Below are 144,179 nucleotides of genomic sequence, written 5' to 3'. Positions count from 1 at the left end.
GACAAACTATTGAGAAAGTGAACTCCTATAAATATCTTGTATCCGTCTAAGCTCAGAAGGATCTTTGTACATATTTATCTGCCATTTTCTCACCAGGAAAGACTCATTCATTAGAAGAGAATGGTCAAAGCTCATCTAGGTCTTCATGTAGGTGCTGGAGTTACTAAAAAAAACCCCAAACAAACACCTAAATTGGGGTAAAAAACAAGCTGGCATCTGAACTTTGAGCAACAGCCCCAAATACACAGTGACTATAAGACAAATATAAGGCTGGAATGTCTGAGAAGTTCCTGAATCAATACAATTTGATCTTTTCCTGGATTGAAATGAGGTCAAACACGACCAGATTCTGCAAATTCACTGAATATGCTGGATGTTAAATGGTTTAAAGTGCATAAACTTGTGCCTCCAGTAAATTTTGTGACCCATTTTGCAGCAGTAAGTTCACCTCAGCATTTACTGCGACTGTTTATCAGCTCTGCACTTCAGCTCGGAGGGATTGGAGCTTCGCACAGAACAGTTTCAACTCAGCGATGTTCTTCCTCCTGCGTCTTCCACAGGATTAAAACCAGGACTTGGACTCAGCTTTTCCAAAACATTGCATTCCTTCAGATTTCAGCTGCTCAGTTTACGGATGGATGCCTCAACGTTTTCCTGTCGATATTACTTAGTTAATATTCTGTCAGCGATGGAGAGGGGTCCTGGTCCAGAAGAAGAACAAACGTCAAAAACCCCCTGTTTATTTATTTATTAGTTTAACGTATGGATTTTCAACAGCATAACATGGATGCATCATACAGTGTGTACATTTTTGCTGTTCTTCTTATCAGAAGTCCCCACCCCCAACTTAGATATAAACATAAACATGTAAATATATATACAAATTCTAGGTGTGAAAACATAGTAAAAGCATAAATACATACATAAATACATACATACATACATATTAACCCATAAAGACCCAGTGCTACTTTTGTGTCAGTTCCCAAATGAATTTCTCTATTTTTAACATTTCTTAAGTGATTTGTCACCATTGATTGTACTATTATCATCCTTATTTTACGTTTTTTTCAGTGTAAATCTGGTATTTTCCTGTATTTAATTCACTGATCATGTAGATGTTCATTAAAGCTCAGATTAAAGTTGAGGGTTATTAAATCAAAAAACAGAGAAAACTCAAGAAAAAGTGACGTTTTCTGCTAAGATATCAATAACTGAACATAAAAACAAGTGTCTCCATCCACTGTCATTGATCCAACTCCATGGATTTTACTGGTGAATCAATGTTGTTGAAGATGACGGTGTTTCCATGGTAACTACGGAGCCTCTGAACGTCCCAATGGGTCATATCTGATGTTGCTGAAAAACAGAGAAACTGCATTTTACCTTAATTATTTAAATGTCTTGATAGGATTAGTGGTTAAAAAAAACAAACAAAAACAATAAAAAGAAATGTTAGATGAGTCAATGTGATATTGTGAATTGCGTACAAATGACACGCCACTTTTAATTGGCGTGTTACCTGTACGTATTATAAGCTTTCTGCGGGTATGTTCACCCCACATCAAATACTATGTGATTAGCGGTTACGGATATGTGAACTGGAGATGTTGGCGTACATTGACACGTGATCAAATGGCGTTAAGTAACACATGAAGGAATGAAAATGCGTACGTTTGATGATTTGTAATGCGGATTACATTTTTATTGTTTTTACTTAAGTTTATTATTTCAGTTATGTTGTATTTTTTAATTCTTTTTTTGTGTATTGTTCATTTCGGGGGAGGTGTTCGTATAAGCCTTCTTTTTTGGCTTCTAACCTCTCCTGCACAATTTTGTTACTTGTTTGAATGTTGGTTTTTTTCCCATTGCCGTTTTTATTTTGTACAAATAAATAAATACATATAGCACGCCAAATACCATAAGAACTGATGTGACATACGTGATTTCATGAGATCAGTCTGGATGAGTAGATGCTTTTGGTCGCCTGTAACTGCTTTAGGTCTGTGAGGATTAACCCTTTTATGCATGAACTGTGAGAACCTTGGTCAAGATATTTTTCCTGAGTGTTTTTATTCCTCTCTAGGCATGAAAAAAAACAACACAATCCTTTTTTTTTTTTTTTTTTAAGTAGTTACAAAAATGTCAACTCATCCAGACACCATGCTTTTGATTTTTTAAGCAAGGAAACATGTATTTAAAACGTAATATCAGAAAGTGATAAGGAAAATTATGCAATAAAAACATTTTGTGCTGCTAATCAGATGTTTTCCCACATTTTAAGATACTCTAATACTAGTTATTATTCACTTCATGGAGATAATATGCAAAAAAAAACCAAAACAAAACTGTTTTGTTTGTTGATTTACACAAACATGTCACTGCAGATCAGGTTTATCAAGAACAGAACAGTTACTGCAGCAGTATGAACTGTACTGTACGGGATGAGGCATTTAGTGTCCACTGTGTTGGCTGATACGCAACTTAAACAACAAAACCCATGAATATACAGGACAAAAGCTGTCCACTGGAGTGACCACTATGCATGAAAGGGTTAAAATTGTGCGTTTACTGTTCACCACCATGAAGAGAGGACGTTTGCTGCTGAATTTATCAAAACTGAGACAATATAATCTGAAAAAGGACCTAAAACAGAAACTACTATTTTGCAAAGCATCTAAAATTGAAATTCCTAATGACATCCATTCCTTCATGCAAATGAAGGAATGGATGTAAGTAATAAATAGAATAGCAACAAAATGATCAAGAAAAAATAGTTGTCAAATAACAGTAAAAAATACAAAATGAACAAAAACTAAACAAAATGAACAGAAATAAACAATAAAATGAACAAAAAGGCAAATAAATGGACAAAAAAATGAATAAGATTATTAGAAAAGCAACAAAATTAAAACAACAACAACAACAACAACAACCTAAGCGACCAAATTCACAAGCAAGAGGGAATTTGATGCTGAACCCCCTGCACATGAAAAAGTATAAAACACATGTTGATCACTTTAGTCCTTTATTGGTACATTTCATTATGTTGGACGGTAGAAGTTGCCTGATGTGGAGGTTTAGAAACTGGTTGAATGTGCGGCCAAATTCTACAAAAAGACAAATCAGTTCAGTTTCCGCCCTTATGTAGCTGGGATAGGTTCCAACACCCCCACCACCCTACTGAGGATGAAGCGGTTCAGAGGATTTATAATGAAAAAGATCATTTTGTGTCCTGGTGGACTCTAAAACATACAGTTTAATCACACATGACATGACTGAGTGTCCTTTTATTGTGACCACCTGTCCACTAACGATGCCATCCAATCAGCATCCTGATGGGGAACACCTGACAGGTAGAAGAAGATCCCAGCAGAGCAGAGGAGCTCCGTCACACAGATGGGAACACATTTCTGAACATGTTTCACTTCCCCCAAAATTAAAATCCAACAATTGGTTCCAGGTACAACAAACCCCGCCCCTCGCACATATTGTTGCTGATTTTAGCATTGATCCAGCTGATGTCATCATGTCTATTATCTCTATATATGTGCCGAGTCTGAAGTAAATTGAAAACAAAATTAATGTTTTTATAGACATGTGAAATTTCGTCCATTATAAATAAATGGGAGAATTTTTTTTTTTAATTCTTAAAAAAAATGTGAACTTTGACCTACTTTTCTGAAAATGTAATGACGAGGTAACCTACGAGGGCCGTTCAATAAGTTCATGGCCTCACCCAGAAACACTGGTTGTTATAATACAGGATGTTACTTTCTTTCGTGATGGGATAGTGATGCTTGAACATTGATGGACCAAGTGCATTATGCTGTAAATGGAGATTATGTTGAAAAATAAAATATAAAGTATCTGTCTGTGTTGTTCTGTTCTGGGTGAGGCCATGAACTTATTGAACGGCCCTCGTATAAACCCTGTTTGGTATGAATTCAACCAATAGTTTTGCTGCTGCAGACATTTGAAATTTCACCCATTATAAGTACATTTTTATTATTTTTTTTAAATTCATAAAAAAAATTAACTTTCACTCTCAGATTTACTCTGGGTCACAGGTAACCTCTAAACCCAGTTTGGTATGAATTCAACCAACAGTTTTGCTGCTAGAGTGTTAACAAAGAAACGGACAAAAAAACAAACAAACCGAACCAAACCGCCCCCCCCCCCCCGCCTTGCCTCCCCTTTGGGGGGGGGGGGGTAACAATTCATGGACAAGGTGTTGCAAAAATAAAGTGCACAATAACCATGAAAAACAGGGTAAAACCATGAAAGGGCCATTTCAGGGGCTAAAAAAGGTGAAAATAATATTTGCATTCGCCCACTGAGTCTGTCAGAGATGGAGAAGTGACCCAGTGGGCCTTAAACAGTGTTTGGAAATGGCAGTCAGCGGGCAGGATGTGGGGGGTGGGGGGGGAAGCTGACCAGGGCTGTGGACAGACCACAGCCCACTGAGCCGGAACATCGAGCTCCTTTTAAAGACGAGCCGACCAATCACAGCCAGGTGAGGACGAGCACACACAGGTGAACCCCATAAGAACTAATGACCTGTGGACACACATGATCCAGACCTGAAAACAGCTGTGGGACATCTGCGCCTTCCAACACTCTAATAGGAGTTTTCATTCTAGTTTAGTTTTAGTTAGTTTTGATTTTTACCTCCACCAAAGAGGGTATGTTTTTGCCAGGGTTTGTTTGTTTGTCTGTCCGTTAGTGTGCAACATAACTCAAAAAGTTATGGACAGATTTGGATGAAATTTTCAGGTTTTGTTGGAAATGGGATAAGGAAGAAATGATTAACTTTTGGGGGTGATCCGGAAGAAATCCTGGATTCTGGATCACTTTGAAATTTTCGTTAACATTGTGGTAAATGGGGCCAAAATTTTCGTTTCCCAATATCTCGCTTAATTATTGACCAAAACTCATGAAATTTAACTCAGGAATTGACAATGGGGTCCTCTATCACATTTCAAAGGCTGATCCGGATCTGATCCAGAAGGCGGATTTTATTTTAAAAAATAAATGTAGAATTTGTATCACCGATTATGTGGGGAATTTTTGCGCTTGGCGGAGGTCTGCGCTCTCCGAGTGCTTTTCTAGTTTTTCTTTAATTCAGTTCGTTTTAATTAGTTTTCAGAGCAGGTTTCCTAGTTTTTATTAGTTCTCATTTTTTTCTAAATGCTTAGTTTTAGTTTAGTTGTAGTTCAGTTGTAGTTTAGTTTTAGTTTAATTGTAGTTTAGTTTTAGTTTAGTTGTAGTTCAGTTGTAGTTCAGTTGTAGTTTAGTTTTAGTTCAGTTGTAGTTTAGTTTTAGTTTGGTTGTAGTTTAGTTTTAGTTTAGTTTTAGTTTAGTTGTAGTTCAGTTGTAGTTCAGTTGTAGTTTAGTTTTAGTTTAGTTTAGTTTGGTTGTAGTTTAGCTTTAGTTTAGTTGTAGTTCAGTTGTAGTTCAGTTGTAGTTCAGTTGTAGTTTAGTTGTAGTTCAGTTGTAGTTCAGTTGTAGTTTAGTTGTAGTTCAGTTGTAGTTTAGTTGTAGTTCAGTTGTAGTTCAGTTGTAGTTCGGTTGTAGTTTAGTTGTAGTTCAGTTGTAGTTCAGTTGTAGTTTAGTTTTAGTTTAGTTGTAGTTTAGTTGTAGTTTAGTTTAGTTTAATTGTAGTTCAGTTGTAGTTTAGTTGTAGTTCAGTTGTAGTTCAGTTGTAGTTTAGTTTTAGTTTACTTTTAGTTTGGTTGTAGTTTAGTTGTAGTTCAGTTGTAGTTTAGTTGTAGTTTAGTTTTAGTTTAGTTGTAGTTCAGTTGTAGTTTAGTTGTAGTTCAGTTGTAGTTCAGTTGTAGTTTAGTTGTAGTTCAGTTGTAGTTCAGTTGTAGTTCGGTTGTAGTTTAGTTGTAGTTCAGTTGTAGTTCAGTTGTAGTTTAGTTTTAGTTTAGTTGTAGTTTAGTTGTAGTTTAGTTTTAGTTTAATTGTAGTTCAGTTGTAGTTTAGTTGTAGTTCAGTTGTAGTTCAGTTGTAGTTTAGTTTAGTTTAGTTTTAGTTTGGTTGTAGTTTAGTTGTAGTTCAGTTGTAGTTTAGTTGTAGTTTAGTTTAGTTTAGTTGTAGTTCAGTTGTAGTTTAGTTGTAGTTCAGTTGTAGTTTAGTTGTAGTTTAGTTGTAGTTCAGTTGTAGTTCAGTTGTAGTTTAGTTTTAGTTTAGTTTTAGTTTGGTTGTAGTTTAGTTTTAGTTTGGTTGTAGTTTAGTTGTAGTTTAGTTGTAGTTCAGTTGTAGTTTAGTTTTAGTTTAGTTTTAGTTTGGTTGTAGTTCAGTTGTAGTTTAGTTGTAGTTCAGTTGTAGTTTAGGTGTAGTTCAGTTGTAGTTTAGTTGTAGTTTAGTTTTAGTTTAGTTTTAGTTTGGTTGTAGTTTAGTTGTAGTTCAGTTGTAGTTCAGTTGTAGTTTAGTTTTAGTTCAGTTGTAGTTTAGTTGTAGTTTAGTTGTAGTTTAGTTGTAGTTTGGTTGTAGTTTAGTTGTAGTTCAGTTGTAGTTCAGTTGTAGTTTAGTTTTAGTTTAGTTTTAGTTTGGTTGTAGTTTGGTTGTAGTTTAGTTGTAGTTTAGTTTTAGTTTAGTTTTAGTTTGGTTGTAGTTCAGTTGTAGTTTAGTTGTAGTTCAGTTGTAGTTCAGTTGTAGTTTAGTTTTAGTTCAGTTGTAGTTCAGTTGTAGTTTAGTTGTAGTTTAGTTTGGTTGTAGTTTAGTTGTAGTTCAGTTGTAGTTCAGTTGTAGTTTAGTTTTAGTTTAGTTTTAGTTTGGTTGTAGTTCAGTTGTAGTTTAGTTGTAGTTCAGTTGTAGTTCAGTTGTAGTTTAGTTTTAGTTTAGTTGTAGTTTAGTTGTAGTTTAGTTGTAGTTCAGTTGTAGTTCAGTTGTAGTTTAGTTGTAGTTTGGTTGTAGTTCAGTTGTAGTTCAGTTGTAGTTTAGTTTTAGTTTAGTTTTAGTTTGGTTGTAGTTTAGTTGTAGTTTAGTTGTAGTTCAGTTGTAGTTCAGTTGTAGTTTAGTTGTAGTTCAGTTGTAGTTCAGTTGTAGTTCAGTTGTAGTTTAGTTTTAGTTTGGTTGTAGTTTAGTTGTAGTTTAGTTGTAGTTCAGTTGTAGTTCAGTTGTAGTTTAGTTGTAGTTCAGTTGTAGTTCAGTTGTAGTTTAGTTGTAGTTCAGTTTTAGTTTAGTTGTAGTTCAGTTGTAGTTCAGCTGTAGTTCAGTTGTAGTTCAGTTGTAGTTTAGTTTTAGTTTGGTTGTAGTTTAGTTGTAGTTTAGTTATAGTTCAGTTATAGTTCAGTTGTAGTTTAGTTGTAGTTCAGTTGTAGTTCAGTTGTAGTTTAGTTGTAGTTTAGTTGTAGTTCAGTTGTAGTTCAGTTGTAGTTCAGTTGTAGTTTAGTTTTAGTTTAGTTTTAGTTTGGTTGTAGTTTAGTTGTAGTTTAGTTGTAGTTTAGTTTTAGTTTAGTTTTAGTTTGGTTGTAGTTTAGTTGTAGTTCAGTTGTAGTTCAGTTGTAGTTTAGTTTTAGTTTAGTTTTAGTTCAGTTGTAGTTTAGTTGTAGTTCAGTTGTAGTTCAGTTGTAGTTTAGTTTTAGTTTAGTTGTAGTTCAGTTGTAGTTCAGTTGTAGTTCAGTTGTAGTTTAGTTGTAGTTCAGTTGTAGTTCAGTTGTAGTTCATTTGTAGTTTAGTTGTAGTTCAGTTGTAGTTCAGTTGTAGTTCAGTTGTAGTTCAGTTGTAGTTTAGTTGTAGTTCAGTTGTAGTTTAGTTGTAGTTCAGTTGTAGTTCAGTTGTAGTTCAGTTGTAGTTTAGTTGTAGTTTAGTTGTAGTTCAGTTGTAGTTTAGTTGTAGTTTAGTTGTAGTTCAGTTGTAGTTCAGTGGTCTCTTTTCTCTTCTTCTCTGTCGTCATATTCAAATCAGTCCCAGACAGGACTCTGCTGCTTTAGTCTCCATGTTTCCAGGTAGAGTGGGGACCAGAAGACGACTGGAAACCACAAGTGAACACAAGTGACGGAGCAAAAAGTGTCGGATGATGACAGCACAGAAAACTAAAGGAGAGGGAAATAAATCGATTTTGTATCAATCTGACACTGACAAAGACGAAAACTAAGGGAATTTTATCCATAACTTTTAGTTAGTTTTGTAAACACACAATACAGTTTCAGTTAGTTGTCGTTTTTTTCTTTTAATTATAGTTTTTATTTATTTCAGTTAACGAAAATGTTGTTTAAGTTCTAGTTTTTGTCATTTCATTAGTTTTCGTTAACGATAATAACCTTGGTGCCTTCACGTGCAGTCGGGAAGATGATCCTTTTCACTCGTGAATTTGAAATTGTGTGTATGTTGTGTTCAAGTGCTTTTGTTGTTGTAGCAACATGAAAAATGGCTGACACATAATTTATGTACCTGCTGCTTGGGTAAAACACTTTTGGACAAGTTCATCTGCTACATAGATACTTACATACATATACACACATACATACATAAACACACACATACATACACACATACATTCATACACACATATACACACATATAAACACACACATACATAAACACACACATACATAAATACAAAAAAAACATACATAAATACATACATACATACATGCATACATACATACATAAACAAATACATAGTTGCATACATACAAACATACATACACACATTAAAGCACACACACACACACACACACACACACACACACACACACACACATACATACATACATAATACATACAGACAGAATGACAGACATTCATAAATACATATATACATACATGCATTCACACATACATACATACATACATACATACACACACACACACACACACACACACGCACACACACACACACACACACCACACACACATACATACATACATACTCACACATACACACTGACACATACACTTACATACATACATACATACATACATACATATATACATACAGAAAGACAGACATACAGACCCACATATATACATCCACGAATACATACATACATACATGCATACATACATAAGTACATACGTATATACCTAAATACACACATAGAAACACACATACAAAGATACATACACACATACATAACTAATTACATACACAAATACGTACATTCATACACACATACACATATACACAAATACATACATACACACATTCATACATACATATATACATACACAAATAAATACGTACATCCATACATAAACATATACATACGTACATGTGTACATACGTACATACAAAAATACACATGTACATACATATACAAATACGTACATACATATATACATAAATACATACATACACATATACATGAATACACAACTACATACATACATACATACATACATACATATAAACATACATACATGAGTACGTTCATGTATACATGAACATACATACAGTACATACATGCATATATACATAAATACATACACAAATACATTCATAGATACTCACATAAATACATACAAAAACACATGCATACACACACAAATATATTCATAGACACATGCATACATACATACATACATACATACATACATACATACATACATACATAAACACACACATACATACATACATACACAAATACATTCATACACACATACATACACACATGCACAAACAAATGCTTACACACATACATGCACACATAAACAAATACACACACACATACATACATAAATACATACATTAATACATACACAAATATATACATAGATACTTACATACATATACACATACATACATACATACATACATACACACATACATACATAAACACACACATACATACACATATACATTCATACACACATATACACATATAAACACACACGTACATACATACATACATACATACATACATAAATACATAAAAACATACATAAATACATACATACATACATACATGCATACATACATACATAAACAAATACATACATGCATACATACACACATTAAAGCACACACACAATCATACATACATACATAAAGACAGAAAGAATAACAGAATGACAGACATTCATAAATACATATATACATACATGCATTCAAACATACATACATACATACACACACACACACACACATACACACACACACACACACACACATACATACATACTCACACATACACACTGACACATACACTTACATACATACATACATACATATATACATAAAGAAAGACAGACATACAGACCCACTTACATACATACATACATACATACATACATACATACATACATACATACATACATACATACATAAGTACAGACACATGTCAAGGCCCAAAACGGAATCTGGCCCGATTCAGAATCGGGCCGGCCCAGAATGGAATTCTATTCTAGGGTTAGGGTTAGAATGGAATCCTGCTGCTATAATGTTATTTTTATACCATGTTTAATGCAAATGATCCATAATTCCATAATTTGTCATAATTTTACATTTTCAGTCTTACATACCTTGAGTAACTATTGTCAATTTCAGTCGATTTCACTGTACCATATATTGGTGGGGAGTACCACTAGGTTCTATTTGTAAATAAAGTGTATTATAGTTTACAATTAAAATGTTGTTTGTTTCATTTTTTTTCACATATTTGCAAATTCCATGTATTGATTTTTGTAATAATTTAGATCATTTGAATTAAACATGGTATAAAAAATAATATTATAGCAGCAGGATTCCATTCTAGGCCGATGAACGTGTAATGAACGTGTCGTCGCGTGATGTGTTATAAACGTGTCAAACGCGTCGTCGTGTCACGCGTTATAAACGTGTCATACATGCATCGTCGCGTGACGCGTTATAAACTTGTCAAAAAAGCGTCGTCGCGCGATGCGTTATAAATGTGTCATGAACGCATCGTCGCGCGACACATTATAAACTTGTCATAAACGCGTCGTCGTGCGACGTGTTATAAATGTGTAATAAACGTGTCGTTGCGCAACGCGTTAATGACACGTTTATAATGCGTTTATAACGCGTCACGCAACGAAACATTTATGACACGTTTATAACGCGTCACGCAACGACACATTTATGACACGTTTATTATGCGTTTATAACGCGTCACGCGACGACACGTTTATTACACGTTGATAATGCATCACGCGACGACACGTTTATTACACGTTGATAATGCATCACGTGATCACACGTTTATTACACGTTGATAATGCCTCACGCGACGACACGCTTATTACACGTTGATAACGTGTCACGCGACAACACGTTTTTTACACGTTTATAACATGTCACATGACGAAACATTTGTTATACGTTGATAACGCGTCACGCGACGACAGGTTTATTACACGTTGATAACGCTAAAGGCGACAACATGTTTATTACACGTTGATAACGCGTTTATAACGCGTCACACGACGACACGTTTATTACACGTTTATTACACGTTTATAACGCGTCATGCGACGACACGTTTATTACACGTGTATAACGCATTTATAACGCTTCATGTGACGACACGTTTATCACACGTTGATAATGCGTCATGCGACGACACGTTTATTACACGTTTATAACGCGTTTATAACGCGTCACGTGACAACACCTTTATTACACATTGATAACGCGTCATGTGACGACATGTTTATTACACGTTGATAACACGTTACGCGATGACACGTTTATTACACGTTTAAAACGCGTTTATAACGCGTCATGTGACAACACCTTTATTACACATTGATAACGCGTCATGTGACGACATGTTTATTACACGTTGATAACGCATTACGCGATGACACGTTTATTACACGTTTATAACGCGTCACGTGACGACACGTTTATTACATGTTTATAACGCGTCACGCGACAACACGTTTATTACATGTTTATAACGTGTCACGCGACGACACGGTTATTACACGTTTATAATGCGTCACGCGACGACACATTTATTACACGTTTATAACGCGTTTATAACGCGTCACGCGACGACACGTTTATTACACATTGATAACGTGTCATGCGACAACACGTTTATTACACGTTTATAACATGTCACACAATGACATGTTTATTACACATTTATGACACGTTTATTACACGTTTATAACGCGTCACGTGACGACAAGTTTATTACACGTTTATAACGAGTCACACGACGACACGGTTATTACACGTTTATAACGCGTCACGCGACGACACGTTTATTACACGTTTATAACGCGTCAAGCGACGACACATTTATTACACGTTTATAACGCGTCACGCGACGACACATTTATTACACGTTTATAACACGTCACGCGACGACACGGTTATTACACGTTTATAACGCGTCACACAACGACACATTTATTACACGTTTATAACGCGTCAAGCGACGACACGTTTATTACACGTTTATAACGCGTCACACGACGACACGTTTATTACACGTTTATAACGCGTCACGCGACGACACAGTTATTACACGTTTATAACGCGTCACGCGACGACACGTTTATTACATGTTTATAACGTGTCACACGACGACATGGTTATTACACGTTTATAATGCGTCAAGCGACGACACGTTTATTACTCGTTTATAACGCGTCACGCGACGACACGGTTATTAAACGTTTATAACGCGTCACGCGACGACATGGTTATTACACGTTTATAATGTGTCAAGCAACGACACGTTTATTACACGTTTATAACGCGTCACGCGACGACACGGTTATTAAACGTTTATAACGCGTCACGCGACGACACGGTTATTACACGTTTATAATGCGTCACGCGACGACACGTTTATTACACGTTTATAAAGCGTTTAAAAGGCGTCACGTGACAACACGTTTATTACACGTTGATAACGCGTCACGCGACACGGTTATTACACGTTTATAATGTGTCACGTGACGACATGTTTATTACACGTTTATAAAGCGTTTATAACGCGTCACGCGACAACACGTTTATTACATGTTTATTACACGTTTATTACACGCTTATAACGCGTCACGCGATGACACGGTTATTACACGTTTATAATGTGTCACGTGATGACACGTTTATTACACGTTTATAAAGCGTTTATAACGCATCACGTGACAACACGTTTATTACACGTTTATAACGCGTCACGCGACACGGTTATTACACGTTTATAAAGCGTTTATAACGCGTCACGCGACAACACGTTTATTACATGTTTATTACACGTTTATTACACGTTTATAACGCGTCACGCGACGACACGGTTATTACACGTTTATAATGTGTCACGTGATGACACGTTTATTACACGTTTATAAAGCGTTTATAACGCGTCACGCGACGACACGTTTATTACATGTTTATAACGCGTCACGCGACGACACGTTTATAACGCGTTTATAACGCGTCACGCGACAACACGTTTATTACAAGTTTATTACACGTTTATTACACGCTTATAACGCGTCACGCGACGACACGGTTATTACACGTTTATAATGTGTCACGTGATGACACGTTTATTACACGTTTATAAAGCGTTTATAACGCATCACGTGACAACACGTTTATTACACGTTGATAACGCGTCACGTGACGACACGTTTATTACACGTTCATAACGCGTCACGCGACACGGTTATTACACGTTTATAAAAGCGTTTATAACGCGTCACGCGACGACACGTTTATTACATGTTTATTACACGTTTATTACACGTTTATAACGCGTCACGCGACGACACGGTTATTACACGTTTATAATGTGTCACGTGATGACACGTTTATTACACGTTTATAAAGCGTTTATAACGCGTCACGCGACGACACGTTTATTACATGTTTATAACGCGTCACGCGACGACACGTTTATTACACGTTTATAACGCGTCACGCGATGACACGTTTATTACACGTTTATAACGTGTCACGTGACGACACGTTTATTACACATTTATAACGCGTCACGCGATGATACGTTTATAACGCGTCAAGCGACGAAACGTTTATTACATGTTTATTACACGTTTATTACATGTTTATAACGCGTCACGCGACGACATGTTTATCACGCGTTTATAACGCGTCAAGCGACGACACGTTTATTACACGTTTATAACGCGTCACACGACGACACGTTTATTACACATTACACGTTCATAACGCGTTTATAACGCGTCATGTGACACATTTATTACACGTTTATAACGTGTCACACGACGACATGTTTATCACACGTTTATAATGCGTCACGCAACGACACGTTTATCACACATTTATTACACGTTTATTACACGTTTATAACGCGTCACGCGACGACACGTTTATTACATGTTTATAACGCATTTATAACGCGTCACGCGACGACACGTTTATTACACGCTTATAACGCGTCACGCGACGACGCGTTTATTACACGTTGATAATGCGTCATGCGATGACATGTTTATTACACGTTTATTACACGTTTCTAACGCGTCATGCAACGACACATTTATTACACGTTTATAACGCGTTTATAACGCATCATGCGACGACACGTTTATTACACGTTTATAACGCGTCACGCGACACGTTTATCACACGTTTATAATGCGTCACGCGATGACACGTTTATTACACATTTATTACATGTTTATAACGCGTTTATAACGCGTTTATAACGCGTCACGCGACGTCATGTTTATTACACGTTTATAATGCGTCACGCGACGACACGTTTATTACACGTTTATAATGCGTCAAGTGACGACACGTTTATTACACGTTTATTACACGTTTATTACACGTTTATAACGCGTTTATAACGCATCATGCGACGACACGTTTATTACACGTTTATAACGTGTTTATAACGCATTTATAACGCGTCACGCGACACGTTTATTACACGTTTATAACGCGTCACGCAACGACACGTTTATTACACGTTTATAATGCGTCACGCGACGACACGTTTATTACACGTTTATAACGCGTCACGCGACGACACGTTTATTACACGTTGATAATGCGTTGTGCGACAACATTTTTATTACACGTTTATAACGCGTCACGCGACGACACGTTTATTACACGTTTACAACGCGTCAAGTGACGACACGTTTATTACACGTTTATAACGCGTTTATAACGCGTCACGCGACGACACGTTTATTACACGTTGATAATGCGTCATGCGACGACATGTTTATTACACGTTTATTACACGTTTATTACACGTTTCTAACGCGTCACGCAACGACACATTTATTACACGTTTATAACGCGTTTATAACGCGTCATGCGACGACACGTTTATTACACACTTATAACGCCTTTATAACGCATTTATAACGCGTCACGCGACACGTTTATTACACGTTTATAACGTGTCACGCGACGACATGTTTATCACACGTTTATAATGCGTCATGCAACGACACGTTTATTACACATTTATTACATGTTTATAACGCGTTTATAACGCGTCATGCGACATCACGTTTATTACACGTTTATAACGCGTCACGCGACGACACGTTTATTACATGTTTATTACACGTTTATAACGCGTCAAGTGACGACACGTTTATTACATGTTTATTACACGTTTATAACGTGTTTATAACGCGTCACGCGACGACACGTTTATTACACGCTTATAACGCGTCACGCGACAACACGTTTATTACACGTTGATAATGCGTCATGCGACGACATGTTTATTACACGTTTATTACACGTTTCCAACGCGTCACGCAACGACACATTTATTACACGTTTATAACGCGTTTATAACGCGTCATGCGACGACACGTTTATTACACACTTATAACGCGTGTATAACGCGTGTATAACGCATTTATAACGCGTCACGCGACACGTTTATTACACGTTTATAACGTGTCACGCGACGACATGTTTATCACACATTTATAATGCGTCACGCAACGACACATTTATTACACATTTATTAATATTAATCCTGCTGCTATAATGTTATTTTTATACCATGTTTAATGCAAATGATCCATAATTCCATAATTTGTCATAATTTTACATTTTCAGTCTTATATACCTTGAGTAACTATTGTCAATTTCAGTTGATTTCACTGTACCATATATTGGTGGGGAGTACCACTAGGTTCTATTTGTAATAAAGTGTATATAGTTTACAATTAAAATGTTGTTTGTTTCATTTTTTTTCACATATTTGCAAATTCCATGTATTGATTTTTGTAATAATTTAGATCATTTGAATTAAACATGGTATAAAAAATAATATTATAGCAGCAGGATTCCATTCTAGGCCGATGAACGTGTAATGAACGTGTCGTCGCGTGATGTGTTATAAACGTGTCAAACGCATCGTCGTTTATAACGCGTCACGCGACGACACGTTTATTACACGTTTATAACGCGTCAAGTGACGACACGTTTATTACACGTTTATTACACGTTTATAACGCGTTTATAACGCGTCACGCGACGACACGTTTATTACACGCTTATAACGCGTCACGCGACAACACGTTTATTACACGTTGATAGTGCGTCATGCGACGACATGTTTATTACACGTTTATTACACATTTCTAACGCGTCACGCAACGACACATTTATTACACGTTTATAACGCGTTTATAACGCGTCATGCGACGACACGTTTATTACACACTTATAACGCGTGTATAACGCATTTATAACGCGTCACGCGACACGTTTATTACACATTTATAACGTGTCACGCGACGACATGTTTATCACACGTTTATAATGCGTCACGCAACGACACGTTTATTACACATTTATTACATGTTTATAACGTGTTTATAACGCGTCACGCAACGTCACGTTTATTACACGTTTATAACGCGTCACGTGACGACACGTTTATTACACGTTTATAACGCGTCAAGTGACGACACGTTTATTACACGTTTATTACACGTTTATAACGCGTCACGCGACGACACGTTTATTACATGCTTATAACGCGTCACGCGATGACACGTTTATTACACGTTGATAATGCGTCATGCGACGACATTTTTATTATACGTTTATAACGCGTCACACGACGACACGTTTATTACACGTTTACAACGCGTCAAGTGACGACACGTTTATTACACGCTTACAACGCATCACGCGACAACACGTTTATTACACGTTTATAACGCTTCATGCGATGACACGTTTATTACACGTTTATAATGCGTCACGCGACGACGCACGCACGCACGCACACACACACACACACACAGTAGTTCGTACACGGGTGCACACTTGTTTGTTCTACTCATTAACACATGCACACATTCGACACTCAGGCTGGACACTCACCACATGCGCTGCTTCCTGCAGACTGACCCCGAGCCGGCCAAACAGGGGCGTGTCTAGTGCCGCCGATTAATAAAGGGGGCGTCAGGCGGGAAAATGGTCACCTGACCATTTAATTAGTGGTTTCCACTTATTAAGATTATTTCTCTGTAGTGGAGAGTGGTATATGATAAAAATAGAGTGGAAAGGTTAAAAGGAGTATTTTTCTTTATTTCTCTTGTGTTTTGAGGTTTCATCTTATTGTGATTTTCTGAGGACAAATCATGTTTGTTTAATTGATTGCTGTGGGTCATGCCCAGTGGGAGGGGCTTTTCCCTATATATGTCGGCCATTTTGGCCGTGTTGGGTGTCTGAAAAAGCTGACGACACATTGTGGGTGTTTTGTCAGTCTGCAAAGAGTTTTTTTTTTTTTTTAGTTTTTTTTTTTTTCCTTTTTCCTGTTAATATTCTGTAAATAACTGTCACTGGGTTTGGGAAGACTGGAATAAAAAAAACCTTTAAAGGAAGACCTTCAATTTTTTTTTTTTTTCTGACTAGCCACATTATTAACTTTACAAAGTTGAGCCACACTATACCTTGGATTGATGGAAAAGTAGTAAATAAAAGTGTTTCTACCTGCATTAAAGAGGCCGTCTCCGTGTCTCCACCCACTCATCTCTATCATCGTCTTCAGATCAGGCTGTAAACTGGAACCACCACATGCACAGTAAATTTGCCAGTGTAAAAAATGCAGTGTCAAAGTATTGTAATTCTTTCAGAGTTATTCCAACAATGGACAGAGTAAAATTTAACACGATAACTTCCAGTGTTGGTGAAAATAATTGAAATTAACAGAGGTTTTACACTGTCAGTGTCATATAATCAGTGTTAAAGTAAATTGACTCTCAAAGTTAATTCAACACCGATAAGAGCAAGATACCTTTCAGTGTTAAAAAATAATGACTCTGAAAAGCCCCGCCCACCAACCTCCGCGCTCAAACTGAGTGAGAAGTTGGACTCTGGCATCGCCATCTTCCTCACATCGAAAAACTGTGTTTGTAAGTTTGTGTAAATAAACTATTGCTTTTGTTTTTCCATCCAAGCAGAATCTGTGCAAGAATAAAGTTACGTCGTCGTTGTCACTGTCGGGTACGTGTTTTCAAATACCAAATTTCAAATGGATAACGTGATATGGGGTCGGCGGCTTTCATTTTACATGTCATTTTATGTTTACTTTTAATTGCAATATTTCATTTTTACTTGGAAAAAATTGGGTACAGAAATAATTGTATCTTTTGCAGACACTGGGACTATAGTCCATCATATGTAACACTGGTAGGAGGCAGTTAAAAATCAACACTCTTTGGAGTAATTTATTTATCAACATGTAGTGTTCAGTAGGTTTAACACTGGAAAAGTTATTTCTTAACACTTAACTCTTCAGTGTTGAGTGTGAATAACACTATGGGTGTTACTTCTCACATAGTGTAAAACTTGATTGACACTAATTAGTGTAGTGTAGTGTCAAATATTAACTCTTACTAGAGTAAAGTTGAACCTGGAAATGTAACTCTATGTTCAGTGTAAATTTTACACTTTGTAGATAGGGACCATACGTTCACTGAGGTAGTGTTAAAATTAACTCGTTAAGTGTTATATAAACACTGGCGGTTTTACTGTGTGAGTGTGTCTGAATAAAACCACACACATTCACAGTGTTATCCGGTCTGTGGGGTTCTAACTGGTTCCACACAGTGTCATCCAGTCCAAACCCCATCTGCTGCCAAACACACATCACACAGAGAATCCCCACAGCAGAATCTGTCATTGGTGAATCATCTTTTACAGCTGCAAACATTTGGAAAGAGCTTCAATTATCACTGAAACTGGGCAATTTCATTCCCATTTCTGCACTTTAGACAAATATTATGGACTTTTTACAGACAGATGCTGCTGCTTTTATGTCTGTTTTTTTTTTTTTGTGACTTATATTTTATTAATTTTAAAAGAACAACAAAATGAAAACACAGCAACATAAATAAGTCTGGGTAGCACAGTCTTACCAATTGTTTTGCTTATATAATGTCCTTTTTTTTTTTCCCCCCACTTTTTGTTCATTTGTGGTTCTTGTAGTCTCAGTCTGTGTGTTAGTGTTTCCATTAGAAATATGTCCTCAATCGTAGTTATCCGTCGATCCTTTGATGGTACGTTCATCTTCCCCCATTTCCTTGTTATACATTTTTTTGCAGCTATCAACATCACCTTTACCAAATATTTATCGTATTCACATATAGTGCCATCACCAAAGTTGCAGAAATAAAGAATTTCAGGTTTCTTTGGAATTGTGTATCCTAATACTTGACATAGGACATTGTAGATCATTTCCCAATATTCCGAAAGTTTTGAACATTTCCAAAAAAACATGCTTTTATGTCTGTTTTAGTGCCTTTTTAATTACCTTGTATTTTTTTGTCAAGAGGTTTTGCCCTTTGCCAGGTCACCATTATGAATATTAATGTTTTCTTAATGATTTACCTGGTTAAATAAAGGTTAAATAGATAAATTTTAAAAAATAGAATACAAAAAAGAATCTATCTGGTGGTTTAAAATAAGAAATGAGAGGAAATTCATCTTAGGTAGAAGTAGCCAACACACAGCATGTTCATAACAGTATAAAAACTAGGCCTGTAACAGTACACAAAATTTTCGGTTCGGTACGTTTTCAGTTTTCAAAGCCACGGTTCGTTTTTTTTTTCCCCGGTTCGGTACAGGAAGAAAGAAAACCCCTCAAAATGTCTATTAATGCATTTATGAATTTTTTAAAACATTTTTCCCCCCAATTTTTGGAGACAATAGAATATAGAAAACCAGGAATAATATAACTCAGCTGGTACAAATCAAATAGAAAATAAAATAAATTATTAATATTACTAAATGTATTTTAAACATTAGTATTGCACTTTTCCCTGAAAGGTAGTTTCGAACAAACAAGAAAAATCTAATCAGTTCTGTCAGTTCACATTCTGCAGAAAAATAAATAAATTCCACATGAAGTGCAACATTAACAAGAGGGTAAACTGGTATTCTGTTGAAACAAACTGAAGAGAAACACTGACAACACAATGAAGCAGATTATTTATTTTAGGTCGGAGAACAAACTGTGTTGTGTGCCTGTGTGCACAGGGGATTTTTTTTTTTTTTTTTTTTTTTGCAGCCGGGGGGTAGGGGGGCGCGCAGTCATATACCTGGGGGTGCGGTCCATAACTAACGTAACGAACGCTGTCGTGAAACGAAAGTGAAACTTTACATACTTCCAACGTTCTATTTATTCTTCTATTATACAGCATTGTGATAGGCTAAGTACAAAGGCTGAACCCAAAAGCAAGACCACAAGTAACCAGTAAGGTTTAGTGTTTTTATTAAACACTTTCACAGGGAAAAATAAACAACACAGATAATATGATTTCTGTGGAGCCACCGAATCCGGGGATAAACGTCTGGGCTGCGGGTGAACACGGCAGACGACCGGCCTGGCCGAGCCGGGAAAACCCCAACGGAATCCCCACTAGGGACAAACAGAGGGTGGTCACAAAACAAGCCAGGTCATACACGGAGAAGCAATCAAACGAGCAACGGTACATGGGGGACAGGCAAACTCACGGTAGTAATCCAGGCGAAGGTCGAAGCACAAGAATCGGTGGAAGCTGAGGTAACAAAGGGAGTAGGCAGAGACAGAGTCGGGTAACGAACCAGGTCGAATGACGAGCAGGCAGGATAGGAACAGGCTGAATCGGTGGTCGAAGGACGAAAACGGGTCAAACACGGCAGACAAACGAACAGGATCCAAAACGCTGGTAAGTGAACACAACAAGTTGTAGAACACAAACTGGCAACTAAACAGGGGAAGACTGAGGGTTTAAATACACAGGAGGGCGGGAAGACAACTGGACACAGGTGGAGATAATCAGGGAGGAGTCAGGTAATCAGGGAAAAGGTGAACACGATCAGGGAGAGGAAGTAAAGACAACAGACAAGACACATGAGGAAACTTAACAAAATAAAACAGGAAATGACAAACAAAACAGACAAGGCAGACAAAGTCCAACAGCCGACATGACAAGCATGTGTGACAGACAGACAGACAGACAGACAGAGCTAGTGTCAGTGTTTTAGAACTACCGTAGTTCCTAGGGGCCAAACAACGTCCGTCTTATCAGCGTCTGTTTCCTGGTTGTTGTCTTTCACCTGAACCTGAACTGATCCAAACTGGACTGGACTGATGGTGGAGGGTCTTCAGTCTCTTCCTTCCAGGTTCACATCATATTTGTTGTTTTTTTTTAACCTTATATCAGCTGCTGTTTCATATTTTGGGTCAATATGTGCTCCTTCCATATGTCCGTGTGAAACTTGCGCGGATTTAAAGTTCTACATCGAACGACATCTTTCGTTCCTTTTTCTTTTTCTCATCATACTGTGCTGTTTCAGTACAGCTGTGTACCGAACCGAACAGGTGTGTACCGAAACGGTTCGGTTCGGTACGTGTACTGTTACAGGCCTAATAAAAACAGCAGGAAAACACACGATACAGAAACTGAAGTGTTTAGGTATTTGTGTTCAGACCCTGGTTCTTTTATCATGAACAGAAATAATGTTCAGTAACACAGTCAGGGGCACCGTTAGCTCCATGAAAGCATAAACGTCGTGCACCCTTCAGAAATCCAGTATCTGGTCTGAATGTAACCTCTGAAGTTAAATGACTGTAACATATCTTCTGTGTAATTTACGTATTTAATAATTTCACCCCATGGGCCAAATCGGACCCTGTTGTGGGCTCGTTTTGGTCCATGAGCCGTATGTTTGACACCTCTGCCTTGCATTATCTAAGACTGTCAAATACATCCACTCAAGATTATACAGTCGAGAAAAAAATTACACTGGGTTCCAAAAAAATGTTTTTTGCAAGTTGTCGAGGTTTTTTCAACTGAATTAGGACCATTTTGCACCGCTAAATCCAAAAATGACATCTGTTTTTCTCAATCAGGTCAGGTTTTTGTGCTAATTTGATTTTGAAAAATTTGATCGTCGTACAAAATATAATAATTTATACCTAAATAAGATTGGTAAGCACACTTTATGAAACTTGTGACTTGATTCCTGTTAGGTACAATGGTGTATTCACCGCAGATGGAGCAGAATACGTCAGGCTTATTTTTGCAAGATCTTCTAGTCGAAGCCATTTCATTCACCTGTAATATTAAAAAAAATCATAAATTGGCAAAAGTAAAATCTTCAGAACTCGTTTATTGCAAGAAATATGAAAGAATTTTGTATCATATGATGTGAAAATGCCCATAAATGTAAGCAAAAATGTTCAAAAGCCAATATGTAGCATAGTTCAGAAAGTTGACCTGACTGAGCAAAATGAATGTGATTTTTGGATTCAGCACCAAAATGATCCTAAATCAGCTCAAAAAACTGAAACAATAAATTTGTTGTTGACCAGTGTTATTAGACCATCAAAAGTCATCGAAAACAATGGTTATACAATCCAGTCCTAACTCCTGTGTGTATCATGTGACTAAAACAGACAGAAAAGAAAACATGGAATGGAAAAGCACTGTTTTTGTCAGTACAATGACATAGGTATTAATGTAAGAACTGAAGTGATTTTGGTTATTATCAAAAAAAAAAAAAAAAAAAAGTTAAATGGACAGATATAAGCTCTGAAATTGAACTACTATGAGCTATTTTTGTTGTTATCATTATATTTGTCCAAATAAATGTACCTTTAGTTGTACCAGGCATTAAAATGAACAAGAAATTGAAGAAAATAAGGATGGTCTGATCATTTTTTCCACAACTATATGATATATATACAAGATGTTCCACCTGCAGATAGACGTGTCTGGTGTCTGCGTCCAAGAATTACTTTTATAAACCTGTAAAGTGAATATACATGGACATAACGCTGAATTTAAGCTGGTATTTTGTTCAGATTTTAACGTCCAAATGCTCCGTATGGTGTTTGTCCCCACTCTCTTCATCTCATTAATCCAGTCAGGCTTCTGATGCATTAAAACCAAAAAGATTAGAGTGTGACAAAGTAAATGGACGATGTTTTAGAAGCAACCGGTGTCTGAACATCCCGACTGCGTTGTGGTCGGACCGTGGGGTCATCCATTAGTCACCCAAACACCGGAGTTAAACTGAGGAGCAGAAAACTGACGGAGCAGAGGCAGGTTTTTGTCCAGTCCAGCTCCGAGTTCCTCTCATTTTAACACTAGTCCTGCAGCTGCACCGGCCAAATAAACTGCTTTTATCAGCACATTCTGAGGCAAAATTGTGCACAGTTTCAGGATTTGGAATATTCTGGGATTATTGTCAATGGAGCTGTGCACAACAAGACCTATTTAAGGTGAGTCACGGAACTTTTATGACCTTTCAAAATGGGCAGGATGCTGAGAAAACTGTTAAAGAAGCTGTTAGAAGTCAGTGGTTGATTAAATTATTCCATGCGTTTTATTTTTATGAGTGGAGAAAAATTATACACATTGCTACTAAATCGTCATGGACTTGAACGGCAGCTACTGATGAAAAGCATCTACTGATCTAAAGTGTTGAATTACCTCTGATCCACTAATCCTATAAATGCATGTAAATAATAGAGTTAAATGCAGTTCTTCATCTTTTCATGGTCATCAGCTCTGACCTATTTGGACGTTCAGAGGCTCCGTAGTGAACATGGAAACATCTTCTGCAACATTCATCAGTAAAAAATATGTAATTTAACAAACAACAGTGGTTTTAGAATATTGTTTTTGTGTTCAATTAATGATATATTTTGCAGAAAAAGTGACTTTTTCTTCAGTTTTCTCAGCTCTCATAAAATAACCTTTGAATTTACACTGAACTAACAGGAAAATCTACTTGATAAATATGTGATTTTCATAGATACCTGCCAAATGCAGAGGATAATATTATAATACATAGTCCTGAATCACATAAGAAAGATTAAACCCTTTCATGCACAAATTATGAGAACCTTAATCAAGATTTTTTTTCCCTGAGTGTTTTTATTCCTCTTTAGGCGTGAAAAAAACAATGCAATTGAAAATTTTCTGATGAAAAATAAATAAAATAAATATTAAAAAAGTAAAATAAATAAATAAATACATAAAATACATTAAAAAAAAAGTAATAATAATAATAATAAAAAATTTTATGAACATATTTTTCATGAAGTTACAAAAATGTCCACTCAGCTGGACACCATGCGTTTAATTTTTGAAACAAAGAAACATGTATTTACTGATAAATTGTGTGAAAACTATAACTATTACGCTCAGGAGAGATCTACACAATTTTACCAGTTCATGTTTAGAAAAGATATGTAATGTGTGAAAACTACTAAAGATATGTGCCAAAAAAACCCCCAACAAAATCCATGACTATACAAGAGAACAGCTGTAGAAGAACTGTCCACTGTAGTGACCACTGTGCATGAAAGGGTTAAAATAGAGAAAAAATAAATTGAAAGTCACATAAAGGGTTAAAAGCTGCTTTTACAACAAAAACTTTCAAACCTGAAGTTGAAAATAATCCATTGAACAAGAAATTTCTCCATGTTTCCCATTATTGATGATCCATTTAACCATAGAAGCTAAATTTTGGGTTTTTTTTTTAGAAGCATTAGGAATTAATTTTGCCTGTTTCATATTCATCTGCTTGGTTTTGTTTGTTTGAGTCAGACTTTGATAAAACTTCAGCACAAACAGCTTCAGTGTTCGACATGATTTTTAATAAATCTCTGCTCCAGATCATATCATGTGAGATATCTTGTCCTTTGAGCAAAATTAAGTGACATCAGAATCAGGGACTGTACTTTGAAACAGCGGACGTATTCCATTATTAACGTACATTCACACCAAAAAAATTGGAGCCAACTTTAGTCCACATTTGTGGCCAAAGGGTTTGTCACAAATCGACTCTTTGCATTAATGTTGTTCATATGTCAATAATAGTTTTGTATAACTGTATAACTTTTAATGTTCCTCAGTTTACCACAGAAAAATGTACGAAAAACATGAAAAAACTGGATCAGCAAAGTTTGTGGAAATAAAATTTTTCTCACAAATGAATCTTAAATGTTGACTTCATCATCTGGTTGTTTTTGGGATAGTGTAGGACATTTAAGGACTAAAAGTCAGGTTTTACATGATGGGTTGTTTAATTTTGGATTGTTTTAAGGCTTGTGTAAACCCAATATTTTAATTATTTAATTCATTAAAATGATGCTGTATTAAGTATTAGTATTAGTTATAAAACGTAACAAATTAAGCAGGAATTGAAACAGGCTGTAAAATCCACTAAATTTTTGCCAAAATGAACATAAAGATAGTTTTGCAGCTGCTGGAGGGTTCAAATTCAAACTTTTGGAACTATTAGGGTCCAAATACACAAATAAATGAACCAACAACTAATAAAAGTGGGTTTAACAAAAGATGACCCCTATAAATAATTTTTTTTAAAATTCTAAAACACATATCTCAGAGGTGTTATTTCTGACATTTCATCCCCATTTCCACTCAACAGGTCCAAACTCCGCCCCCTGAACACATCCCTGTCGTCGAGCCGCCATGGCCATCATCGGCGCGGGCTTTGACGACCAGTCGTTGAGCAGTGACGTCAGCTTCAGCCACCTCTTCTTTGAATCTCAAGTCCCCACCGTTAAAGGCTTGTACTTCCACAGAGGTCTGCGGCTCCGTGGAGCGGCGGCGTCACATCCGTTCATCGACCCCGCTGTGGAGGCCCTGGTCAACGTGGGCGGAACCCGCTACGCCTTCCCATGGTCCACCCTGGACGACTTCCCCCAGAGCCGCCTCAGTCGGCTTCACTCCTGCACCACGTTGAGGGAGATAGCGGAGTTTTGTGACGACTACGACGAAACGCTGCGCGAATTCTACTTCGACCGCGACCCTTTGGCCTTCAGAGCCATCTTCAACTATCTGGCGATGGGGAAGCTGCGTCTGGCGCAGGAGGTGTGCAACGCGGCCCTGCACTGCGAGCTGGTCTACTGGGGCATCAACGTCAAGATGATGGAGCCCTGCTGCCAGCATCGGATGGTGTCCACGGTGGAGGAGGTGGCGGAGCACGAACGCAAGGAGCAGGAGTGGCGAGAGAGGAGACGGGCGATGAGGACGACGCTGAAGGGAGGCTTCTGCCACCGACTGGGGGAGGCGGTGGAGAACCCACACTCCGGTTTAGCGGGGAAAGTGTTCGCCTTCCTGTCCGTCATCATGGTCATGGTCACTGTGGTCAGCCTGTGCATCAGTACGCTGATGGAGGACGAGGACCAAGACGACACGGTGTGTATGATCCAAAGAAAATCTACAGCACTGGTGTCCAACATACGGCCCACGGGTCCAAACTGGTCCACCAAAGGGTCCAATGGAGACTGAGCTCATGATCGCGTTGCATGTCATGCCAGTTCTTATGACATTTGGTGTGCTACACGTACGCCTTTTCGTATGTTATTAAATGTAATTGGGCCCCTTGTCAATTTATGCCAAGATCCCTGGTTCACAAAACCCTAACCCAGTGTTTTTCAGCCTTGGGGTCGCCTGAAATTCAAATGGGGTCACATGAAATTTCTAACAATTGATAAAAATTTTTAAAAAACAACTTACCAATAAAATAATATATGGTGTGTTGACAGAGACAATCCCAATCTGTAACAGACATGACAAACTGAGTGTGAAACTGCAGCACTGTGGTTCTGTTTATCTGTCAAATGTTCATTGTGGTCAGTTTCAGATGCTGCAGCTCTTTCATAATTCATAGTTTCAGTTCTTGTTTGTTCAGTATTAATTGTCCTCCTTGTAAATCACAGCTGGACTGACTGGACAGATCCTGACCAAGGAAAATAAAATTCTCACTTTGTGCAGTAATCTACACCTGGATTTACTGCCTCTGTCCACAATAATATATATTTTATAAACTAAATGTTGTCTGAAATTATTGTTGATTTGCAACATAGTATAGCAAACTATTACATGATCAAAAATAAATTAATTTTAGCCAAAAAAAAAGTCTCTTTTTTGAATGTCTGGGGTCACTAGAAATTTGTGATGTTAAAATGGGGACATGAGCCAAAAAAGGTTGGAGACCACTGGGTTAATCAGTTAATCTAAATCGCCCATAGGTGTGAATGTGAGAGTGATTATTTGTCTCTATGTGTCAGATCTGTGATGAACTGGTGACATGTCCAGGGTGTACCCCACCTTTGCCCATAGGTAGCAGGGATAGGCTCCAGCGACCCCCCTGACCCTAGTGAGGATAAAGCAGGTTTATATAATGAATTTGACATTTTTCACTCTAAAACATTGAGAAAAATTTGGAATTGACATTATTTATAGGTCATTATGTTATTATTTTACTGGTCTGACTCACTTGAGATCATATTGGACTGAATGTGGCCCCTGAACTCAAATAAGTTCCACACCCCAGAAGTAAAGTCTTTCTGTTTTGTTCCTCCACAGGCTGAATGTTCTCAGACCACCCGTAACTTCTTCTTGGTGGAGTCCGTCTGCGTGGTTTGGTTCACTTTAGAGTTTGTGGTGAGATTTTTCCATGCGAAGGACAAGGTGGCGTTTGTTCGTGGACCTCTGAATATCATCGACGCCGCCGCCATCCTTCCTTACTACATCCTGCTGCTTCTGGAGCTCAAAGACGAGTCTGTGCAGGACGTCGTAGCCGGTGCAGGGAAGAGCACGTTGGATAAGCTGGGTCTGGTCCTACGTGTGATGAGGGCTTTGCGTATCTTGTACGTGATGCGTCTGGCCCGTCACTCCTTGGGCCTCCAGACTCTGGGGTTGACCATCCAGCGCAGTATGACGGACTTCGGTTTGCTGCTGCTCTTCGTCTGCGTCGCCATTACTCTCTTCTCGCCGCTGGTCCATCTCGCTGAAAGTGAGTTCGCCCCGAATGCCGCCCGCTCTCCTCATCTGAGCTTCAGCAGCATCCCGGCCTCGTTCTGGTGGACCATCATCTCTGTGACCACGGTGGGCTACGGCGACATGGTTCCGCACAGCACCCCGGGTCAGCTGGTGGGGCTGGTCAGCATCCTGGCGGGGGTCCTCATCCTGTCCTTCCCCTCCACCTCCATCTTCCATACGTTCTCCTACACTTACACTGAGCTGAAGCAGGAACGGGAGAGGCTGTGGAAGGAGGTGAGGGAGGCGGAGCTCGCCACCGAGGACGAAGAAAGCATGAAAGAAAGAGAAACCTGGCCCGATAATTGGCCGGAGAGCGACATTTTACCGGGATTAGAGGATCCTTTTTTCATAGCGTTGGCTCAGAGCAGCAGTCGTCAACCTCTGATTCTGCAGTGAAAATGTAAACGACGGAGGCAAAAGCATGTGGACGCACCAGTAGATCAACCCCAGGATCCACCCACTGGAATATAAGTAAAGATGAAGTTTAACGCTCTGGTATCCTGCCCCTAGAGGTCGTTCCTTATCACCAAAAGTGTGTAATCTGGGCAGTGTTGAAATACTGTGTTGAGCCGCATTATGTAATAAAAGTTCAAAATGTCATAAGAATGTCACGTCGTCTTGTAATAAAGCCGCATTATGTAATAAACTGACGCATTTTGTAATAAACTACGTCAACACATTATGTAGTAAATTTTTTCACATTATGTAGTAAGTTATTACAATTTGAGAAATTTATTGCAAAATGCACTTGACACATTTTTATTTTAAAAAATGTAATAACATGGTTCATTTTGTAATAACAATCCAAATTAATATAATTTCAGAGCAGTTTAGAAGAAATTAGTCACAGGAGCTACAGGTAATGGAATCAGAACTTTAACCACACAGTTTAAAGATTAACCCTTTCATGCACGAATTATGAGAACCTTAATCAAGATTTTTTTTCCCTGTTTTCATTTCTCTTTAAACATGAAAAAAACAATATGATTGAAAAAATTCTTATAACCCCCCCCCCCAAAAAAAACAGATAAAATAAATAAAAAGTAAAAAAAAAAAAAAACATTAAAAAATAAAAAAGTAAAAAAAAAATGAAAAAATAAAATAAAATAAATAAATACATTTTAAAATAATAATCATAATAATCATAATAATCAGCTGGACACCATGCGTTTAATTTTTGAAGCAATGAAACATGTATTTACTGATAAATTGTGTGAAAACTATTGGGGGGGGGCTTGTGATTCTGGGGGTTTCTGCTCAGGGGAGATCTACAGAATGTTACCAATTCATGTCAGAAAAGATACATAGTGTCTTAAAACTATGATAAAGATATGTGTAAAAAACAAAACAAAACTAATAATAATCCATGAATACACAAGAGAACAGCTGTAGAATAGCTGTCCACTGTAGTGACCATCATGCATGAAAGGGTTAATTTAGCACATTACATTTTACTAAAAATAAAAATGTGTCAAGTGCATTTTGTAATACATTTCTCAAATTGTATTAACTTACTACATAATGCGAGAAAATTTACTACATAATGGATTGAGGTAGTTTATTACAAAATGTGTCAGTTTATTACATAATGTGGCTTTATTACAAGATGACATGACATTCTTATAACACTGAACTTTTATTACATAATGGGAATTTATTACATAATGCGGCTCAACATACTGTCAAAATGTTTTTCATCCAAATTGTTTTTAATTTTTTTTTTTTTTTTACTTTTTTTTGTATTTCATCAACTTGAGCCATAAACAAAAATATCAGACATTCAAAAACTGTCATATATGTATGTGTGTATATATATATATATATATATATATATATTTGTTGCAGCTGGTTTGGGCATAGAAGAGGACTAGAGTAGGCTTGTCTGTCATGGAATGGGATTGTCTCTGTCAACTCACCATATATTTTTTATTAGTAAGCTGTTTTTTTTTTTCATCAATTACTACAAATTTCAGGCGAACCCCATGTGGGGTCCAGACCCCATGGCTGAAAAACACTGTGCTATGGGAATTATGGTGAACTAGCACGGTGACAAATGAAGATCCACTGGTTCTAGATGTGGTCGTTTTTATTCTGTTGTGTATTTGTGCATGCTGTACTGCATTTGTCCAGCAGGCACCGACAAAGCCTTCTGGGCATAGCAACATGATTGTAAGGCTATTGTACAGACCTCTGCCAAGACAGATCTGCCCCCCCCCCCCCCCCCCCCCCCCAACACCACCAAAATTTAATCATTTCTTCCTTGTGCCAGTAACAACATTTCCTGAAAATTTCATGATAATCTGTCCATAACTTTTTAAGTTATCTTGCTAACAAACAAACAAACATACACACACACACACACACACAAACATACAAAGGAACGTGATCACAACACCTCCTGGAGGTAATGACTAAAATCTCCCAAAATACTGGTCCTATCAACTTGCCGGGGGTGGGGCATGAAGTGGCTTAACCCTTTCATGCACAGTGGTCACTCCAGTGGACAGTTCTTCTCCAGCTGTTCTCTGGTATATTCATGGGTTTTGTTGTTTCAGTTCCATATCAGCCAACACAGTGGACACTTATGGAACATCTCATACCCTGACATTCAGACCATTGCTGTAACTGTGCTGTTCTTGGTTGGTTCTTGAGTGGAAATCAATTGTTAATATTTATTTTTTACATATTATCTCCATGAAGTGAGTAATAACTAGTATTAGAATATGTTAAAATGTGAGAAAACATCAGATTCGCTGCATTAAACATGGTTTCATTTCACTGTTTTCATATCACTTTATGATATTGGGTTTTAAATACATGTTTCTTTGCTTCAAGAATAAAATTCATGGTGTAGCTGAGTGGACACTTTTGTAACTCCATGAAAAACAGGTTGATTTAAAAAAAAATTCAATCACATTGTTTGTTTGTTTTTTTCATGCCTAAAGAGGAATAAAAACACTCAGGAAAAAAAAAATCTTGATTAAGGTTCTCATAATTCATGCATGAAAGGGTTAAAATGTCCTTTCTGGTGTCATTATTCAGAAACATTTTTGAAGACGGACCTGTGGAGTTGAATTAATGAAGAATTCAGACCCAAGTAGAGCATTTACAGTTTATGTAGACCACAGGGAAAGGTTTGAAAATGCATAATTCCGTTTAAAAAAGCCAAATATCACTCCTTTAAGGACATCTGTGGGGTTTCGTCCAGCAGAGGGCAGACTTGTTCTTTCTGTAACTCCACAGCCATGAGGGACTAGAAAACATTGGAAGTCAGTTAAGTTTAGTTAATTTGTCTCCTTGGAAGCTGCAGGAACATAATCTCCTGGTACTAATTGTTTCAGTGATTACACCCTGAAGGGAAGACATAAACAGTGATGCAGTCCCATTACTTTAGTTTCATGTTAGATTTGGTAAACACTGGGTGGAAATACGGTGTAATGATGAACCCCACGTCCACGTCTGATCCAGACAGGTGCATCACACCTGGAATAAATCTGGATAAACTGTGACTGTGGGAGGCAGCTCCATCCAGACTGTGGTGATTTGGACTCAGAAACCAGGGAGGGAGAGTCCTCAAGAACACATAGACAAACCCAGTTCCACTTCTGAGGCCCAGAAAAGAATGGAAAACGGGCCAGAGTTAATCCTGGACACAGGATGTTTGCCCCTGAGGAGAGTCAGTGATGCCAATTATATACCAACAAAGGTCGCCATGAGGAGGAGAACTGGGGTTTTAAGATGGAAAGAACCAGACAGAGCCAAAAGAAAAGGAGGGGGACAAGAGGAAAAGGATGGCTGGTGTATATATACACATGTGTGAGTAGCCTCTGTTCCTGCTCAGTGGCCTGTCATTACACTGCTCTGGTACAAACTCTGGTTGGAGTGGAATGTCTGCACCACACTGAGTCGCACACAGTGTCTGAGTCACCGCTCGTTCCACTACTAACGTTTCCACTCTTCTCTACACCATCCCAATGACAAGTCCGACCAGTTGATCCAAATATTTGACTCTTTTTGGCGGTGTATCTCATTCACTTGAATCCACTCACTGCTGTTTGTCTTTGCTTCTGTCTGTTTGTCTGCAGGATGACATGAACACTGCTGCATCAGATTAGAGGAAGCTTCTGGATGAGCACGGCAACCTGTTCACCCTCAAAGACCAAAACAAACCACCAAAGACCAAAAGCATCTACTGATCTACAGAGTGGGGAAGCAAAATTTACACTGAACATTTAGTTGTTTTTTCTCAGCAGACACTACGTCAATTGTTTTGAACCCAAACATATACTGATGTCATAATCATACCTAACACTATTATCCATACCTTTTCACAAACTTTTGCCCATATGAGTAATCAGGAAAGCAAACGTCAAAGAGTGTGTGATTTGCTGAATGCACTCGTCACACCAAAGGAGATTTCAAAAATAGTTGGAGTGTCCATAAAGACTGTTTATAATGGAAAGAAGAGAATGACTATGAGCAAAACTATTACCAGAAAGTCTGGAAGATACTATTAAAGAAGAATGGGAGAAGTTGTCACCCCAGTATTTGAGGAACACCTGCGCAAGTTTCAGGAAGGCTGTGAAGGCAGTTATTGAGAAAGAAGGAGGACACATAGAATAAAAACATTTTCTATTATGGACATTTTCTTGTGGCAAATAAATTCTCATGACTTTCAATAAACTAATTGGTCATACACTGTCTTTCAATCCCTGCCTCAAAATATTGTACATTTTGCTTCCCCACCCTGTAAAATAATCATAAAAAATAATCTGAACTACTAATCCTACCAGTGCATGTAAATAACTGAGGTCATTATCTACATTTAACCCAGTGTTTCTCAAACTGTGGGGCGGGCCCCTGGGGGGGCGCGAAGGCTTTCCAGGGGGGCATGGGATCATTCCTAGGTGTTCTGTTTTTTTTTCTTCAGGTTAGAACATGTATCTGGTGGAACTAATGTTTTAGCGTTGGAGCACCCTGGACTCATTTTAGGGACGTCCACCAAACCAATCTGCTGCCATAGTGATCTGTCACTGGACTAGACCAAGAGTTTAGGTTTGGACACTGGACAAGGACTGGACTGGAAAAGAAAAATGTGCAATGTTTCTGGTTTTGCACAGTTTGTAGAGTTTGCACTTTAATGTTCTGAGATGTGCAACGGAAACAGGCTCACTGCAGCCACTGATATTGTTGAAATGTTCATCTTTGTTACCAAAATTTGTTTCAGACCTTCTAGTCCAGTCTGAACCATCCAGGTCATCTGGTGCAGGTCTGCTCTGGGTTCCCAAAGTCAGAACTAAACATGGAGAATCAGCGTTCAGTTTCTATGCTCCATATATCTGGAACAAACTACCAGAAAATATCAGGTCTGCTGAGAGTCTGAGTTCTTTTAAGTCCAGGTTAAAGACTCACCTGTTCACTGCTGCCTTTGACTAAAAGGCTTTTGACTTTTTAAATTTTATATTCTCTTTGAAACTCTGCACTGCAACTCTTACTTTAATATGTGTGTTTTTATTTTTATTTTATTTGATTCTATTTTATTTATTTATTTATTTGATTTTATGTGTTGTTTTCTTGCTTGCTGTTTTTGATCACCTTTTATATGTTTCTTTTATAATGTTTTAAATGTGTTTCTTTTTGTTTCTTTTATTTCAATGTCCTGTGTGAAGCACCTTGAATTGCCTTGTTGCTGAAATGTGCTATACAAATAAACTTGCCTTGCCTTGTTGTTCTACAAAAAAATTTAGCTTATTGTCATAGTTGTAAGATAATTACACATTTCCTATTTTTAATTGGAAAAATAATGTCTCAGGGAGCAGTCTTGTTGAGTTCATTTATATTGTTCAATCAAAAATTGAAGTTATTTTTAATTTGCACAACGAATTATTCAAGGAAAAGCAAAAAGTATTCTAATGATATTGATGTTTCTTTCAATAAAAGTTATAATTGCACCACAGGTACAATGTTGTTGGGGTTGAGGGGGGCTTGGAGATTTTTCGTGGTCCAAAGGGGGGGCCGACAGAAAAAGACTGAGAATCACTGATTTAACCCAAAAAGACTCAGTGCTACTTTTGTGGTAGTTCCCAAATGATTTTTTTTCTAAATATTTACCATTGGTTAAGTGATTTGTCACTATTTATTGTGAAATAATCCTCTGTAATTTGCATTTTTACAGTGAAAATTAAGTATTTTCCAATATTTAATTCACTGATCATATAGATGTTCATAAAAGCTCAGATTAAAGTTGGTTATTACACCAAAAAAAAGAGAAAACTAAAAAAAAAGGGACTTTTTCTGTAAAATATATCATTGCCTGAACATAAATCCAGTGTGTCCATCCACTGTCATTGATCCAACTCCATGGGTTTTACTGGTGAATCAATGTTGTAGAAGATGACGGTGTTTCCACGGTAACTGTGGAGCCTCTGAACGTCCAAATGGGTCATATCTGATGACCATGAAAAGATGATAAACTGTATTTTACACCAATTCTTTACATGTATTGATAGAATTAGTGGATCAACAGGTATGAAACAGTTTAGATCAGTGGAAGGTTTTGGTCTTTGGTGGATGTTTGGGTCTTTACGGGTCAAGTAAAATCATCATTCGTTTTATATTAGCCTCTGCGTTTTGCATTTTTCAGTGTAGATCAGGTATTCTGTACTGTATTAGTTATTTTTGTGTAGATGTTTGCATAAGCTCAGAGTACATTCAAAGGTTATTACATCAGAATATATATATTCAGGTAAAATGCAGTTTCCCAGTTTTTCAGAAACATCAGATATGACCCATGTGGACGTTCAGAGGCTCCATAGTGAACACAGAAACACCATTATCCTCTGAAACATTGGTTCACCAGTAAAACCCATGGAGTTTGATAAATGACAGTGGATGGAGACACTTGTTTCATGTTCAATGAATGATATATTTAGCAAAAAAAGTCACTTTTTCCTCTGTTCTCAGATAATAACCCTTGACGCTGTGTTGAGCTAAGCACCTGAAATTTCATTTGATGAGGTACTGATGGTGCATTCTTAAATGACAATAAAGGAAGTCTGAAGTCTGATTAACTCTGAACTTTATTGAAAATCTACATGATGAGTAAATTAAATATAGGAAAATACCTAATTTTCACTGATAAATGCAAAATGCGGTGGATATAATTATAATAAATGTTGATGAATCACTTAGAAAAGGTTAAAAATTGACTTAAAAAGTAACCTCATAGTAAATAAAGGGTAAATAAACTTTCTTCTAGAGCAAAAACGTTCAAAATTGAAGAAGAGGGTAGACTGTTTTTACACACAGAGTCACTAAATAAATACTTCTGGAGCTTTAAAGGTTAAATATTGTAGAGTAGATCAATAAAAGTGGGATGTTGACAGTACTGAAAAGCTCCATAACAACTTAAAAATGAAAAAAAAAAAACAAAACACAAAACAATAACCCACATGGAGGCACCAAATGACAAACTGATGAAGACTTAGATAATAACAGTGGTTTGAATAATATTATGGAACATGAAAAAGAGTTGATGGATGGATTGGGTCACTTTTCTGGGGGGTTTTACTACTCGGCTCAGATTAAATTCTGGTATGAAAATGAGAGAAGACAGAAAATAGACTGCACCTTCTGTCCGTCTGACTCTTATATGACTGTGTGAGACCAACCGTCAGGCCTTGGATGTGAATGTAAAGGTTCAGACTCTCAGCTTTCAGGTCATTTGGAGCGCTCTAATTACACAGATTAAATATAATATTCATAATTATGTTTTCACTCATGTATAATTGCCTCAAAATGGGAATGTGATGTTTTCATTACCTTTTAATGAACCAGTCAAATCAGCAGAAGGAGTGGGTCACCTCCAGTGGGTCCACAGTTGGTTTATTCATTACACATGTGAACCATTACATCCACTAGAGGGCATCGGAGAGTGACAAGAATTTGGCAAATGTCGCACAATTACACCGACGAACCAGACCGTGGAGGACGGAAAAGGCAACGTCAGTGCCTTTAACGGAGGTCATTTATTCAGTGGCGCCCACTGCTGCTAATATGCTAATGCTAATCGCTAATGGTAGGTCAATTAGGAAGGGTAAAAGGAGGCGAACTTTCTATATAACAGGGGTGTCAAACTCATTTTCTTCCGGGGGCAACATTCAGCCCAATTTAATCTGAAGTGGGCCGGACCAGTAAAATAATAGCATGATAGCCAATAAATAATGACAACTCCAAATTGTTGTAGTGCAAAAAATGACATTCAATTATGCCAATATTTACGTTTACAAACTATCCAAACAAAAAGGATGTGAATAACCTGAAAAAAATGAAATTTGTTAAAAAAAATGTAAGTACAATTTTATCAGTATTGTGCCTCAAGTTATCATCTAAACATATGCATTACAGAACAGATCTACAAAGGCACAAAACTTTTAGTAACAGGCAGAATATTGTTAAAATTGTGCTTAATTTTCTTTAGACATTAAAGGTTGTTCATATTTGTTCAGGTTATTCACATGTTATTGTTAAAGTATAGTTTGTTAATGTAAACATTTTCATCATTTCATGTTTTTTTGCACTAAATCAAAGAGAAGAAAATGGTGTCGTTATTATTTATAGGTTATAATGATATTATTTTTGAGTTTGATACCCTAACTTGCACTTTGCAAATTCATCCCGCGGGCCAGATTGGAACTTTTGGCGGGCCAGTTTTGGCCCCCGGGCCACATGTTTGACACCTGTGCTCTATAGGGACAGTAAAGTGAGTTAACCTTTAAATTAGAGACATTTTTCTGAATGGCGATTGTTTTTTTGTTTTTGTTTTTACTTTATTTTTCTTATTTTACTACAAACATGGTTAAGTGGTGATTGTTTTTTGTGGTCACTGACTTTGTTTTTGTGTTCTTTGATTGTAAGCAAAGGCTAATTTATTTGTATAGCACAGTTATACACAGAACAATTCACAGACAGAAGAGACGGGTTCAAAACACACAATTACAATTAAAACATCACTGATAACTATTATTCAAAAAAGAGCAATACATTCCATATATTTATAACGTTGGCTACCAGGAACACACAAACTCGTTATTCTTACAGTCAAAATGACTCCAGTTCACAGACATTGTGGACGATCAAACAGCTCAAATAATGTACAAAGCTAAAAATAATCTTTTACCAACAAATACACAGAAATTATTCAGTATTCATGAGGGGGGTTATGATTTAAGGGGGAAAATTAACTTTAAAATTCCCTTAATACACACGACTAGGAAGGGTTTTAGTGTTTCTGTCAGCGGGGTGAGACTGTGGAACAGATTTAATATAGAGTTAAAGAATGTCCGAGCATGAAAGCATTTAAAAAGAGGTACAAAGACACAGTTTTACAGACGTACAGGGATGAGGGAGGGGAGGGGAGGGGAGGGGAGGGGAGGGGAGGGGAGGGGAGGGGAGGGGAGGGGAGGGGAGGGGAGGGGAGGGGAGGGGAGGGGAGGGGAGGGGATCACTGGGTGTTCTAAAGATGTACAAGTGTGTGGTAAGTGTGTGTAAATGTGTGTGTGTATATATGTAGGTGTATAGATCTGTGTATGAATATGTTTTTACATATATGTGTTATTGTATTATGTGTTTATGTAAATCCTATTATATTTGTTCATGATAATATAAAGCCAGAAACCTAATTATTTACTAGTAAGTATCAGTCAGATTATGGCATAGTGTATAGATATGATTAGACGAGGAAGGTTATTATTGTTATTAATTATATAAGGAGAAGGGGTGGAGTTTATAAGTTGTACTTTTTCTCACTCCTTTTCGAATATGTATTATATGTCTTATGTTTAAGGGTTTTGTTTATTTATTTTCTTCTGTTTGACATTCATGTTCGAAATAAATACATCAATCAATCAATCAATCAATCAATAAAACATAAATAATAATCAATTAAAATAAAGTAAAAGAGAGGAGAGCAGATAGAACCCTTTCAGTTTTTATATTGATATGTCATTAGTTTCTCTAAACCACATAATTCTCATTGTATTTTGGTTCTTTTTCATCCATATTTGTAAGATTTGAGAGGATGTACGGAAATACTGATGAAATTAACGTATAGTACAGACAGAAAATCCGGTCTATATTTGTCTATATTTGCACTTTGGGATTACACTTTACTTTTGTTTTTGAATTTGCGTTTGCTATTCCAGCTTGAAGCATGTTTGATTCACTATCTTGTTGTTTTTATTCAATGACAAAGTACTGAATGGAATTTAATGTTGAGGCAAAAGTGTCATTTGCAATTTCGCCACTAGATGTCACTAAATATTACACATTGAATCTTTAACTTTTACATGAACAAACCTACATGAATGAGGTAACTCTGATCGTAATTCATAGTAATTCATCTCTCATTGCTTATCTTTTTAGTGCATTTTCCCTCTCCTGATCTAATATGTGACTTTAATGATTTAAATTTCATTAGATTTTTGTCAAATGTTTTTAAACGTTGTCTGTGTTTTACTGCTGAAGCTATGTTTTTTGGTTTTTTTTGTTTTGTTTTTTTATAAAGGTCCGTTCTCATTTCTCTATATTCATTCTAAAAAAATCCATGCTGGCAGTCTTCCAAGAGCTGACTACACTTGGAATTTCCAGTGTGTGTTATCTTCTGTTGTTTTGGGTTTCTACTTCACTGAGTCATCTCCAGAAGCACCGCAAAGAAACATGAATTAACGTCTTGATATCTATCAGATTATTGAATATGGATCTTAGGTTTTTGTTTTACATTTGAGCCGTGTTTAGACAGATGAAGTTTAGGTTATATTTCAGTTAAATATTAAATACAGAAACCAGAATGAAACCTATTGGATTTACAGTTCTGTTCAAAGTTAAAAGAAAAAGCAGATGTTAAAAGGTTATAGAAACAGTATTAGTGGAGTACAGTCTGTACAAAAAAGTTTGTTTTACTGTTTTAACCTGAAAAATGTCTGTTAATGAAAAATAAATGATAAGTTCATCTGTGTCATATTAACCCTTCACATACACTCATAGAAAGACTCTGAAATTTACATTTTCAACCTTAGTGTGTTAATGGGGGACATAACAAGAATGTATTCTTTTTGACATTTTTCTAAATTTTTTATTATGTAGAAAATCAAGGTCAGTGAAGTTACCATATTTGGTTCCTTACCGTAAGTCACACAAAAAAAAAAAAAAAAATCCAAGAAGTATATATAAAAATAGTACAAGAAAAACACATATAAGGTGAAAGGAACATGTATTTTAGAACATTAGACCAGATCCAGATGCAGATCCAGACCCCTGTCCACATCCACATGACCCCTCTGAACATCAGTCCTTACATTAGTACCATTACTGCATGGTACCGAACGAAGCAGGTCCTCTCACTGTTCATGCAGAGGTGGACCTGACAGACCCTGGAGACCACACTGGACCTGACAGACCCTGGAGATCACACTGGACCTGACAGACCCTGGAGACCACATTGGACCTTACAGACCCTGGAGACCACATTGGACCTGAGACTGGTGACTCACTGTCCTCACTAGTTGCTTTTCCATTGACCTTCAAATTGCACAAATATAACTTGCGCCTAAAAATTTACCTGATTGAAGAACGACAATTTTGCCAAAACTCTCGTTTGATTTAAAGTTTTTGCGCTGGTAAGAGGTGTTTTTTTGGGCGTAGTGCAAATGTTATATCACACAAAACTGCGATGGAAAGAACTTTTTCTGCAACTAGAGTCACGTGAATAAATAAAAAAATGGATTTTGACGGACGTTACAACAAGCGACAAAGAAGAGTAGAAGAGTTTTTTTTTTAAATAGTGTGGTATGTCTTTGGACACACCAGGAAACTGAATTATTTTTAATTTAATAATAATAATAATAATAATAATAATAATAATAATAATAATAATAATGGATTGGATTGTATATAGCGCTTTTCTAGACACCCAAAGCGCTTTACATTATTGATCCATTCTTCATTCGCTCTCACATCCTCCCTCTGGTGGTGGTAAACTACATCTGTACCCACAGCTGTCCTGGGGCAGACTGACAGAAGCATGGCTGACAATTCGCACCAAACATTCATACGCATTCATACACCAGTGTGGGTGGCACTGGAGGCAAGGAGGGTGAAGTGTCTTGCCCAAGGACACAACGGACTGACTAGGATAGAGCGGGATTCAAACCGCCAACCCTTCGGTTATTAGACGACCCACTCTACCACCTGAACCACGGCCGCCTTAATTTAGTACGGGATAGAGGGGTAATATATAATAATGAATATATCTGTAAATCAACACGATATTTACGTTCGTTGCTGTGTTTATGGAATGACTTCTCGTGTCATCTCACGATAATAAATGAACAAATCATCACATGTGTGATTTAATGGAAAAACCGACATTACGCACTTCTATTTTTTCAACATTTAGTAAATATGTAATAATATAGTAAATAAAAATCTGTGTGCTCCTGGAGGATTCTGTTGGGTTTCTGTAAATTGGCTTAGAGTCTGGTTTTGACCAACTCTACATATAAAGTGTCATGAGAGAACTTTTTTGTGATCTGGCGCTATATAAATAAAATTTGATTGATTGAGTGATTTGATTGGTTTTCCCCTGGAAGTCGCTTTGGAAAAAAGCATCTGCCAAATGCGTAAACATAAACATAAACATAAATATCAGTAAAGTTTTGTGCAGATGTCCACTGGAAAAGCCACTACTGTAACTGTTGCTGCCACTGTTTTGCATTGTATGTGGAAATTACCAAAAAGAGTCACTTGCTTGATAAAGGGTAAAAGTTGAGTGCAGTGATATAATTTGTATCTACACGTGACTGCGATCGATTATTTCAACACATGGCGTTCCTGAAAATCTCCAATCTCTATAATACTGTGTTTCTTCAGTCTGAAAACAGAGCTGTAGATGTCTAATATGTCGGAGGTCTGCGAAGGGGATCAAAAACAGACTGAGAAACGTCAGCAGAGGGTCATGCTATCCTTTCAGTGCAGATGTAAAACTCAGCGCCTCAGGACTTTAAAGCGGTTTTATTGGATAAGCTGGTGTTAGTCTGACTCTCCTCACCCTCATCTCACCCTGTGCAGTGTTTCAAAATAAAGTTTTATTTCTTACCAGTTGATGATTCTGGCGTTATTTCTAAAATGTGGACACAGACTGGGGTGGTGCACTTCCTTTTGCATTCCTAGAGAGGCCAGAAAGGAAGGAGGGAAGGAAAGGGAAGAGGGGGAAAGGCCAGGGAATGAGAAGAAATGGACTTAATTGGAAAATAGCAGGAGTGAGCAGCTTAAAAACAGAGTGGAGGATAGGATTAGCGCCCTGAATGTAACATTTAGACGAGCGGGTGCATACTTGAACCCACAACCCCAACTGGATATTGTCCTGTGAAGGGCTCTTAAATGTGCACTTATTCATATCAACAACCAACCCACAGACAATCTGTTATTCCCATGCAGTAATGAGGAAACCCACAGAGCAGGGGGGTCAAACATGAGGCCCGTGGACCAAAAGTGGCCCCCCAAGAGTACAACTTACACTGATGGGATTAACCAAGTCCAAGGTGGTTTTAGTTCAGGGGCCACATACAGACCAACTGTAATGTCAAGTAAAATAATAATAACACATGAAGTAATTTATTATAATTGAATTAACATGAAAAAAATATTACATTATGAAAGTGTTTAGATTTGCAAACCATTCTTTAACAAAAAAAATGAATGACCTGAACAAATACAGTCTACTCTTGTTATACCACCAACTTCCGTTCCCGGCCAAATTGGCGGTATAGCGAAAATGGCGTTACAACGGGTTGCGTCCATAATGTGCATGTCTTTACTATATGATGTCTATGCTGCCTCCGTTAACCCGTTCTAATTATGTTTCTAAATAAATCTTGATTCTGTTATGTTGTAAGGGATCATTTAAGGTGGGGAAACATTTTAAGCATTATTATACCGTGTCGGGAAATGACACCCCATCATCTTGAGGCTTTGGCTTAATCCCACGTCCTCTTCCCGACATCCTGACCTACTGAGTGTTCTGCGATAAATGAACGGTGGCCGTTCCGTAGACCTACTCGTAGCTTGTCGCGATCAGCGTCTGGCGCGTTTGTTTCAGTGCATTGTTAAAATTTGTGTACTCGATGGCAATCACGCTGGCGGTATAACGGTCGGGAAATCAATGGTATAAGTGTTGTTTGTGCATGGAACTGGGCTGGCGGATGGCGATAGGCGGAAATGGCGGTAGCTAATGGAATAATGCATTGGGGATTTTTGTGCAATGGTTTTGGTCGGCGGTGAGCGAAAATGGCGGTATAACGGCGGGCGGTTTAACGAGAGTAGACTGTATGAACAACCTGAAAAACTAAAGAAAATTAAGTGAAATTGTAACAATATTCTGCTTATTGCTAAATATTTTGTGCCTTTATAGATCCACAGGGCCCCTGTGGATTTATAGAGCCACAGGGGCGCGTCCTCTCCCCTCTTTTATTTGTGTTGTACACCAATGAGTGCCAAACTCAGTACTCGGGGCGGTATGTCCTCAAGTTCGCAGACGACTCAGTGATTGTGTCTCTTCTTAGGGATGATGACCCTGATCATGGCCCTGTAGGGTCTGAATTCACGGACTGGTGTAGCACATCCTTTTTAAATGTGAATGTGTCCAAAACCAAAGAGATGATTGTAGATTTTAGGAAGAATCCTCCAGTCTTCTGTCCTGTCATCATTAATGGACAGGCTGTTCAGGTTCAGCAGTAGAAATATCTGGGAATGGTGCTGGACCACAGGCTAACTTTTGAATCTCAGGTGGATGCTGTATGTGAAAAAGCTCATCAGAGGATGGATTTTTCCGTAAACTTTGCAGTTTCAAAGTGGATAACACTTTTATGAAAATGTTTTATTCTTGTTTTGTTGAGTCTGCCCTGACCTATTCTTTTATCAGCTGCTATGGGCGGCTTACCCTTAAAACAGGGTTCCTACAGGTTTCTACAAGTTAAATTTAAGACTTTTTAAGACGACTTAGATCAGAATTTAATGTCTATTTCACAGCCATACTTGCAAAAATTTGTGACTCCTAGAATTTAGGAAAATGTGTTTATTTACTCCAACACCTTGATTCCCATCGTTCGGAGTCATTTCTCACTGGGGGCTGCAAAGTTACCAATAATTGGTTCCTATTTTCAATATAAACTGTCGGGTTGGAAAATGTGGAACCGAGTCAACTAACGTTACTTTCTTTGCAGCTTGGACATTTAACACACACTTTTAAACACAATACAGCCAACCAGTTTATGGCAACCGAACTTAAGACCTATCATATATAATTTAATACCTTTTAAGACTTTTTTAAGGTATTAAATATAGATTTGGAAAGTCAAGACTTTTAAGACTTTTTAAGACCCTGCAGGAACCCTGTTAAAAACAGGAGCAGGTTGCAGGGCATCACTACAGTGTGCAGCAGAACTGCGGTCACCACACTCACTGATCTGACTGTGTTGGACCAGAGGCGGACTCTGAAGAAGGCTCAGTCAGTCCTGGATGATCCCAGTATTCCCTTTATGATGAGTTCAGATGTCTTCCATCAGGTCGCAGATACAGTATTCCTAAATGTAGGACCAATAGGATGAGGAATTCTTTGGTTCCGGCAGCCATTGTTCTGCTGAATAATTCTTTATAATGTTGGTGCTATTGTTTTTAATGGATTATTTATTGTATTTATTGTTTGTTTGTTGTCCGTGTGAAACTGCTGGCTGTAGAACAAACTGCCCCGTGGGGAGAATAAAGTTTACCTTGACCTTGACCAATCTGTAATGCAGATGCACAAATGATAAGTTACAGACTGATCATGTTTTATGTCATGCCAGTTCTTATAGCATTTGGCGTGCTATACGTACACATTTTCATCCTTTTGCATGTTATTTGATTGCATGTCAATGTACGCCAAGATCTCTGGTTAACATATCTGTAACTGCTAACCCTAACCCTAACCCTAACTCTAACCCTAACCCTAACCCTTATCTAAACCCCAATTAAAAGTGGCGTGTACATAAACGCGATTTCATGATACCACATTGTAAACTGAGACATAATATTGCTAAATTTGCACTTATTTCTGTTAAGAACTGTCTTTTTTGTGAAAGGATAGTTTGTATATGTAAATATTTCCATAACTTAATCTTATTTTTTGCTCTAAAATAAAGATAAAAAGTTGGGGTTGTCATTATTTGTAGTCTTTTTAATCTAGTCCAATCTTATGTCTAAGTGCTCAGTTCTGAAAACTGTTCTAGCGTCTTTCAGCTCATTGTGTGATTATGGTGGTCCTGTCTTTGCTTCGTTGGTGTGTTCTTATCATTTATCGGAGTAAATGGCTGCATGTTTAACCCTCGAAGACCCACAACTCTTTTTGTCACAACTTCCAAGTGATTTTTTTTTTTTTTTTGTCTTCCCCAAGTGATTTACCACCATTTATTACAATATTATCCTCTATTATCCTCAGTCTGAACTGTGGATGAACAAAAGGCAACTTAGCAAAGACAATAATGTTATGTTTCCTGTACAGATAGTGAAGGTTTGGGGCAGAACTAATAGAAACTAACAAAAACACTACACAAATCTGGGCTAATAAAGGGTTCTAACAGGTGGTTTGGGTTGAAACCCTCACACCACCCGTTAAATCTATCAAAAGGATAAACAAAAAAACAAAAAAGTCATTGGATCAACAAAACCAAAGGCTAACTCTGTAAAATACAAACTAAATCCAAAAAAAATGCTCATCTTTTCTTTTTTGGGGAGATCTTAATGCAGATGTTGTCTCCTCAGATGTCAAAACCAGACTGAACAACAATGAGCGTCAGCCTCTTTATAGCCCCACCCACTCCTATCCAGCCCCGCCCACTGCCCTCAGCTGCTGGAAACACAGGTGCATCCACTCACACCTAATTAACAGAAAAAAAGAAAAAAAAAGATCCACCTGGAAAAATAAGATCACATCAAAACTGTATACCTTCATAAACCTCAGAATTAAACTCACCTGTGTAGAAGAAACGCTGACATTTCATCTTCAAACTCCTTTCTTTTCATTTAAAGGTGCGTCCAGTGGAGAAAACAACAACAGGAAGTCCAGCTTTTATCACTTTGGAAGTTGTTTCTTACTGGTTCTCATCCTCATCTCAGCCTTGGAGTTAGTTTTCCTGCAGTTTTCAGCAGTGACTCACTACTGCCTCTAGTGGTCACATATATTCACAGTGACATTTAGACCAATGGCTGGGAATGAATTCAGTTTATATCTGCAAAACAATCTACTGACATGTTTAACATAATGTACAAATAATAATGTCTTTATTGTAAACACTGTGATGGCTCAAGGTGAAATCTTTATTATTATTTTTTTATGTGGTTACTGTTCAGACACTAATAAAAGTTAATATTTGTAATTAGTGCATCTTTTTTGTCTTTTTTTTTTTTTGCTTTATTTTAGATCTATGTCATAAAACAAACCAACTTATATAATAGAAAGCTACTTTTTCTTGTTTCTGTACCAAAAACTTAGCTAATGTTGACAAATGACTTCCAAAAAAGACTCCAACATAAACATGTGCAAACCTTCACATATTTAACCTTTACATTTATGGCAAATGTTAGTCCAGAGAAAACTATAGCTATAAATAAAATATCAAAGTTTTTTAAGTCTCCTAAATAAAAGTCTTATCTATGTTTTGTTTGTTATTATATATAATGAAAAATTAAATATTTTTACATTTATCTTTAACATAAATTAAAAATGTCACTTTTAGTAATTTAACGAATACAAGATCCACCAAAAAACCTGATGTATTTTACTTTTTTTTTTTTAATTTTTTGTCCCCATGTGAAACCAAACCAGTCTATAAGAACATAATGTGTGATTTTCAGTCCCTGATAATTACTCCTGTGAGTCTATAGTGTCTCATAATGACCCTACGAATGAAAAAAAAGCCAACAGAGGCACATTTAAGAACTACTTCTACCTATTCATGGCATTTTATGGCATTTCTGAGCTCCTCGTGGGCCAAACCAGACACAGAGAGGTGAGATTATTTGGTAAAACACAGGAGTCTTGTAAAAAATACATACTATTTAAGATTTAATGCAAAAAAATATAATGTTTTCCTGCCTCATTAAAGCTATACCGCATGATGTGGCATTTTTACACTTTTCTTTTGTCATCTTAAAATGCTCCTAATAAGCGTGTGTCAAACTAAAATGTAAAAGAAATCCACCAGGTATTGAAACTCAAAAATGTTTAATTCTCATATATTTCTAATAAAAGTCTGACCAATCATTTTAGTCGGTCCGAATAAAATAATTGGCCGAACCTGACTGAGCCTCCTGTCAATCATCCATTACAGCCGTTCAGCATCCGATCCATTATCTCCGCCTCACATCCGATATGTGTCCCTCTGAATCTGACGCTTCACTGGCGCTGCTTCTCCTGTCACTGACCACAGTCTACTGACCACTGACCACAGTCTACTGACCACTGACCACAGTCTACTGTCTAGGATGTGTTTGGATAGAACTGACATGCACATGTGGAAGTAAAAAAACGGATTTATGAACAGAAACGACAACTGAGGGGAAAAAACGGGAGTCTGATGAATGAAGGATGGAGATAAAAGTCCAGAAGTCAGCTGTACTGGACTGAACAGGTCTGCATGAAGCTCAGCTTTTCTGACGGTGGGACTCATACAGGTACATGTACATGGTGTCACACATGTAAGATGATGTAGGATGATAAATGTATGGACTATGAAACTTCAAATGTACACGGAAAATTCGCGGAGGCCGCGCGTTCACAGTGCGCGCGCCCATCCCCTGGGACTGCAGTGAAGACCCTGACCCAGTACTGCACAGACCAGGTCTACTGATGGAACAGGTCTACTGATGGACCAGGTCTACTGATGGAACAGGTCTACTGATGGACCAGGTCTACTGATGGAACAGGAGCCGCGGGCCCGCGGCAGGTGGATGATGCATCTGATTACTGAGGGAGGGGTCCGCGGACACACCAAAACGGACCGGACCTCCGCCTCTGCTTCCTCCTCCGTTTCCATCGCGCATCAGGAGAGAGGAGGAGGAGCCTCAGAGCTCAGGCAGAGGGAAGGGGGCGGGGCTTTGGAGGGAGGCGGGTTGTTCATGTTCAAACTTTTACTAAGTGCTGTGAGAAATGCCACATCGGTAGGTAGAGCTTTAAGCTGATACAAAATGAGAAAAAAAGGGAATCTTGGTATACAGAAATATCTTTAATTCATAAAAGATTCACAATATTTTACATATGACACATATTGTATGTAAGGCAAAATATCTTTGGCACACTCCTCAGTTCCTGATACAGACACAAAACATACAACATTATTCAAAAATATGTCTCTATGAAGCTTTTAATATCTGCATTCATAAGATAAGTAGTGGGATTACATTCCCTTTTTGGCTGATTTGTCTCTTCTGTACAGTTTTTGTCTCTATGTACATTGTGCTTGTTTGTCTGGCAAACAAGTAGCTGTGTAAAAACCCACACAAGCATGCACACACACACACACACGCACGCACGCACGCACACACACACGTACACAACAACCAACACACACCCATGCACACACATCTTCATCATCATCATCATCCACACACATTCCTTTGGATTCCTGCTGGTGAGGATGGAGGCCATCTTTAGTGTTAAGGCGATACGCTGATGACATTCTGGCTCAAAGTTAAGCAAACGAAGGCACTTTTACACAAAACTCTCCCCTAACGTCTACATTTTCGAGCACAAGCACATATAAATTAACACATCTGTAAAGCATACATATCACATGGTAAAGTGCACATCAAATGTCTTTGGTTTAATAGTTATTGCCCTGTTTATTTAGCTCAGACGGAAGCCAGTCGGACTCTTCAAACACCGTCTCCACACTCAGCACTTCTTTGGAAGCTTCCAGTTAACTTTGGCTTTGTGGCTCTGGAGCGTTTCAGCTGATAAAGGACTTAGATTTAAGAGGACGTGAAGTCCAGAAGCATCACCCGGAGTATGTCTTAAAGCTGGCCTCATGCTGGGCTACAGATACATATGACACTGTCAGTCTGACTGTGACCCGGCTCAAAGGGGCGGGAGGGAGGGAGGGAGGGCGGAGCTCAGCTCAGCGTCACCGTCTTCCATCCCATCAGAGTCAATAAGTGCCTTTGGTGAAAGATCCCCCCCTGGATGTGAGGGCGTTGGGTTTCCTCTCACTTCTCGTCGCTAACGGAACAGTCCACGGCTATGATGTCCTGCAGTTCTGTGATTTTCACCTCCTCTGGGATCTGCACCTCTATCGGGATCTTCAGCTCTTCTGGAATCTTCTCCGCGGACGAGCTGCGACTGGACAGTTTCTCCATCTCATCTTCAATATCTGAGATTCGCTCGGCCACGCAGTGAGCGGTGAGTCGGGCCTCGGGGTCGTGGTCCCAGCATTCCTTGATAGTGGCACAGATCACTGCCACGCCCTGTGGACGGACCAGAGACGAAAGACACATGAGGATACGCAGCTTTTTTAACCTTTAACCCTTTCATGCATAGGTCACTCCAGTGGACAGTTCTTCTCCAGCTGTTCTCTTGTATATTCATGGGTTTTGATGTTTTAGTTCCATATCAGCCAACACAGTGGACACTTATGCACCATCCCATACACTGACATTCAGAACATTACTGTAACTGTGCAGTTCTAGATAAACCTGATCTGCACTAACATGTTTGAGAGTAAATCAATTGTTATTTGTTAGACAAAAAGTTTTTTTTTTTTTGCATATTATCTCCATGAAGTGAGTAATTACTAGCATTAGAATATGTTAAAATGTGAGAAGACATCAGATTAGCAGCATTAAACATGTTTTTATTTCATTGTTTTCATATCACTTTCTGATATTGGGTTTTAAACACGTTTCTTTACTTCAAAAATTAAATGCATGGATATTTTTGTAACTCCACAGAAAAAAAAAAGACTCGATCACATTGTTTTTTTCATGGCTAAGGAGGAATAAAAACACTCAAAAAATAAATCTTGACTCAAGTTCTCACAATTCATGCATGAAAGGGTTAAAATTCTCTTGCTAACATATAAAGCACTGAATAGTTTAGGCCCAAAATCCATCAGAGACCTTCTAGTCCAGTCTGAACCATCCAGTCCACTCAGGTGGTCTGGTGCAGGTCTGCTCTGGGTTCCAAAAGTCAGAACTAAACCTGGAGAATCAGCGTTCAGTTTCTATGCTCCGTAGATCTGGAGCAAACTACCAGAAAACATCAGGTCTGAGATCTGAGAGTCTGAGTTCTTTTAAATCCAGGTTCTAGACTCATCTGTTCACTGCTGCCGCTGACTAAAAGGCTTTTGACTTTTTACATTTTATATTCTCCTTCCAAACTCTGCACTGCAACTCTGACTTTAATATGTGTGCTTTTATATTTTTGGATTTTATGTGCTGTTTTCTTACTCGTTGTTTTTAATCACCTTTTACATGTTTCTTTTATAATGTTTCAAATGTGTTTCTTTTTCCCTTGTTGTTGTATTTCAATGTCCTGTGTGAAGCACCTTGAATTGCCTTGTTGCTGAAATGTGCTATATAAATAAACTTGCCTTGCCTTTAAAGACCTGAACAGCAGCTGGAAACCAGATGCATCCACTGGTCTGACATGTGTAATAACCTGGGAACCACTAATCCTATCAATATATGAAAATAATTAGTGTAAAATACAGTTATTCATCTTTTCATGGTCATCAGATATGACCCATTTGGATGATCAGAGGCTCCATAGTTACCATGGAAACACCGTCATGTTCTACAACACTGATTCACCAGTAAAACCCATGGAGTTGGATCAATGACAGTGGATGGAGACACATGTTTTTAACGTCTAATTAATCTATCTCCTATAAAATGTCACAAAAGAGATTTAAAAGATACGTTTAATTACTGTATTCCAACTGTTTTCCCTCATGTATTATTTATTTATTCACTATTTTTACTTACATACACATACACATCATCATATACTGGCAGTTATTAGTTCTGTATTGATATTTTTATTGTTATTATTTACATATTTTCCTGCTTACAGTTTCTATGTAACTGTGTTATATTCTCTATTTGTTTGTGTTCTCACTGAATAGGATTTCTAAACTGTGCAAAAAATAAACCCAGTTCCCTAACCACTAATGTCTTGTGTTGCTTCATACTCTGATAGAGGAGCTCCATATATCAGGGGATCTTTGTTCCCATGATAATAATAATAATAATAATAATAATAATAATAATAATAATAATAATAATAACGTATCATATTTGCAAGGACAATAACCCAGTGTTGAGATGAAAAGAAAGATTCATGAGTATTAACACAAAAACATGCATGCACCATTTTTATGCATTTAAGATTAAAATAGCGAGTCATTTGTCATCTAGAAATACACAAAACGAAACACAAGGGACGGTCCAAAATAAATCGGCGTCATTGTCACATGATGTAGAACAGATGGTGTCGGTTAATACAGGATTATTTCAATCCCGTCATTTGGGAATAAATTAGAATATTCTGTACCTGTAGAAGCTCACTATGACACAACATTTATGATATATTTTAATTATATGCATGTATGTAAGTATTTATTTATTTATGTTGGTCTATCTTTCTATAGTTCTGTATCTTTTCGGAGTTTGTTCCTGAACAAAACAAAATAAATAAATAGAATGATGGCAGCTTGACAGTTTATTTATAAGTGTGTACATTCATAGGTGTATACATTGTGACGGCCCCTGCTTAGGTGTCTGAGAGTGTGCTTGGCGGTGATGTCATTCTGTGTTCTCTCTTGAGGTGATCAGCTGAGGCATTACAGTGATTGGGAGCACCTGGGCCTGGTGTTCCTAAGGACCATAAAAGTGCCAGATCCAGTGTGGCGCGTGTTCTCCTCTCTCTCCTGCCTATCAGCACCTTTTGTTTGATTTACCTTTTGTTTCTTTCAGCCACACAACCTTACACTTACACTATCCACACATCCACATGCACACCACTGATACTACTGACTTACACACCTCATATTTATTGTATATTTTGGTTATTTTGCGTTATGCTTTAATAAATATTTTTGCATTAAGTTAGCACTGTGTACTTCTCCCCTCTTTTTGTCATGGACTAGAGCTGGGTTATGACAACATATGCATATTTATATATGGTATACATATACTGTACGTATATACACACAAAATTACATTTAAAGATAGTTTTTTTAAGCGTGCACTTCATGTACCTTTTGTATGTATGATGTTTTTAATGTTGGTGTCTTTTCTGAGTAAATTAAATATACCTTATGATATCTATCTATCTATCTATCTATCTATCTATCTATCTATCTATCTATCTATCTATCTATCTATCTATCTATCTATCTATCTATCTATCTATCTATCTATCTATCTATCTATCTATCTACAGGGTGGGGAAGCAAAATGTACAATATTTTGAGGCAGGGATTGAAAGACAGTGTATGACCAATTAGTTTATTGAAAGTCATGAGAATTTATTTGCCACAAGAAAATGTACATAATAGAAAATGTTTTTATTCTATGTGTCCTCCTTCTTTCTCAATAACTGCCTTCACACGCTTCCTGAAACTTGCGCAAGTGTTCCTCAAATATTGGGGCGACAACTTCTCCCATTCTTCTTTAATAGTATCTTCCAGACTTTCTGGTAATAGTTTTGCTCATAGTCATTCTCTTCTTTCCATTATAAACAGTCTTTATGGACACTCCAACTATTTTTGAAATCTCCTTTGGTGTGACGAGTGCATTCAGCAAATCACACACTCTTTGACGTTTGCTTTCCTGATTACTCATATGGACAAAAGTTTGTGAAAAGGTATGGATAATAGTGTTAGGTATGATTATGACATCAGTATATGTTTGGGTTCAAAAGAATGGACGTAGTGCCTGCTGAGAAAAAACAACTAAATGTTCATTGTAAATTTTGCTTCCCCACCCTGTATACTGTATGTATATACACACAAAATTACATTTAAAGACAGTTTTTTTAAGCGTGCACTTCATGTACCTTTTGTATGTATGATGTTTTTAATGTTGGTGTCTTTTCTGAGTAAATTAAATATACCTTATGATATCTATCTATCTATCTATCTATCTATCTATCTATCTATCTATCTATCTATCTATCTATCTATATTGGCAATTTATTTAAAATATTTATTTAAATATTTATTTAAAATATATTTAAAATACGGCTACAGTACTGTGGCACGAAACATCAGTTTGTCTATTTCACAGAGCCAATCAAATGATCTGAATTCTGCACTCTGAGTGTCGTCCCAGTGGCTGATTTATATTAATCCAAAACCCAGCAAATTCCTCATATGAGGCAAAACAGTCGCCATGTTTCATGTTGTTTGCTTATATCGTCCTTTATGTTGAAAGTCTTAGAATTTGGGTTTTTGTGGATGCAGCACAGGTAAAAGTCGTACATTTTTAGACAATAAAGATCATCTAGCATTTTGAAAAGTTAGATCTCCTCCCACCCCAAATAAAAAAATTATCCGACTTAGAAAATGATGTTGAATATGTTTATAATTTTGACTAATCACTACGCACATTGTACCCTCATGCTGATGAAAGGATTTTTTATTTTTGCAGAAATGAAAGAAACTTCTGGAAAATGTGTGACTGAACTGTATTTCAGACTCTAATGGACATTCATTTTCAATAAGTGACTAAAGTAGGAGAAAAAATCCACCTATTCATGTAGAGAAGCATCATCTCAGTCTGCTTTAATGCTGTGTACGTGCTGTGTTTTATTGAGTCCTTTATGGTGCTGTCTGGTGTAGGTTTATGAAGGTTAAAAACGTCCTTCTCACCTGATGCCTGAGCCAGCTGTCGGGGATTTCAGGTCTTCCTCGGTCTCTGAGAACGTTGTCCTTCATGCTCTCCACACAGGGGTGCTCTCGTACTTTGGATCCGTATGCAGGCTCGTAGTCTTTCACCTCTGGAACACAAACACAAACACAACTGATGCATGAGACGCACTTCACAAATCACTACCTGTTTGTAGTATTTATTTCTGTCTGTGACATTTACAAAGACCTATAGTTTTACATCAACCAGATCTGTGGCACAGTGACAGAACAAACACCACCTCAGTGGTTTCACACTGTATTAACATTTTTAGCAAAGGCAACAGAGGAAGACATAGTGAAACAGGTGGTCTGTCATGTTAACGCCAGTAGAAAGTGTAAAAGCATCCTGGTATGAGGTCATTCTGCCCCAAACCACCAGGCACATATTTTCACCAAAGCTATCAGCTTAGCATGTTGGCACCAATACTGCTGACCAGAGGAAATAAAATATATTTTATGATGTCTTCATAGGAGGGGAAAAAACCAGCTCTGGCACATGATCGATGATTGTTTCTAAAAACAACAAATGTTTCTGCTCACCAGTAATTAGTCTGAACCTCAAACTGTACTCAGCGTCAAACTCTTAATCTCCACACAATTTTTTTTTTTTGTATTTGCTGGTGAAAAATTAGCGAGGAGAGCAAGAACATAACGTTGAAACCATGAAAAATGAAAAACAAAGTTCCGGGATTGGGTCCAGACCTCATGAAACTGAACTCACAACAGCTGCAGTCTGTCTCCAGCCTGAGAAGAAGAGAAGGATCTCACAGTTGCTGCAAAATGAGACACTTGTCTTTGCAACGTCTGGGCCAGAAAGTGATGAGGTGCAAACATTTAACAAACAAAAGAGGCACCAAACTGTAGATATCTTTATTTTCTCTTATATTTTAGCAGCATTCACTTCCCCCTTACACTAATGACTGAGGTATTATTCACTTATGTGGTATTTTCGGGAGTATTACATCTGTGTAAACACACCCAAAAAGTCTGTGAAGTGAATTAAACTTGCGATCCATGTTCACTCTGATCAGACACTTGTATTTAGGTCCATGTCATTCACTCAGTTTATCATTTATTGTTGGTACAGTTTTATTTCATCAAACACCTTACGTATAATTTCCTGGGGCTGTCTATTTCCTGGTTCCGACACTTGTATTTTTGCATTTACTGGCCATTAAACTTATGAGCAAGGCATCAACAAGTAACTATGCAGCTCAAATGATCACTTCTAAGTATCTGTTATTCTTGACGTTGTTGCCTTGTGGTTTGGGAGAGTTATTTGTGTGGGTTTTTATCATCCGTGCAGAAATGATAATATTATGATGCAGGTGCGAGAAAACATCTGGTTTAAGCCGCCGCACACCTGCAACTTGGAAAAAAAAAACTGAAAAAAGATTTTTAACTCGCTTCTTTGTTAACCCTCAGGGAAATCAAACTGTCAAATCTTACCTCAAACATTGTGCATTTTACGCTCCTCATTTTATTCTGAGGTATTTAGTGCCTTTTTTCCACAGTTAAGACATGACCCCATCCTTCAAAACTCTGATTTTCCACATGTTCATCAGACTACAGTTGTGTTTCCATAAAATCTCAATTAAACTTTGGATACACAGCAAAAAATAAAATGCAAATCAGTAGTAGTAGTGAATAACATAAGCTGTTGTGGTATCAGTGGATGGTGATATTTATGTCAGAGTAGCAGAAATGAAGCGATATTAATTAGTTAAATGTTTGCCATGTCAGAATTATTTTTGGAAGATGTTTCTATGTCCTGCTATATTCATTAAAAGTCACGCAAAATGTGGAGATTTTTGTGAAATTGTTTTTAAATTTCGCTTTTTGGTTCCAAATGCATGTAAAATATGTTCAGAAAAACACATTTTATGACCATCCATTTTCAAAATCACAATATTCATGACAACCCCCCCCCCCCCCCCCCCCCCCCTACAAATCTACATTTAATGTGCAAATAAAGCTCCTGCAGTGACTGTGGATCCAACAGCAGTTATGAATACTACAACATTAATTAGGCGAAACTGAAACTCATCTGACGTCTGCAGGTACAGACACTATGAGTTAAAGCAGATAATGGGGCTTTGAGGTCGTTTCATTTCATCCTGTCAGTTGGTCTTGATATTCAGATCTCAGGAAGCTGCAATGTAATGTTTCTATTTCCTGTTATACTCATTAAAAGTTAAAAGTAAAGCAAATGTGATGATTTTTGCAAAATTCTTCCAAAATTTTGTAGTTTGGCTCCAAATACATGTAAAATATGTTCAGAAAAACCCATTTTATCACCCACCATCTTCAAATTTACAATATATATGAGAAAAAACATCTACAAATCTACATGTATTGTGCAAATAAAGCTCTTGCAGTGACTGTGGATCCAACAGCAGTTATGAATACTACAACATTAATGAGGTGAAACTAAAACTCATCTGACATCTGCAGGTACAGACACTATGAGTTAAAGCAGATAATGGGGCTTTGAGGTCGTTTCATTTCATCCTGTCAGTTGGTCTTGATATTCAGATCTCAAAAAGCTACAGTGCAATGGTTCTGTGTCCTGTTATACTCATTAAAAGTTAATAAAAGTAAAGCAAATATGATGATTTTTGCAAAATTCTCCCAAATTTTGTAGTTTGGCTCCAAATACATGTAAAATATGTTTAGAAAAACCCATTTTATCACCCACCATCTTCAAATTTACAATATATATGAGAAAAAAACATCTACAAATCTACATTTATTATGTAAATAAAGCTCCTACAGTGACTGTGGATCAAACAGCAGTTAAGAAAACCATACAACTATGAAGTATACTTAGCATATTTTTCTCATTCCTTGAATTGTTCTTGATATTCAGATCTCAGGAAGCTGCAATGTAATGTTTCTATTCCCTGTTATACTCATTAAAAGTTAAGAAAAGTAAAGCAAATGGGACATTTTTTGTTAAATTCTTCTTAATTTTGTTGTTTGGTTCCAACTACATGTAAAATATGTTCAGAAAAACACATTTTATGACCCTTCATCCTGAAAATCAGAATATATATATATGAGAAAAAACAACTACAAATCTACATTTAATGTGCAAATAAAGCTCCTGCAGTGACTGTGGATCCAACAGCAGTTATGAATACTACACCATTAATGAGGTGAAACTAAAACTCATCTGACGTCTGCAGGTACAGACACTATGAGTTAAAGCCGATAATGGGGCTTTGAGGTCGTTTCATTTCATCCTGTCAGTTGGTCTTGACATTCAGATCTCAGGAAGCTGCAATGTAATGTTTCTATTTCCTGTTATACTCATTAAAAGTTAAGAAAAGTAAAGCAAATGTGACAATTTAAAAAAAATAAAATAAAAAAATTCTTCCAATAATTTTGTAGTTTGGCTCCAAATACATGTAAAATATGTTCAGAAAAACACATTTTATCACCCACCATCTTCAAATTTACAATATATATGAGAAAAAACATTTACAAATCTACATTTATTGAGTAAATTAAGCATCTCCAGTGACTGTGGATCCAACAGCAGTTATGAAAAACATACAACTATGAAATCTACTGAGAGCATATTTTTCCCATTCCTTGAATTGTTCTTAATATTCAGATCTCAGAAAGCTGCAGTGTAATGTTTCTATTTCCTGTTATACTCATTAAAACTTAACAAAAATGAAGCAAATGTGAAGATTTTTGTGAAATTCTTCTTCTTAAATTTTGATGTTTGGCTTCAAATGCACTTAAAATATGTTCATAAAAACACATTTTATGACCCTCCATCTTATGTGGATGAAAAAAAAAAACATCTACAAATCTACATTTATTATGTAAATAAAGCTCCTACAGTAACTGTAGATCCAACAGCAGTTAAGAAAACCATACAACTATGAAGTCTACTGAGAGCATATTTTTCATTATACAACTTTAATTAGGTGAAACTAAAACTCATCTGACATGTGCAGGTACAGATACTATGAGTTAAAGCCGACAATGGGGCTTTTTTTCATTTCATCCTGTCAATTGTTATTGATATTCAGATCTCAGAGAACTGTAGTGTAATGAAATTCTTCTTAAATTTTGTCGTTTGGCTCCAAATACATGTAAAATATGTTCAGAAAAACACATTTTATGACCCTCCCTCTTATATAGATGAGAAAAAGTCTACTGAGAGCATATTTTTCCTTATATAACTTTAATTAGGTGAAACTAAAACTCATCTGACGTCTGCAGGTACAGATACTATGAGTTAAAGCCGATAATGGGTCATTGAGGTCATTTCTTTTCATCCTATCAATTGTTCTTGATATTCAGATCTCAGAAAGCTGCAGTGTAATGTTTCTATTACCTGTTATACTCATTAAAAGTTAAGAAAAGTAAAGCAAATCTGACAATTTTTGTTAAATTCTTCTTAAATTTTGTCGTTTGGCTCCAAATACATGTAAAATATGTTCAGAAAAACACATTTTATGGCCCTCCCTCTTATATGGATGAGAAAAAGTCGACTGAGAGCATATTTTTCCTTATATAACTTTAATTAGGTGAAACTAAAACTCATCTGACATGTGCAGGTACACATATTCTATGAGTTAAAGCCCACAATGGGGCTTTGCGGTCGTTTCATTTCATCCTGTCAGTTGTTCTTCATATGAGGTCTCAGAGCTGCAGTGGTTTCATGTCCAACACTTCTCTGTGGTCTCTGCTGGTGGGTACTACTCAAACACAGGAAGTGGGAAGGTTGGAGCAAAGCGGAACCTCGGACAGGAAGTAGAAGGGCTGGGATTGGGACTGTGTGCAGAGGAGCTGACTCTACAGGTCCACACTTCCTGTTTTTGACATGTGGAACTTCCCCCGTTTTTAATATTTTAAACCACAGCCTAGCGGGGCCCGGGCCAGTATTACCCCAGAGCTTATTTATGCCAGGTATTGTCCTCAGCCTTCTGCTGTTGGGATCTCCTGCTGAGCTCCACAGAGCTGGAATAAATACTACACATACTCCTGGACTGGACGGAGCTGAAAACGAGACTGATCTGAAATGTACGGCTTTAAAATGGGAATACAAGAGGTGTGAGTCAGTGACAAACACCGTATTTCATGCGCTAATGTTGATAATGTCAATTTTACACATCTACCCATAAGTCATTGAAGTGATTGTCTGTTGTATTGATTTTTCAACCTCTCACCAGCAGAGGGCAGTCTGGTTTCAGAACACACTACAGCAGTGGTTCCCAACCTTGTTTGGTTCGTGACCTCATTTTAACATCACAAATTTCTGGCAACCCCAGACATTTAAAACTGAGACTTTATTTTGCTAAAATTATTTTGTTTTTGATCATGTAATAATTTGCTATACTATGTCGCACATAAACGTTAATTTTACTCGACATTTAGTCTATATAATGTATATTATTATTGACGGAGACAGAAAAGCCAGGCGTAGATTGCTGCACAAAGGGAGACTTTTATTTTCTTTGGTCAGGATATGCACAGTCAGTTGAGATTATATTTACAAGGCTGACAATTAATACTGAACAAACAAGAACTGAAACTATGAATTATGAAAGAGCTGCAGCATCTGAAAATTGGTGTTGTCATTATTTATAGGTTATTATGATATTATTTTTGAGTTTGATGCCCTAACTTGCAATTTGCTTATTCATCCCACGGGCCGGATTGGAACCTTTGGTGGGCCGGTTTTGGCCCCCGGGACGCATGTATGACACCTGTGGTCTATATAATGTATGTTATTATGGACGGAGGCAGTAAATCCAGGTGTAGATTACTGCACAAAGGGAGAACTTTAGCTTCTTTGGTCAGCATATGTACAGTCAGTCGAGATTGTATTTACAAGGCTGACAATTAATACTGAACAAACAAGAACTGAAACTATGAATTATGAAAGAGCTGCAGCATCTGAAACTGACCACAATGAACATTTGACAGATAAACAGAACCACAGTGCTGCAGTTTCAGCCTCACAGTTTGTCATGTCTTTTATGCATTAGGATTGTCTCTGTCAGCTCACCATATTTTTTAATTAAGTTTTTATTTTTATCGATCACTAGAAATTTCAGGCGACCCCATTTGAATTCCAGGCGACCCCACGTGGGGTCCCGACCCCAAGGTTGAAAAACACTGCACTACGGCTACATTCAGACTGCAAGCAAATGTGGCCCAAATCTGATTTTTTTGCCCATATGTGACCTGAATCCGATCTGCTAAAGACAGTCTGAACAGCACAAATCCAATTTTTTTCAAATCCGACCCGGGCCACTTTCATATGTGGTTCTAAATCTGATATGTATCTGATATTTTGCAATGCGACTTCAGTCTGAACAGCCAGGTCGCATTTATCTGCTGTCTTTATGTCATTGAAATGCAACAAACGTCACAATTCTGCATCCCAGGAAAACCATACCTACTCCCATAAACACAGTGCGTACCAGCATGGTCATGTATTACATCAGGACCTCTTTTGTGCATGCGGGTCACTTCAGGGTCGCATTCAGTTCATACTCCAAACTGATAAAAGTCGCATTTAATGTGCAATATGAACGAGCACACAAAAAAATCATATTTCACCAAAAATTCTACATTGTGCATTAAGGCCTGCTGTCTGAACATATAAAGTATAAAGATAACTGTTTCCACACATCTGTTTTATGGTATCATCAGTTTTTCTTCTTCAAACTGAAACACATTGATGTTCATTTTGACAGTCGCTCAAAATAACACTGTGTTGTTATAATATTCACCTGCTGCATCAGCTGATAGTTTACATTACAGCTCTGTTAGCTTAGCTTCTGTTTTTAACCACAGTAAAACCAAAAATCATCTCTGTTCTCTGTACAGTTGGTGTTGTCAGTAGCTGAACCAAAGATCTGTTTGGAATCCAACACACAAAGTCAGAACTGTCACAGTTCAGTCTGAACCAGGGATCAACAAACAGCAACTTAGCAACAAAAACAACATCCCATAATAACTTTATACCTTCATAAGCCTCATAATCAAACTCAGTCGTGTTGAAGAAACACTACCATTTCTGCCTCAAACTCCATTCTTTTCATTCAGAGCTGTGTCCAATGGAGAAAACAAATACAGTGCTGCTCGTTTTTATCACCAAGTCATTGTTTTTGACTCTAATAGTTGATTTTTTTTAGTGACTGAGTGACTCATTACTCCCTCTAGTGGTCAAGGTTAGGACAAATTATGAATAAAATTCCCTTTGTTTTCATCTTTGTCAACGTCGGATTGATGTGAAATTGATTTATTTCCCTCAAGCAATTTTAGCTGCTGGCACCATATGATATTTAATGGTTCATCACTTCTCGTCACTTGTGGTTTCCAGTCGTCTTCTGGTCCCCACTTTACCTGGAAACATGGAGACTAAAGTTGGGAGAAAGCAGCAGAGTCCTGTCTGAGATTTATATGAATACGACGACAGAGAAGAAGAGAAAAGAGACGACAAAACTAAAACTAAACTAAAACTAAGCATTTAGAAAATGACGAAAACTAATAAAAACTAGCAAACCTGCTCTAAAAACTAATTAAAATTAACTGAATTAGAGAAAAAAAAAAGTCAAAACTAAATAAAATTAAACTATAATGAAAAATCCAAAACTATTATAACCTTGCTAGTGGTCACATTAATCCCCATAAATCTGCTTCCTATCTCTACAATCCAATACATTTCCATCTTTGGCAAAACTTCACATCTCTTTTATAAATATTTTAAAGTAGAAATACTACATATAGCTCCTTTAACCCTTTCATGCATACTGGTCACTCCAGTGGACAGTTCTTCTCCAGCTCTTCTCTTATATATTCAAGAGTTTTCTTGTTTTAGCTCCGTATCAGCCGACACAGTGGACGCTTATGCATCATCCCATAATACACTGTAATTCATACCATTACTGTAACTTTTGATTTGAGTTAACACATTACTGCAGATCAGGTTTATCAACTTGATCTGCAGTAATGTGTTAAATCAATTGCTAATTGTTATTAGACTGTAATCAACAGTTTTCTTAATCAAAAAAGTTTTTTTTTTTGCATATTGTCTGCATGAAGTTAGTAATAACTAATATTAGAGCACAGGTGTCAAACATGCGGCCCAGGGGCCAAATCAGGCCTGCAGGATGAATTTGTGAAATGCAAAAATTACACTGAAGATATTAACAATTAGTGGTGTCAAAATCATTTTAATTCAGGTTCCACATACAGACACATACAGTCCAATTAGATTTCAACTGCGTCAGAACCAGTAAAATATTATCATTATAACCTATAAATAATGACAACCCCAAATTTTCCCTTTGTTTTTTTGGTGTAAAAAAGGAAAACTACATGAAAATGTTTATATTACCAAACTATACTTGCACAAAATATGTGAATAATCTGAAAAAACAGAAATGTCTTAAGAAAAGCAAATGCAATTTGACCAATATTCTGCCTGTTACTAAATGTTTTGTGCGATTGTAACGCACACGTGTAAATGATAAACTGATAAACTGAGGCAGAATATTGTTAAAATTACACTTGTTTTTCTTGAGACAATTCAAGTTGTTCATGTTATTCAGATTTTTAAGCAAACTTTGTAGATGTAAACCTGATCAGAATATACACTGAACAAAAATATAAACGCACCACTTTTGTTTTTGCTCCCATTTTTCATGAGCTGAACGCAAAGATCTAAAACTTTTTCTATGTACACAAAAGGCCTATTTCTCTCAAATATTGTTCATAAATTTGTCTAAATCTGTGTTAGTGAGCACTTCTCCTTTGTCCTTTGCTGAGATAATCCATCCACCTCACAGGTGTGGCAGATCCAGATGCTGATTAGACAGCAGGATTATTGCACAGGTTTGACTTAGGCTGGCCACAATAAAAGGCCACTCTAAAATGTGCACTTTTACTGTATTGGGTGGTCCAGGGGGGTCAGAAAACCAGTCAGTATTTGGTGTGACCACCATTTTCCTCGCACAGTCTTCTTCATGAATTCTCTGAAACAGCTTTGGAGATGGCTTATGGTAGAGAAATGAACATTCAATTCACAGGCAAAAGCTCTGGTGGAGATTCCTGAAGTCAGCATGACCAGTGCATTCCCTCAAAACTTGTGACATCTGTGGTATTGTGCTGTGTGATAAAACTGCACATTTTGGAGTGGCCTTTTATTGTGGCCAGCCTAAGGCACACCTGTGCAAAAATCATGCTGTCTAATCAGCATCTTGATATGCCACACCTGTGAGGTGGATGGATTATCTCAGCAAAGAAGAAGTGTTCACTAACACAAATTTAGACAGATTTGTGAACAATATTTGAGAGAAATAAACCTTGTGTGTACACAGAAAAAGTTTTAGATCTTTGAGTTCAGCTCATGAAAAATGGGAGCAAAAACAAAAGTCGTGCATTTATATTTTTGTTCAGTGTAATTTAACTGTTTTCAAATTATTATTTTACTGGCCCGGCCCACTGGAGGTCAAACTGGGCTGAATGTGGCCCCTGAACTAAAATGAGTTTGACACCCCTGCATTAGAGTATGTTAAAATGTGAGAAAACACCAGATTAGCTGCATGAAAAATGTTTTTATTTCATAGTTTTCACACATTTTATCCCTTTCTGATGATGGGTTTTAAATATACGTTTTTTTGCTTCAAAAATTGGTGTCCAGCTGAGTGGACATTTTTATAACTCCATGAAAAATAGGTTCATAAAAAAATTTCAAACGCGTTGTTTTTTTCATGCCTAAAGAGGAATAAAAAAACTCAGGAAAAAAAACTCAACTAAGGTTCTGATAATTCATGCATGAAAGGGTTAAGTCATTTCTGGTGTATTATAGAGGTGCACACATGTAGGGAATACCATTGCAGGCTGTATAAGAGGTGCGGTCTGCTTCCAGCTCTACTTTTAGGAGACATGAGAACAATTTGGTCTGAGCAGATTTCACAAGAGAACGCAACCAGAGCCTCAGTCTCACTTTCCCCTTGTCGTCTGTCTGGGGCCCATGGTTAAAGCCCTGGTATATCCAATCTAAGGGGCGGAAAACAGTTTACGACAGTTTCCTTTTCAGATTATCTGTCTGAAACCTTTGTGGCCTGGAGGTTAGCACAAACCTCTGTGGCTGGATACACTGTCTGGGATTCGCTATCTCTGAAAAACAAAGCCCTGTGTTCTGCTTCCAATAGACGTTAGACTGTCAGACGGGGTAAAACAAGAGCCTGATCATAAGACGTTTAAATAATTAACCCTAAAGAGCCACAAGACTCAGTTCTCGCTCAAAGCACCCACTGATCTCATAAGACAGATGTGGGTAAAATTCCTGCGGCAGGTTTGCGGCCAACACATTAGGGAGCTGTGAAAGTTAAATGTCAGGACCGCCAGTGATATTTTGAAAGACTAAAATGAGGAGGGAACGCCTTTGCTGCGAGTGAGGAATCCAGATCTGTTCATGCCCGGGCCTGAAAATAACCAGTACTGCTTCTTATTATAAAAAAAAAAAGCAGAAGTGAGTTGATTTGTATTGTTAAACCAGATTGAATCCAGTTTATTTTTTTAATATGTGATCCTAAACCTGATAAGCCGTCTGTGTGTTTATCTTGACTCTTCTCATATCGTCCTTTTCCTGTTGGTGTGACCGTGCCCTTTTTTTTTCGACAGCGCTGTCATGATGCTTTGACACCTGTTATCATCGGCTGATAATTATGTTGTCACACTTTAAACTGGTTGCGATTGACGCTAAGCTACGCTATGCTACGCTAACTGCCTTCTGGCTGCAGCTCCGTTAAAAAAATGCACTGTACTGATCCTCCAGCTGACTTCATCTGACTTCCAAACTGTCAGCTCCATCACAATCACAGTCCTCCAAGCTTATCAGGTTCTTTTATCGATGCTGGCGCGATGTTCTGACAGGTGTGTGTTACAAAATAATGTCAAACTCATGCTAGTGTAGCTGAAGGCTGCTTTGAAAAGATGACATTAATTATGGCCTCACATATAAATACACAATATTTTGACTCCTGTTATTTCTTGCACATACTTGGTTAAAAAGCAAACAGATACATCATCATATCTGTTCATTACATGCTTGGTCTTTTTCTGCTTTCATGTGTTTTCTGTGTTCTCTATGTTCAGTTCTGTCATGTAATCAGCCTGTATGAACTGCATATGTCAACGTTTAACCCTTTCATGCATGAATCATGAGAAACTGAGTGTTTTTATTCCTCTTTAGACATAAAAAAATGTGATTTAAAAAAAAAAAAAATTATGAACCTATTTTTCACGGCACTACAAAAATGTTCACTCAGCTGAATACCATGTGTTTAATTTTGAAGTAAAGGAACATACATTTACTGACATACTGTGTGAAAACTATGAAATAAAAACATTTTTATCCTCCTGAGACCCAGCAATGCATTTTTGTTCTCTGTAGGGGACAGAAGTGTGACAGTTTCACTTAAAAAACGCTGTCCATTACAAAGGACATTCCATAAAAAAATAAATTAAAAATAAATAAAACGTATTTGAAAAAACAAACAAACAAACAAACAAACAAACAAACAAACAAACAAACAAACAAACAAACAAACAAACAAACAAAACCCTGTTGCATTATGCAGTTTCCAATCAAGACAACTGTTTAATGGAAAAAAGCTAAAAATTTTCACTTTCCTGGGTCTCAGGAGGTTAATGCTGCTAATCTGATGTTTTCTCACATTTTAACATACTATAATACTAGTTATTATTCACTCAGATAATATGCAAAAAAAAAAAAAAAAAACCAACCAAAAAAAAAATAAAACCTATGTAAATTACAGTCTAATAACAATTAGCAATTGATTTAGATAAAAGAACAGGAAAGTTACTGTAATGGTCTGAATGTCAGTGTATGGGATGATGCATAAGTGTCCACTGTGTTGGCTGATATGGAACTAAAACAACAAAACCCATGAATATACAAGAGAACAGCTGGAGAAGAACTGTCCACTGGGGCAACCACCATGCATGAAAGGGTTAATATAATTTTCTGCCAATTATTTGCTTCTTCTTACTTCATGTCTTATTCATTTCAGCTCCATAAAACAACATATTACTCTCTTTTCTTGCATTGTCATGTGTCTGTCTTTGAGTAAATGTTTATATCATCTTGCTTTTTAATTATGTTCTGTGTGGTTTCTCTGTGCTAACATTAAATATTGTTTTATAGTTTTACAGGCTAATTTAAGATCTGGACAAGAGACAATGTTTTAAAAACGGTCACATGGTTATTTTACACTGGAACATTTATAGTATTGTTGATTAATTTGCACTGCCCCTGAATAAATCCAAAATCAAATAAATATACCTATTTTTGGATGTTGTTGGTGATATTTTTAAGTAATTTGGATTTAAATAGTTATTTGTAATCTTGAGTATAGAAGGGATGTTAATGTGAATTCTTTTTAAGTATTTACAACAAAAGTAAAAGAGGATTTCATGCTACACAAAGCAGAATGACATCCATTTACATTATATATGTCTTTGTTTAAGACCCAAACATCCACCGCCAACCAAAAGCTTCTGATCTACAATGTTTAATACCTGTTGATCCACTAATCCTATCAATCCATGTAAATAATTGGTGTAAAATGCAGTTTGTTGTCTTTTCACGGTCATCAGATATGACCCATTTGGACGTTCAGAGGCTCCGTAGTTACCATGGAAACACCATTATCATCAACATTGATTCACCAGTAAAACCCATGGCGTTGGATCAATGACAGTGGATGGAGACACTGAGTTTATGTTCAGTTAATGATATATTTTACTGAAAAAGTCACCATTTCTTCAGTTTTCTCTATTTTTGATAAAATAACCCTCAACTTTAACCTGAGCTTTGATGAACATGTACATGCTCAGAAAATTAAATATAGGAAAATAGATGATTTTCAATGAAAAAATGCAAAATGCAGAGGATAATATTACAATAAAATGGTGATAAATCATTTAGGAAAGGTTAACCCTTTCATGCATAGTGGTCACTACAGTGGACAGTTATTCTTCAGCTGTTCTGTTGCATATTCATAGGTTTTGTTGTTTTTGTTCCAGATCTTCTCTCTGTAGCACTTTGAGATTCTGCTGAGTGAAAATTGCTTTATAAATGTAACTTATTATTATTATTATTATTATTATTATTACTATATCAGCCGACACAGTGGACACTTATGCATCCCATCCACTGCAATTCATACCGTTACTGTAATTTTGCTGTTTGAATTTGCAGTATTCTGTAAATGCTCGAAATAAACAAAAAAATGAATGAATGAATGAATGAATGTATGAATAGTTTTCACACAGTACATGACTTTCTGATTATGGGTTTTAAATACATATTTCTTTGCTTCAAAAATTAAATGCATGGTGTCCAGTTGAGTGGACGTTTTTGTAACTCCTTGACAAACCAGTTCATAAAAAAAAAAAAAAAAAAAAAAAAATCAATTGCATTGTTTTTTTTTTATGCCTAAACTGGAATAAAAACACATAGGAAAAAAAAATCTCAACTAAGGTTCTTATAATCGATGCATGAAAGGGTTAAATAGAGAGAAAAATGTATTTAGGACCTGACACAAAAGTCCCACTGGGTCTTTATGGGTTAACCTGATCATAACCTACTGTGTCCATGTGATGAGAAATCACTAAGAAACACTGTTTACTCTCTTTACATGACTCTTGATTCCCAATATGCTGCTAAACAGTTAATAAAAGTCACCAAATTTAACAAGAGAATCACTGCATTGGCAACACTGATGCTGATGGAAACTTTCAACTAGTCAGATCCATGAAACGATCCAAAATGTGGCTTCACTTCCCAAAAAACGATGACAGCACTGCCGGTTGTAATGTCTGTAAAATTAGGGTTTAAAGCAAAGCAATATGTTGCAACATCCTTCTGCATAACAAGGGCTTAAATTCCAAGAATTCCATGTTTTTGACACTGCTTCCCAACCGAGCAGAACATCCGTTACTGAGAGAAAATATCCTGTGTCATAATAAGATTTGCGCCATGCAGCCGAGCTTAGCTGTGTTCTTCCTACGACTAAGAAAAAATGAATAGAAAAATAATATTGTATTAATTTTAGATGACTCTTCCACTGCCTCCCCGTCAGCTTGAAAATGTATCACGAAAAGGAACTGATAATGTCGTCACAGGCAGTGAAATAACTATAAAGATTTTTAACTGTCAAATCTTATCTTAAATATTACACATTTTATTGTCCTCATTCTCTTTTGAGGCATTTTGTGGCTTTTTTTCACCATTAAACTCTGATTTCTCACAAGTTTATTAGGTTCCAGTTGTGTTTCCATAAAATCTCAATTGAACTTTGGGTACGTTGCAAAAAATATAATATAAATCAGTAGCAGTGGTGACTACTAAAGTAAGCTGTTAGGGTATCAGAAGATGACGATATTCATGACAAAATAGAAAAAATGAAGAGCTGTTAATTAGTTAAATGTTTGCCCTGTCAGAACTACACTACAAAAAAAAATCACACAAATGTGAAGATTTTTGTGAAATTCTTTTTAAATGTTTTTGTTTGGTTCCAAATGCATGTAAAATATAATCAGCAAAACACATTTTATGAACCTATGTTTTCCAATATTATAATGAAATATTATAGTATGCACAATTTGTATATGTATAGTTATAATAAAAAATGATAATAGTAACAGTAGTTATAACAATGATATACAAGTAATATAAGTATGTAGGTAATAATAATAAGTAGGTCATTAGGCTATAATATTATAATATACTATATACACAATATGTATATAGTTTGGTAATCACAGAATAAAAGTACAAGTAGAAACAAGTGGCAAAGCAGTAAATAATAATAATAATAATAATAATAATAATAATAATAATAATAAGAAGAAGAAGAAGAAGAAGAAGAAGAAGAAGAAGAAGAAGTATCTTATTATGTTATAATATTATACTATATAAGATTATAGTATGCTCAATATTTCCAATGTAAAATGTGTTTTTTTCACCACTGGTTTTTACAGCTTTTTTAAATTATGTGATTGTATTGCTTTTGTATTGCTTCTTTTCTTGTGGGGTGTCTCGTGTGTAAACTCAGTGTTGTGCTGCTTATGGAACCTCAATTTTCTGAAGGCTCTGCCCAAGGGATCAATAAAGTCCAATCTAATCTAATCTAATCTAATCTAATCTGATCTGATCTAACCTAATCTGATGTAATCTAATCTAACCTAACCTAATCTAACCTAACCTAATCTAATCTAACCTAATCTAAGAGAATCTAATCCTAATCTAACCTAACCTAACCTAACCTATTCTAACCTAATCTAATCTAATCTAATCTAATCTAATCTAATCTAATATGCATAGTTATAATAAAATGATAATAGTAATAGTTATCATAACAACGATATACAAGTAATATTAGTATGTAGGTAATAATAATAATAATAATAATAATAATAATAATAATAATAATAATAATAATAATAATGATAAGTAGCTCATTATGTTATAATATATGCACAATATGTATATGTATATATAGTCTACTAATCACAGAATAACAGTACGAGTAGAAATAAGTGGCAAAGTAATAATAATAATAATAAGTATCTAATTGTTATAATATTATAATATATACTATTATAGTATGCACAATATATATATGTGTAGTTATAATAAAGTGATAATAGTAATAGTAGTCACAACAAGGATATACAAGTAATCTAAGTATGAAGGTAATAATAATAATCATCATCATCATCATCTTCGTCGTCGTCGTCGTCATCATCATCATCATCATAAGCAGCACTGAGTGAACTAAATTATCAACAGCCACAAAATTTCTCCCATTTATCAGATTTTGATGGTCATATAAACAGACTCAGTGTCCCTAAACTTCTCCTTCAGTTCTTCAGCCTGAACACCAGCGCCGTTTCACGCCAGCGTTCACCCCCTCACCAGCTGTTTCTCCCTTCAAAGACCACAACCCTCCAGCCTGGCCCAGTCTGGACTCCTCGCTGCGCTCCATTACCCTGCATAACCCTCATTTCAGACAGAACATGCAGGCCCCGCCGCGCCCTGCAGGCTAATTCAGGATATGTAAATAAAATGCTCAGAGACGCACACAGAGAATGTACTATAAGTGACCACAACAACAATGCCAGGGCAGGGTAGTGTTTCTGTCCACCGTTCTGTCCGCTGTTGTCGGGGCGGAGACACACAAATACACACATACGATCCCAAATTGAGACATAGAAACAAAAGTGGATGCGGGCCTCCGTCTACCTCCGCCTCCGTCTCAGTCTGAAATAAACACACATACAGACAAACACTGGAATGTGACTGTCTCGTTCTAAATGTCTCAGACTGTGTAGAAAAGAGCGAGGGAAGCACAGACTCCCTTTACGCTCTCCAGGGAGTCAGAGTTTAGAAAATAAGTGTGTGCTTCTATTTCGGTGAGGTTGGAGATTTACTGCCCTGGGGACGTTTAAGAACAATTTGTCTGGTCCTTCAGATCTAAACCTACGGATCAGGTTTATGCTTGAATATGAATACACATGTCCACTGGAAGATAGAGCTGCTTTAAACAAGGTTCCTACAGGTTTCTACAAGTTACATTTAAGACCTTTTTAAGACCTTTTTAAGACTACTTGGAACAGACTTTAATGCCCTTAATGCCTTTTAATGCAAAAATGTGTGACTCGTACAATTTAGGAAAATGTATTTTGTCTGCCCCCCGGACATGAGAACAGTCACAGACTTTGACCTTTTTAAATCCAGGCTTAAAACCTATTCATTACCAAGGAGGTTATGTTTTCATCAAAGTTTGTCTCTTTGTTTGTCTCTTTGTTTGTTTGTTTGTTTGTCTGTTAGCAAGGTAATTCAAAAAGTTATGGAAGGATTTTGATGAAATTTTCAGGAAATGTTGATACTGACACAAGGAAAGAATGATTACATTTTGGTGGTGATGGGGGGGGACTGATCTGCCTTGGTCTGCGGTCTCCGAGTGCTTTTCTATTTTTTTTTTTTTACTTTTTATTGTTTTTGAGAAAAACATACAAATACATACCATAAAAGAACAAACAGCAGGGGGGGGGGGCTTGGCAGAGGTCTGTGCTTTTCTAGTTCAAAGTGGTGTTTTTTTTTTACCTCCGCCGAGTGTAATGGCAGAGGTTATGTTTTCATCAGGGTCTGTTTGTTTGTTTGTTTGTTTGTTTGTTTGTTTGTTTGTTTGTCTGTTGAGGCAGCCATACACTGTGCGATTCTTTCGATCATTGCATGCAGCTCCATCTTAAACTGTGCGAATCAACTGTAAAGTCAGGCTCACGATTCATGTTCTCAGACTGTATGGACCGATGCTCATATGTGACCTGACTGCTCACACTGTAGGACCATACACCAGAGGATGCACCACACTGTAGGACCATACACCAGAGGATGCACCACACTGTAGGACCATACACCAGACGATGCACCACACTGTAGGACCATACACCAGAGGATGCACCACACTGTAGGACCATACACCAGAGGATGCACCACACTGTAGGACCATACACCAGAGGATGCACCACACTGTAGGACCATACACCAGATGATGCACCACACCGTAGGACCATACACCAGAGGATGCACCACACTGTAGGACCATACACCAGAGGATGCACCACACTGTAGGACCATACACCAGAGGATGCACCACACTGTAGGATCATACACCAGAGGATGCACCACACGTTCCAATGTCGTATCTGGAAATACAATGTTAAAATACCAAGGAATCCATAAGTGTATAGACGATTGTGTATTGCCGTGAGTCACAAAATGGTAGTGCTAAACAAAAACCAACGAGCTGCTTTGGTAATATGTGCCATTATCTGCAGGGAATCAAAAAAGAAGAAAAGACGACCACGTGTTTGGTGCAGGAGTTGGTTGTCCAGACGTGGACAGTATGGGCTGTCAGTCCTACAGCAAAGGGAACTAGATGGAAGCTGCCACAGCTAAACTGCACTAGGACAATAGCCAGCTACTGTTAGCTTGTATGCTACTGTACGCTTCTGTGTTTGCGCATGCACAGTGTGAGAATTTGAGGCCCATGGGCTCGTGGCACTGCTTTGACAGTGCCATACCCTCACAAGGAGCGAGCAGGATTTCAAACAGCTCCGTCTTCCTTGCGAACACACGATTGCTGGTCGTGAGGTGGTTGTGAGGTGTTAATGGCTTCTCCTTAGCCCATGTCCACTGCACCAAGAACCACACACCATTAGAGGCACATCTGGACCCATCCCAGAAAGAGTCGCACCAGAGAGAAATCATCTCTAAAATTGCACAGTGTATGGATGCCTTTAGCAAGATAACTCAAAAAGCTATGGACGGATTTTCATGAAATTTTCAGGAAATGTTGATACTGGCACAAGGAAAGAATGATTACAGTTTGGTGGTGATGGGGGGGACTGATCTGCCTTGGTCTGCGGTCTCCAAGTGCTTTTCTAGTTTTTTTTTTTTTTTTTTTTTTATTGTTTTTGAGAAAAACACAAATACATACAATAAAAGAACAAACAGCAGGGGGAGAGTCCAACATTCGAGGTGAATTTAGTCCACATGTACATCAGTATACTCATAGAACCATATTAATTTTCTTCTTTACGGTAAAGTTTGAGGAGGGGCGCAATGTTATTATACAAAATCAGGCCTTACTGTCGAAACATAAGTGAGCTATTTTAACCAATTTTCAGCGAAGTTATCAATTTTACATCTCAGTTTAAATCAATCAAATTTTATTTATATAGCACCAAATCATAACAAAAGTTATCTCATGACAATGTACATATCGAGCCAGTCGAGACCAGACCCTCAAATGTGATTCTCTCCATAACATATACACAGTAAACTACATTAATCCAGTCCTTTATAGTAGTTTTGTCTCTTTTCAGCCATTTTCTGGTCAGGACCTTCTTACACGATGCAAACTGGCTTTCAACATTCAGTAATGCAGTGACACATTACTTGAATTTGTTTCCATTGCATCTTTTATTATTGCTTTTATTATAGATTATTATTGATTTTTGTCTTTCATTTATTCATCTTCTGAACCTGCTTTATCCTCACTAGGCTCATGGGGGTCACTGGAGCCTATCCCAGCTACTTATGGGTGAAGGCGGGGTACACCCTGGACAAAATGACCAATCACACCACATTCACACCTATGTTCAGTTTTATACTTAGATTTTTATTATGCTTTGATTTTATTGGAAAGCACTTTGGTTACTTAAAGTGTTGTGAAGGGCTCTACAAATAAATCTGATTGGCTGATTAACTGATTGATTGATTGATTGATTTACTCCAATGTCTTGATTCATTTCTCACCAGGGCCTGCAAAATTAGCGATAACTGTTTTCTAATTTCAATATAAACTGTGGGGTTGGAACAAATGGAACTGAGTCGACTAACGTTGCTTTCTTTCTAGTTTAGACATTTTACAGACATATTTAAACATAATACAGCAAACAAGTTTAAGACAACATAACTTAAAGCCCACTATATCAAATTTAATACCTTTTAAAGACTTTTTTAAGGTATTAAATGAAGATTAGTAAATTCAGGACTTTTAAGAGTTTTTAAGACCCTGTGGGAACCCTGTTAAAGGTAGAGTAAGCTGTTTCATAGCTCATACAATGCCCTTTGAGATTCACCTGTAAATCTGTGAATGTCCACAGGTATGAACGCCACCTGTTACTCTTTGACGGTAATAGTATTTTAACCCATAAAGACCCAGTGCTACTTTTATGGCAGTTCCCAAATGATTTTTTCTCCCTATTTAACCTTTCTTAAGTGATTTATCACCATTTATTATAATATCATCCTCTGTATTTTGCACTTTTAAATGAAAAATCAGATATTTTCCTATATTTAATTTATCATAAGGATGTTCATAAAGGCTCAGATTAAAGTTGAGGATTATTATATAAAAACAGAGGAAACTAAACGAATCACTAAAAATCTGACGCCTCCCACTAAAATAACCTTACTTAAGAATAAAAACTGAGATTCATAATATTCATTCCCAACGTAATAAGGTCATATTAATACTTTTCTGTCCTTAAGACACTTAACAGTACTTCCTATAAGACCAATACTACTGTAGTCTGATATCAGCAGACAACTTCTCCTTTTATAATGTCAGGTTCATTGCTCAGACATTATTTATTAACTCAAATGTACATTATCTTTGACACACTGCGCCTTGTAAAATGTGTGTAGGCTAATCAGCTGGAACACTGATAAAACACAGGAATTATTACTCAACAGCTTGTCTTTGGAAAAACAAGACGGACATTTGGTCGTAAAAAGATTGCAATACACTTTTATAATCTTATAATATCTTCATTATCTGTGCATTTAAAAACACTTTGTACTCACATTGGGTTTGTCTGATATCTGCTGTATTGCTTTCTTTTTTTTTTTTTAAATTATCTTTTTATTGAACATTACAAAATAAATTCCACATACAGCTGGTACACAATGGCTGAGTTTTTTGTTTTTTCCATCTCTTTCCACTCTCCTCCAAATTTAATATCTTTAAATTAATCATGACAATCAAAAAATAGAAAATATAGGACAAAAAATAAATAAATAAATAAATAAATAAATAAATAAAAAAAAAAAAAATATATATATATATATATATATATATATATATATATATACACACACACACACACATATACATACACATATATGCATACACATACATACACATACACATATACATACATACACACACCTATACATATACACACATACACATACATACATACAAACATATATAAAAACATCCTCATTCTTTTACTTTAAATCAAATTTGGGAATTACCATTCCTTTTCAAGTACGCAAATACAATTGTGCCCGGGACTTCGTGGTTCTATACCTTCCACCATACATTTTGCCCGATTACACTAACAGGGTTTTACTATGTTACCAGTGCAGGGAATATATTAAACCAAAACAAATACACAAATATAATTAACAAGAAAAACTAAACCTCTGTAGCATGAACTAGGGTTTTTTTTTTCCCCACAATATATATCTCAGATAAAATCAGACCTAATTGGTTTTATGTACTCTAACCAGTTTTCCCAAATTCTTTTAAATCTATCCACTTCCAGTCTCAGAGAAATGTATTGCTTTCTTACAAGAAAATATCCAGTCTGAGGACAAAGGTGGATCTTTAACCCATAAAGACCCAAACAGCCACTGGCAACCAAAACCGTCTACTGATGTAAATGTTTAATCCCTGTTGATCCATTAATCCTATCAATACATGTAGATAATTGGTGTAAAATACAGTTTGTCATCTGCTCATGGTCATCAGATATGACCCATTTGGACATTCAGAGTTACCATGGAAAAACTGTCATCTTCTACAACATTGATTCACCAGTAAAACCCATGGAGTTGGTTCAATGACAGTGGATGGACACACCGGGTTTATGTTCAGTTAATGATATATTTTGTTGAAAAAAGTCACGCTTTCTTCATTTTTCTTCATTTCTGATATTATGAAACCAACTTTAATGTGAGCTTTTATGAACATCTACATGATCAGTAAATTCAATTTGGGAAAATACCTGATTTTCATTGAAAAAATGTAAAATACAGAGGATAATATTCTAATAATTGGTTAAATAGAGAAAAAATGAATTTGGCAACTGACACAAAAGTAGCACTGGGTCTTAATGGATTAATACCTGTTGATCCTCTAATCCTATCAATACATGTAAATAATTGTTACAAAATACAATTTGTCATCTTCTCATGGTCATCACATATGAGCCTTTTGGACGTACAGAGGCTCCGTAGTTACCATAGAAACACTGTCATCTTCTACAACATTGATTCACCAGTAAAACCCGTGGAGTTGGATCAGTGACAGTGGATGGACACACTTAGTTTTATGCTCAGTTAATGATATATTTTGTTGAAAAAAATCACATTTTCTTCATTTTTCTGTGTGTCTGATATAATAACCCTCAACTTTAATCTGAGCTTTTGTGGATATTTGCATGATCAGTCAATGAAATATGGGAAAACACCTGATTTTCATTGAAAAAGCACAAAATACAGAGGGTAATACTGGAATAAATCACTTAAGAAAGGTTAAACAGAGAGAAAAATTCATTTGGGAACTGCCACAAAAGTAGCACTGAGTCTTTAAGGTTCAGACAAGGGTCAGACCCAGGGTTAGGCTTGTGTTTAGATGGTAATGAATGAGATTAAAACTTGTGAGTCATTGTGAGTCTTTCCCACAAGTACAAACATGTGCGTCGGTGCAGATGTGTGAGGAGGAGAATGTTCACGGTAAAACAGCTGTAACATTCACAGATCTGAACCTCTGGTGCAGATACAGACTCATATGTCCATCCAACACAGCCCAAACACACACATATCCAGCTCAGTCAGGTACTCTATCCCTTCCAGCTCTCTCCATGATTTCCTGCCCAAAGAAGGGCAACGGCAGAGTTCAGATTGTCTCCCTCACATATCAGACATTCCTCAGATTCCTGCTGCAGACCTGGAGCTGAGGTTAAGGTGCAGTCCGACAGACAAGACCGCCAGCTTCCTGTTGACACCTAAACCTCAGTCACTGCATAACAGGAAACAGTAGGCATGAACCCACCGTCTACAATATGTAGGTCACAGCATGAACAGTAGGTAGGCACACACTGCACATGTATGTCTTATCAGCTGCTTCTATGCACAACACTGCATGGCAAACAGGATGATATAGTAATGCAAATGTTTTTGTCACACTCCAGCAGCGTAAATATGTATGTTAATCGAATCTGTCACTGCTGCTGGTCGATACTTGTGTCTTTAGGTAAAACAATAAAGTTTATGCTCAAGAAACAAAGTTAGTGTTAACCCATAAAGACCCAGTGCTATTTTTGGGTCAGTTCCCAAATTAATTTTCTTCTCTATTTAATCTTTCTTTTGTGATTTATCACCATTTATCATAATATTACCCTTTCTATTTTGCAGTTTTTCAGTGAAAATCAGGTATTTTCCTATGTTTATGTTACTGATCATGTACTTCAATCATCGTGCTGAGATTACATTTAAGGGTTGTCAGACCAAAAACAGAAAAAAAACTTGAGAAAAAAGTGACTTTTCTGGTAAAATCTCTCATTAACTGAACATAAACCCACTGTCATTGATCCAACTCCATGGGTTTTACTGGTGAATCAATGCTGTAGAACAGAGGTGTCAAACAAGCGGCCCGGGGGCCAAATCCAGCCCGCCAAAGGGTCCAATCTGGCCCGTGGGATGAATTAGTGAAATACAAAAATTGCACTAAAGATATTAACAATCAAGGATGTTCAAATAATTTTAGGTCAATTTAATCTAAAGTGGGCCAGAATGAGTAAAATACTATCATAACTAGAAAGCACTCGGAGAGCGCAGACCTCTGCCAAGGCTGATCAGTGGCCCCCCCCATGGGCCCCCCCACGCCAAGGAGGTTATGTTTTTGCCAGGGTTTGTTTGTTTGTTTGTTTGTCTGTCTGTTTGTCTGTCCGTTAGTGTGCAACATAACTCAAAAAGTTATGGACAGATTTTGATGAAATTTTCAGGGTTTGTTGGAAATGGGCCCCCCCGTGGGCCCCCCCACCCCCGATCACCACCAAAATTTAATCATTTCTTCCTTATCCCATTCCCAACAAACCCTGAAAATTTCATCAAAATCTGTCCATAACTTTTTGAGTTATGTTGCACACTAACGGACAGACAAACAGACAGACAGACAAACAAACAAACAAACAAACAAACAAACCCTGGCAAAAACATAACCTCCTTGGCGGAGGTAATAAACTATAAATCATGAAAATTTTTGTCTTTGTTTTAGTGTAAAAAAGTTAAATTACACAAAAATGTATAAAAACCTGAACAAATATGAACAACCTGAAATGCCTTAATAGAAGTATGTGGAATTTTGAAAATATTCTGCCTGTTATTTAATGTTTTATGTATTTGTAGATCGGCTGCGATCTGTAAGTTGTGATGCACATGTATAAATGATAAACTAAGGCGTAATATTTTTAAAATTGCACTTATTTTTCTTAAAAAATTTCAGGTTCATGTTATGGTCAAGTACAGTTCGTAGATTTTTCATTATATTTTCATTTTGGAATTTTACTTTTTTCACTCAAAAACATAGAGAAAACTTTGGAGCTGACATTATTTGTCAGTTCTTATCCTATTATTTACATTATTTTACTGGTCCGGCCCACTTTATATCGTATTAGGCTGAATGTGGCCCCTGAACTAAAATGAGTTTGACACCCCTGTTGTAGAAGATGATGGTGTTTGAACGGTAATGTCCAAATGGGTCATATCTGATGGCCATGAAAAGACGACAAACTGTATTTTACACTAATTATTTAGATGTATTGATAGGATCAGTGGCTCTAAGATTATTAAACATTATAGATCAGTAGATGCTTTTGGTCACTGGTGTATATTTGGGTCTTTATGGGTTAAAATAAAAAGACATTCATTTGGTAGAGAGAGGGGGCTGATGGTCAAATGTAGTCATGCGTCATACAATTCACGTTCTGTTCATTAAAAAATACTAATTTGTTGCTTTTTATGCATGCATATTAAATATAAAAACAGATATGCCCTTCAGGAAAAACTGTACAATAAGTCAGTAAAATTCTAACCAGATCACAAACTTAAAGGACCATACATAAGAAGGAATGAATCAGTGTTTTCTTTAGGATTTCAGTTCATTTCATGTCATTTTAGAGTGTGAACGCTGTATTAAAAAAAAAAAAAAAGGAGGCGAGGGGGGTAGTGGGGGTGGTAGAGATCTGTGAATTCCTCTGGTGGTGCTTTCACATGCTGTGGTTGGGTTTTGTTGAATAAAACTGTGAATGGGTGTAATCACACCTGAAAGTTGAAATCAGATTGTGAGATGATTCTGGTAAATATAACTATATCTGTGAACCATGTCTAACCATATCTCTGGTAAATATTACTATATCTATGAATCATATCTAAAACAATGATTCTACAGTATGTTTTAGAAACTGAACTGTGTGAACAGAAGATGGAAGTGCAGAGTAATATACGGCTTAAAGATGTTAAATAACTGGTATGGACCTTACACTGGAAAAAAACAGAATCTTACTAAGTGTATTTTTCTCATTTCTAGTCAAAATATCTCATCACACTTTAAATAAGACATAATCGCCTAAAGAGTAACTTTTCAGTGAGATATAAGAACTTATTTTTAGACAATAGATCTGGAAAATCTCATTTCAAGAAATCTTACCAAGATAATTTTCACTTGTTCCATTGACAGTTTTTTTTTTTTTTTTTTTTTGCTTAATTCAAGCAAAAATATCTTGTATTATTATTTTTTTGTTTTTTTACTTTTTGTAGAGGTGCTTATTTTCTAGTATAAGTGTCTTAATATCTAGTGTTTTATTGGGGTAAGGGGCAAGGACCTCAACTCCAAAATGAAGTTATTGTGGTAAAGTTGTAGTATCACTGATGGCCACTAGAGGCTACTCTGAAAAGCCTGAAATGTCTAAAGAAAATTAAGTGCAATTTGTACAATATTCTGCCTGTCCCTAAATGTTTTGTGCCTTTGTAGATCTGATATCTAATGCATATGCATAAATGAGAAATTGAGGCAGAATATTGATAAAATTGTGCTTATATTTCTTAACAAATTTCTTTCTTTTTTTTTTTTTTTTTTTTTTTAAGGTTATTCACATCCTTTTTGCTTGGATAGTTTGGAAATATTGGCATAATTGAATGTCATTTTTTGCACTAAAACAATTTGGACTTCTCATTATTTATTGCCTATCAAGCTATTATTTTACTGGTCCGGCCCACTTCAGATTAAATTGGACTGAATGTGACCCCAGAAGAAAATGAGTTTGACACCCCTGTTATAACTGATTCATGGACACTGTAAATATTAATGAGAGGGTAGAAGTGGGGCTGGAGATGAAAGAACTAAGAAGATGCTGTTTTACTTTACGTTTCCAGGCTCCATAATGTTTCAAAACAGACTGAAACAGGGGCGTCTGGTTTGTTAGTCAGTTAGTTTAATTCTATTTCATGAAATCATCAGATAATAAAGAACGATACAACGTGTCAAACAAAATGTGTGGCGCTCAAGAAGGAGAGGGAAAAAGTATAACTTACAGACTCCCATCCCCCTTTTTACAAACTAATAATTAAATTAATTCCGCTTCCAGAGCTTTACAGATGTTAGAGATGTTATCATCATGGTGAGCTCACTACCGGCCGCTCCGTTCGCCCGCTGAGCCTGTTGTGATAACTGGAACTCCTGATGTGTGTCGTCACTGTGGAGTCGCCTCAGCGGTCCACTCCTCACCTCAGCGTGGTTTGTTTGTTCTGTGTGTGTGTTTGCTCGTGTGTTACATGACATCATACTTCCCTCCGCAGCAGGTACTAATTACTAAGTATGCATGTGTGTGTGTGTGTGTGTGTGTGTGTGTGTTTGTGGGTTGCGTGAACACTGACCTCCGATGGCTTCACACCTCGACGTCATCTCCCACAGCACCAGGGCCATGGAGTAGATGTCGGTCTGTTTGAAGGACTCGATGTTCTCCAGGTTCAGCCGGGCCTCCAGGACCTCGGGGGCCATGTACCGCGCTGTGCCCACCTACGTTACAGGGACGGAAACGACGGTTAACGCACAGAAATACACAGAAATATACATGGAAATACATAATAATACATAGAAATATAAAAATACATAGAAAAACACAGAAAAATACACAGAAAAATACATAAAATACACAGAAATACATTGACATACACAGAAAAATACATAGAAAAACACAGAAATACATAGACATACACAGAAAAATACATAGAAATACACAGAAATACATAGACATACACAGAAAAATACATAGAAATACACAGAAATACATAGACATACACAGAAAAATAAATAAAATACACAGAAATACATTGACATACACAGAAAAACCCATAAATACACAGAAATACATAGACATACACAGAAAAATACATAGAAATACACAGAAATACATAGACATACACAGAAAAATACATAGAAATACACAGAAATACGTAGACATACACAGAAAAATAAATAAAATACACAGAAATACATTGACATACACAGAAAAATACATAAATACACAGAAATACATAGACATACACAGAAAAATACATAGAAATACATAGACATACACAGAAAAATACATAGAAATACACAGAAATACGTAGACATACACAGAAAAATACATAAAATACACAGAAATACATAGACACACACAGAAAAATACATAGAAATACACAGAAATACATAGACATACACAGAAAAATACATAGACATACACATAAAAATACATAAAACACACAGAAATACATAGACATACACAGAAAAATACATAGAAATACACAGAAACACATAGTCATACACAGAAAAATACATAAAATACACAGAAATACATAGACATACAGAGAAAAATACATAAAATACACAGAAATACATAGACATACACAGAAAAATACATAAAATACACAGAAATACATAGACATACACAGAAAAATACACAGAAATACGTAGACATACACAGAAAAATACATAGAAATACACAGAAATACATAGCCATACACAGAAAAATACATAGAAATACACAGAAATACATAGACATACACAGAAAAATACATAAAATACACAGAAGTACATAGAAACCAACATTTTCCACTGCATGTTCCTTTTCTTCATATCCAACACTATAAATTGCCTTTTTGTATGAACAGTGCTAAATAAATAAACTTGTCTTTACTTTTCTCAGTTTTCGTTGATGATGTTGGATAAAAATCTTACTTCTCATCATTATAACTGTATTAATTATCCAACTAAATGAACTCCAACTATCACAAGTACGCTGAGGAGATGTAGAAGTGTCAAAATTGCGACTGTAATTTACATATTAATGCTGCTGTAATGATATATTGTATAGTAAAAAGGGTACAAATAGCAGGTTTTGGATTCAGTTCACCAGTTGGCTGGTGTTTTACCTTCCTCTTGTGTTAGGGTTGGCACCGACCCATTTTAGGTTTTAAATGCATAAATGAATTACATAAAATTTGTGTATTGCATCAAGGCTTTTTGACTTTATCAGGAACCTCTATTTCAACAAAATAACACAAAAACATTTTTTCACAAAATTATGAAATACTCTGGTTGAAATTATGACCTTTGTGTTGTTAGGGTCAGTTTCGATGCAGTTATAAAAATAAGATGATAAATCAATAATTAGAGCCAAAACTGAAACCATAAGTGCACTGTCAGCCAACACACTGACAGCCAGCTCCTCTACCAATCATGTGAGCTTTTGGGGATTCTCATTTTGCCTTGTTATCCAGTTTACCTGCACAAAAACAAAACAAGCAAAGACGGGCATGTCCACACATATGAGGTCAGTTCAGTATAGAGTTGGTGACTTACAGAGCGCACATGGAGGGGTATGTTGACAAAAAAAAGGCCCAGAGGCTCACACCAAAAATATAAAAACTAATACACTGAACAAAAATATAAACGCACCACTTTTGTTTTTGCTCCCATTTTTCATGAGCTGAACTCAAAGATCTAAAACTTTTTCTATGTACACAAAAGGCCTATTTCTCTCAAATATTGTTCATAAATTTGTCTAAATCTGTGTTAGTGAGCACTTCTCCTTTGTCCTTTGCTGAGATAATCCATCCACCTCACAGGTGTGGCAGATCAAGATGCTGATTAGACAGCAGGATTATTGCACAGGTGTGATTTAGGCTGGCCACAATAAAAGGCCACTCTAAAATGTGCACTTTTACTGTATTGGGTGGTCCAGGGGGGTCAGAAAACCAGTCAGTGTTTGGTGTGACCACCATTTTCCTCGCACAGTCAAAACTTGTGACATCTGTGGTATTGTGCTGTGTGATAAAACTGCACATTTTGGAGTGGCCTTTTATTGTGGCCAGCCTAAGGCACACCTGTGCAAAAATCATGCTGTCTAATCAGCATCTTGATCTGCCACACCTGTGAGGTGGATGGATTATCTCAGCAAAGAAGAAGTGTTCACTAACACAAATTTAGACAGATTTGTGAACAATATTTGACAGAAATAAACCTTGTGTGTACACAGAAAAAGTTTTAGATCTTTGAGTTCAGCTCATGAAAAATGGGAGCAAAAACAAAAGTGGTGCATTTATATTTTTGTTCAGTGTATTTTCATGGATTAGGAAGTCTAACAAGGTAAACAAGAGATGAGAAACAAATTGGATGATAGCTAATTGTTTTTGGTGTATTTTACAGCTGATTTAAGACATAGCTCAAAGCCAATCAGTTAACATAAAGATGGTCACAGAAAGCTAACACAAGAGGAAGGTTAAATATTCTATTTACACAAATCAGATGCTGAACTGAATATACTGAATGAAATGAGTGCATTCATCTCCTTGAAGTATGATACTTTATCTAATGTTATTATTTAACTTATTGACATATGATACAGTATGTGACGCAACACTAGAGGTTATGGCATTCTCCGATAGCTGAAAGTGTAATCCATTGATAGTTTTATTTGAGACAGCATTGGTGCAATAGTTTGTATATTTTATAATGTGCTTAATTTTTGTATCTCCTTTTTATTCTTTTTTATCCTTTTTATTCTATTTATTCTGTATGTTGTGTGCTTGTGGTTTATGGGCCTGTGTCTGCAATAAAGTTTATTATTGTGCTAAATATGACCTAATTGTCACTCGTCTAACTGTGTAAATGCTAGGTTTAGCGTTGCGTGATTTGATGGTGACAGCTTCGTGACATTTGACTAAACACAGAGAGTTGAACAAATTAGGTTTTTAAACCAAAGTGAAAGCGGTTTTGTAACCTACGAGCAGAAAACAGTTGATCAAATGTCAAACTGTAGCACAGACCTGACAACCAGCTGTTGCACGATTAATGTTTTGCATCAATCCGTTTTAATTTGCATCACGGTGCCTTGTTCTGCATTCCATCAGCATTTTCCACGCGGTTACGGCTTATGTCAGAATTAGGAAAGTGGGAAACAAAAACATTCCTCGTAGCACTACTTGAACCGCTGCTTTAATAACTCTCAAAGAACTCTTAAGTCATGTCTTTAGCGTCGCTTTACTTTAAACCTATCAAAACACCTATGTGGTTGGGTTAAGGGAGTTGATATAATATCGGTTGCATCATAGGAAACCAAAGTGATAATTGCGACCGAGCAGCTGGGAATTTCCAGCCACGGTGTAAATTAGAAGAACTGAATGCATAAAATTATTCATTATCATATAAAAACAGTGCATTCTGCAATAAAAATACAGCAGCAGATGATATGAGGAGGATGGAATGTGTTATTTACTGTCGTCTTTCATCTGTCCAGGTACAGAAGACGTAGTAGTAATAGCAGTAGTGGGAATTATTCACCAAAACACAAACACTGATGGACAGATAGGCAGAGACAGCATCAGTCCGCCCCGAGGATCGTACATGTCACAACAAAGCCTTCGCCTTCCCTCTATCCTCGACTCCACGTCTGTCTCCGTCAGATTTCTTGTGTCAGCAAACAAGGTGTGTCCCATCAAAACACACTCGCAACACAGAGTCTTTGACAGAGGGAAGCAAAATAAACACAGCCAGCTCATATCACACCGAAAACCAAACCAAAGCCTTTAATGCAGGGCTGTGATCGCAAACTGTCAGTTACCATAACAGCAGCTTTTCATCCAAAACCCACACCTTGTAGCAACATACAAAACACACACTAGTGTTTGGGTTTGGAATCTGCTTTTAGCTAAAACTAACAGGACAGATCTTCATGAGTACCTTAGTAGGATTAGTGCATGATGTTACAACAAACAAAGTGATGGATTAAGACTTGGAATAAGAAAGTCCAGGTACGTCCACTCACCTGTCCACTGTTGGCGAGGTCGTCCACAGACAGACTGCTGTCCAATCGGAGACCCAGACCGAAGTCACACAGGCAGCACGTCAGGTCGTTTCGGACCAGGATGTTGGAGCTTTTCAGGTCTCTGTGGACTATGGGCACCTTCAAGAAACAAAAATAAAACACTGCTGTTCAGGGTTCTCACTAGGATTGTTTCACAGTGTAGGGGCACCATGTATGCGGTGTGTGCCACGTACATGGCGCAAGTTTAGTAGGGGGGTCCGGGGGCATCCTCCCCCAGAAAATTTTGAAATTTATAACTCTCTGAAACACTATTTCCTGCATTTTGAGGGGCAAATTTTGAGGAATGAAGCAAAGTTTTCGTCTTTGTTACAACGATTAAAAGCAAAAACTGTTTTTTTCAAATTTGTGAATGGTAATTATTGATGGGAATTACTCCATATGGGATAGTCGGAGCAGCACTCACACTACACACACGCACAGGCTAAATTTTAGATATAATTTTCTACAGGTAATCAGTCCATTTAAATAAGATAAATTGACTGAAGTCTCATTGTCAGCCAATGAGCATAAGGCAAGTGATGTTGGCGGGCGGGTGTCAGACAATACCAAGGCACACAAAGGGGTGTGGCTTCTATTGTTCTCATTTCCTGTCTACAGCACTTTGCGCCAAGATACAGGAATAGATTTTTTCAAATTCAAATCTCGTTATCATTACGCTGGATGATCTCACACACACACACACACACACACAAAAACATCGCTACACTGGTTGAAAGACAGTGTCGCAGGTCAAATCTCAGCGTCGGGGTCCCCCAGGGACAGCGTCAGGGGCCCTGACGTTCAACCATGCTGGCGAGAACCCTGCTGTTCATTTTACATTATATTGCCGACTGTTGTGCCCCTGCTCCTCCGGGCCCACCCTTAGGTCTTCAGGCCAGAGCCCCTTGAAGGTCCCAAAGACTCATTTTAAAACCTGGGGACAGCTGTCCTTTCAGGCTGTAGCCCCCAGACTCTGGAATGACCTGCCCCTGTCCCTGCGTGTGGTCAACTCCGTGGACTCTTTTAAAAAGCAGCTCAAGACGTTTTTATTTAGGAAAGCTTTTGGTTGATGGATTTATCCTTTTTATCTATTTTATGAAATTATTCTTATGTTGTTTTATTGCACCCATTTTATGTACAGCACTTTGTGATTTTTATTTGTGAAAAGTACTATATAAATAAACTTTACTTACTTTACAGTAAAAAGACAATGAAAGGGTTAAAAGCAAGAATTAGGAAAAAACAAAACACGAAAAGCAATTAACGTTATGAATTTATAACAATTATTGCTAACAGCTGGGACCTCGACTCAAAAATCAAACCAATGTGGAAGCATATTAAAGTTGTAATACCACTGAACGCCACTAGATGCTGCTTCAAAAATTATATATGATATTTTTTCCATGACTCATTCTAGTCTCATTCATTTTATTTGGACCTTCTGATGAATGATCTGATGGTCTTTAATTTTTCCACAGATCCAAATCTCAGGTCGAATAGAAGCTGTATAATAAATCACTCACCTGCTGAGTCAGGTTTTAGAGATCCAGTTTATTTAGTAAAACACATTTTTTTCCTTTCAGAAAGCTCCACTGTAGTTGTGATGAACAGCTTCCACTTAGCATTGGGCTAATGGTTAGCATTTAGTATTAGCTCACCAGTGACCCCTCATGCTCTCATATTTCCACCCCTTTTGTCCAAATTTAATCCCTTCTGTCTCCAAAAAGCTAATTATGTGTTTGTAAAGCCCAGATTGTGGTTAAAACAATGAATCAGGTCTGAAAAGCTAGTGTCCACACTTACTGATAAGATGAAAAAAAGCTAGACGTTATCATTTACAAAGTAATGTAATCTAATGTGAAGGTTTAACTAACACCTGCATGAAACAATATTGTGATTTGTCAAACTATATCTTCAAAATAGATATTTTATCTGTTCAAGATAAAAGTATAGAGTGAAATATATAAGTATGAAGTAGGGAAAAATCATGTTGTGAATTGAGTGTTATTTAGTATTTTGGCTCCCACGTAAAAAGCTTGTGAAACATACATATCTAATAGTTAAAAATACTCCAAGGCTTCTCTGAGGTTGAAGTGGCCCTACCTTAGGGCGTCCACAGGGCAGGTGGTCACTGTGGAGGTGGGCGACACCACGAGCCAATGAGCTGCCCAGCACCCGTAACTCATCCCAGCTGATCATGTGACGGGTCAGGTGCTCCTGGTGGACATGGATGAACGGGTTTGACAGTGTGTGAGTTTAGAGGAACCGTACAGGGATTTGTCCAGACCTCCTCAGTGCTGCCATGGACTCACCTGGAGGTTTCCCCTGGGATGGAAGGCGGTGATGAGCCAGTACTGTCGCTCCACCTTCCTCTCCTCCGCCGTCAGGAAGTGGAGGATGTTCTCATGTCGGAGGTCTGTGTCGGAGAAGATGTCCTTCTCGTTCTTCCAGGAAGCGTACTCCTCGTAGGGGAAGATCTTCACAGCCACCGTCTCAAACTGATCCGAGGTGGTCTGCTTCAGCTTGGCCTTGTAGACCTGAGCAAAGCGGCCTTTACCAACCTAGGACAGGACCAAGAGTTTGGATTAAAAAAGAATAAAAAAACGTTCTTCAGGTTTGCTTTAGATCTGATATTTTGATATTTCCAACCACGCACTATGGTCGTAAAATAATCTTCAAAAACTGTAAAATTACATACATTCATTTCTGTTAATGATTTTAAAAGTATCATGGAGAATACAGTGAAGGAGGAATGTCACTGTTTTTCCTGATACCATTATGGCTGAATAGTTGTTATTGTGTTTTATTGTTAATTGTGTATCATGTATGTCAGAGGCAATTTCTCACAGACTGCAAGGGAAGCCCGGCTTCCACTAAAATTATGAATATTAAATGGTTAAATCTGTTTGGTTGTGTTGACATTTCATTGACTCCAAATCTGTTACAACACGTTCATCTCAAAGACAAGTTCGTTCAGAATCAGCTTTATCACAAATCAACAGACTGGATGTTGTTCACTTCTCCTCCATTCCTGTATCTCTGTTTTCTCATTCCATCTCTGCTCAGTGCACTTGTCCGTAGACGCTAAGAGTCCATGCACTTCAATGGGACTGAGTGGAACAGTTTTTTTTCATTGCCTCAAAACTGGACGGTAATTGAATAAATGCCATGATGTCGTCCTGTCCCTGGACACTCAGCGTCTCTGGGGGTGAATGGAGCTGTGGGTGGAGCTTGGCCGGGCTAGACGCCAGGCTTCCACGTGCTGATTGGAGGATCAGTTGAAAGGCTGAATCCCGTTTGACTGACAGCTATTTTCAGATCTACTCCTTCACTTGACAGAGTTCAGTTTAATACTGTTGTGCATTCTGCTGTGAAATCAGAGAAACCACTACGAAATTACTCGTTCATTTGTTGCACTGTAAATAAAACACACTCATTGTACTTCCTTGTTTCAATTTAACATAATTTCAATGTTTTCTTGTTTACTTGGTACGATAAGGTCACTGAGCATTTTCTTAAAAAGGAACGGAGGGCCAAATTTATCTTTAAATAACCTGACTTTTTTTTTTATGTTAGCCGACAATGAGCTTCCCCTGTCTGAAAGACGAGCAGCCGCCACTGATGTGTGTGTTTTATATTGTCTGGACTTTGTATGGCTGCTACCTTGGCCAGGCCTTATTTGCAAAAGAGATTCCTAATCTCAATGGGACTTCCTGGTTAAATAAAGTTAAAATAAATAAATAAATTCTTCGAGGTGTGTTTACCAGCAGATCCAGGTCTATGGGCAGCGGCTCCGTGTTGTGGTTCAGGTTGTTGGCGTGGGTGGAGCTACTGTCTGAACCGTTATCCATCATGATGGCGCAGCTTTCACTGCAGTCCAGCCCTCCATTTTTAGGCTTGCGTTTCTTGATGCTGCTCTCCCATTCCTGGTTGAGCATGCGTTGGCGAGAGACTCTGTACCAGTAGAACATGCCCACAATCACAATCCCCACCAGCAGGAGGGGCAGGAGGCTCACCAGGATCACCGACAGGAACTGACGATCTGGAGTCGGATCCGCAACTGGAGGACACAAGAGTAGACGAATAAAGATGTCATTAAGGATGCTGGTTACACATCAGTGAAAGTAAGACCAAACAGTGGACAGGAGGACTCTAGTGGTGGAAACTCTTCCTGTCTACTACTGGTTGAACAGGTTCCCAGTAGCTCCAGCCTCTTCCGTCTGGTTGTATTTCACTGGTAAAGACGACACTAGGGCTATTTGCAACATTTGCAGAGCTTCCATTACGACACCTCCAACGTGCACAAACATTTAACAGCATCCAATTAAACTGCATGCAATGTAATGTCTCTGATTGGCTGCTTAGTGAAGGGGGCGGTGACTCTGGAGGCGGAACCTACCAAGGTTATAATAGTTTTGGATTTTTCATTATAGTTTAGTTTTATTTAGTTTTGACTTTTTTTTCTCTAATTCAGTTCGGTTTAATTAGTTTTTAGAGCACGTTTACTAGTTTTTATTAGTTTTTGTTATTTTCTAAATGCTTAGTTTTAGTTTTGTTTTAGTTTTTTCATATCTTTTATCTTCTTCTCTGTCGTCGTATTCAAATAAATCCCAGACAGGACTCTGATGCTTTTTCCCACCTTTAGTCTCCATGTTTCCAGGTAGAGTGGGGACCAGAAGACAACTGGAAACCACAAGTGACGAGAAGTGACGGACTGTTAAATATCATATGGTGCCAGCAGCTTAAGTTGCTTGAGGGAAATAAATCGATTTCATATCAATCCGACACTGACAAAGACAAAAACTAAGGAAATTTCATCCATATTTTTTTATATGTTTTAGTTAGTTTTGTAAGCACACAATACAGTTTCAGTTAGTTATCGTTTTTTCCTTTTACCTATAGTTTTTATTTATTTCAGTTAACAAAAATGTTTTTACAATTCTAGTTCTCATCATTTCGTTAGTTTTCGTTAACGATAATAACCTTGGAGCCTACAGCAAGGTGTCCTCTATTGCAGCTGCTAACGTTGAACTCCTCCGATTCTATCAGTGCTGTTAATGTTAGCGCCATTTTATTGTGTCAACCTGCTGTTCTATTGTTTATGAATAATCTCCATGTCGTAGAATTACATTTAGAAGACGATGAGGGTCAAAGGCTGCAGCAGGTAGATCTAACAGTCCTTTAACTACACCTTTATACCCCCTTAAATCGAATACAAAATGTCAAAGAATATTTGACATTAAAAAGTTAATTCAAACAAAGCCATTTGTACAATAGTTTATTCCCTAATTCAGGGTTTCTCGACCTTTTGTTTTGAGCCAAGCCCCACTAAAGGCATCATGAACCTACTGGCACCCCCCATGGCAGAAAAAAAATTTGTTGGGGGGGGAGGGTGTACAGGGTGGGGAAGCAAAATTTACAATGAACATTTAGTTGTTTTTTCTCAGCAGGCACTATGTCAATTGTTTTGAAACCAAACATATATTGATGTCATAATCATACCTAACACTATTATCCATACCTTTTCACAAACTTTTGCCCATATGAGTAATCAGGAAAGCAAACGTCAAAGAGTGTGTGATTTGCTGAATGCACTCGTCACACCAAAGGAGATTGCAAAAATACTTGGAGTGTCCATAAAGACTGTTTATAATGGAAAGAAGAGAATGACTATGAGCAAAACTATTACGAAAAAGTCTGGAAGATACTATTAAAGAAGAATGGGAGAAGTTGTCACCCCAATATTTGAGGAACACCTGCACAAGTTTCAGGAAGCGTGTGAAGGCAGTTATTGAGAAAGAAGGAGGACACATAGAATAAAAACATTTTCTATTATGGAAATTTTCTTGTGGCAAATCAATTCTCATGACTTTCAATAAACTAGTTGGTCATACACTGTCTTTCAATCCCTGCCTCAAAATATTGTAAATTTTGCTTCCCCACCCTGTATGTGGAGGACGCAGTAGGTTATATAGCTCTAGATAAAGCTGTAAGAAACTGACACTGAAAGTGAGCTCCCCTCACATTATCAAATTTTTGACGGGGGGCAGGGGGATGCCGGATGATATGCCACCCCCCCACCCTCGCCGCTCACAGATCTCAATATGTAATTCTACAAGTAACCTGAATGTGGAGGACGTGTAGATAAAGTTGTGAGAGAGTCAAAATGAGCTCCCTTCACCTTATCATTGACTATCTGCTGCCCCCTGAAAACAAATTTGCGAACTGGGGGGAGCGGAAGTATCTGCCAAGTGATTTATAATGTACAACAGTAGTCACTAATGCACCTGCATGCACGTCACTTGTGACCGCCCCCCCATGTGGTCACACCCCCCTGGTTGACAACCAATGCCCTAATCCAATGACAATGAACATGGAATCGATTTGTTAAGTGGAGTCACTAAATTCTGATCATTTTCCATCCCTAGTGAGGCGTTGGGGTGAGGTTATGTTAGTCATTTCTGAACTAACATGGTGTAGGTTGGACTTTAACCACAGGCCAAACAAAAAAAAAGCTGTTTCCTTTCAGATGAAGTCTAATACTGACCTGACCTATGAAAAGGATGGTTGTAAAAGGTTATACCAAGACTTTCAAAAACCAGCTTCAACATCAGAGCTTATGTTGAAGCTGCTAGAGGGTAAAACACTGATAGTACTGTTTAAATTGTAGTCTGCTACTAGCATATTATAAAATTCCCCCATTTACGAGGAAAAACTACTTGTGGGTTCTCTGTGACATTAAGACAGCCTTTGAACTGAATCATAAAAGTCTGTTTCGTAATTCAGGGAGTGTTGATTGTGGTGAATGCTGCAAACATGAGACATGATTATTTGCTGTCATGCCATTCTTTCAGCGAGCTGTGTTTAAACTCTGGCATGTGTAGGGTTTTCCCTGCTGATCCGATACCAAGGTGGGCTGAGGCTGTGGTTTTTGTAACCGCCGACATGAGGGGTAGAAGTGGAGGTTATTTTGGGAATGTTAGTAGAGAGTTAATGCAGAGAGAGAATCTGAAGGAAGTGGATCTGTGTGAAGCAGCTGCAGAAAGTGCTCACAGAAGATAGAAGACAGAAGGTGAGCTTTGCAGTTGGTCTAAATATTCAACTAGTTTGCTGTCTGACTGTAGGATGTATGTTTTCACATGAACAGTTTTGTTTAGGTTCTTTTTTCTTATTGAATTAAAATGTTTTATAGTGCAACGTACATCTACTTAGTTACCTAGCTTCATGCTGCTTTAATTGAGTGAAAGTAAAGTGATGTTTGTGCTGAGATAAAAACTAGAGGGTGAAGTGAGTCACTCTGTTTCCTGTGGTGACTAAAACTAACACCACAAGGCCTATGACCGAAGAATCAGAATGTAATCAAATCAACAACTTTTAGAATCTGTAAAAATGACTCAGTGATAAAAGTTAGAGGCTTTGTTGTTGTTTTCACCTCTGGACACGTCTCTAAATGAAAAGAATGGAGTTTGATGTTGAAATGTCAGTGTTTCTTCTACACGGGTGACTTTGATTCTGAGGCTTATGATGGTATAAAGTTATTATGGGATGTTATTATTTCTAATAAATCATTGTTAATCCATGGTTCAGACTAAACTGTGATAGTTCAGACCTTGTTTGTTAGATTCCAAACAGATCCTTAGTTCAGCTATTGACAACACAAACTGTACAGAAAACAGAGGTGATGAGTGGTTTTTGTGGCTGTTTTCTGTCTAAAATCAGCAGATGCAGCACATGAAGATCATAGGTCACAGTGTAAATTTGGCCAACAAAAAAAAAGTTTTAAAAAAGAAGAAGAAAACTTGATGATACCATAATACAGATGTGTGAATAATGAACTTTATACTTTATTCTGTGACTGATACAGTCTGTGAACACATAGTGTTGATTTGTTGGTGCTTTTAGTAAAGCTAAGTGTGTTCTGGTACCTGAATTCCCCCTATTGGTGAGTTTGGAAAACCAGTTCTACACAGACCCACTTTAAATCAACATTTTTGATTTTTGCTGACCATATAGGTATCAAAGCTCTCTGACCCTTCTGGATCCTATACATTAAACTGAAGTCTTCTATCACTGCCATAAGAGGCAAAAGTTGAATCCACTTTTACTGCTTTTTATAGGAGCATAAAATACTGTCTGGGTTTCATTTTGCCTTATTAGATCCAACTCACATAAAAAAAAAAAAAAAAAAACTCTGCGTACATACCCCTCCTCTTCAGACAGAAGCAGCAGCCCACCACTTCTACATAAGAGGATGGCAGTGGTGTAAAGGCAGGTCTTTGCACAAACACAGTGTAATTTCTGTGTATCAGATGATGCATGCAGCAACACACTGCAATTTCCTCCCACTAGTGTACAGCAACAGTCCAACACAAGCAAATCCACTACAGGAAAGTCATTCTTAAAGTGTGTGCTATGAAAACAACACGCTGTTCTCTGCTCTGCGGAGCACTGTAAATCTAGTCCTTCCCTCATAACAATGAGGTTTAAAAATGATATATAACACATGGTCTGTATCCTAGGGTTTGTGATCTCAGTAGGGAGTTGACTGTGTATTCAGTGGAAAGGCCTGGAGTGGACATTGCCAAGAGTGCGAGCAGGCTTTACTGCCTCATGACCTATAGCATTAACTACCTCCTCTGACTCTGACTGCCAGCCTGGACAGAATGGCAGCCAACCCTCAGAGCTCCAACGGCGGGAAGAAAACAGTTGAAAGCCTGTCTGCTTCGCCTCGGCCTAGCCCGGTCTGCTCCGACTGGGCACCTTTTCAAAGAGTGTCTCAGTCGGGATCTCAGGGGAGCATTACCCTCCTGAAGCCGCCACATTGACAGTCTGAGGGAGCTCGGACCAAGGACCAACCAGCCCACGTCTCACCACCCCTGCATCTATTTGCATTAGATTTTCACATACATAACACACACACAGTGGATCCACAGAGACGCACAAATGGAAAAAATCTGTACCAACTTTGTTTTATAGAGGTTTTATAGTCATTTCTGCCACTAGGGGTCTTTCAAACAAACAGAAAACTACAAGTAGAGCATTGAAGTCTTGCCCCATGGGACCGTCCTTCAGACGAACTAGAAGCACTCAGAGAGCGCAGACCTCCGCCAAGGCAGATCAGTGGCCCGGATTTGGATGAAAATTTCAGGAAATGTTGATACTGGCACAAGGAACAAATGATTAAACTTTGGTGGTGATCGGGGGTGGGGGGTGGGGGGGGCACTGATCTGCCTTGGAAGAGGTCTGTGCTGTCTTTTCTAGAAAAGCACTTGTAGAGCGCAGACCTTTGCCAAGGCAGATCAGTGGCACCCCCACCCCCGATAACCACCAAAATTGAATCATTTGTTCCTTGTACCAGTATCAACATTTCCTGAAATTTTCATCCAAATCCGTCCATAACTTTTTGAGTTATCTTGCACACAGACAGACACACAGACAGACAAACAAACCAGCATTAACGAAAACATAACCTCCTTGGCGGAGGTAAATATACATTACAGCCAATGGAGATCCCATTTGAATGACACTCATTATATATATGATGTAAAGATCATTTTACACATCAAGAATATAATGGAATTGTTGTTTTCACCACTATTTCCAAGGAAAATCTGACATGATTCAGGCCCAAATCATGTTCACTTCTGAAATAATGCATTTAAGTTTTATTCACATTACATTCCCTGATGCATACAGGGGTTGGACAAAATAATGGAAACACCTTCACGTCAAGATGATAATGCCCCAATCCATACAGCTAGAATTGTTAAAGAATGGCATGAGGAACATTCTAATGAAGTTGAGCATCTCGTATGGCCGGCACAGTCCCCAGACCTCAACATTATTGAGCATTTATGGTCAGTTTTAGAGATTCAAGTAAGACGTCGATTTCCACCGCCATCGTCTCTAAAAGAGTTGGAGGGTATTCTAACTGAAGAATGGCTTAAAATTCCTTTGGAAACAATTCACAAGTTGTATGAATCAATACCTCGGAGAATTGAGGCTGTAATTGCCGCAAAAGGCGGACCTACACCAGATTAAATTATATTTTGTTGATTTTTTAAGGTGTTTCCATTATTTTGTCCAACCCCTGTATGTATGTTATTCATGTTATGTCATTTCATTCTCATGAAAAAACTGTAACTGATGTTCATGGGAACCAAATGGATCAGCCTGTTAAAATTGAATCTGACCATTTTTGGAAGCTAAAGAGCCTTGTATGTGTACACAGACTAGCCAAAAAATTGGATTTAACGCAGAAAACAGTCCACATCCTTCCATTGTATAACTACTGTAGTCATTAATACATTTCAGTTCTTTAACCCATGATGCAGTGAGTAGGTTCTCATTTCTTAAACAGGCATCAGTTTGATAAGAAGCATAAAGACTGAACTGTTTTTCAATGGAAGAAGATCCTGTGGTCTGATGAGTCCAAATTCCAAGTTTTTTTTTTTTTTTTTTTGGTGTTTTCTTGTCATGGCTCTCCTAATTTTAGTATATTCTTAATAACTGTTATTCTATGAACGTTTATTATAAACACTTTTTGTTTTATAACCCTTTGCACTATTTCTAATTTTCCCTTGTCAGCTCCAATTGGAAACACTAGTCGCTTTTCCATTGGACACCTGCGCAAAACTTTACCGTTATTTACTGAACGTTGAAGAAACAGAGATGCATAATGTGGGTTTTTCCATTAAATCACAAATGCAATGATTTTTTTTATTTATTATCACGAGACGACATGAGACATCATTCCATAAACATGGCGACAAATGGAAATATGGTGTTGATTTACTGATATATTCATTATTATTATATATTACCCCTCTATCTCGTACTAAATTCTAAAATAATTGGGTTTGCTGGTGCGTCCACACATACTGCGGCATGTTTCTTTTAAAACTCTTCTTCTCTCGTAACGTCCATCAACGTTTTTTTTTTAAATTCACCTGACTCTAATTGAGGAAAAAGGTCTTTCCATTGCAGTTTTGCGTGATGTACCATTTGCGCTACGCCCGAAAAACCATCTCTTGCCAGCGCAAAAACTTTTAATCAAAAAACAAGAGTTTGGGCGAAATTGTCGTTTTCCTATTTGGGGAATTTTTATGCGCAAGTTATATTCACGCAATTTGAGCGCCAATGGAAAAGTGACTACTGATATAATTTAAACTAGCACGTTGAACCCTGGGGATCCACGGGTTCTAGACGTGGTAGTTTTTATGCTTTTGTGTATTCATGCATGCTATACCACATTTGTCCAGCAGTCACCGCCAAAGCATTCTGGCCATAGCAACATGATTGTAAGGCTATTGTACACCAAAATTACAAATATCTCCCAAAATATTGGTCGTATCAACTTGCCATTTTCACTAATCTATTTCTTGACTACAAATACAAAAATATGCCAAACTGCAGCAGTCAGCTCTTTCTGGATTTTTTGTGATTCCCCAGACACACACACACACATGCACACAGAGGCCACTTGGCTTTTATAATATAGATGCAAAATCAACAGAATATATAACAGAGGCCTAGTTATTTTTAAAGTAGATGTATTACACTGGGTAACAAAAAAATGTTTTTTGCAAGTTGTCTAGGTTTTTTTCAACTGAATTCGGACCATTTTGCACCGCTAAATCCAAAAATGACATCTGTTTTTCTCAATCAGGTCAGGTTTTTTTTGCTAATTTGATTTTGAAAAATTTGATCTTCTCACAAAATATAATAATTAATACCAAAATAAGATTGGTAAGCACACTATGAAACTTGTGACTTGATTCCTGTTAGGTACAATGGTGTATTCAGCGCAGATGTAGCAGAATACGTCAGGCTTATTTTTGCAAGATCTTCTAGTCGAAGCCATTTCATTCACCTGTAATATTAAAAAAACATTAATCATAAATTGGCAAAAGTAAAATCTTCAGAACTCGTTTATTGCAAGAAATATGAAAGAATTTTGTATCATATGATGTGAAAATGCCCATAAATGTAAGCAAAAATGTTCAAAAGCCAATATGTAGCATAGTTCAGAAAGTTGACCTGACTGAGCAAAATGAATGTGATTTTTGGATTCAGCACACCAAAATTATCCTAAATCAGCTCAAAAAACTTAAACACTAAATTTGTTGTTGACCAGTGTTATATATCATTCCACATACTGATGCAGCGATTTAGTTGGAATAACACCACAGAGCAGGAAAGACGACTATTATGTGAGATACACATCTTAGACATGACGCCCACATTCCTACACGTGAATATTTAATGTGACATAATAGTTGTTGCTGCTTTAAATAGCTGGGGCTAAAGCTACAGCTATCATATGATAAAACAGCCTCTTTAAGTGTGATTGTACGTCTGATGTATATTCCTGAAACAACGTATTCTTGGCTTGCATATTCATCATGCACTGTGGTGAGGTGTGATCATGCGAGGTAATAATATCGCACAGTGGAGTGAATAATGTCTTCATTTTGTGGTTGGGTGTGTGTGATTTTTTTAAGGAGTAAATGTTTCTGAAATTGCTTCGGGCAACGCCGTGGATGCAATCAATCAAAAACACTGAACACAAACGCACAGAGAGAGTTTTACATCCGAGACAACCTGAAAAGTCTGGTTCTGAGGAGGAGGAGGCGGCCGACAGACACTCAGACACCGCTTCTCAGATTCCATGTGTCTCTACAAGTGCGTATGATTTAAAGGTTTTAAGATTGCTCGGAGGTTTTTGAGGTTTCGGCTTTATTTCCTCGCTGTCTTTCGGCCGTGATTAAAGTGTGCGTTTCAGCGTGTGTGTGCTCGAGGTAGAAACATGGCCAATCAGACGGTGCCAAGACAAACTGGTAATAGGACTCGTGTTGCCTTTTCCAATCAGGATGCCAGAGCGTTCTCATGCAGAGTTCAATGAGCTTCGACACATCATTCGAACTATTAGAGGGATCCTCGCCTCCGGCTTGCAATTACGCACGTCATCGGTGTGTACATACGGTTTATGTGTGTACTCCAGGATATGAGCGCTGGGATTTTAACTCTCGCCACCGCTAAATCTCTGACTCACCCTCTTATTGCTCGAACCACTTGCTAATTACTTGGATCCTCACTGTGTTTTGTAAATAATGAAGTTCGGTTGGATATTTAAGAGGAACTCTCTTCCTCGGAAAATGACAGAGCCAGACATGATTTCATGTTCGAAACAGGTGACGGGTGGATAGATGGAAGCCATTATAAACACTCAGGAGGGAGAGACGCGCTTCCAGCAGGCTTTTTCTATGCCAGTTCATCCTCGGTGCCAGAAAAGGGGTTTCTAATGAGGCTTTAAATAACACTATTTCATATTGAATCCATCAAACATTTCCACTCAAATCCAGAAGATCTTTTCTGATTTGAACGGTTTGTCAATCTGGTTTACGTTGTGGAAAAGTAATAAATCAATCCCCATATAGCTGATTCGTATACGGTATATACTGAATTTAATGTGCTTCGGTGCTCTAAGTTTTCCTTACGTGTTTTTCGACTCACTGAACGTTTCTTCTGCTGTACACCTGGCTTTGACTCACTCCAAGAACGATATGGAGAAGATAACAGCATGATGTCATGTCTAGTGGTTGATGGCTTTATGATAACGTCCAGAAATAGCAGGTTCTTGCTGATAAGAAGTTTTATATTAGCTCCACTGACCTTAAGACCAGTGGTGGGATGTAACAAAGTTAAGGTACTTTGTTACTGTACTTTAGCAAATGTTTTATGTATCTGTACTTTATTTAAAGAGGTCATATTTTGCTAAACCCACTTTTATTAGTCTTTGGTACATTTATTTGTGTCAAATAAATTAATTTATTTCTCTCAAATTTAATTTTATCTTCTCTCAAATTTCATTTCATTTCTTGATGTATAATCAGATCTTAATGAATTTTAATATTGTATTTTTTCAATCATTGTGAAGCACTTTGGGCTACAATTTCTGTATGAAAGGTGCTATACAAATAAAGTTTATTATTATTATTATTATTTATTTGTGGATTTGGGGAATCTAATAGTTCATAAAGTTGGAATTTGAACCCTCCAATCAATGTTGTAGAAGATGACGGTGTTTCCATGGTAACTACGCAGCCTCTGAACGTCCAAATGGGTCGTATGTGATGACCATGAAAAGATGACAAACTGTATTTTACACCAATTATTTACATGTTTTGATAGGATTTGTGGATCAGAAGTTATTAAACATTTTAGATCAGTAAATGCTCTTGGTTGCCAGTTGCTGTTTGGGTCTTTATGAGTTAAATAGATTTTTCCAGGGATAATTTTACTTTTACTTAAGAATTTTTTTTCCCCCTCTGCATCTGTACTTTTATTTAGCAAAAAAAAGGGAGTACTTCATCCAACACTGGCCTTGAGACATATTTTTATTTATTTACTTATTTTGCAGCCAGTCGTGGATAAAAATAGCTGTTATTGTTATTTATTACTGCTATATTAAATGGAATTTTTGTATTTCTTCATGAACATACATTGTTTCGGTTGTCATGGTAGTTTTTAGTGTATAGAATATATAAGAAGGCAGAAATGGAAAAATTCACTACTAAAGAGGTAGATCTGGATAGATTTGGTGAATTTTATTTCCATTAAGTCATTTTTATTCAACCCTAAACATTTTACTTTTGTGCTGAAAATGTCTGTGATTGTGATATTTCACTTATGATACTATTGTAATTTTCCTTTCTTCACTCATTCAGTCATTTACAATGTTCTTCAGAAAATTACGTTTGAATTAAAATGCCAATTAGGTCTCTGAGCATATGGGATGTGCAAATGGGGTAGTAACTCAAATGTTGGCTGTAACATAATATGTTTGCTTTGTGTTTTGTACAACTGGTACGTTTACATTGTTAAACATGTCGGGTGAGAATACATGAGCGAGACTGTAATACGTAAACAGAGAAGTTAGAACAAGTCTTTGGATGATTTCAACACAGCAAAAGCTTACACGAACCATCAAAACAATAACTGGATGCGACTTTTACATGTAAATACATTAATACATCATGTCATTGTTATGCTAATACATCCACATTTATGATTTTATGGCCCTTAATTAGCATCAAATTTTCAAGATTAGCATCAAAATGAATTACTGTCAAAATAAATCTGGACACAAATGAAATAAAACTATGCAACGAAAACAAATCTAAGTTGTTTATGCATGTTATTTATAAAGTTAAGCCGTTGGACGTCTGTATCCCATAATTCATAGTGTGTCTCACAAACATTTCCAAGTAAAACTCTATGCATAGTGTTGTATTGTCTTTTTATCTATAACTACATTAACATTTACTGAATAAACTAAACAAATGCAAACTTATCTTAAGACGAAACAACAGATTTAAGTGATGTTGTTGCCATGCAGCCTCCTAAAGGCCAAAAATACAATACTTCAGCTTTAATTGTATGTCAATAACAAAAATGTACATTCCATGAGGTTATATGTATATTATGTATGTTATGCTCATTTTGAGGCAGTCTTACCTCAGAAAAACAGTTACCACCTTTCCAGGATTGTTTTTCCTTCTTGAATGTGTATAAATAACCCGTCTGTATCTGGGCTGGTATCATTGTGGTGAAGCCTGAAGGAGTCCAGTAACACCGACTTCAAGTGAACATCACGCTCTGTATTTACTTGTTATGGTAACAGCGCTGCCTTTACAACCCAGACTGCTTCATAAACATGGCTCATATCTCTGCAGCTCTCCTTCTCTTCTTTCCATCACCTCTCTCCAACATCTCTCATCTACTTCATCGTCTCATCTCGGTGTCCGTCTGTCCTGGTCTCCGGCCTTTTTAAACTCATCATATTAGCACAAAGGCCTATAGTTGTTATAATCATTTTACATTAATAACACTGGTCAACAACAAATTTATTGTTTCAGTTTTTTGAGCTGATTTAGGATAATTTTGGTGTGCTGAATCCAAAAATCACATTTATTTTGCTCAATCAGGTCAACTTTCTCAACTATGCTACATATTGGCTTTTGAACATTTTTGCTTACATTTATGGGCATTTTCACATCATATGATACAAAATTCTTTCATATTTCTTGCAATAAACGAGTTCTGAAGATTTTACTTTTGCCAATTTATGATTAATGTTTTTTTTAATATTACAGGTGAATGAAACGGCTTCGACTAGAAGATCTTGCAAAAATAAGCCTGACGTATTCTGCTACATCTGCGCTGAATACACCATTGTACCTAACAGGAATCAAGTCACAAGTTTCATAAAGTGTGCTTACCAATCTTATTTTGGTATTAAACTTGGTGACCAAGATAAAGTTTACAAAAATGTAATCAATTTTGTGAGAAGATCAAATTTTTCAAAATCAAATTAGCAAAAAAAACTGACCTGATTGAGAAAAACAGATGTCATTTTTGGATTTAGCGGTGCAAAATGGTCCTAATTCCGTTGAAAAAACCTAGACAACTTGCAAAAAATATTGTTTTTGTAACCCAGTGTAATATTTCAATTTTTAAGAATGTTTGTGCTGTCAACTATGAAATTTCCCCATGGTGGGATCAATAAAGTCTTATCTTATCTTACATAATTCTCATCCTGTATTTCTTTTTCTTTCTAAACCGTCTCACTGTGAAAGACACAGCCTCGTATGTGTCGCGCCAGTTGTTTCTAATTACGATGCCGTAAAGATGATTTGGCCGCCTTTCAGCCAGTGTCAGTTACACATGTGTTTCGAAGCTTGTGAACTAATTTCAGCAGGAGGGGAGGCATTGATAGTAAATGCTGCCTTGTCACTGTAACACGCTATTTGCTTTAGTGCCGTGTTTACTACTGCGATCGCATCGAGTCACGCCATGTGAGGAACGACAAGAAGGTAGAGCTAATTCACAGATGTCGACTCATCTCCTACGAGTCATTATTTTGGCATGTCTCGCCATGAATTGATGAATGAGCTCTTCTTTCCTGACATGTGGGATGAAAACGACAAAAGATAAAAATAAAAATTGAATCAACTGACTTCTCCATGCGTCTGTCAAAGAGGAAGAGGAGCAATAAAGGGGGAAAAAAAGTGTCTCTATGCATGCTCCAAGATCGTCTTTTTGTCCTTATTTTTACTGTTCCTCCTTAACTGTGGAATCTTGGCTTGTACTCAGTCACATCATTCAGTCCCACAGCAGACAGCTTTAAGGACAAATGACTCAAGCAGGCCAGCTCTAATGTACCTCAAAAAGAAAAAACAAAAGGGAAAAATGAAGCAGATTAACCCATAAAGACCCAAACAGCCATCATTTACCAAAACCACTGACTTATGTAAATGTTTAATACCTGTTGATCCATTAATCCAATCAATAACATGTAAATAATTGGTGTAAAATGCAGTTTGTCCTCTTCTACAGCACTGATTCACCCATGGAGTTTGATAAATGACAGTGGATGAAGACACTTGGTTTATGTTCAATTAATGATAGATTTTCTTGAAAAAGTCACACTTTCTTCATTTTTCTCCATTTCTGATATTATGACAATCAACTTTAATGTGAGCTTTTATAAACATCTACATGATCAATAAATAAAATTTGGTAAAATACCTGATTTTCACTGAAAAAAAATTAAAATAAAGAGGATAATATTGCAATAAATGGTGGTAAATCACTTAAGAAAGGTTAAATAAAGAGAAAAATGAATTTAGGAACTGCCACAAAAGCAGCTCTGGGTTTTTATGGGTTAATACCTGTTGATCCACAAATCTTATCAATACATGTAAAAAAAATAGTGTAAAATGCAGTTTGTCATCTTTTCATGGTTATCAGATATGACCCATTTGGACGTTCAGAGACTCCGTGGGGAACGTGGAAACACTGTCATCTTCCACAACATAGATTCACTAGTAAAACCCATGGAGTTGGATCACTGACAGTGGATGGAGACACTGGTTTTATGTTCAGTTAATGATAGATTTGACTGAAAAAGTCACTTTTTCTTCAGTTTTGTATGTTTTCACATCATAGTAGCATAAATAATATAATAACCTTACATAAATATGGGAAAATATCTGATATTCACTGAAAAAAACACCAACTACAGAGGATAATGTCATAATAAATGGTGATGAGTCACTTAAGGGGTCATATTTTGCTAAACCCACTTTTATTAGTCTTTGTTTCATTTATTTGTGTATTTGGACCTTAATGGTTCCAAAAGTTTGAATTTGAACCCTCCAGGTGCTGCAAAGTTGTCTTTATATTCATTTGGTCAAAAATCAAGTGGATTTCTACAACCTGTTTTAATTCCTGCTTAATTTGCTGTGTTTATAACTTATTATGTCACGACATTTGCACATATAAGGTCAAGATTTCCAACAAGCATTTCTCCAAGCATGACATAATTGTTTATCAGCAGCAGCAGCGGTTGTAGTAAAGATTGAAAATATGTCCAGACTTCGAGCCGATTACCTAAAATGTTCAGTTGTTGGCTGAACGGGACAGAGCAGCACAGCCAACAACCTGGAGGGGGTGGGGTGTGAAGTGGCTCATGTGCATTTAAAGGGCCAGCGCTCAAAATGACCTTTCTGGTGTCATTACTCAGAAATAGGGTTGAAGATGGACCTGTGGAGTTGAGTCAATGAAGAATTAAGACCCAAGCAGAGCATTTACAGTTTATGTAGACCACAGGGAAATGTTTTAAATGCATAATTCCATTAACAAAAGCAAAATATCAATCCTTTAAGAAAAGTTTAATATAGAGAAAAACATCTTTTGGAACTGCCACAAAAGTAGCACTGGGTCTTAATGGGTTAACCCTTTAGCCCCTGACGTGTCTGTGGTGAGCGTTCTGAATATATGATTTATTTTAAATATTCATAAAAATTCAACTATTTATGCGATAGGAAAAAAATCCAAATGTGCTGACAGGATAGAGTAGACCTTACACATCTGAGCATGCTCAGTGCACCCCCTGCTGCCCGGGTAATGGGGGGTAAAACACAGAGCAGTGCGTAAGACTGGCTCGCTATAAACATAGAAGGTTTGGTCATATGTATGTATTTTTTACATAATTTTTACCTCCACCAAGGAATAGCGGAGGTTATGTTTTCATCGGCGTTTGTTTGTTTGTTTGTTTGTCTGTTAGCAAGATAACTCAAAAAGTTATGGAAGGATTTTGATGAAATTTTCAGGAAATGTTGATACTGGCACAAGGAACAAATGATTACATTTTTGTGGTGATCGGGGCGATGGGGGGGTGCAACGACAACTGATCTGCCTTGGCGGAGATCTGCGCCCTCCGAGTGCTTTTCTAGTCTTTGTCATTTTTCTGTTTTTACTGTTGTTTGCAGTGTTGTGGTGATTTTCCTTTCTTTCTTTACTGTGTTTTTACTGGGTTTTGAGCATGTAACCGCTTTTTGGAGTTCAACCAGGTGCTAAAAAGCAGCTGGACTGAATTAGAAAAAAAATTGCCCCAAAACAAAAACTACTGGGCCCAAATTCAAATACTTGTCGTTCAGTGTGTTCCAGTTCACACTTCATGTTCAGCATCCTAAATCTCTTATTAATGTACATTCTGAGCGCCTTATTTAGTAAAAACCTGTCAAACTACAATTCCTCTCTTTGTCTTTTTCAATTATTCCACCCTGTTTTGACCCTAAAACACACAGTAAAGCACAGTGGCAGTTCCCAAATTATTTTTTCTCTCTATTTAATCTTTACTTGAGTGATTTGTCATCATTTATTATGATATTATCCTCTGTATTTAGTATTTTTCCAGTGTACATTATGTATTTGCCTAAATTTAATTTCCTATGCTCATGAAACCTCAAAGGTTATCACTTTCAAACAGAGAAAACTGCTGAAAAAGCCACTTTTTCTTCAAATATATCAATACCTGAACATAAAAACCTTTCTTAACTGATTTATCACCCATTTTCAAAATAATATTATCCTCCAAATTTTGCATTTCTGGGTGTAAATCATGTATATTCCTACATTTAAATCACAGATCAGATGTAGATGTTCATGAAAACTCAGACTAAATTCATACTTAATTATATCAAAACCGAAAAAAATAAGAAAAAGTGACTTTTTCAGCAATGATATTGCTTATTGAATGTAAAACCAAGTGTGTCCATCCACTGTCTTTGATCCAACTCTATGGGTTTTACTGGTGAATCAATGTTGTAGAAGATGGTGGTGTTTCCCATGGTAACTACTGAGCCTCTGAACGTCCAAATGGGTCATATCTGATGACCATGAAAAGATGAATAACTGTATTTTACACTAATTATTTATATGTATTGATAGAATAAGTGGATCAACAGGTATTAAACACTTTAAATCAGTAGATGGTTTTTGTCACTAGTGGATGTTTGGGTCTTTATGGGTTAAAATGATGTCAGTGCATGGTCATATTTCCTGTTCTCTGTGACTGCCGTCTATTTGGAATATATTTAGTCATTTACTTGTGGTTCTGTGGTATCATGCATGAAGAGTTCAGCAGTGCGACATCTTTTTAATAGCTATATCTCTGAAACTGTACACTCTCTGCTCTGTCCTCTAATAAACAGAAGCGTCTCCTGATGTTATTTCACCTCAGTACAACACAGTAAACATCCCTGTCCCTGTCCATCAAAACTAACAAGTTCACCGTGTTCACTCCCTGTTAGCAACTTTTACAACGCACATTTGAACGCATCAACACAATCGCGCTCATGAGAAGTGTGACGCTCAAGCAATAAACCACATTCACAAACACTATCACCGGCACGTCATCAGAATGTAATGCCGGGGAAGAACAATGCGAGGCATTTGTGGAGGAAAATGTGGTGGCAGTTGTCCAATAAACAAACATGGACTTCCTGCTGCATGTGTCTTCAATGGGAGGAAGGAACCACAGCCCTTATCCTCAGGGCTTTGGATGTGTGTGTATGTGTGTTTCAGTGAGAAATAGACTGACAGATGTAAAGATAAATGATGATTCAAGCTTGTATTTGCATGTTTGATAGAGATAATTCACACATCCAAATCCAATCTGTATAATACCTGCTCAATGAGAAGTAAAAGTCCAAAAATTGAACCATACTAAAGTAAAAAAAAAAACAAAAGTCACATTATTAGCAAAATATATTTAGTAGTGTGTAAAAATTGAGGCACTCAGAGTAGGGCTGAAATTAAAAAGCCTTTATTTAAGCATGGCCAAACAAATAAAAACTGAGTTGTGGCCAATGGGCCTTCATCGGGGGAGGTCACATGACTGGACGGACCTTAACCCTTTCATGGATACTGGTCACTACAGTGGACAGCTATTCTACAGCTGTTCTCTTGTATATTCATGGATTTTGTTGTTTTTTGTGTTTTTTTATTTTATTTTATTTTATTTTTTTACACATATCTTTATTAAAGTTTTAAGACACTACATATCTTTTCTGACATGAACTGGTAACCTTGTGTAGATCTCCCTTGAGCATAAACCCCCAGAATCACAAGCCCCCCCCCCAGTTTTCACTCAATTTATTAGTAAATACATGTTTCTTTGCTTCAAAAATTAAACACATGGTGTCCAGCTGATTATTATTATTATTATATTTTATTGTGTTACTTTTTTTTATTTTTTAACGGTTTTTTTTTTTTTTTTTTTTCTATTTTATCGATTTATTTATTTTTTATAAGACATTTTTCAATTACATTGTTTTTTTTTCATGTTTAAAGAGAAACGAAAACACTCAGGTAAAAAATCTTGATTAAGGTTCTCATAATTTGTGCATGAAAGGGTTAAAGACAAAGGTTAGACAATTAAAAATTGAAACAGACAAAAAACAGAGCAATCCATAGTATATAAGCAAACAACCTAAGACATTTCAAGCACTATGAGTCTTCACATTAAATGTTTGATTAAAAAACCTCTATTGTTCATCTGTTTATTTCTGATGATTTATTCAATGTGAAGTCTCATAGTGCTTGAAATGTCTTATGTTGTTTGCTTATATACTATGTATTGCTCTGTTTTTTGTCTGTTTCAATTTTTAATCTCTAATCTTTGTCTTTAAGATCCACCCAGTCATGTGACCTCTGCCTATATATAGGAGGATCCATATGGGTGGCCTTCTTATATCAGCCCTGATAAAGGCCCATAAGCCGCAACGTGTCGGCTCAGTTTTGATTTGCTTGGCCATGCTTTGATAAAGGCTTTTTAATTTCAGCCCTACTCTGAGTGCCTCAGTTTTTACAAACAACTAGTATTTGGATCCCAACACTGATGAGCACCAGAAGCTAGGAAAGAAGACCAACGATACCCACGCAGCACTCCAGGCTTGTGTTTTTTTCATTTATATTTAGTAGTGTTTAACTCTTATATATGTTTGGATTAGCATTATCATTCCATTAATATGTTGCGTTTGGGCATCTTTGAGGCTAAGCTCATTTTCTGTACTTATTTTACTGTTCATGAACATTTCCACTGTGCAGAGGCAGGATTATGATTCTACTTCCTTCTACTATCGGTGCATCATCACTTTGAACATCCTCCTCCATTACATGAACGACCTTTGAGCTGCAACTAAACCGTAAAAATGCCACATTTTGACATGTACTAAATGCTGTTATTCTGCAAAACAGATATTTTTGTCTAAATTTGGGCCTCTTGCCCATATGTAAACAGTGTTTTATCACAAAAAGTATCATTTTTAAAGGGAAAACACAGACTACACTTCTACAACCACAACCAACACTGAACTTGTTTTTACTGTTTCACCGTTACGACAGATTACAGCTTCTGTGTCTGCTACATCCTGTATTATCCATGGTGTCCACAGGTTGGACAACAACTATGGTTTGTCTGAGACTTAAGACCTGTTGGGAGTGATTTTTTGTGTTTTATTGTCATGAGAGAGATATTTAGTAAAATAACACTGCGTGGATAGAATTTTTTTCAAAAATATTGGAAGAAAATGCAAAAAATGTCTTCTATGATAATTTTAATACTACACCATGCTCCTTAATGCAGACATTGCACCAAAACAACAACTTCTAACAAGGAACTAAAGCTATCTGACAAATGTAATGGAGTAAAATATACAATATTTGAGACATGATAGAGTAGTATGAAGTTGCATAAATAGAAATAGTCTTAAACATGTACTTAAAGACCCAAACATTTACCAGCGACACAAACCATCTACAGATATAAACTGTGAAATACCTGTTGATCCATTAATCTTATCAATACATGTTAATAATTGGTGTAAAATGCAGTTTGTCATCTTTTCATGGTCATCAGATATGACCCATTTGGACGTTCAGAGGCTCCGTAGTTACCATGGAAACACCGTCATCTTCTACAACATTGATTCACCAGTAAAAGTCATGGAGCTGGATTAATGACAGTGGATGGACACACTTGTTTTTTACATTCAATAAGCAAAATCTTACATTCAGTAAGAAAAAGTTACTTTCTTAATTTTTTTCTGTTTTGATATAATTAATGAGTTTTCATGAACATCTACATGATCTGTGAATTAAATGTAGGAAAATACATGATTTACACCCAGAAATGCAAAACACAGAGGATAATATTATTTTAAAAATGGGTGATAAATCAGTTAAGAAAGGTTAAAAACAGAGAAAAAATAATTTGGTAACTACCACAAAAGTAGCACTGGGTCTTTATGGGTTAAGTACAGCACAGTACTTGAGTAAAAGTACTTTTTTTGCATTCCACAGTCAGGTTTCGGTATGATTCTGATTGATCATTGTAGAACAGGACGAACAGAGCTGACAGGAATACAGTGTGCACTCAGTTCCAGTACATAAGCAAGTAAAAATTCCTGCCTGTTTACTAACTCTGAGCACTAAAGAAGGGGGAAAAAAACTGGCAACCAGCCCTGTTCATGGTTATGCATATTCAAATTATAGCTAATTTACTACCCGCATAATAGATGTTTGTAGGTGAAGCCAGGCCAGAGAGGTTTTGCTCAATTTGCAACACAAACTCAGCAATTATTTGCAGCGCATAACATAGATACTGGTGGTGTGAAGTAATGAAGAGAATTTGATGACTGCATCAATTACTGTGAGACTCACCACAAGTCTGTGAGGCAACCAACCATCTCAGATCAGAGCACACACTATTTATATTCAGAAAGGACCGCTCATCATCTGCAATTTGCTCTTGTAGTTGGAAATAAATTTACCGCTGTTGTCTGTGTGTGACTGGAATACACTTGGGTCCATACAGAAGAAGCACATTTTCACCTCATGCATATAGATTTGGTTTTGTTTTCACAGAGCTGTTGTGAAGTCTGGGCTCCATGTATAAACATTATTTCACACAAATGCCTTCAGTTCTACATTTCACTTCACTCTGTGTGAACTGGTGTTAGAAAATTAGATTTACTGGAAGTTAGGGCTGGCCGATAAAATGATAATGATATATATTGCGATAGAAATACGCGACATGCTCGCTGGGACGCCGCTAGCAGCTAGCAATTATGGACCCCATGAAAGCTAAACACTGTAGACCCTTCATAAAATTCAGTATCTTGTCGATGTGTCCCAAATGAATTTTTTTCTGTATTTAACTTTCCTTAAGTGACTTATCACCATTTATTGTAATATTATCCTCTGTATTTTGTGTTTTTTCAGTGAAAATCAGGTATTTTCCTACATTTAATTTACTGATCATGTCGGTGTTCATAAAAGCTAAGAATAAAGTTGAGGGTTATTACATCAAAAACAGAGAAAACTGAAGAAAAAGTGACTTTTACAACAAATTTGAGCATAAATCAAGTGTCTCCATCCACTGTCATTGATCCAACTCCATGGGTTTTACTGGTGAATCAATATTATAGAAAAAAGTTTCCATGTTCCCTACGTACCCTCTGAATGTCCAAATGGGTCATATCTGATGACCATGAAGACACGAGAAACTGCATTTTACATTAATTATTTACATGTATTGATAGGATTAGTGGATCAACAGGTATTAAACAGTTTAGATCAGTGGATGGTTTTGGTCGACAGTGGATGTTTGGGTCTTTCTGGGTTAATAATCCTGGCACCTGTTTTTAACTTGTCTACAGTTTTAGCATCCAAATAGAGATTTCACTTTTGATGCATTTAATCCTTAAATAAAGTTTAGATGCCAATTAAGTGACTCAGAGGTTTACTGGGGTGTTTCTGCTGCAAATCACGCTTCTGAAAACTGATCCAGCCATGGGTGGAGGTGGAAATCTTACAATAAAATACATTAAAACCTTTCATTTCGTTTTCAACACACCCTTTAAAGTCTATGTTAGGAAACTGGCAACGCAATGCAGTCTTTTATGAGGTTTTGGCCACTGGACTCAAATGTTTATGACATTTCATCAGCTTTCCACAATATAGAATATATTCGCATGATCAAATTACAGGCATTTAGGTCCCATATGTTAACACTTATAATTATATGTATATGTTTACCTTTTCATCAGCTAACATTCTGATTGGATAGACACAGACCATACAAGGTTTTGACATAAAGCTACTGTAAAAACACGACAAACACATACAGTAACATACATGTATAGCTATGTTTATAGTTTGTCCTCTTCATTCAGCTCAGCGCTTGTTAGCATGATTAGCCATTAGCCTAGACAATTGCAGCCACACATGTAAATATAACATATTCATAATTTGCATCATTAATTTAGCTAAAGTTTTACACCAGGTGCCCTCCTGATGCAACCCTCTGCATTTATCTGACTTGGAACCAGCTCTAGGAACTAGGACTAGAACTAGAACTAGGATTAGGCCTAAAACTGGAACCAGTGGGTGGATTAGAAACTGAATTTAGTCTCTGAGTGTAAAATCCAACCACTGGTCTATGAGATTTAAGTAAGTAAGTATGTAAATTTTATTTATAGAGCACTTTTCACAGACAGAGAGTCACAAAGTACGTTACAGTGCAAAATACCATTTAAAAACATAATAAAATACAACTGAAATACAATTAAAATGTGATAAATACATAAAGTGCAATTGGTTGTAGCAAAGATTTGTTTCATTTAAAGGCTTTGCAGTTGAGTTGGATGAACTCAAGCGGGATACTGCACTTTCCAGAGCTAATTTTCCCAACATGATCACATTTCACCTCTCATATAATTGGTTCTTCTAATTAATATACTACAAGCAAACAATTTTATGATTGGTATAAAAGGAAATCTAGGGAAATATGAGCACCCCCACCAGAAATTTGACAAAACAAGCCAGAGTCCATATAAACATCATAATACAATAAGCATGCATTTCCATAATATGGGGTCTTTAACCCTGGAAAGCCTGAACCATTAAATCATTGACAGAAAATTCCAGTTCTTTGAAACTGGAGCCTTTATTGGTCCTTCTGAACAACCCTTTTTTTTTTTTTTTTTTCAAATACCAATTTCCACGTATGAGTTTCAATTTTGTACGAATTCCTCCCCCCTGGATTAACTGTGTATTGCATGTATCTAATTGCATACATCGGGTTTTTCAAGAAAAAAAATCACTCTGATCATGTAGAGGGCTTCAAAACTCATGTATCAAATATGATACATTTGGCGTTATAGGGTTAATAATTCATTAAATGTGCAGCATGTAATTCCTGTTCCTAGTGTTTCTTAATCAAAACAGCAAAACACACAAAACACTTAGCTGAATTACAAACAGCTGTTTTTTTTCGTGATTATAGCCGATGAGTATCTGTTGAATTGAGCAGAAATGTTTACAGAAATGTCCCATTTTGCAGCTTTAGCATAGTAGGAGAACAAATGGAGTGCTGTATAAGAGCGGTCTCCTTCATTGTCATTCACTACAGAGGTGTTCTGTGCCTACGCCAACTGTTCACCATGTGCTGGAGATGTTTCTGATTTGAGTTAAACACAGACAGGAAACCATATGTCTGAGCTCTCGGTGTGGCGGGTCTACAAACACACCGAATCCGACACAGACACCCAGTTTTCTCTTCAGCGCTATGAGGTCATCGAGCTACTGAGAGAACCAGCGGCACATCTGTGACCACACTGAGGATTCCCCAAATGATGTTTACGTGTGATGCAAACACCACGTTTCCACTTCCTGTTTGCGATGACGATGCATTCTTCAGTCATTCCACGAGACTGTAGCGACCGTAAAGAAAAAACGCCCACAACTTTGGAAATACATAAGAACTTCTTTACATGCCAGGTTACACATAGAGTTTGCTATTCAGCGGTTGGAGAGAAAGTCAGTAGGAGGAGGAGGAGGAGGAGGAGGGTGAAAGAAGAGGTAATGACTTACTGATAAATGAAAGAAACCAGTAATACACGTCTGGTTGAACATGTAAGATACGCAGAGGCCAATAACGACTTGGTTACTCATTTACATCTGAAATATGAGGAAGTTTATGCCGCTGTCTGAAAAGATAACCGGCTCAACCCAATATGAAGTGTGTACACTGCTAAAATAATATGCTGTTATTCTGGGTTTTTTTGTTTGTTTACTTCCTGTGCAGACAGTATGAGCCACTGAATGAGGTTTATGACCGAGACGAGCAACATTCTACTTTATTTCTTTGGTTTTGTCTCGCCTTTCACAGCAACAAATAAACATGGACTATATAGTGTGTGAAAGCCTGATGTACTGTATACTTCAGTGAGATATACAGTAGCGGAAAAAATGATTAGACCACCCTTGTTTTCTTCAGTTTCTTGTTCATTTCAATGTGTGGTACATCTAAAGGTACATTTGTTTGGACAAATACAATGATAACAACAAAACTAGCTCATAAGAGTTTCATTTAAGAGCTGATGTCTATCCATTTTCCATGGTTTTCTTCATAATAACCAAAATCACTTAACCCTGTAAAGCCTGAACCATTCAATCATTGACAGAAAATTCCAGTTCTTAGAAACTGGAGCCTTAATTGGTCCTTCTGAACAACCAAAACATTTTTTTTTTAAAATATCAATTCCAATGTATGAGTTTCAATTTTGTATCATATTTGATACATCAGGTCTCAGTGCTCAAATATTATTATTTTTGAGCGAACAAAAACATAATATATCACAAACATGTCTAACAAATTGGTAATTACTTTTCAAAATTGTCAAAGTTCTTCCTCCTTCCTCATTAATGTCAGTCTTGCAGTGTCACTGGAAAGGCCTCTACTGAACGAATTCCTCCCCCCTGGTGGATTATGTATTGCATGTATCTAATTGTATACACCAGGTTTTTCAAGAAACAAAATATCACATGTAATATAAATCATGTACAAATATATCATGTAGAGGGCTTAAAAAGTCATGTATCAAATATGACACGTTTGGTGTTACAGGGTTAAGTTCTTACAGCAATATCTATGGCATTGTACTGCCAAAAACAGTGGTTTTAGGCATTCTATGTTTTCTTTTCTGTCTGTTTTAGTCACATGATACACACAGGAGTAGGTATTTGATTGCATAACCATTGTTTTTGATGACTTTTGATGGTCTAATAACTTTTTCCACGACTGTATTGTGGTCCCAGTGTTGTTAGATGCATCAGTTCTGGTAAAAGTTGGCAAGAGACTTTATTTTGCTAAAGTATAAAAAACTACTACATTCTCTTTGTTTACACTCACTCGTTCAGAGTGGTGAGTGCCATTAACCCTTCAAGTCCTAAACAGTCGCAAGTGACTAAAAGCTTCTACTGATCTAAAATGTTTAATACCAACTGATCCACTAATCCTACCAATACATGTAAATAACTGAGGTAAAATGTAGTTTTTCATCTTTTCATGATATGACCCATTTGGACGTTCAGAGGCTCCTTTGTTACCATGGAAACACCATCATCTTTTACAACATTGATTCACCAGTAAAACCTATGGAGTCTGATAAATGACAGTGGCTGTAGACGCATGTTTTTACAATTGCTTCAAGCAATATTTTGCTTAAAAAGTCTCCTTTTCTTCAGTTTTCTCTGTTTTGATATAACCTTTGAATTTACTCTGAGCTTTTATGAACATCTACATGATCAGATTAAATCTGGGAAAATACCTGATTTTCACTGACAAATGCAAAATGCAGGAGATAATATTATGACAAATAGTGATAAATTATTTATGAAAGGTTAAATGTAGAGAAAAAAATCATTTGGAATTCACTACAAAACAGTTCTAAGTCTGGGGTTAATCCATACTTCCTTACAGAATTGCTGCAGAATTAGTCTAATGGGCAGGACAGCCTCTGACATTTCTGATCTCATAACTAAATATTCTGGTCAGTTATTCTTAAATGTTGTATGTTCCTAAATAAAATGAACAAAGTTGTTTTTTTTTAACATTTGTGGCTCACAATCCATGGTAGTTTGTGTTATATTTTTGTTAAATTTGTTTTGTTGTTTGGTATCTTAGCATTTCATGAACTGTATTTTATATTTTTGCTTTGCTTTCTTTGGTATATTGCTTTTATTGATGAGTTTTCTTGTGTACTATAATGGACTTGTGTTTAACTGTGAATGTGCACAGAGGAAAGTGGTGGGCTGTAAAAGGCGAACCCATCGGAAAGATGCTAAAATGTTCCGCTAGTACCTGCAGAGATAACGCCATGTGGTTTTACTCCTACAAATTACCCCTTGTGCATCACACATGGTCATTTTGTTATGACCAAATCAGCGTTGGAATATGTATTAGTTGCAAAGATTTCTGTGCTAGGTTAACACACTGCTGTGACTGCTGTAGAGGAGCAGAAGGGTGAGCATTAACACCACCCTTTGGTTTCATTCACAGTTAATAAACTGTAGCATAACGCTTTATGATCAGCTCCACTTGCACATTAAAAGTTGAAAAGCAATGAGCATGTGTGAACTTCTTCATATATTTTACATATTGTAGCTTTAAATATACTGATACGTGAACTTCAGTCGTATAATCAGAGGTGGTTTCATGTACTCACTGGGGGGAAAATGCAGTTTCTCATTGCACTCCTCTTCCTGAGAACATGAGCAGAAGTAAGCCATTCCACTGGTGGTGTTCTTCTCCTCCATGTCACAGGTGGAGCTGTTGTAGTCGTCCAACATGACGCCGTACAGCGGTTTGGCCGGATCATGGCACAGAGTTTCAATGGAGTAGCTGCTCTCGTTCTTCCTCCTAAAAACAGATACAGCAGACATATCATAATAATAATAATAATAAGCCATCCTTCAGGAGTCTGGGTCTGCTCGAGGTTTCTGCCCGTTAAAGGGAAGTTTTTCCTCGCCACTGTCACCAATCACAAGTGTTTGCCCCTGAAGGATTCTGTTGGGTCTCTGTAAACTTAATTTGATTCTGATTTGAATTGATAAAGCACTTTGTGACTCTGTCTGTGAAAAGTGCTCTATAAATAAAATTTACTTACTTTACTTTACTTACTTAATAATAATAATAATAATAATAATAATAATAATAATAATAATAATAATGATGATGATGAGAAGAAGAAGAAGAAGAACAACAACAACAACAACAATAATGTTCTATGTGTAAAATTCTTCTAAGCATCCACAAGAATACTACTGCCTATTTCTAAGTAATTTAGAACAGTTTCTAAGATTAAAAGACAACAAATAACTATCTTACCTTCAGTTTCACTAGTTGTTAAAGTAACTGGGCCTACAGCCAAAATTCTAGTCATTATGTTGTTTTCCTTCAGTCTGACTGAACTGGTAAACTGCTGTTACCCTTGCTAGCTAACATTAATGGCTGTTAGCTTGCTAGCTGACATGACTGGGGGAAAAAAATAAAAGTATTTGATTAAAAAACTACATTTTATAATTCATAACTACAAAACCCCAAAGGCTTGGACAGCACAAGATCAGGTACTGACACTACCTTTAGTATAGAAATGTTTGCTAACATTAAGCTAACGCTAACACAACACAAACAATAGGACAAACTCTATGTAAGTATATTAGAATGCATTAGAGCAAGTGTCTGAATCAGTGTTTTTCAACCTTGGGGTCGGGACCCCACATGGGGTCGCCTGGAATTCAAATGGGGTCACCTGAAATTTCTAGTAATTGATAAAAAAATATATATATATATTGATAAAAAATGTGTTTTAATAATTCAATATATGTGTCATTATAATTAAAACACCACACACTTTTCCTTATAAAAATTTTAAAAACTTACTAATAAAAAATATGGTGAGTTGACAGAGACAATCACAATCCATAACAGACATGACAAACTGAAGCTGAAACTGCAGCACTGTGGTTCTGCTTATCTGTCAAATGTTCATTGTGGTCAGTTTCAGATGCTGCAGCTCTTTCATAATTCATAGTTTCAGTTCTTGTTTGTTCAGAATTAATTGTCAGCCTTGCAAATCACAGCTGGACTGACTGTACATATCCTGACCAAGGAAAATAAAATTCTCCCTTTGTGCAGTAATCTACACCTGGATTTACTGCCTCCGTCCATAATAATATATATTAGATAGACTAAATATCATCTAAAATTAATTTTGGATGACATTTATTTGCATCATAGTATAGCAAACTATTACATGATCAAAAACAAATTAATATTAGCAAAAAAAAAAGTCTCTGTTTTGAATGTCTGGGTTCACCAGAAATTTGTGATGTTAAAATGGGGTCACGAGCCAAAAAAGGTTGGGAACCACTGGTCTAAATACGGATTTAGAAAATTAATTAAATTTAAGAATCAGTATTTAGGCTGCACTACTTATTTGCTGACATTAGATATCTAAGCTAACAGCTGAGTAAATGACAAAAGCCTGGTTTCTTTATGTAAGGTTATGAAATATTATTTTAATTTAGATAGTTGAAGTCTTAAGTTTAATCACACATTAGTCAGTAGTAGTTGAAGTTTGTTTCACTAGGTTCCTTTGTTTCACTAGTTAGTGGTAAAGTTCTTAGGATAGTTAACAGTTAAAATCCTTATCCTTGCTCCAACTTTTTTTCAGTTTTTCTCTTCTATTTTCTTAGGCTACAGCCACTAATGTTTTCTTGAATATTTTAAGTTTTTCAAATAACTTCCAGTCATTTGTTGTTTCCCCTCAGTCAGACTGAACTAACAAACAACTGTTAGCTTACAAGCTAACATTAGCTGCTGTCAGCTAGCTAGCTGATGGGACTATTTGGAAAGATTTAATGTATTTGATTACAAAAATAAATCTTTCAGTGTGTGTAACAACTAAAACAAAAGATGCATTTATATTTACAGTGCAGATCAGATAAGGATGCTCTCATTAGTTTGGAAATGTCCACAAATTTCAACATCAGAAGAAATTGAAGTCTTACCAAGTGTATTTTTCTCATTTCTAGTCAAAATATCTCATTACACTTAAAATAAGACATAATCACCTAAAGAGGAACTTTTCAGTGAGATACAAGAAATTATTTTTAGACAATAGATATTGAAAATCTTATTTCAAGAAATCTTATCAAGATAATTTTCACTTGTTCCACTGGCAGATTTTTTGCTTAATTCAAGCAAAAAGAAAAAAAATAAAAAAATCTGGCAATGGAACAAGTGAAAATTATCTTGGTAAGATTTCTTGAAATAAGATTTTCATGATCTATTGTCTAAAAATAAGTTCTTATATTTCACTGAAAAGTTACTCTTTAGCTGATTATGTCTTATTTTAAGTGTGATGAGACATTTTGACTAGAAATTTGAAAAATACACTTGGTAAGATTTTGATTTTTGCAGTGAACACACACCCACCAATCAAGACAACACAGACTAGGTAAAATAGAATATGCAAGAGCAAATGTGTATCATCTAGTAAATAACTTTAACAATAAATGTTAAAGCTCTATTACTACTCAGCACTTTTAAGCTGGTAATGATCTCAGTTGCCATCATTCATGATAAAAGCCACATTAAACTGATTTTTATGTCGAAGTTTTAAAGATGTAAAATTATTAGATTTTATGTTCTAAATGTATCCAGATAACATTTACAGGTCAGCTAACATCACAATATACACATTTTATGTAGAGAAGTGAATATTATTGCCCAAGCCTTAAAAATTATGCAACTCTTACACACAAAATAAAAATAAAATGAATTAATTAAAACCAAATAAATGGATAAAATACAAGAGAATGGTAAAATAAAAATAAATAAATAAATAATTAAAAGGGATGAAGTGAGTTTTTTTCACCTACCAGATAGAAACACAGACCTCTGTTTGTAATGAACAGATGGATGTGATGGAGCAGTTGGTCATACAGGTTCCTGTACCGCTACAGGACGTCGGCTCCACATCACAGAACTTACACAGCAAATGTAACGGGTACAGAGCAGGCATTCCTGTAGAAGACATAAAAATATCCATTAGGTTGTTCTCATGTTGGCAAGAATTGTTCTCATGCTACTGAAGGGATCACACATGCAATCACACATCACACAAGCTTGGGGCCACAGGAAAGCATCAGATGGCTGAATTTAACCAGGTAAAGACCAAAAACAACTGTAAACTCAGAAACCACAACCAGGTCAACACCGTCTCCAAGCTACAGTCTATGTGCTTAGATGAACCACCTCAAATGCGCTTGATGAGGCCTAAAACAACCATTCAGCCATACAAAAATAGGCCGTGACCACACAAAACTACCAACACAGACAACCACAGCTGAATCAATATGCTGACTGGGCCAGGTTACAGCGACTTTTACATCAAACCGCTCTGAGACGCTTTGAAATGCCTCGAAAATGACTATGCAAAAGGGATTTCCTGGAGCAGTAAATCAAGTTTGTTTCTTTTGTATAAATCCATCTGTGCATCAAAGACAAGAATGAGCTGCGTTTTCTAATCTAAGATTTTGCGGAAAGATGAATGGATAAATCTGCCAAATAGTAAAGCCAAATACATCTAAGAAATATGACTCACAAGGTTTCCAAAATCGTGACTAACACAGCCAACGTGACTAATTATAAACAGGAACAGACTTGGAGGTGGCAATGACTCTGTGTGACTTTGTTTCCCTTTTTTTCCCGTTCTTTTTATGTTTATATATAACAGATCAGAACTTAAATCACCTGTTATGATGTTACCAACAGCTGTCATCTGTCTATATATTTGTCCTTTGTAGGGATAATCCACCCTTGGATATGGTTTCATCACTGTCGCAGGTTGGGAGGTATTGCATGCGGCACAATGGGTCGCGTGCTGCCTGAGTTGAGTGAATAATCAGTAAAATCTCATCTCTGTCATTCTCCTTTGCATGACTCGAGCCGCTTCTGATCTGCTCTGTGACCTGTTCAGACCTGTTCCCCTGATTCACATCCCCCTGACTTCTGCCCTAGAGTCGAGGCAGTTTTAGAGACCAAGACAGAGTCGCCGTAGAACTCGGGAGATTTCTGAATATCTTTGTGAAAGGGAGGCTTTTATGTTCAGATAATCCTGACTTGAAGTGTCAGTTGGTAAGTCCAACACAGTGCAGGTGTTGTGCAGCAGCAGCAGGGTGGTTTCACAGTTAGAGAAAACCTCCTTCAGCTGGGAGGTCTGCCTTTAAGCCTCCACGTCGCCAAGCTTCAGCTCTGGTTCAGCCTGACTGAGCAGGGTCTGAATTCCTTCCAGCTCTGTGTATTTTATCAGCATTACATCCCTTGCGGAGGAGAAGATAGCAGGTGATAATCTTTATGTCCATAGAACTTGAGGCACTCTGGGTAGTTTTGTATGCGAGAACAGAAAAAAAAAACAGTCCATGGATCTGAAAAGCACATATATCCCAAGATTGGATTGTCTGAATGTGTGTTTACTTTGGCTAATGGGCTTTACTGCTTTGTTTCCACCACTAAATGTCAAGTGGAAGAACTTAAAGACCATTGGCAGAAACTTGTGTAATATCAATGTGTGTGGGCTCATTCGTATCCTCGGTCCACCCATAAAAACATGACTCCATAGCTCCACCAGTGGACGCAAAAACACACATGGCGTTCGTATGGTATCGACGTTACCATGGGAACGCTCCAAAACAATGGGTCCCATTTGATGTTAAAGGTTCAGTTTGTAAGATGTAAGGGGGGTGTAGATGATCTAATTGAAGAAATCCAATGATAACACTGGGTTACAAAAAAATGTTTTTTGCAAGTTGTCTAGGTTTTTTCAGCTGAATTAGGACCATTTTGCACCGCTAAATCCAAAAATGACATCTGTTTTTCTCAGTCAGGTCAGGTTTTTTTGCTAATTTGATTTAGAAAAATTTGATCTTCTCACAAAATATAATAATTAATACCAAAATAAGATCGGTAAGCACACTTTATGAAACTTGTGACTTGATTCCTGTTAGGTACAATGGTGTATTCACCGCAGATGTAGCAGAATACGTCAGGCTTATTTTTGCCAGATCTTCTAGTCGAAGCCATTTCATTCACCTGTAATATTAAAAAAAACATTAATCATAAATTGGCAAAAGCAAAATCTTCAGAACTCATTTATTGCAAGAAATATGAAAGAATTTTGTATCATATGATGTGAAAATGCCCATAAATGTAAGCAAAAATGTTAAAAAGCCAATATGTAGCATAGTTCAGAAAGTTGACCTGATTGAGCAAAATGAATGTGATTTTTGGATTCAGCACACCAAAATTATCCTAAATCGGCTCAAAAAACTTAAACAATAAATTTCTTGTTGACCAGTGTAATTATGCTTTTATTGAATATATAACTTGTTTTGTTTCTTTTAACTCTAGAACGGGCTGTTTTATCTGCGCTCCATGTTTTTACAGTAGCTCAGAATAGATTTTTTCTTCTTTTTCCATATTATTGCAGGTGTCATCCAGTGTTAATGTAAATTACTGTCACCTACTACTGTATGTCTGACTATGGACCAGACTTAAGTAAAAGCCCAGAATGGAAAACACACAGTAAATCTAATGAGGGTGTTTCATTTTCATGTTTTTAGCGCCCATTGTAGCCCGAGGTGAGAGGAGGGGTATTTAATTAGTTTTAACTTCACGCTAGATGCCTTTCAATTCTCCCTGTGAACATTTAGGAACACTGTTATCCTTCCCATTTGTCTTTTGGTAAGATTAAAAAAGCCAATTTCCATTTGTACTATGAAATATTAACAGTGATGGTGAAAAGATCATGTACATTATGAGACCATATACATATGTAATTTTAATGTTTATGTTGGCTGTCTAATATTACTTTAACAAGGAAATGTATTATTCAACACACACCACTTCCGAGTCTGTTTCTCTTACTCAATAGAAAATAATTCCATTCAGTCAGTGACTGCATAATATGTGATGCATAGAACAGGGTTTCTACAGGTTTCTACAAGTTAAATTTAAGTCTTTTTAAGACCTTTTTAAGACTACTTAGAACAGAATTTAATGCCCATTTCATAGCCTATTTCACGGCCATACTGGCAAAAATTCACAACTCCTAGAATTTAGAAATTGTATTTATTTATTTATTTATTCCAACGCCTTGATTCCCACGGTTCTGAGTCATATGTCATCAGGGGCTGTAAAGTTAGCGATAACTGGCTCCTAATTTCCATATAAATTGGGTCGTAACAGGTGGAACTGAGTCAACTAATGTTACTTTCTTTGCAGATTGGCTATTTCCCAAACATATTTAAACACAATACAGCCAACAAGTTGATGACGACATAACTTAAGACCTACTTTACCAAATTTCATACCTTTTAAAGACTTTTTAAGGTACTAAATGCAGGTTTGTAAATTCAAGACTTTTCAGACTTTTTAAGACCTTTTTAAGACTACTTAGAACAGAATTTAATGCCCATTTCACAGCCTGCTTCACAACCATAATGGCAAAAATTCACAACTCCTAGAATTTAGGAAAATGTATTTAATTTATTTATTCCAATGCCTTGATTCCCTTGATTCATATCTCATCAGGGGCTGTAAAGTTAGCGATAATTGGCTCCTAATTTCAATATAAATTGTCGGGTCGTAACAGGTGGAACTGAGTCGACTAATGTTACTTTCTTTGCACCTTGTACAATTCCCAAACATATTTAAAAACAATACAGCCAACAAGTTGATGGCAACATAACTTAAGACCTACCGTACTTTCCAGTCTATAAGCCACTACTTTTTTCCACACACTGTGAACCCGCGGCTCTAAAACGATGCGGCTAATTTATGTTTTCTGGGCTAAGAATCGATCCAGCTGACGAAGAAGGAAATAGAGCTGCTTCACGTAAGCTTGGCATCAATGAATCGATGGTGAGACGTTGGAGATGGAGTGGGTGCGGCTTATAGTCCAGAAAGTACAGTACTTTATCAAATTTAATACCTTTTAAAGACTTTTTTAAGGTATTAAATGCAGGTTTGTAAATTCAAGACTTTTAAAACTTTTTAAGACCCAGTGGGAACCCTGATAGAAATATATCTCGGATTGCACATCTGCCTTCATTCTGCACAACAGGTTGCTAGTAGCTATGTTAGCAATGTTATCATTCAACATAGCTTCAACTTTTACTTTAATGGAGCTGTCTGATAGTGCCATGTCTTATATGACCTCTACCAAACCTTATTACATGAGTCCCACAAAGAACTTTATTTTCTCTTTTATTAAATTCTAGACAACTAAATATATAGAGCAAACATAGAAATAACTAGAGCATGAGGTCTTTGAAAGTCGGATAAAATCACATTGTCTCCATTGGAATGAACCAAAACAATCAGGTGCACTTTGAACTGCAACAGATCTCAATACGACGATCCACTTAATTACTATCAACGGTGTATGGTCTAGTCTAGAGATACAGGTCAAGTACACTCACAGATCTTCAGATTCATCTCCGAAGTCAGGACAGAAAGAGATTGTCTGATAAAACTCTCCTGCAAAACAGCAACAACAACCCTCACAAGTCTGCAATCCACGACATAGACAAAACAACTCCACGCAGCGCAGACTACGCTTGTAAAAACCATCTGACACAGCATCATGTCTGCAACTGTGAAACCTGACCATGAGGAATATTCATTTTCATTAGCCTCCGTCATGTCTTCAGACGCCATCGATTCTCCTTTAAGAGTTCAGCTTCCCCAATACAGTGTGTGTTTATATGGAGGGGTGACACCCGATCGTAGTCTCTCAGGCCGGGTTATTCATTTAACAGGAAGCACAGTTAATATACTTTCAAGACACATTCCGTCACACAGACTCTAGTTTGGTGGGGGACAGGGAGCGTGAAATAGCAGAGTGCTAACACCCACACACAACCTCAGAGACAAATAAAACCTGCTGATTTAGAGCAGCAAAGTGCCACAGAGAGTGAATAAATCTGGATGTGTAACAGGGGTAGAGTTACGCTCCGTGCAGTCACTGAGCTCAGTAAGTCTGTTATAGCTTTAATTAATCTTTATCGTCACGGTATGCAATAATGATAACGCAATAAAGCTTCAATTTGGGATTCTCAGTGACACCTAGCTGTGAAGTTGTAGACTGCAACCAAATGACTTTTGCTGTGTTCATTCTGAGCTTTTTGTTGAAGTGATATTAAATCAAGTCAACACTCCAAGCGTCAGTAATGGCAGTACAATGTCACTCACTATAAAAAGGGAGAAAAAAAAGGGGGGAAAATCAGTTTCTAGGGCCAAGAAATCTCTATGGCCCTGTTCCCTGTGCAGATAACACCAGTTCATTCTAAGGAAACAAAAATGAAAACAGAAATATGAATGTTATATCCCAGTTTTGTAATAGATCCTTGTAAATCCTTCTAAATCTTGCACTTTGGACTTTTAAAAGCTCATTTATCAGTTCCAATTTGGGATCTTCATTCTGTTTAAACTTTGGACCACATCCTACTGCATTTCTGACTGATGTCCACTTCCTGTATTTAAAGGTTGAAAGGTTAAAGGATAACTTGCTTTATTATCCTGTAGGGAAACTTGGTTTCTGCATTTTACCCATAATACACACAGAACCTAGCATTAGCAGTAGCATTAGCACATCGCACACATTAGAAACAGTGAGATGCCATTGAAAGTACTTGGGCACCAACTTAATCTATATGTACTGTTTTTTTAATGAAAGGGAAACTAGGACAAACCCGGATGAAACCTAGACATTTTGGTGGAAGTGCTAACCACCATGCCATCACACCGCCCCAAACAGACCTCTCAATAAAAAAATACTTTCAGCATTTTAGGAAACATAGATCGTTTCTCAATACGCATTCTAGTCTGTTCTTCCGTTCTTGTGATCTTGTGAAATGTCATCAGTCGAGGCCCAAGTACTGTTCCATTTGAAAGTTCACATAAAGCAAGAATGCATGGAATACCTGGATGTTGTTCCTGTCTGCTAGCTTAAAACGAGTATGCACTGGTTGGTGACTCGTATAGACTTCACTGGGAAAATATCCCAAGATGCACTTTGTGCTACTCTTGAATTCTATGGCGGGTTCTGTGAGAACTTAATTTATAAATATTTTCTTGAGTAAATGACCGTCACTAGATGACATGATATAATGTTAGAACACGACTGAGAGGCAGAATAGCGAGAAATACATCTTTATTATCATGATATGGGATTCAGTGAAATGTGTTCAAATTTTGAAAAAATATACAAAATGTATAAATTACATGTAAATATTTGTACAAGCGTTTTGAAATCGAATCACGTGACATTGTGGTGATTTGAGGGAAATACATTCCAACTACAAAGGGACTTGTGTTCTTAGGAAGTCCATTCTCTGGGACCGTTTTTACCAAGACTGTACTTTCCGAGTTCACAAGACCATACTCCCAAACTTGATATCGAGAAACGGTCAGAGTCAAATTAGATCAATCTGAGAATGTAGCCTAGCTTAGCATGAATATGGGATACTTGGGGACACAGCTACCTGGTTCTATTGAAATGACTAAAACACCTGTAAAACTTGAGAACTAGAAAGTGGTATGATCTAATGTCACCACAGGCCTTTTTAGTTGGAGTTTGGGTAATATATTACCGTAAATGACATCACACATTTAGAGAATCTGCACTACTTTAAGTCGTCACAGCTCCTTTTGGTGGCATTTGCAGCTGGAAATCATTCTCCTTATTCTGTAGTAAATAGGACCATCTTTGTCGATCTGGCCGAGTTTTGACTCTGTGATAGTGAGTGTGTCCCAGTTCGGGTCAAAGAAACCATAAAAAAAAGGGAAACACCACCATCTGCTTTTGTGGTTTTATGATTAAAAAAAAAAAAAAAAAAACCTAACAGTGCTGCTGATCTTAGATAGAGGCTTTAACTTTAAAACCTTTACTTTAACGTTCCGGCAGATTATGCTGGTGCAGAAAGTTAAAGGGTAACCGTGCATGAAGGTCTGCGGTGGCATGTGTGTCATTGTTCCAGCTGCTAAAGTGCTTTGACTTTCTCTTTTATTACCGCCGCACTGTTCCCCGCTGCTATTTCATGTGTAGAAATTACAGTATGAAAACACAAGTGGCCTCAGTGCGTCACACAGGAAAGTGGAGGAGGAAAGTGTGGATTGTCATTAACTGTGCTCCTGATGGCTCCTGAAGGGGCTGTAATTGAAAGCTGAGAGTTCTTTGTCCTCCCGTTGCTGCTGAAATGATATCATGCTACTGCGAACGGCTTCCATCTGGCAGTCGGGCTGATAAATAACCTTGATAAATACCAGTCTTCAACCTTTTAGAACCAGAGAGAGCCACGGGTGAGATAAAAATACCACAATGAAGATTTAAGAGCGGCGGAAAACCTTCTATTTAGCTCGATGACATTACAACAAAAAAACAATGAGCTGAAGAGACACTCAATTAAAATGCGGGAAAACTTGTAAACCTTTGGAACCTGCCGTTTTAATTACAACTTACTACAACTTTGCACTTTAGGCCACAAACCAATAACATACCATATTTCAGCGAATAAAAATCAGTAGCCAAATGACACTTGAGTCTTTGATAATAACCTTTGGAGTGGTCATATCGGCACATAAAGGTCAGTGGAAAACACCTTGTGACTCAAATGTAATTAAATTTCTACTGCTTCTTTTCTTCGTCCAGTTGTTGTAAAGAGTACGCCTGTAAGTATTTCACAGTAAAACCTACTAAGAAAGTTACCTTTTACGTCAAGTGGAAGGTTTGTGTAAAATGAAGATTAGTTTCATACTAAAATATGACTAATTCTAGTTATAAACAGAGATAACAGAAGTAAAGATCTGCCTCTTATATGAGCTAGCTTCAAATAAAGGTCTGTTAACTAATGTGGTTTAAATAACTAAAGGGCCTGGTCACTGTTTGGGAAAATACAGTATGTTTTTATGCAGATGATACTGTTATTATTTTTGCTAATTGTTATCTATCACATCTTGGCATCATGTAATTAATTTTTATCCTGTGACAAAAAAAAACCTTTCCAAATCCTTGGTGGTGAATCATGACAATATTTTCTACTTTAACCCTTAAAGACCCAAACATCCACTGGCGACCAAAAGTATCTAGTAATTTAAACTATTTAATGTGTTGATCCATTAATCCTATCAATATATATAACTAATTGGTGTAAAATGCAGCTTGTCGTCTTTTCATGGTCATCAAATATGACCCATTTGGACATTCAGAGGCTCCATAGTTACCATGGAAACACTGTCATCTTCGACAACATTGATTCACCAGTAAAACCCATGGAGGTGGATGAATGACAGTGGATGGAGACACTTGGGTTATGTTCAGTTAATGATAGATTTAACAGAAAAAGTCACTTTTTCGTCAGTTTTTTTCTTTCTATATTACAGAAGCCAAGTGGCCTCTGTGTATGTGTGTCCAGGGGATTCACACAAAATCAGGAAAGAGCTGACTGCTGCAGTTTGGCATACTTATGCCTTTTTGGTCAAGGAAGAGACTAGCAAAAACGACAAGTTGATAGGACCAATATTTTGGGAGATATTAGTAATTTTGGAATACAATAGCATTACAATCACGTTGCTATGGCCAGAATGCTTTGGCGGTGACTGGTGGGTAAATGTGGTACAGCATGCACGATTACACAACAGCATAAAAACTACCACGGGTCAACATACTAGTTTTTGATATAACAACCCTCAACTTTAATCTGAGCTTTAATAAGCGTCAAAATGATCAATAAATTAACTAGAAGCACTCGGAGAGCGCAGACCTCCGCCAAGGCTGATCAGTGGCCCCCCCGTGGGCCCCCCCACCCCCGATCACCACCAAAATTTAATCATTTCTTCCTTATCCCATTTCCAACAAACCCTGAAAATTTCATCCAAATCTGTCCATAACTTTTTGAGTTATGTTGCACACTAACGGACAGACAAACAAACAAACAAACAAACAAACCCTGGCAAAAACATAACCTCCTTGGTGGAGGTAAATATGGGAAAATACCTGATTTCCACTTAAAATGCAAAATACAGAGGGGAATAATACAATAAATTGCAATAAATCACATAAGAAAGGTTAACTAAAGAGAAAAAATCATTTGGGAACTGCCACAAAAGTAGCACTGGGTCTTTATAGGCTAAAATGAAAATCTCTACATAACTTATAATTTCTGTAAATAAAAATGTTAATCTATTTTCACTACTATTAGATTGTGACTATTAAATGTTGCCGATTGTTGTTTGTTATGTTCTGTATGATAAAATGATAAATAACTAATACAAACTAAGTGTAAAAAAAACAAAAACAAAACAAAAAAAAAAACATGTAAATCTATTGCAAATCTATTCTTTCATCGGTGTGCTTTGGGGCTCCTGTCAGGCAGACTCATGCTCACCATCTTGTAACTCGCTGTCATCTCATCGGCTCAAATTCCTCTCATTCCACTTCCCGCCTCGTCCAAATGACTGAGGATGTGCACTGACAGGAACTTGACTGTCATTTATCACCCATGCACAGGAAAGACTGTTCTGAACTCATCAAATGTCCGAGGAAAAGCTGAAAAATCTGCACAGCACGCAGGCATACGATAGGTCAGGGTTGATGAAACAGCAGGTCGAGTTTCAAAGGAGTCCACATGTACAAAGTGTGATGTTGGCCGAGTTCATGTGTGGAAACGTGAGTCTTTTCGCACTAACCTCGCATGTCATCGAAATGAAGGGAGACAACTGGCAAAAGGCTGTGCAGGGCCACATAACTGCCACAGCAGGAAGCCCGACTCTCTCCCTCGGTTTCTGAAAGTTATCCTCCCACCTCCACAACTCCCTCCTAATCCGCCTGGAGTTGGCCATAATCCCCCTCATTCCTCCTGTGTTTATCCCTGTCCCCATTTATTCTCCCTCTCTCTCCTACTGTCTCGGGTTCCCTCCAGGGTCCACCTCCATCCCTCTGTCTTCGCTTTGACTTGAGAGATTCAGCGAAGTGAGTCGAGATGAGAGGAGAAGAGTACGAGGGGAAGTCGACTAATATGGTAAAAAAAAAAAAAAATCAAAGGGAGACACTTTAGTGAGGTTAAAGTGGGTAAACCGTCTCCTCCTCTGCTCTGTCGCTCTCAGGCCAGTAAAATCAGTGTAAACACCGAACAGATCAGGGCTTTGCGTGACTGCACACAGCTATTTTACGATCTAAGAAATGCTAATGTTTCAACTACAGCAGAGCGTCATACAGTCGTGGAAAAAATTATTAGACCACCCCTTGTTTTGTTCAATTTCTTGTTCAGTTTTAATGCCTGATACAACTAAAGGTCCATTTGTTTGGACAAATATAATGATAACAACAAAAATAGCTCATAGTAGTTTAATTTCAGAGCTGATATCTATCCATTTTCCATGGTTTTCTTGATAATAACCAAAATCATTTCAGTTCTTACATCAATATCTATGGCATTGTACTGACAAAAACAGCGTTTGTTTCCTTTTTTGTCTGTTTTAGTCACATGATACACACAGGAGTTAGGACTTGATTGCATAACCATTGTTTTTGATGACTTTTGATAGACTAATAACTTGTATTGCATGTGTATTCTATATCATCTAGTTTAGTATTATATTTTATTTTGTGTTTTGTTGTTGTTGCCCTGTCAGTAGCACATATCGCTAAAAAGTCTAATTTTCATGAGCTCAGATGAAGCAGATGAAGCCTGTCTCTAGCTGAGTGATGATGCATTTTCCAGCTGATTCAATACATTCATTCATTCATTCATTATCTGAACCTGCTTTATCCTAACTAGGGTCATGGGGGTCGCTTGGAGCCTATCCCAGCTACATAGGGGCGAAGGCAGGGTACGCCCTGGACAAGTCGCCAGTTCATCGCAGGGCTGATTCAATACATTTTTTTTTAGTAATTTGTGTTTTTCTTTCTATTAAAAATACTGTTTTATGCTCTGGATTGTACTGTTTTACATGAACTACGTTGTTTTATGAAAGGACTATAGATGGACAATAGCCTGGGCTATAATCTTGCGTATTAGCACATATTTTGTTTGTTAACCCATAAAGACCCAAACATCCACTGGCGACCAAAAGTATCTACTGATCTAAACTGTTTAATACCTGTTGATCCACTAATCCTATCCGTATATGTAAATAATTGCTGTAAAATACAGTTTGTCATCTTTTCATGGTCATCAGATATGACCCATTTGGATGTTCAGAGGCTCTGTAGTTACCATGGAAACACCGTCATCTTCTACAGCATTGATTCACCAATAAAACCCATGGAGTTGGATTAATGACAGTGGATGGACACACCTGGTTTATGTTCGGTTCATGATATATTTTACTGAAAAAGTCATTTTTTCTTCATTTTTCTCTGTTTTGATAGAATAACCATTGACTTTTTATGAACATCTACATTAAATATAGTAAATTAAATACAGGAAAACACATGACTCACAGTGAAAAATGCCAAATATAGAGGAAAATGTTGTAAAAAAAAAAAAAAAATGGAGATAGATTGCTTGAGAAAGGTTAAATCAAGAGAAAAAATTGTTTGGGAACTGCCACACAAGTAGCACTGGCTCTTTATGGGTTAATATGCACTGGAAAAAAAAAAATCAAACTCATGAACGGACACTTAATCCTTCAGATTATCATAAATATTGGATTTATGACAGGATTCTGTTTGGTTTCTGTAAATTGGCTTAGAGTCTGGCTTTGACCAACTCTATATATAAAACGTCATGAGATAACTTTTCTGTTGTGATCTGGCGCTATATAAATAAAATTTGATTGTTTGAGTGATTTGATTGGTTTTCCCCTGTAAGTCGCTTTGGAAAAAAGCGTCTGCCAAATGCATAAACATAAACATAAATATTTAATCATCATCATATTCTGAAGTATTGGAAGGGTATGGGAGATGGTAAATCTGCAGAGTAAATAAAGCTGTCAGACGAATGTAGTGGAGTAGAAGTATCTTAAAGTTGTACCAGAGTAAAAGTATTAGTGACGACTGAAGAATAAGTTCAAATCTGGCCTTCTCACATTGAACAGATTCACCCCTCCACAGATAAGGCACCGATTCTGTGCTGTTTTTTTTCCATTTCGTTGTCATTTTTGATTGGCACCTTCAAAACAGCCCACATCCGGGAATGCCTTGGCCAAACATAACGATTGGGAAATGCACAATCACTCTCGAGAAAGATTCCCTGGATAGGAAGGAAGAAGGACCCTTCCTGTGACGGCCCGTCGAGCGGATGGTTATCGACATCAATTGAAAGCAAACAAAGAAAGAAAAGATAAAAACAACAACGTGCGGCCCTGATGTTTGGATAACCAAAATGTCAAGCCGTTCCGGTGCTGGGAGAGTTGTGAGGGACTTCCTCCAGGCCGAGGTGCTCTGCGGAGCTCAGACTGGAATAACAAGGAGTGTGTGGAGAACATGGGGGCATGTGGGTGGAAGTTTGGATGTGAGTCCACGCATGTTTGTGTGCATGTGCTTCTGTGTGTCTATTTGTGACACATACAATGCAATGGGACCACACAGTCCTTCTGGTATGTGGGATTTCCAGGTTCAAAATAGGCCCCGCTGTGGGATCAGGGCAGGAACAAACAGCCAAGAGAAAGAGGGCAAGAAGTGGAGGGTATTAACACAACTCCTGCGTTTTCACAGCTAAGGATGGATTTGTTCTGATCTCAGTCCTGTGTTCCATCTATGAATAAAAGCGGACTGAACTAGAGGGTGTGTCTGACAGATGGAAGGAGGCCAAGTGTGTTTAACTGGCAGAACCACCGGACTCAGGAAGGAGATGCAACAACATGCAAACCAGGGGTGCCAAACTCATTTTACACTGAACAAAAATATAAACGCACCACTTTTGTTTTTGCTCCCATTTTTCATGAGCTGAACGCAAAGATCTAAAACTTTTTCTATGTACACAAAAGGCCTATTTCTCTCAAATATTGTTCATAAATTTGTCTAAATCTGTGTTAGTGAGCACTTCTCCTTTGTCCTTTGCTGAGATAATCCATCCTCCTCACAGGTGTGGCAGATCCAGATGCTGATTAGACAGCAGGATTATTGCACAGGTGTGACTTAGGCTGGCCACAATAAAAGGCCACTCTAAAATGTGCACTTTTACTGTATTGGGTGGTCCAGGGGGGTCAGAAAACCAGTCAGTATTTGGTGTGACCACCATTTTCCTCGCACAGTCTTCTTCATGAATTCTCTGAAACAGCTTTGCAGATGTCTTATGGTAGAGAAATGAACATTCAATTCACAGGCAAAAGCTCTGGTGGAGATTCCTGAAGTCAGCATGACCAGTGCATATTCCCTCAAAACTTGTGACATCTGTGGTATTGTGCTGTGTGATAAAACTGCCCATTTTAGAGTGGCTTTTTATTGTGGCCAGCCTAAGGCACACCTGTGCAAAAATCATGCTGTCTAATCAGCATCTTGATATGCCACAGCTGTGAGGTGGATGGATTATCTCAGCAAAGAAGTGTTCACTAACACAAATTTAGACAGATTTGTGAACAATATTTGAGAGAAATAAACCTTGTGTGTACACAGAAAAAGTTTTAGATCTTTGAGTTCAGCTCATGAAAAATGGGAGCAAAAAAAAAGTCGTGCATTTATATTTTTGTTCAGTGTAGTTCAGTTCCACATACAGCCTAAGATGATATGAAAAGGCCTGGTGTTCTGTCGAGTTGACCTCCTCCGTCGAAGTAAGCTACCAGTAGCTTATATCGACAGCAACGTCTATCGATTGACGCTACCCCGTCAAAACATGCTACCTTACGTTTGGACACGCCTATTTGAAAATGAAATAATGCTTCGACTGTAGAAAAACACCTGTGTTTACTTATTCATCTGAATATGGGTAAAGGAAGCTCATTTCCACAGGCTTATAACTTCTATTAAATAAAGCCCCTACTATAGAAACACCATTATTTACGCTATTATCATCTCACTTCGATATTCTACGTCTATCCTTCATGCACATGTAATCGCTTACAGGAATTGTTAACATAGATGTAATCAGTTAAATGGTAGGCTACCATTATTGGCATCTGCTGAACTAACTTAAACAATAATCTAAACACCATTAACACCCACCTGACCCACGTACTTAACGCTATATCATACAATGAGAACTTCCAAACACTATTATCATTCAATGTCAGTATTCTACGTCTGTCTTTCGTGCACATAATTGCTTCCATGCTTACTGCTCAAAAGGCACTATAAAAGAAATATACGTACAAAATATGACTCACTTCTGCCTGGGGGAGCACAAATCGATGGGCATTTAAACTGTGCAAACGCTGAGGGGCATGCACATGCTCAGTAGCGCTAGGTAGCTCAACTCGACAGGTAGGGTGGCTCGACAGGACACCGGACCAGTAAAATAATAACAGTGAAGAAAGTCCAATTAAATTATGATAATGTTAACATCTACAAAAATCTGAATAACATGAACAACTGGAAACAGCTTAAGAAAAACAAATGCAATTTTAACAATATTCTGCCTCAGATGATCAGTTTATCCTTTACACATGGGCATTACAACTTACATTACGATTATAAATGCACGAAACATTGTGTGTTTTGTGCTTTCTTAACAGTCTGTTATGTATATGTTATTTGTTACATTAGTGCCCTATCAAGTGTCTAACCATGTCTTTCTCCTGTAAATGTTTTTTTTTTACTGCCTTTTTTAAAACTTGGCCAGGGGACTACAGATGAAAACTAATTCTGGCTTTTTTTTAACCATGTGTTTTATGAAACTGCATTGTCCCCTTTCAAATAAACTTAACTAAAAAAAATAACAGGCAGAATATTGGTAAAATTGCATTGACTTATCTTAAGACATTTCAGGTTTTTCAATTTTTTTGTAAAATAACAGTTTTTAATATAAACGTTTTCATGTAATTTTACTTTTTTACACTAAAACAAAGATAAAATTTGCTGTTTTCATTGTTTATAGGTTTAATATGATAGTATTTTACTAGTCTGACCCGCTTGAGATCTAATTGGTCTGTATGTGGAATCTGAATTAAAATGATTTTGACGTCCTCAATTATTTAATATCTTCAGCGTAACTTTTATATTTCACAACTCCATCCTGCGGGCCAGATTGGATCCTTTGGCGGGCCGGATTTGGCCCCCGGGCCGCATGTTTGACACCTGTGATGTAAACTAATGTCAAACACTCAAACCACTGTATCATCATTCAGGAACAGGTGGGTTTTTACTTTATTCCACTGAGTGTCCCTCAGACAGGCTGAAGATGAGGAAAACTTGAAATGGCACAACACATCTGGAATATTTACATTTGATGGAGTGGTTCAGCCGTGTAAAATACTGGACACTTCAGTCGGTGTAAACATAATAGAACAAGCACTGTTGTAGAAATAGAACAGAAGGTGCACGGAATGTTAATGCTCGTAATATGAAGAACAAACACTGAAAAGTATATGTAAAGGTAGCTTTTGTGCTGAATATCACTTATTAGTTAATGGGAGGTGTGTTTAACTGATGCAATCCCAGTTCACAGAAAGGAGATACAGCATCTAAACCGATGAAAAAACACTTTATCATCATTCAGCAACAGATGACTTTTTACTTTATTCCACTCTGTGTATGTCAGTCAGACTGAACATGAGAAAAACTTAAAATGATACGACATATGGAGTGGTTCAACTGGATACCTCAGCCAGTGTAAACATAACATAGTAAGTATGGTTGTAGAGATATAACAGAAGGAGCAAGGAATGTTAATTCTCATAATATGAAGAGCAAATACTTGAAACTATGTTAAAAAGTCATTCAATAACAGGGTGACTTTTACTTTATTCCACTCTGTGTACGTCAATAAGGCAGAACATGAGAAAAAGTTAAACTGATACGACATGTGGAATATTTACATTTGATGGAGTGTTTCAGCTGGATAAAACACTGGATACCTCAGTCAGTGTAAATATAATGTAGTAAGTATGGTTGTAGAGATAATAGCAGGCACAAGGAATGTTAATTCTCATAATATGCAGAACAAATACTTGAAACTATGTTAAAAAAAATAATAATAATTTGCACTGAAATATCACTTATTAGTTAATGGGAGGTGGGTTAAACTGGCACAATTCCAGTTCACAGAAAGAAGATGCAACAACAACTAACTAAACTGATGGAAAACACTTTATCATCATTCAACAGCAGGTGACTTTTTACTTTTTCCACTCTGTGTACGTCAATCAGGCTAAGCATGAGAAAACCGTAAAATGATACAGCATATGTGGAATATTTACATTTGATGGAGTGTTTCAGATGGACAAAACACTGGATAATTCAGTCAGTGTAAACATAATATAGCAAAAACTGTTCTAGAGATAGAACAGAAGGGGTTAAAGCTCATTATATGAAGAGCAAATACTGGAAAACTATGTTAAAAAGTCATTTAATTTGCACTGAAATATCACTTATTAGTTAATGGGAGGTGGGTTAAACTGGCACAATTCCAGTTCACAGAAAGAAGATGCAACAACAACTAACTAAACTGATGGAAAACACTTTATCATCATTCAACAGCAGGTGACTTTTTACTTTTTTCCACTCTGTGTACCTCAATCAGGCTGAGCATGAGAAAAACTTAAAATGATACGACATGTAGAATATTTACATTTGATGGAGTGTTTCAGCTGGATAAAACACTGGATACCTCAGTCAGTGTAAATATAATATAGTAAGTATGGTTGCAGAGATACGACAGAGGGTGTTAAAGCTCATTATATGAAGAGCTAATACTTAAAACTATGTTAAAAAGTCATTCAATTTCCACTGAAATATCACTTATTAGTTAATCGGGGGTGGGTTAAACTGGCACAATTCCAGTTCAAAGAAAGGAGATGAAACAACAACTAACTAAACTGATGGAAAACACTTTGACGTACACTGAGTGGAATAAAGCAAAAAGTCTCATGTGGCTGAATAACAATAATCAGGCAGAACATGAGAAAAACTTAAAATGCTATAACATATGGAGTGGTTCAGCTGAATAAAACACTGGATAATTCAGTCAGTGTAAACATAATATAGTTGGAGATATAACAGAAGGTGTTACAGCTCATAATATGAAGCGCAAATACTGGAAAACTATGTTAAAAAATCATTTAATATGCACTGACACATCAGTTTTTAGTTACTGGGAGACGTGAAAGGAGATGCAACTACATGTAAACTGATGGGAAACACTCAAAGCTCTCAGGAACAGGTGGGTCTGTGGTTAAAACATGGTGCTTTTCTACTTTATTCCATTCTCCGTGCGTCTCAGTTAAGCTGCACATGACAAACACTTCAAATAATGCAGCATATGTGGAATATTTACATTTCATGGAGTGTTTCAGCTGTTTAAAGCACTGCATACTTCAGTCAGTGTTAATATCATAAAGCAAACACTGCTGCAGAGATATGACAGAAGGTGCGAAGACAGTTAATGCTCAACGAAAACTGTTCCAAAGTCATTCAGTTTGTGTTGAATAATTCACTTATTAGATGAAAGGAGCGTTTGGAGCCAAAGTAACTGATGTGCAATGAACCCTTTCATGCATAATGGTTATTCCAGTGGACAGTTATTTTACAGCTGTTCTCTTGTATACTTTATTTTACGTATATTATATTGTTATATTTTGTTGTTTTAGTTTCATTTCAGCCAACACTGTGGACGCTTATGCATCATCCCATACACTGACATTTATACTATTACTGTAACTTTCCTGTTCTTGATAAACCTGATCTGCACTAACATGTTTGAGTGGAAATCAATTGTTATTTGTTAGACAAGAAGGTTTTTTTTTGCATATTATCTCCATGAAGTGAGTAATTACTAGCATTAGAATATGTTAAAATGTGAGAAGACATCAGATTAGCAGCATTAAAAATGTTTTTATTTCATTGTTTTCATATCACTTTCTGATATTGGGTTTTAAACATGTTTCTTTACTTCAAAAATTAAATGCATGGATATTTTTGTAACTCCATAGGAAAAAAAAAACTCGATCACATTGTTTTTTTCATGCCTAAGGAGGAATAAAAACACTGAAGAAAAAAAATCTTAACTAAGGTTCTCACAATTCATGCATGAAAGGGTTAATTTTTGAAGTAAAGAAACGTGTTTAAACCCAATATCAGAAAGTGAGACAAAAACAATGAAATAAAAACATTTATATCCTACTAATCTGATGTTTTCTCACATTTTAACATAATCTAATGCTAGTTATTACTCACTTCATGTAGACAATATGCAAAAAAAAAAAAAAAAAAGAAAAAGAAACTTTTTGTCTTACAAATAATAATTGATTTACACTCAAACATGTTATTGCAGATCAGGTTTATTAAAAACAGTAAAGTTACAGTAATGGTCTGAATGTCAGTGTATGAGATGATGCATAAGTGTCCACTGTGTTGGCTGATATGGAACTAAAACAACAAAACCCATGAATATACAAGAGAACAGCTGGAGAAGAACTGTCAAGTGTAGTGACCACTGTGCATGAAAGGGTTAAACATGTTTTTATTTCATTGTTTTCATATCATTTTCTGATATTGGGTTTGAAATACTTGTTTCTTTGCTTCAAGAATATGGTGTAGCATGGACATTTTTGTAAATCCATGAAAAAAAACCACAACTCAATTGTTTTTTTTTATGCCTAAGGAATAAAAACACTCAAAAAAACAAAACAAAACAAAACAAAAAAACCCCAAAAACTCAACTAAGGTTCTCATAATTAATGCATGAAAGGGTTAAAGGAGTGGAATCTCCAAGGTGAAAAAGGTTGTAAAGTGATCTGTCTGTGCGTAAAAATCTTTGCCATTTGTGGTAAAAACACTTGTGCTGCCTTTAAACACGCCACTCCAGTTTGCGCACAGAATAGCCGGCGGTGAGCCATAACACAGCCGTGTCTCAGCAGCTCAGTGAGTCACCTGTTGCGCAGAGGCTGTTTTCTGTTCTCTGGAGAGATCCGTGCGTAACGCGTCGGGCAGAAAGTCTCCCGTGCCGGCTCATTACAAACACAAGTTGTACAAGTTTAGCCTCAGATAGTCTAACTTTTCCGACAGTGTTCGGTGGAGTGAGCGTTACGCGCGGAGTGGAACAGGCAGAGTGGGTACAGCAGAACACAACTCACCGGCGGATCCGGGCTCCAGCAGCGCACAGAAGAAGAAGAAGAAAACAGATACAACTCCGCGTAAAGATGAAGATTCAGAACAGCCCTGTGGTTCCATGTTGGTCTGAGTTCCGTCCAAATGTTCTCATTCAGATTCAAAGTCTACAAATGTCCAGCGGAGGCTCTGCTTCAGGCTTTCCGCTGTGCCGTGCGCTCCGCTCCGCTCCGCAGCTGGAGACTGACTGCTGACACATCCACAGACACACACTGAGTATAGGACACACACACACACACACACACACACACACACACACACACACACACACACACACACACACACACACACACACACACACACACACTACTCTGCTCTGACAGGAAACCGGAGGAGGGAGGGAGGGAGGACTGACTCTCTCTCTCTCTCTCTCTCTCTCTCTCTCTCTCTCTCTCTCTCTCTCAGTAGGTTGTGTATATGAAGGCTTACGTGCGTGTGTGCGTGCGTGTGTATAATTACCTATCCAAATACTGTAATTCAGAACAGTAAACAACTCCGTATTTACATAAACCCAAGACCATGAAATGTTGCCTGCTGCCAGTTTTCTGGAACACAAGTCCTTTTTTTTTTTTTTTTTTTTTTTTTTTACAGATTTACACTCTAAAAAAATGATAAGTTGGCTCAATGTTAAAAAAAATTGAGGCAACAATTTCCATTAATCTTTTTAAGTTATTTAAACTTGGCAATTTGCTTAAATGCCACTAGACTTCTGTAGTTCAGTAAACTCTATTACTTTAGTACTAACAACATGATGTGCTTTTTACTCTACAAGCTTAACTAGAAGCACTCGGAGAGCGCAGACCTCCGCCAAGGCTGATCAGTGCCCCCCCCCCCCCCCCCCACGCCAAGGAGGTTATGTTTTTGCCAGGGTTTGTTTGTTTGTTTGTCTGTCTGTCTGTTTGTCTGTCCGTTAGTGTGCAACATAACTCAAAAAGTTATGGACAGATTTTGATGAAATTTTCAGGGTTTGTTGGAAATGCCCCCCCCCCATCACCACCAAAATTTAATCATTTCTTCCTTATCCCATTTCCAACAAACCCTGAAAATTTCATCCAAATCTGTACATAACTTTTTGAGTTATGTTGCACACTAACGGACAGACAAACAGACAAACAAACCCTGGCAAAAACAGAACCTCCTTGGCGGAGGTAATTAAGTCGAACCAACTGAATTTGAATTGTGTAAAAACTACTTCATTTAGTTATACTGACTTATTGTTTTACTTTTATTCTACTCAAAAATGTCCATACAAGTGTTACCTTAATTTTTTGAGTTGGCCGAACTTATTTCTGTACATCAGAACTAGTGCTGTGACGTTCACGAATGAATCGAATCTTTTGAACAGCTCTTTAAAATGAACGATGGGAACCGAGTCTTTGTAAAGAGCCGTTCATTTTTTTTTTTTTTTTTAAGGCGGGAGTGTCCAATTGCCTGTCAATTTATTGTCACTGGGGAGGCATTGGGCAGGAGGAGAATGTTCGAGCAGAAAAATGCACTGTGCAAGTCTCATGGCAAGAAGTTAGCAAAAAAAAAATACAGTTTGAAGCGTGAGGTGAGCATACTAGAGGAGGCGGAGCTGGAAGACTGGAGGAGGCGGAGCTGGAAGACTGGTTGAAACCACAGAAAAGTTTGAGTGTGAGTAAGTGAGCACCTGTGAAAATGTTTTATTTTCTTCTTCATTTTTAGCCTACAGACTAGTCCACATAGTGTACTGTGATGTCTTTTGTCAAATTCCATCATTTGTCTAATGTCACCTCTCATGTCATGGATTTAGCCCACACATTTGAACTATTCTTTTTTATGGTAAGATAATATTTACTGCCGCACCAATTAAACACCTTTAAAATGTAATGTCAGTCATCACATGTAGCCTATTTAGTCATTCAAACCTTGGTGTTTCAAAATAATGCAAAAAACATAAAAGAGCCAGTCTGTTGAACGGCTCTTTTCAGTGAACGACTCCTGACTGAACGACTCCCTTCAAAGAACCAACAGTCCCATCACTAATCAGAACTAATTTCACATAGAAATTCCAGCTGCATAATCAAACTGCTTATTTCTGTGTGCATCTTAGTTACCAGATCTGTCTGCATGTTAATATCTCAATTGTACACAATACTGTTATCCCCATATTATTACAAAACGTAAGTTGTTTTTGTCACACAGTGAGTAGTTGACTTGAACAACCTAACTGTAATCAATAATAAACGTTAAAGGGCTGGTTCGTCCTCTGGCTCAGACTGCTGGTGCAGTTCTATAAAAATACAAAAACAAACATAAAAAGGCCAGTAAACATTAGCATGCACACATGAACTCAAAATGAACACCAACACCACAACCCTGCTGAACCCCTGCACAGAAAACAACACATTTTCAACAATTTACCCAATACCCACAATGCAATGCAGCAAACACACCACAATATAAACTACAATTTTAAAATAGAAAGGAGCAAAATGTGTTTTATTCAGTCCTTGAACAATTTAAACTACTGTTGCAGAAACAAAGCTAAATTCTACAGTGCCTTAAAGTTTAGTTCAGTTCTGTGTAAAATCACGTTTCTCCTTTCTTTTTTTTCTGTGCTTCCCTCCATTTCTTGTGGTGGGCGTGGTCTGTCAGTAAAACATGTCCAGGCTCGTCAGCTTTGTACTCAGCTGTAAAGGAAGATTACAAGAGTTTTAAGTTGTACTAACTTAATATACTTCTTTGTTAAGTTAAAGGCGGAAATGTCTGTTGAAAATCGATATGTTACTAAGTTAAGACTGTTTTCCTTGTTTTTCATTTAGACCAACTTAAGAAAAGAACTTATTACCAGATTTAAATGTGTACATGGAACAAACTGAATTTTTTAAGCAGAGAAAGCTCTTGATTTTAAGCTTAACTTATGAACCCCATGAATCATGTTTTAGAGTGTTCTAGAACTTCAGTACTACTATGGATACTATATATATTTTATATATATTTTCTTCATATACTATGAAGAAAATACATTAACGTACAATATACAGAATGTGTGTGTGTGTGTGTGTGTGTGTGTCAGCAGTGGAATGGAATAAGTAGGCGAGTACTTCCATTTTTACTACTTTAAGCGTCCAATCTAATCAAAGTGTTGATTTTAATGTAATCAACTGAAGGCTGAAGTGTTCTTTCACTGGCTGAGAAAACCCATAGAAGTCTTTAAAGTGGTCGTATTTGTACTTTAACCCATAAAGACCCAAACCTCCAAAAGTGTCTTCTGATTTAAATGTTAAACAAGTGTTCAGAGAACGCAGACCTCCACCAAGCACCCCGAACGCTGTGCATGTGTGGATCGACTGTTTCTGTTTAAATTCAACAGTTTCCAGGTTGTTCCATACAGCAGAACAAGTTGAAGCTTGGTACCAGTCATGTGTATGTTCAATTATATTCAATTCCAATCAATATTTGTTGAGTTCTAATTTTAAATGTGTGGTGAATGGGATTTTCAATGTTAAATGTAAATGTCCACAGAGTCCACATTCCACAGTGGATGTGGACAATTTTGTGTCAGATACAAGATATTGTTCTAAGCTATGGGTGGAACAAATTGGAGGCTAATCAGAGTCGTTTTGAATTTTTTTTCAATGAATTTTCGAAAATTGCTCAATGATGACAGATAGATTGTAGATTGTGTGACCTTGCTGTGACCTTGAACTTTGTCCTACTGGGACCAAAATTTAATGGGTTGGTCCCAGGGCCTAGGCCTATCTGTGGGGAAGATTTGGGAAAGACGGGTGGAAGAGTTTTCCCCTAAAGTTGCTGAAAAACAAACAAACACGCAAACAAACAAACACACAAAGTGATCACAATACCTCCTGGAGGAGTTAAAAACTTCTGATCCACTAATCCTATCAATACATGAAAATAGCTGGTGTAAAATGCAGTTATTCATCTTTTCATGGTCGTCAGATATGACCCATTTGGACGTGCAGAGGCTCCGTAGTTACCGTGGAAACACTGTGATCTTCTACAACATTGATTCACCAGTAAAACCCATGGAGTTGGATCAATGACAGCAGGTGGACACTCGGTTTATGTTCAGTTAATGACATATTTTACTGAAAAACTCACTTATTCTTCAGTTTTTTATATTTTTGATCTAATAATCCTCAACTTTATTCTGAGCTTTTATGAACATCTACATGATCAGTAAATTAAATACAGGAAAATACCTGATTGATACTGATAAAATACAAAATACAGAACATATTATTATAATAAATGATAATAAATTATTTAAGAAAGGTTAAATATAGAGAAAAATTCTTTTGGGAACTACCACAAAAGTAGCACTGGGTCTTTAAGGGTTAAAGCAGCGTACGACTTCCATCACAATTGTTTTTTTCAATTTAGTAAAACCCCAGTGATATCCTAATTATCACTAATCCATTAGTCAATTCCCATTCATTCATAATCATTTGTTTTACATTACTCAGTGACGTGCAGTGGGGTTCATGGCTGGGGAGGCACTGACTCTTTCAGAGCCAGATCTACAAACATATGGTGGCCTGAGAAACTGGAATAGAGAGAGTGAGCGAAAGGAACGGCCTGGGTATATGGGCTCTGCATCAAGTCAGCATAGGTAGACTGGCAGGAACTCAACAGGAAACCTTCAAAAAGAGCCATTTCAAACTAAAAATAAAAAAAAGTTTATGGTCTTACCTTTATGTGTACATGAAATCCATGCGCCGATCCTGGTGAATTAAAGTGTATAAAAAAGAACGAAGAAGATTATCAGCGCATGAATCTGTGGACTCACTGGTGCCATCTATCATGAGGCAGGGGTACTGTTTTCCTCCCCTAGTGACTTTTTCACTGCGGTTTTATGATTAATCTGCGAGCCTAAACACATTAAAGAAATACATTCCATACGTTGTGCAGATTATGGAAGGATAGAGCATATAATCAGAGTGTTTGAAAGCATTTTAACTGTGATATACAGAGGGACAGCCACACAATATTTTCATGGGGTACCAGCAGAGTTCATGAGGGGAGGAGACAGTTCTCCTGGAGGCACAGCACAGCGCTGCCTCACGGCACATCTCCTCCCTGTATTTGAACGGAGCATGCGGAAATTCTGCTATTCTAATTGACAAAAAAAAATAAATAAATAACAATATTGGATTCGAACGGAGAATGAGTTTATAGGACATACCAGCTGACAACTATCAACATTTATTATATTATATAGTCAAGTTTTTTTTCTTTTCAAGATTGACAAGGGAGGCTCTGCCTCCCCTGCCTCCTCTGACTGCACGTCACTGACATTACTTCATATTCACTCATTCACTCAAAGGGGTTATAGGTAGCATTTGTACTTTTAAATATACAGTAAAAAAAAGACCTAATATTATCATTACAGTATAGAATACAGAGCTGTGAAGTTCTGCCAAAGATGCCAGTGTATTGGATTGTAGAGAATCAAACTGAATGTATTTCCAGTGATGGGCCACAGGATTTATGTGACCACTAGAGGGAGTACTGAGTCACTCTGTGGATACATGGTGTTGATTTGTTAGTGGTTTTGATATTTCTAAGGCTACATTCAGACAGCAGATCTTAAAGCGCAATTCGGATTTTTTGGTGAAATCCGATTTTTTTATGCACTCGTTCATATTACATATCAGATGCGACTTCTATCAGTTTTGAGTATGAACTGAATGCGACCCTGAGGTGACCCGCATGCGCAAAAGAGGACCTGACAGAATACATGACCACACAGGCACACACTGTGTTTACAGAAGTAAATATATTTTTCCCACTGCTCCTCCTCCTGGGACACAGAATTGTGACGTTTGTCGCATTTCAATGACGTAAAGATTAGATAAATGCGACCTGGCTGTTCAAACTGAAGTCGCATTTCAAATATCAGATTTAGGACCACATATGAAAGTGACCTGAGTCAGATTTGACAAAAGCGGATTTGTGCTGTTCAAATTGTCTTTAACAGATCGGATACAGGTCACATGTGGACAAAAAAAACAGATTTGGGCCACATTTACCTGCAGTCTGAACGTAGCCTTAGTGCAGGGGTGTCAAACTCATTTTGGTTCAGTTCCATATTTAGTCCAATTTATCTCAAGCGGGCCAGACCAGTAAAATAACGACTTAATAACCTATAAATAATGACAAATCCAAGTTTTTCATTTTGATTTAGTACAAAAAAAACCCAATTAAATTATGAAAATATTTACATTTTACAAAAAAGAATAACCTGAAAAAACAGAAATTTATTTGAAAAATTAGTGCAATTTTAACAATATTATGCCTGGACTTATTATTTATACATGTACATTACGCACAGTGTTCTAAAACATTTGGTAACAGGCAGAATATTGTTAAAATTTTGGAGTTTGGAACTAAAATTTGAACAACTTCTACAATATTCCATCTCTTATTATTAACACAACTCCAGATCACAGTGGATCCATAAATGCACCAAACATTTAGTAACAGGCAGAATATTGTTCAAATTGCACATTTCGGGTTGTTGATCTTTGTTTTTATTTATTCATGTATTTATTTGCATTTTATTGTGAAAGAATAGTTTTGTAAATGTAAATATTTTCACAGTGTCATGTTATTTTTTTTTCCCTTAAATTTTTTCCACATAATTTTTCACAAAGAAAATTTGTCGTTGTCATTATTTATGGGTTATTGTGTTGGTATTTTGACTGTAGATCACATTGGTCTGTATGTAGAACCTGAACCAAAAGGACTGTGACAACCTGGACTGTTGAGGTTCATTTGTGCACTTTCATCCTGCAGGGCCGGAATGGAACCTTTGGTGGGCCAGATTTAACCCCTGGGCCGCATGTTTGACACCTGTGCCTTAGTGTGTTCTGGTGCCAGACTTTTTTTCCAGATGCATTTTTTGTAATTTATTTATTTTTTATGGGATGTCCTTTGCAGTGGGCAGTGTTTTAAGTAAAGCTGTGAAACTCTTGTCCCCTACAGAGGACAAACAAACATTATTGGGTCTCAAGAAAATTAAAGTGACTCCCCGTCTGTGTCCAAAGGTTCTTCACAACACGAGTCTAAATATGATTTGTGAGATGTTTGTAAATTTGTTGTACAAAAAGCTAAAAAAGAGACTAAAAGAAGATGTATATATATGTGTTGTTGGAGTTAAACTATGGAATGAGTCCAACATGGATTTAAGAATGTGTAGTCCATTTTTGAAATTTTAAAAAATGGTACATGAGGCAATTTTTGAAGAATACAATTCTTAAGATCTAATAAGTAAATAATTTATTTTTGATTCTACATTAACCCTTTCATGCATGATTTATGAGAACCTTAATCAAGATGTTTTTTG

At 37.0% G+C, this 144,179-nt stretch overlaps 2 protein-coding genes across 2 annotated transcripts; one reads left to right on the top strand and one right to left on the bottom strand.

Annotated features, from left to right (window-relative positions):
- Positions 1-23,444: 23,444 nt before the first annotated feature.
- LOC115436386 (potassium voltage-gated channel subfamily G member 4-like) lies at positions 23,445-28,826 on the top strand. Its single transcript, XM_030159245.1, has 3 exons — positions 23,445-23,684; positions 25,862-26,634; positions 27,808-28,826. The coding sequence occupies exons 2-3, from the start codon at positions 25,906-25,908 to the stop codon at positions 28,657-28,659; spliced, it is 1,581 nt and encodes a 526-aa protein (XP_030015105.1). The 5' UTR covers positions 23,445-23,684; positions 25,862-25,905; the 3' UTR covers positions 28,660-28,826.
- An 18,732-nt stretch (positions 28,827-47,558) lies between these two features.
- LOC115436337 (TGF-beta receptor type-2-like) lies at positions 47,559-137,052 on the bottom strand. Its single transcript, XM_030159184.1, has 10 exons — positions 136,810-137,052; positions 117,459-117,603; positions 114,239-114,432; positions 88,082-88,377; positions 86,630-86,878; positions 86,421-86,534; positions 84,279-84,416; positions 79,846-79,987; positions 53,223-53,350; positions 47,559-48,816 (listed from the first exon to the last, which is right to left on the bottom strand). The coding sequence occupies exons 1-10, from the start codon at positions 136,904-136,906 to the stop codon at positions 48,559-48,561; spliced, it is 1,761 nt and encodes a 586-aa protein (XP_030015044.1). The 5' UTR covers positions 136,907-137,052; the 3' UTR covers positions 47,559-48,558.
- Positions 137,053-144,179: the final 7,127 nt, after the last annotated feature.

The sequence above is a fragment of the Sphaeramia orbicularis genome, chromosome 16 (assembly GCF_902148855.1).
Source record: "Sphaeramia orbicularis chromosome 16, fSphaOr1.1, whole genome shotgun sequence".
NCBI lineage: Eukaryota > Metazoa > Chordata > Actinopteri > Kurtiformes > Apogonidae > Sphaeramia > Sphaeramia orbicularis.
This window is presented reverse-complemented; position numbering and strand designations above follow the sequence as displayed.

Coding starts and splice junctions, on each gene's coding strand:
- LOC115436386 (XM_030159245.1), top strand. CDS start 25,906: ATGGCCATCATCGGCGCGGGCTTTGACGACCAGTCGTTGAGCAGTGAC. Junction 26,635..27,807: donor ACGAGGACCAAGACGACACG/GTGTGTATGATC, acceptor GTTCCTCCACAG/GCTGAATGTTCTCAGACCAC.
- LOC115436337 (XM_030159184.1), bottom strand. CDS start 136,906: ATGGAACCACAGGGCTGTTCTGAATCTTCATCTTTACGCGGAGTTGTA. Junction 86,879..88,081: donor CCATAGACCTGGATCTGCTG/GTAAACACACCT, acceptor GTCCTGTCCTAG/GTTGGTAAAGGCCGCTTTGC. Junction 79,988..84,278: donor ACCTCGCCAACAGTGGACAG/GTGAGTGGACGT, acceptor CCTGTAACGTAG/GTGGGCACAGCGCGGTACAT.